At 41.0% G+C, this 144179-nt stretch overlaps 1 long non-coding RNA gene across 5 annotated transcripts; it reads right to left on the bottom strand.

The window, feature by feature from the left end:
- Positions 1 to 54753: 54753 nt before the first annotated feature.
- On the bottom strand, positions 54754 to 140352 carry LOC110359098 (uncharacterized). 5 transcript variants are annotated; one of them, XR_010470558.1, is made up of 9 exons: positions 140155 to 140352; positions 118071 to 118170; positions 115490 to 115558; positions 114393 to 114551; positions 112495 to 112632; positions 105564 to 105663; positions 77756 to 101608; positions 58269 to 58400; positions 54754 to 56721 (listed from the first exon to the last, which is right to left on the bottom strand). It is a non-coding gene; the product is annotated as an uncharacterized LOC110359098 (long non-coding RNA). The 5 variants fall into 5 exon arrangements; XR_010470557.1 differs by having other exon boundaries at positions 112495 to 114551; XR_010470559.1 differs by lacking the exon at positions 112495 to 112632.
- Positions 140353 to 144179: the final 3827 nt, after the last annotated feature.

The raw sequence follows: 144179 nt of genomic DNA, 5'->3' as shown, positions 1-144179 counted from the left end.
TGGAGGCATATGAGAAAAATTCCTCTGAGGCCTCAGGCACATTGAACTGTCCTGAGAATGTGAAGTGAGGAGAGATTGATGCATGGACTACCTGTCCAGGAATTCAGCAGTACTGGATTGCATTTTCCATGGTTTCTGTCTCTCTTTATTTTGCTGAAATTGCACATCACTTGCATGCGTACATCTGTGCATGCATACAGATGTACATGCATGCACACACACACACAGTGTCCCTACATAGCAATGAGGATGACGTTAGGGATGATCTGGCTGCAGTTTAGTTACAGAGGAAAAAACGCATTTCCACACCTTCATATATATTTTGGAGAGTGTAATTTCTGTTTTAGCTATATGGATATAGCTATTTGCAACTTAAATATTACATATGGTCAATGTGCCCTCCAAAGCAAACTAGGCAAAAGGAATGAGTAGTTACCGCTGGAATTCTAATTGTCACTAAAGCTTAGAGCCAAGAGAGACAGTTCCAAGATTCTTTGATTAAAAAAAAAAAAAATAAAATAAAAATTAAAATAAAATTGTTCCATCTATTTATTTTTCTCTATTATCTCCCAGAAAACTTACGGTGAAGGCCACTGTTATTTTTTCCAATGATATGAATGAAGATGTTACATACAGAGCAATACAAAAGCATTTCAAAGTGAAGTTAGCTTTAGCTACTGTTCCAAAAACTCATTTTCTACTTCTGAAATTCAAACATGGGACTGTAGCTGCTTCTGGCTATTGGTACAAAATGAAGAACACAAAAAACTCTTCTCCCTCTAGCAATAGCACTTATTAAGGTCAGAAGACAGACACTTACGAGCCTTTAATCTGACCTCCTGCATAACACCAGTCTTTGAATTTCACCCAGTAATTCTGGCAAATCCATAACTGCAAGTTGACTTCGATCATAGTTTTAGAAAGATGTCCAGATTTGATTTAAAGATTTCAAGGGATGGAGAATCCATCAAATCCTTATGGCAAGTTGTTCCAATGGTTAATTACCCTAACCTTTAAAAATATGTTCTTTATTTCCTCTCTGTATTAATATAGCTGCAGCTTCCAGACACTAAATCCCTATATTTTTTTCCTTTATCTTTCAGTATTAAACTATGTAGGTAATTACAGATAGTGACTAGGTCTTTACTTTAAAAGGCCAAAAAGTGGAACATCTTTCTTACCTTAGTCTCAAAATCTTCCTTTTCCAGTTATACTGGAAAGAAGTAAATACTGAGTGGAATTACTGTGAAGCAGAAAAGATTAGACTTCTATCTCAAGTCATTGTACAGGCAGAAACAAGGCAGCTAATCCATAAGGATCTATCAACAGCTTTACTGTACTCTACTTTGAGCTTTATTTCCACATGTCCCACTGTTTTGCAAAATAGATTTTGTGTCAATTGGATAGCCAGTTGTGGCTCCAGATTTCCTGCATTTAAATCAGAATCCCAATATCACTTTAATGGGATATTTAGGACAACAGCAACTTATCTTGGCTTCCTCACTCCAAAATGAAACTACCTCACTAGACACTGTAGCTTCTCCAGGTGACATTTAATTGAAGCCAGATTACATCCTAAGGGACAATTCCAGCACTGCTTTGTACCCTGTATCACTCCATTGAGTGGGATTGCACAGGATGTACATCAGTATAAAAGTCAGCCTACAGGCACTGAATTTACACAGTGGGCAAGGAAGCCAAAGGGACAGTCCCTTTAGCAAATTACATTTTTGCCTGACTAAGCATTTGTAGCAAAATTAATGAACAGCATTCAATTTTTCAGCTTAAATTCTCTTTGCAACCATGATGGTAAAAACACCTGGTTTGTAGTCTACAATCTTTTTTGGCACAACTGAAACATTTTGCATAGCTTACTGATTTATTGTCTTGATGATCTTTTATTTTGCCTTAGCAGTTCAAGATGTCTCTTGTGGCATTGCTTTTGTCAATCTGATATCTGAGTAGAATTCATTCCTCTTTAGCCACTACCAAAAGGTAACAATATCAATGATAATTTAATGATTAGTAATATATACATAAGCCACGCAGACCAGATCAGGTGACATTCACATGAAATGTTAGCCCCACAACTAGGTCCCTAAATCCCTGTGTAATTACAGTTGTCAATATGCTTATTGCATACGTATCCGCCGTCTCCTGTATAAAAACTTCCAGTGTTCAGTTTGATCCTTTGCATGTGGATTCGCAGCTCCTGTTTGTTAAAGACCAAGCTCAGATACTGTGTTCAGGAATCCTAAAGTGTTCAGCACAGAGCAGAACTCAGTGGACTTTTTCTGATCCCTTTTTTGTTTAACTTAAAGAACATATACACTGCCCAAATGTAAAATCTTATTTTTCTCACTGGTTATTTAGATAGCTTAAATTTATTGCAGATTAATACAATTTTATTCCCAGTTAATTTTGCCTTTGTTACTAGTGCCAGACTTGCCAGTTAATACCCAAAAACATCACAGCCTTACAGTCTGTGGATCCAGAACAGATCCTGATGCTTCCCTTTATCATTAAGTTCAACTACTAACAAAATGCAACCAGTAAACCACAAATAGACTCAAGAAATGTTCAGTTCTAAAATCATTAATTGGTTTTCCTTCCCTTTGTGGCCTTTGCCTATGAAGACAACATCCTAAAAAATTGCATGGTCTCCTCTTTGTGAAACCAAATGTCTAGAGACATGTAGGCTGGGTCCAAACATGAAACGATTCACTTATTTGTATGGTTTGTTTCTGTCTACAATACCTCAACACACTGGCATGGCTTTCTGCAGTACAAACTGATGTCCCACTGCATTTTCACTATCCCAGCTTTTCTGACAAGACAGGAATACAAACCATCTGCTTTTCAGAGAGAAAGACAAGGGCTCTGCCTAATATCACTTCCCTGTGGTTCATGCCAATTTGTTGAGGGGGCAGGAGGGAAACCTGTGCCTCTGCCTTGAGCCCTCACATGCCAAGCTGCAGCCTGGAATTTTTACAGCTCCATCCTGAACCCCTGCAAGAAGACTTTACAACAGAAATCTTGCCAGATCCTTAACTATAGCGACGCCACTATAATATTTATAAGTACATTATAGCCTTTCCAAACATATGTGCTTATTACTTATGTCTCCGCTCCTGCCTCTCTTTTGGGGGACTTTTCTCTATAAACAAAACAGATTCTCTTGCTTATACTTAGAAAACATAATTGCTCTGAGTCTCTAGCTGTTACGCAGAAGCCCAAACAGCCAAGAGATTCTTGCAGTGCATTTATACAGCAGCGAGTCTCTACAAAAAACATAAACTTCCTTTTCCACTTTGCTCTTCTTTGCTTTCATAAATCTGCCCATTTCGCTCATGTTTGGATAAGATTCTTCTTTTTAAAAAAAGTAAAAATGAAAAAATGCAAGCCCGAGGTGGATAGGCCATCAGTTACACAGCACAGCCTTACAAGAGCTGACAATTCTGTCTTTTTAAGTAAACAGAGGAACAGAAAAGATACATAAACAAAAAGACCACTTGCAGGGCTGACAGCTTGTCTGCTCCAGCAAAAGCAGGTTCCCAGGGAAAGTGATTGCCTAATAGTAATAGGGAGTGACAGGGATTTCCTAGCTTTTCCATGAACATCTCAAAGCAGTTTGGGCCTGGGCACAGATATGCCCATTTCTGCTGATGAGCTACACAGATGTGGCCTGCAGGTGAGAAACTGCTCAAAAGTGGTTGACCCAAAGCAACACAGTTCCCCTGCACAAGGCTTTTAGCTGGATTCAAAGTCACCAGAGCTTTCCATGAACACAGACAGGCATGTTCTTAGCTGCTTTTGGGTTGGGTTCACATCAGGGGTTCACACTTGGAAATCAAAGTCAAACAGAGGAACTGTCTGAGAGTGGTGTTAAGTGAGCTTAAAGCAAAATTAAATAGGACTCAAATCTGAAATAGCAGAGTTTTACTGAAATAATCTTTCCTGTGAGTTTTTAGCCACATTTCAATCAGCACTTAAGATAGCTGTCTTCCAACTCCAAAACAATAGGAAATTGAACATTTAAATATACAAATATGTAACCTGATTCTAGTTAGGAATGCCAAGTTAGTTTTTCACTTCAGCTGCCATTTTTCACTGGCCAAGAAATATTTCAGATTTGCTTGCTTTGCTAAGTTGGGTTCCTGTATCTGTTTGAATGCTTAGATAGTTCAGAAATTAAGCCACTTGCAATTATGGTATGTACATAGCCTGTAAAATGGAAGTGTTTGGGGAAAAAATACTTTTAAATAAGGAAGTAGTACCTAAAGCATAATATATATAGGAATTGTAGAAGTCAGGTAAATGACTCCTGCATGGGACTTCATAGAAATCAGCTTCTCTAGTCTGTCTGATTCTGATGTGGCCTCTCTTATCAGGAGACAGATCAAAGTGCACTGCTCAGCATGTTTCTTCTACAGTTCTTCTGCAGTCATAAACAGGTCATAAAAAAAGTGAAACAACTTTTCCAAAGCTACTATCACATAACAAAAGATTTCTGAAAATATTCTTTCTTGTAGCACTTTATTCTTTCTGAGCTTTCATTTTCTGAAATATGGGATTTAGTTTTTGATGAGTAAGCTCTTCTGTCTACACATATAAGACATACATGATATGGCTGAAGAAAGAGTGGGGAAATAGTAGACTAGTAGACACAACGTATTCTTAAATTAAATGATGCATTGTCTCAGTGGCTGATCTGATCATAGCAGTGAGAAAATTATGGGAAGTTGGATGCATGTCTAGGTTTCTGATCCTGATAAGTTTGAGGATGCAAACACAAAGTTACCTGCAGGGGAAAAAAAAAATAGAAGAGCAAGTATTGTATTAATTGTATCAAGATTGTTCTGGAAATAAACATGAGATGTGATTTCTTTCTCAAAATATTTGCATTATATTCTGGGAAGTGACAGAAATGCAACCTCCCATAAACACCTGAGTACTCAGTCACTGCAGCTGAAACCTGGCATTGACCACAGGCCTGAATTCTATTATCTGAAAATTGTCCTGATTGTATCAGATTCTTCTGAATTTGGAGAAATCAAATAGGAATTAAATACTGCACTGAAATGATAAGGCATAAATATAAAATCTAATAAATTGTTTTATATTTCCTGTATTTTTGGCATGGAATGTGTCAGAGCACTTTAGCCTTGGATGAACTCTATCCTGACAACTGAAATCAGGAAGTCAGGAAATTCAGAAACTACCAAGAAAAAGGAGACTGAGAGGAAAAAAACATACAAATAAGTTTGATGACAAGGAACAAATTTCATTAAGAAGAAACCCACATGAGGAAAACCAGTTTTTAGTTTGCTGGTTTAATGGACAAAGTCAGCAATATAAAACAACCAGGTCATCCATCTATTCCTGCAGGAAAACCACTGGAGCCTTCAATATCTTAGTGTCAGCTGCTTTTCTATAGCCTGACCTCATGAGCTAAGAAGCATGAACTCTGCTAAAAAAGATTCCTTTGAGTTCAGTAAGACTGCCTCCTGTTTTTAAGTTCTCTGTATGTCTATGTGGGTATTGTGACACCTGCAGTCTGATAGAGTTGTTATTGCTCTAACTAGGCGAACTAATTTAGGCAGCCTGTTTTGTTTTGGTTTTTTTCAGCCATGCTTAGGTGGCTGATTTTAGCCTTTGAAAACAGGAAGCAAGTGCTATAATTTTAAAGAAAGAATCTGGCAATCAACCCATTAAGAACAAGAAATCAAGGGTGGGTTTTTGAAGGTGTTTTTTTTTTTGAGTCAGAAGCTTAAAATTGGACAGAACTCAGACACAACTTTCCTTAACTAACCCCTGACTCTGCTTAGAGAAGTAAGGAAGCGGGGGAGGAGCATGACTTCAATGGACTGCACCAGAAAATCAAAAAAAAAAAAAACAATGCTATTCTCTGGAGAAAAGAGTGTCACGATGAAAAATCAGTTTATTCTCAGTTAGAATAAATTTTGAAAGAAAGAAAACACAAGAAGATAATTTTCAAAGGAACTGTTCTCATAAAAAATTGATGCATGTATCATGGGTATAATTTTCAAAAAGAAACAATAACTTAAACACCATTCCCTTTCCCAAAACCTTTGCTGCAGATTTGTAACAGAATAGTCAAGTGCAGAGGTGTTTAGAAAAGCAGTTAGATTCACCTGAAAGCAGTTTGGGCAGGTTTTGTTTTCCTTCATTTTGTTAATTTGATTAACAGCTAAAATGTATTTCAGTTATAAGCAGATCTAAGTTGTTAAGTCAAATTCAATAAATGAGAGTGACTGGCCAAGGGGAATGTTGAATGAAGGAAAAGTCACTGCCCTCCCAGCACCCAGGATATAATCAAAAGCTGTGCTCCTACAGGCCATGCATCAGCTCTTGACCTCAGATACACCTGGGGGAAATGTAGGTTCATAGCTAATGAGTAACTCTGGTCCTAGGTATTAGAAGACAAAGTAAAGTTAAGGAAAATCTCATTCTTGACAAACCGAACTCAAATTTTTTTGAGAAACAGGGCGATAGATATATGCAGTCAGCTGTGTAAATCCTTGACTTGGCTTTTTGATGTTGACATTAGGCAGAGATCCTGGGCAATGCAGGGATACAGGCATCCCCTGTCTTATGCTTTGTACTTGAAGAATTTTACTCCCATAACTGAAATTTTTGAATTTCAATTTGCTTTTAATGCTTATTTGCTGAAGATGATGGACATAAGCTGCATCTAAACTCCTGCCTATGTTCTGGCACTACTCACCTGATCTGGTGTACTTTCACACACAGTGTCTCCTCAGTATTACTCAACAGGCACTTCCTCCCATGCCACTGATACGGGAACAGACCACATGAAAATGAAATGAGTCCTAAGACACTGAACATTTCCCCTCCCCATCCTGGATGTTTGCAAGCATTCTTTGCTGTCAAAACAATATTCGTACAAACCAGTGATTGTGCTGGGGTATTTCAGTCTAAGCATGTGGCTAGATATATAGAGAAACACTCAGAAAACAACTCTCTTAAACAAATAAACAGCTCAGCTCTTGAACTTTATGCTCACAGTAATCTCTGTCATCATTAATCACACTCAGTGTTTGATTTAACAGCATAAATGGGGGAGGGGAGGAGGGTAGAAAAATGTCATAACCCTCTGTTCAAACCATCTGAGAAACATTTTCTTAAACGTGGAATATATGATGGGCCTAATCCAGCTGCTGGGGAGCACTGATCTTGTGAGGAGAGAGACCTGATATCTTTGGCATGAGTGTTACCACAAGACCATGGAGGACATTTGTAGGTAATTGCTCAAAGCCCCAAAGTCCCTTACGAGAAGACTCCACAGACCAGCACAGTGTCTGTATATTAGCTGTTCAGAGTCTGTTTCTGTTTAACAAATGAAAACTCAATCCAATTCCTAAGAAAGACAGTTTCTGAATTAAGAAAATGCTTAGGGAATAGGATCACTTCAAAAACACTAAAGAGAAGTCATGAAAGGAGCTCACAGACTACTCTTTCAAGTAGCACCCTTATTTCTCCTAAAATTAGTCTCTCACCTCTAGTCACAAATCCAGTTGGAGATGCTGAGGTAGTCCCTGTTGTCAACATATATTATTCGTATATGACACCAGAACATTCTTGATTTATAAATGTGTTATTGGAGTCATCTGCATTATTTTCTTTGGGAAGGATGAGGAAGCGAAGATGGCTGCTGGAAAGGTTGAGTGGGTGAAACGGTGTGGGCAAGGAAAACTGATTATTGCTGCTAGCATTGCTTTTTTACCTTCATTGTCGAATAGCACTGTTCAGCTGACGAAAACCAGCTGGACCCTCAGCCACTCGAGGAAGCAATAAGGTCCACATGCTGAAGGCTAACATGAAGTGAAGGTGCTAATTACTGGTTTGTAAGTAAAAAAAAAAAAGCTTCACCTGCACACTATAACTTCTGGATCTTCATTTTCCCAGGAACAAGAAAACTATAATTTAAACAACCTGCCCACTCACTGTTCTTTTATGAGGGAAAATTTGAATTTTAAGGCAGATTGTGACCCCGAGTAACAGAAAAAAACTATGCAACCAGGTTTGCACATTGAACTGATTTAAGAATCAAACAGCTTCTAGATAGAAAGATTAGCTGACACAGTGTGGGACCAGCCGTGTCCCTCATTATAGCCTCAGCCTGGACAGAAATAGATTCTGAAAATCTTCAGTCTCCTGTAAACAAAATTGTCAGAGTCCCACAGCCTCAGCAGATGGGCCTGATTCCCAGCTGCTGGAGGTCAGCCGCAGATCCTGGTATGAAACTATGGACTTTTGTATCTGCTAACTTAACTACTGTCAAAGGAGCTTGTTCTTCTGCTAACACAGGAGGATCAATTTGTTTGCTTGCTTTCACAAAATGCTTACTAAGGAAGCTACAGAAGCCAGGAAAGGTGACAACTCTTCCCTCTCCACGCTTACTATTATGTCCCAGGATGTCACCATAGCACAATTAAACCTCGATGTGCTGTTGGCTCCTGCTCACGTTGCCTTCCTCAACCTGGCTTCTTTCCGCACTGTTCGATTTCCTTTCGACTACCTCCTCTTTCCTCCCCTAAATGATGTTTTAGGGCAGATTTCCACCTTCCTTCATCAATTATTTTTCTTCTCAGAAGTCCCTAACACCACAGGGACCTAGGTGTGGCTGCAGCAGGGACATAGGTGAAGACACAGAACCAGCTGGATGTGGATATGACCCTGCCTCCCTGGTAGGATTGACTCTGGCCAGTTAGTCATCAGCAGCACCATGGTGTCATGCTGCTGCTTCTGACACACTTTAATTCAGCAGCTCTACATGATGGGGAAGGCAGCAGAGAAAACATGTTCATAGAATGTGTCTGTCTAAAATCAGCAGAGTAGCATTCTCCTTGTCAACTTATACCCGGCTTCCTGTTTTGATGCACGATTTCTTGACTGATATTAAATCCCGGTTTGGCTCCAAAAGACTACAAACTACATTTTTGGCAATGGCTTTCTGAGATTCTTAACAAACACAACTTTCTGGGAAGATGACAAATTCTAGTAAAGCTCTTCAGGAGAAATGTTTTCTAACTATAGCTACTGTGACCACTTACTGCATTTAAGCACTGATGTTAGAAGTAAACTGTTGTGCAATAAATCTATATATACTTTTCTGGCAATGATTCGTTAATACTGTTGTCACCAAAAAGACTACCACCCTATGAGATGGTGTGACCCCTGGACAAGATTAGACAAGGAGCTAAAGTTGAAACCACTCTTGAATTAGATTCAGAGAATGGTGCCCTTTCACAACTGAAACTACAACAAAAGGAGACTTGGAAGCAACAAGTGCCACCAAATAATTTCTCAGGCGCTACTAACTTGCAGATAATTCTATAATGTAGTATTATAAGCCTAAGGAATCATGTGGAGCAGACCTCTTCAGAGTCTGCAATATGCAGGTAGGCAGCCTCTGAAACTAGAGTAAGATATAAGATTTTAGGAAGGTAAAATTAAACCATTACAATAATATTTGTGATATAATCCCAATAATATGGATAATAGGGAAATATATGGTATTAGAACACTACTCCATAGTTTCTGGTTGCACCAGAAAGATCATCTGGTTGGTATTATTTTCAGCTTAAATGAGGGGGCAGTATCTTCCTTTTATTAAAAAAATATTTGTTTTTTAAACAGGTGCCACATCAAGTAGAATTTTCTCTGATGTTCCCAAATGTATGGATGAGATCACTCTGCAAAATGAATGTAAGAAGTAGCAACGGACATGCCCTGGATCTAGCACACAACTCCTTCCATGTATATACACAGAAAGATCCCACAAGATGTAAGTGGACTCAAGATCAGAAGTTTCTTCATTTCATAGGTTTGCAAAGTCCATTGCATATCCTGAATTTTGTTATAATCCAGGGGGTGTTTTTTAACCAATTAGCAAGAATCTCAGAGGATTTCTCAGAACCATAGCAGTGATAAACAGATCTCAGATTAGGAGTTATTTTGTTAAAATCTTTAGAAAGGGAATATTTCATGTCCTAGCTTCCTCATGTACCGAACGATGTTTAGGGCATACGGTAAATAAAATCAAAATACAGCCAATACATATGATTCTTGCTTTAGTTCTCTCAGAAAATGCTAGGAGACCAATTTGTATTAATTTTCACTTTGTACCCAGACTGTTTCTTTGTAATACATTCTCCCTCCTACGTCAAATCTAATAGAAATATGGTTGCATGGCAATACCTATTTTCTTATAAAACCACAAGTACTCTAACTAGATAGCCATAGGCAAACTTTTTGGTTGGTTGGTTATTTTTTTAGAAAAATCAAACTACTGATTCCTACAAAGACTTGAAGCATGAGCTTCAAATAGAACAAGAAGTTAACAAAGGCTTGGATAATTTCCATGTTAAAATGGTTGGTCTAGTGCGCTCAGATGCTAGACCATGTAAGATTGTAAGATGCGTAAATCTTTTAAAATGCATCACAAATTAACTAATTAAATCTTGGAACCATTGGCAGATATCATTGGAAAGATATAACCGAAGTGAGAAAAAAGAAGACCAGGAAAGTACAATGATAGTGTCCATATTTACAAAAGAGGCAGGGGAGAAAAATACCAATTTTTACACTACAGTTCCAGGTTGACAGAGAAATGCTAGAACAAATAATCAACAAACCATCTGTAAATACCTAGAAAATAAACACTGTGATAAGCATGAGTCAGTTTACATTTGCCAGAACAAACTGTACAAAACCAAAGTAATTCCTACAACCACACAACAGAACTTGTAGATAAAGAAGTCATACTTGTCATATAGCTCATCTTAAGACATGTACCAGACAGTATAACATGGTGTGTTCTGGGGAAATTTGTAGAAGTGCAGACTAGGTGAACAGAAAATACAATTCTCTTCTCAGGTGGGACCAATCAACAGTTAAAGTTCTTTCCTGTATCAAGTATTATTCAGTATTGTCAGTAATGATTGAGGAAATTAAAAAAAATAATTTAAAAAAAGGTATCAATTTGAAAATGACACTAAGACAAACTCTTAATGCACTAGAGGACAGAAAAGACGCCATAATCCTCCTACACTGGTGTTAACAGTCAGAAAACCATAGGACACTGCCCAGAGTGAAGAGGACTATTTAACACTTCTGTACAAGAATAAACTCCTGTATGAACAACAGATAGAGAGCAGGTGCCTAAGTATTTAGGTCAGAAAAAAACAGGGGTTATGTATTGGATCATAGGGTGAACAATGCCGTTGTTCAAATGGCACACAGGAGCAACCTGAAAAGAAGACACACCGTCTGGAAGGGACAAGATTCTCCTTTCCCTTTCAGAGCTTGCGAGGCCTCAGCTACCATATCTGAGTACAAATGTTGAACATTGAATACTGCACAGGAGAACTACAGATTAGAAGTCTAGAGAATACATATCAGAGGAAAGACTGAAAGATTTGAAACTGTTTGGTTACTGAAAAGAGGACAGAGGGTACATGGTAATTGTCTAAAAATATGCAAAAGAAAGCTGCAAAGAGAAAAAACATGTTTTCTATGCCCCTGGTATATAAGACTAGATTAATGGAAATATTTAGATTAGGCATTAGCAAAGGCTTCCTAATAGTATGAACAGTGATGCTATGAAGTAAACACACAAGGAGAATGTGGACTCTTCATCATGAAGCATTTTTAAAAACTGATCAACCATCTGCAAGACATGGGACAAATGTGGTTGATACTGTCTTTCCTTGTCTATCATTTCGAAGTCCTCTTTATTCCTGTGATCCTATGGAAGCACAGTCCATAAAAAACTGATTGGCTCTGAGCTCAGTCTCCAGACCCCTACAAAACAGTGCACCTCTTTAGTAAAGTTCTCAAATAAAACTTTAATGGTAAGGGCAGACAGTGGTCCGCAAAAAAATTTGAGGTTTGGCAGTGGCTGGTTAGCTGAAAAAGCTTGGAGATACTGGCATGGGCCCTACCTTGGTCTGAACTTATTTTTCACGCCACTCTTATTCTGCCAGAATCTCACTGAAATATGGCCAAAAATAAAGAAATAAAGAAATTCCACACCCCACCCCCCTTTTCACTTTTTTCTTTTTTTAAAATCATGGAAACCAGGAAATTCTCCCATTTTTGCCAGCAGTGCAGCAGTACAATGTATTTTTTTTTCACACAACTAAGGTGGAGTAACTTTAACCACCCAAGATGTATAATTATCACCCTGAAATGCACTGCCTGGAATGTGTTATTGCTGTCATGAAATGGAATTTATACACAGTAAGGAAACAGTTAGCCCCACATATTTACTGGACATTATCGGCAGGGCTATGACATCAAGGGTAGCCAATCCAACAGCTCCAAGCAAGCTCAGCAGTCACAAACCTTTTTATGCTTCTAAGTACTTATTACTAATAAAACAAATGTTATGACTGTGTATTTTTAGGTAGTCCAGTTGATTTGTCAGCCAGTCTTTTGTACGCTGAAGAGGTCTGTGTGGCGCGGTGAGGCTAACTCAGGGAACTCGAAGACAAGGCGATTTCTTACACAGCTTTGATTCTGCATTTCAGGAGCTGCTTTGCAGCAGGGCTGCTGAAGCAGAAGGTCACATGCAGAGTAAAACCAATGCAAACAATCATTTCTGCTGATGGAGAATGAAGCCTCACACCATTTTGGCATTTATGGGTATCAAAATGCAGCTGTACTCAAAGAGGAAAGAACTCCTGGACATTCCTGCTGCAACCCCAACCACAGAGAGCCCCAACAGGCCAGCGGTGGTTGTGGGTGTCTCTCTAACACCTGCCCTGGTCCAACAGAGATATCCTGAGCAATCTTTTGGAAAGGCTCCAGCTCACCAGCACCAGACAGACCTCACCACACATTAGGATCTGGCTAAGTTTTAGAGCCATGACACATTTTGGCAGGTTGGCATCCGGCAGTTCAAATGCACCTGCTTACAATTAATTACAAGAAATTCCACATAAAATACCTCATTGCTTGGATCAGGGTACCTTGTTCATATACTCATATTTTAACCTTTTCAGTATCCTAGCTCTTTTAAAGGTTAGGCACAGGGGTTTTTTTCAACTTATGTTGACCTTTTTGTCATCAAGGCTTCCCTTTTAAGAGTTTGACTTAAGGACCTGATATCAAGGACAAAAAAAAAGCCCATTAACAGTAGTGCAGAAGACTGAATTGGACTGTCTGAGTAAATATATAACCCAATGATCGTTTTCTGTGATTCTGAGCATAAATGGATTAACTCCTAATATGGAGTTAATACTCTACCAAAACATACAATAACACTTCCTTATACTACTAATTATGACAATGAAACAACTGTGTTTGGAGAGGAAATGAAGAAACACCAGAAATCACTTGGTCACCCAGCACACGTGCATTATTGAGCCATAAACTTCCATTTTTGGATACTGCTACTATGTTCTGCTGCTTCAATGACATTTTTAATGCCTCACAATACGAACTTTAAGAGGGACAGATTGCCTGGTTTATTTACTGTCGTGAGGAACAGAGATTTTTACTGGGACAAAATACTGAAGTATCAAACAAACATGCTCTAATTGTAGCTAATAAATAGTCACAAAAACCTGTTTACTCCAAAAGCCTGGGGCAAAAATATATTTATTTCAGAAAAATAAGAAGTTAATGAATTTGGGATAGGATGCACCTGGAGGAAGTTTAGCTCTAACTGTTGGCCCAAACCAAACATGAAGGATGTCTGCATCCAGTTCCATATTTGTTTTCCATCTTGCTTCTGTCTCTGTAAGATGATGGAATAGGAAAAACCCAACTCCAGATCCAAGACTAAAGACTATTTCAAGGATTAATATAAATCCTTTTTCTTCTTCAATTAAATAGAACATCCTTGTAGTCAACACATCACAAAGTAGATGCAAGCCTAAACATATAAAATTTAACTCTCATCTATGTTCTATTTCTTTTGACAACAGTAACTTCACATCCCTAACTGCATTAATCTCTCAAATGAAAGAAGAGTAATGCTCATCAATATCACAGCCCTATAGCAACAAGAGATACAGAACCAAGATTGAGTACCAGCCTTGCAAAAAGCCCTCCTACCCTGATTAAAAATGAGTATGCAGATTCATTATTACAAAAGCATTTGTACTGCTGGTCTTCCATTCTTTTTAGGACTTCGGTTAATTTGAAAAAATACCTGACATACCTGGGCGTTTAGAATTCAGCATGTTGACAATGAAATCAACTCTTTCTTGTAAAACCATGGGATTAAAACCAAATTATATTGCAAAAATCTCTTTTCTTTTCTTTTCTTTTCTTTTCTTTTCTTTTCTTTTCTTTTCTTTTCTTTTCTTTTCTTTTCTTTTCTTTTCTTTTCTTTTCTTTTCTCTTCTCTTCTCTTCTTTTCTTTTCTTTTCTCATTAAGGTCAAAATAATGTGGTGTGTTTATCCTCCCCTACTCTAGCTGGCAATCCTCCTACTTCCTTTCTCCAACTGGAGGGGAAGGTGAGAGGCTGCTTTGCATTGTCTGACAGGGGACTTTTGTCTCATGGGAGAGAAAATGCCTTCCTACAGACTACAAAAAAAGTCTCAGTAGACAGGATATACAGCACACTCCATGTAAACTTCATTTTGATGTAATTAAGTGAGACTCGCGAGGCACATCACTTTATGTGTTACTAAGTTTGCTCTGGCAGACTCCAGGAGCTAAGCCCATCTGGGACCAGAGAGCAAGGAAAAGGCTGAAGATTGCAGACTTCCGAGTGCAAAACCACCTGGTAGGTTTGGGATGCTCAAACCGAATTGTCACATACAAAGGCACAGACTGTTTTAGGCCATGCAGATCTCAATGGCCTCAGCATTAGAGAAGCCATCTCATACACTTGGATAGGTATTGACATATCTACAGAGGAACACCGAAGGAGGACTGGAAAGGACACAGAGGTGCCTCACAATCTTAGACAGTTGGTAATAGGGTTAATCCAGAAAACACCTCTGACACTTTTGAAAAGTTTTAATCTAGCAAAAAACCATAAGAATCACAATTGCAATGTAGCAGATAAAGGGAACAGGAAAATTACTCTCCACAGTTTTAATCAGTTCAAACTTCTGTATTATCAAAGCAATACAACCCAAGTATATTTCATATCTAGTCCACAGAAGCCAGATGCACTTGAGTGTGTGTGTGTACATATACAATTCTCATCAAAGTCAGTGGGAGTTGTGCAGCCCCACGGAAGTGGCACAGACTTCTGACTTTAGCCATGGAAATTACAGAGAACCTATCTTGTCACTAGTCTCTTCGAGTACCTCTGCCTCCCATTCAGTAGTTCAGGAAAAACAAGTAAAAAAAAAAAAAAATCAACACAAAAGCATTGTGAGGTTTTATTGAAGACTTTTATGTAGAACAGGGTTCAACAAGTTGCTTGTTACTCCATGAAAGATTTATGCCAACAAAAGCCAACTTGGGTCTTCAATATAAACCAAATCCCCCCATAGAAAGTCGAGCTTAGAGGATTCAGTATCACATTCATATGAATTTAGTAGCTGAAAGGATGAAATCTATAGTTTATATTTTTCTCCCTATAATTCTTGTTGACTTGACATAGTGACACTCTCTCCTGACATATTATTTCCCAAAAGCTTGAAATTCTAGTGAGAGTTGTAACAGCACCTCAGTCCAACAGCTTTCTGATTGCTCCATCTTCACATAATGAATTCCCTGGGTTCTGTCCTTTGACAGCTCTTTCTCATTCCAGAGCTTTCCCTACCTCATTACTCAACATCCTATCCTATATTGTCTTTTTAAAAAAAGACCTCCCCCTCCCCAATTTCAAGTCTCAGTAGGAGCCCATGACTCATTTTTATACTCCCCAGGAACCATGAGTTTCTCAGGTGCATTTCATAAGGGAGAAAGCAAATGGTTGCTCAGACAAAAATATCTTTCAGGTGAATGCACACCAAGGCAACAGACAAGCAGCGTGAAGGAACCAGATTTACCTTTCCCATTGTTTACCTATTCCCAAATCTAATTCCCTTCCTAGGCTGTATCACCAATTCCTCCAATTCCTCTTGTTTTCCACAGTTGGCCTCTGCCTTCTTATATCCTCTTCCCTCTTAATTTTAGCATGCTTATGAGAAGCAAAATGCCCCAAAGAAATTCCTGGGGGAAAGTCCTTATACAGCTATACAGTACATAAAGAGGAGCTTGTTTGCTCAGCTTATTGAAGAGTAGATACTTTGCCAAGCTATGAAGAGCAGGAGTGTTACTACTTTATTACGGACAGCTGCTTCACACTGTTGCAAAAGTCAGTTTTGCTGAATATTTTATTTTTGGCTCATTTTTTTTCATAACTATTCTCTAAATGCTTATTCAAACCTCCAAAGAAATAGCTTAACAAATGGTATTTACCATCCACCTTTTCCTATGGGAGTCATCGTTACATTATCTTTACAGGTGTTTTCCTTATAGCAGCCCTGGTATGCAAAGTGGGGATCAGCAGTTCTCCTTTTACTTACTCTGTGGTGTCAAGTTTGTTCTGCATTCCCCATCTTCTTTCATCTCTCTTTCACTGGTAAGAAAAGTCTTTCCATTTTATTCCTAGTATATCATAGAAGGATTCATTTTCAAAGGTGGATAATTTTCTCTTGCTTGTTTTAGAATCACAGAATCAGTTTGGTTTGAAGAGACCCTCAAGATCATTGAGTCCAACCATAACCTAACTCTGGCATTAAACCATGTCCCTAAGAATCTCATCTACATGTCTTTTAAATGCCTCCAGGGATTGTGATGCCACCATTTCCCTGGGCAGCCTCTTCCAGTGCTTGACAAACTTTTCTGTGAAGAACTTTTCCCTAACATCCAATCTGAACCTTCCCTGGCACAACTTGAGGCCATTTCCTCTTATCCTATCACTTTTTACTTGGGAGAAGAGATCAACACCCTCCATGCTACAATCTCCTTTCAGGTAGTTGTAGACAGCCATAAGGTCTCCCCTCAGCCTTGTTTCCTCCAGGCTAATCCACCCCAGATCCCTCAGCTGCTCCTCATCAGACTTGTGCTCCAGACCTCTCACCAGCTTCATTGCCCTTCTCTGAACTCTCTCCAGCACCTCAATGTCTTTCTCGTAGTGAGGGGCCCAAAACTGAACACAGGATTCGAGGTGCAGCCTCACCAGTGTGGAGTACAGAGGGATGATCACTTCCCAAGTCCTGCTGGGTGGCCTTTTAAGGCCACCTGGGCACACTGCTGGCTCATGTTCAGTCAGCTGTTGACCAGCACTCCTGAGTGCTTTTCCACCAGGCAACTTTCCAGTCACTCTTCCCTGAGCCTGTAGCATTACACAGGGTTGTTGTGACCCAAGCACAGGACCTGGCACTTGGCCAGGTTTTGATGGGTCTTCCTAGTAATCACTATGTCCAGATCAACACACTATGACCTTTTTCCCCATCAAATTTCCTTGGCATTAGAAAAGAGTGATGGAGTTCCAACAAGAGCAAAAGGTACTTGGACAATTTCTTAGCTGGTATCATGAAGTCCATACCTCCAAACTAAATTCTTACAGAAGCTGAACTTACAAGGATACACTAGGGATTTATACTACAGAGAAAACCTTGATCTCCATCATTCTGTCTGAAAGCAGCAGAAATATTATCAATTTCTCCAGGCCTCATAGATGCCTTCTGAAAGGCACAAGGCTCAGCAGAAGTGTAAAAGTGGAGACTGCGGAGACCATGAAGGAGAAGGAGAGGGAGAGGGAGAGGGAGAGGGAGAGGGAGAGGGAGAGGGAGAGGGAGAGGGAGAGGGAGAGGGAGAGGGAGAGGAGGTTCTCTGTAAAAACGGTTGGAGAGAAACACTTCAGCTGCATCAGGGCAGCTGTGCTGGCTGCCTCCATCCCTGTCCTCAGAGTCCTCACAGGTGCTGGGACTGTGATGACCTGCGGGCTGATGGCACGAATGATGAATCATGGGTTGCAGCCGTTGCTGGCCAGTGACCTCCAGGTGGGAGCCCTGCCTGGGCCAGGGTCCTTCAGCGGCTACGGAAGCACAGTGCAGATGCACGTGGCAGAGGAGATGGATGAAATATATCTCATCAGAGGTGTGAGGTATGCTGTGTTCCCACGCACAGACAGTACTGCTCTGTTAAAACCTGGGTTGGATACAGCACTTTACTGCAGCAGGTTTATGAAGCACATGAGGAAGGAGGTTAGTGCTATTCCTTATATTTTGCAGACTGGGAAACTGAGGAGCAGGTGAATGACTAAGATCACCCAGAAAATGTGTGGTAGGGCCAGGAACTGAAGCCAGTTCTAACCCAGTGCCTACATATGGCTTTGGTATAAGATTATCCATTCTGGCCTGTCATGTATAAGAACAGACATTTTACAAGCAACCTTTCCTAACATTTTTTTTTTTCTATTATTATTCCTCTTAATATAATCCTGCCATTAAAACACAAGTGAATTCACAGGCATAAAACTCCATTTAAATAACACTATATTGACAGAACCTGACACAAAGCCTGGAAATTCAGAGTTATGGTTGGCATTCCCTGCTGAACTCGAGTCACTGTGCCTTTTATTTTCCACATGAGCATTAGTGTCAGCCTTAAGTGTGGATTTCCTGACATTTTTCAGCCTATGTCACAACCTTCACTTTATTTAAACACCGAATTTTTCCTGCAAATTTCTACTGAACAGGTCACCAGTGTCATTTTGCTGCTTCTAAAGTAAGATCCGGCAAATAAACTAAGAAACAATAGAAATCTTGATCCAAAAGCCTAACAAAACCTAATCCTAAATTTTCTGTCTTTATGAAGAAGAAAAAAGATGGGCTGTGGGTTTCCTTAAAAAGAGAAAAGAAAAAAAAAAACAAAGTCTTCTTGCCTTGCTCTGTTTTCACAAAGGCAGGAAGTGCAGACAGTTCAGTTATGGTCATATATCTGAGCAAATGCTGTTTATCAGATAAATCCCCTGGAAGAGCTGCCAAGGCTTCCATCAGTCCACTGAATTTTTGGCCATGATGAACCAGCTGGACAATTATAGTGCCTGATGCATGTGAAAAGGAGATGTAGAGTCAATATGAGCTGTGGAGTAATTTGTAGTGGGGAAGAACACACGCATTTTACTGTCAACATGCCACTCTCTGCCTGCCACTTGACAGGCATGTGTCCAGATATCTGGCATCATGTGCACTTGGCATGTGCCCCAGTGCTCTGCTGGGTACATATGCAGTTCGATGCAAGCAGACCTGTCTCATGAGGCCAGGACTTGGTGTGAATGGTCATACCTTCATACAGACATGCTGTCATGTGTGCCTGATGGAGACAGGCTGAAGGGTGGCAAGGACAACACCAGCAAAGAGCACACTGCCACGGGAGTGAAATTAGTCCTCTAGCCCCATCCCTGAAGGACCTGGGAAAGAAGACAGTGGGTGATCAGGCCACAGGCTGGCTGTTTGGCCCTGCAAATCTGGTTCATGAGTATGACAGATAGAAACCATCCATTCACCAGCCCTATGACATACCACTAGAGTATCTGCAGTGTCTTCTCTTTAAAGCTCCCTCATGCCAAATCCCCTAATTTGCACATTTGGTCTAATTCTACCAATTAAAAGTACCCGTATGCTGGGACTGCTCATCTGCATCTGTACAGGACTGAAGACATCAGCAGAGCTTTGCTGCTTATAGCTTCACTGAGCCCTGGCCCAAATCTGCCCCATAACCCTGAAGACTCATGAGTTGGCTTTCCCCTTCAACAGACACTGACCCAGCATAGAAAATTCTCTCTCTGTGCCAGCTAATAGTCTGGTCCAGAGAACTGGAGGGGATGGAGGAAGAGCTCAGAGCAGCGTTGGAGTCCCCTCCTCTGCTGGCAGCCCCCTTGGGGTGGGCAGCATCCCGCCTCCCCTGAATCCCAACCCTCTCCTGCCCTACTGCAGCCTTCTATGACATGCATGGGGTTTATGACTGTTACAAGAGATGGAACTGCAAGAGAGAAATCCTAAAACTTCAATCCATACTTCCAGGGTTGGATCATCCAGGTCTAAGTCACCTTCCACTAACACTGCTGTGTAAATGCAGGGCATCACCGTTCTCTTTAAATTATGCTGAATTTCACATTAGTCCTTTAAACTGCAAGTGTGCAAACAATTCCCAAGGAATTACACATGACTAGTCCTAACTAAACATAAGTATGGGCAGAGTTGGGGCCCTTGTTCTACCTTCAGCAAGCACATGTACAGCCTGCACTTGCATAGAATGCATTTGTACAGATTGACACAAGCAATTAACAATTCCTCATGGCAATCCTTTACCACATTTGCTCAGATATTGTTACTGTCAGACACCAGGGCTGATTCCCCTCTATTAAGGCCATGTCTAAATTAAAGTTGTCATTGCTCTCAGATGGTAAGTTGCAATTTTTAGCTGTTATTTCAGTTTATTAGAATTTTTCTTGTTGCATAATTCTCAGCTTCTCAAAAAAGTGGCTCTAGAAAGTAGTTCAGTGGTAGAAGACTGGGAAGACTACATCTTTATTCGTCTCAGATATAGCCTGGTATTTTAAAACAAAATACTAGATAAAGACTATTTCTATCACTTACGCAATTTCTGAAGTCTGTATGAGAAACTACAGGAGAGGTTCCAGTTCATATAATCCTCTTTGAGATAGAAAATAAGACAAGTCCTTATCACATATTTTACATAGAAGATCACTATATACTACAGCTCATTTAAGGCTTGGTAATGAAGCTGAAATGTTGAGATCAAAGTAGTATTCAAAAACATAATCTTCTTCTGTTAAGAAGAATCTGTACGTTATGCAGTGTTTGCTGGGTATGCATAAACAACCAGCTTCATGAAACCTAATCATTTAGTAGTCTTAAGACAATGCTACATTCTTATAAAACTCATCTGCAACAACTCATTTTTATAGCAGAAAGCTAAACTAACACGTCCTTAGGCCTGATCACTGAAAGGTCTATTCTCAGTTTGAGATCGCATTCTGCCTTATACAAAGAGGAAAAAGAAAAAAAAAAAAGCCAAAAAAAGAAAAGCACACCCCCAGACTAAGGACAGAATACGCTTGAACATATGAATGTCTATGACACATCTCAGTATGGGGAACCTTATGACTATTGACATGATCCAGAAGGCAAATAGGCCAAGTACTTTGCATCTCAGTTGTTTTGGTGCAGGAGAGGCGTGCAAGGCTGCTGGCACTGGAGTTTTCCCTGGGGTTTGCAGCCACACTTGCTTCCCCAGTGCCAGACCAGCATAGCCCAGAGCTGGCCTGGCACTGCTGACAACTGTGAGAAGTTCCAGGGAACAAGCAGCCATTGCCAGAACCATACACGTAGCACATTTTTGCAGGATGTCAAGACTTTATTCACTCTGGACTGAGCCAGGGATCTCAGTTCCTAACTCCCATCTGCTGGGTGAGGAAGCAGGCCGTGATCATGGCCTCTTCCCCAGGATGGTTAATATAGGATTTAATGACATTATCAACTTCACATCTCTGTGAGTACTCAAACACAACTGTATACAGTCTTTTTTTTTTTTTTTTTCTGGTATGGCTTTCTGTTCTTTTTTATAAGCAGTTAAAAAGGGGTAAGATGCTTTCACAGCATGAACATACAACTATACATAATCAAGCAGCTCACTGAACTCCTTTCCTCACACAGAGGTCCTGAAGACAGGGCAAGCACAGGAACAAAAATCCAAAGCCCAGCTCATTTTTCCAGCGGGGAAGTGCACAGTGCTGTGCATGCATATCCTGCATTGCACAATGGTGGCTCCTGATTGAACGCAACAGGAATGAGAAGGGAGGCTGTGCAGGAGTGAGCCTTCTCGCCTTGAAACGCTGCCTTAAGAAGTCATGTTTGGGTTCAAGCGTCTGTAAGGGCTATGAAGCCACCAGCCAGGAAGCAGATAATGCTTATCAGTTGAATTCAAACCACCTGCAGGGACTGGGTGGGAGTGAAGCCTGTGCACCCCCAGGCCCAGCTCCAGCTGCCCCCCAGCACCCATGCAGGTCCTCTCACATCAGAAGACCCATTGGTACCCAGCAAGGGAGGCTCCAAACCATAGGCTGGGAAAAGAAAAAGGGACAGAAGGTTTTAAATCTGCAGGGTAGTCTTTTCCTCAGTACATAACGTTGCGAAATCCAGTTTCATGCTTTTGAGATTAGTAAGCCATATGCAGTGCTTGTTCCTAAAATTACATCAGAAAGACTCAAGGACACGATACATAAACATGCATGCTAGAACGTAGAGGCTGTTCCCAAAAAGGTAAAAAAAAAAAAAAATTTAAAAGTCAATTTTTTCTCAAATCCAGAAACTTTGACATCACATGTATGCATAAGAGATTAAGCGAAGTGCCAAAAGTAACAGTTTCAATTGGATTTCATTACTCTGTGATGAGGTTGTCCTCTGTTATTTTTGGTATAGCTCTTAATGACCTGAGCAACTAACCATGCCAGTCTAATAAGCGTTTGCTTTAAAGTCTTTCTCTAATTTAGAAAAAAATACTTTAAAAATAAATCATAATTCATCCTGAAGAAGGAGTGACGTGAAGCACTCGGTTACAGAACAGAACTTTCTTTTTGTGTTCACATTTGTGTGGATAAGAGGGTCATGATGGTGACCTCCCTAATGTTTCCCTTTTTTCCTTTTCTTTTTTGACTCTGGATTTCCGCGAAACATGACCTGTTCTTTTAATGGTCTGGAACTAGAAGTTTCAGGGGATGGAGGTGAAGAAAATGGGAGAGAGGAAAAATAATTTCACACTTAATACCTGATAGGGTGGGTCATTTTTGCAGAATGGAATATGATGATTTTTTAAAATTTCTTCACTGAGTCAAATACATTTGTCCCATGTTCCTTACACCTCATTCAGCCATGAATGTCTCCTTTCTTCACATACACTGGAGAAAGATGTCTTCACTTTGGAAAAGACTAAGTTAGACAAATAAGAAGGAGATTCTCCAAACATGAAATAGCTTAACAAAAATGGCATATTTCATAACAGAAATGAAAAATCAAAAAGACCTCTCCATGTCTCTGCATGAATTCTTTGTCTAAATGAGTGCCACATGTCAGGGCTTCTCATGGAGAAAGGGGAATTTTTCTTTCTGAATCTCACATATGGTACACAGTCTAAATCAGATGGAGATAAAAAAGCAACCAGACTATGCACGGTTTCATTATGTGGGCTCTTAGGATATTAATGTTGCCTGTTTATCAGAAAAAGCAATATTTTATAAAAATGCAGAAAATACTCAGTTTATAGCAACTAGGCCCACTCTTCGCTTTCTCGCTGAAATTATTAGTGGTGAGGTAGAATGTAATCTCGTTAAAGCTTGCTTTAATTCCACTTCAGATGCTTTTCCACATGCAGCAAGTGATAGGCATCACGAGATTTGAAAATCCATAAAGAATTTGTTTTCAGTACCTCAGAAACCTTGTCATTCTCAAGGGCATGGAAGACCTTCTGATGCATCAATGCAATGATGCTACTCTTCAACCGGAGGCACTGAATGCAGGACCTCAGTTGCAAAAGACAGCAGAATTAGGTCCCAGGTCTCCCTGTTTATCTCCTTAAACAGCTGCTCCACAGAGTCCTGAAAGTTCTTGGTGGGCCTAAATCCTCTGTTTAAAAATATTGTTTATTCTTTTTTAAGCAGGGTTTGAGAAGCAAGACTGTATAACTAAGAGTTTATTACCTTAAAATACCCACAAATAATGACATGAATATATATCTTTCTGAAATAAAATTCATTCTGATATTCCTTCAGAACTAACCATATTACAAAAAAATAATATTACTTTGTTTAACAAATCACTTTTTCTACTTATCCTGCCTTTCAGTCTTCCAGGAATAGCCTGGCGTGTGCTCAGGTGTCTGTTATAAATGGAGATTAATAAAGCTTATGTTTTAAAGGAGTTTAATAAAGTCCAGAACAAATTAAACCAGAAGTAGCACAACAAAAAGCCTATTAATATTGCTACACCAGGGACCTCTCAAAGGAACATAGCTTTGGTGTATTCCAAGTTTCATCTCACACAGTACCTTGAACAGGATGTGGATTGAGAAAGTTTCACAATGCATCTGATTCTCAGTAAATCATTTGTTAACTTTTGGGTTAGCTTTCACTGAAATTGTCAAGTGATTATTGTTCCAAGTTTCATTTCTGGAGCATTTTATTCCCTTATTAGATGTGTATTTCAAGACACACAATGACACACACTGGGTTTTGTTTGATCTACCTCTACAGTGTCAGTTACTAAATTTAATTATTCTAATAATAACCCTCACAGTTAGAAAAGTTTTCTGCCCCTGTGCAGTACTCATACCCTCTTTGACCACCCCAAATAATTCCTTTTACTGTGAAAATGTGATATTACTTTCAAGTCAGTCATTTGTTACTTTGGGAGTCAAAGAATAGAGTAAGATGTAGAATACATCCCGGGGATGAGAAAAAGGAGGAGTAATTTGGCCATGTACTTTCTAATTATCTATTAATATTTAGGGCACTTCACTGAATTTGAGATGAAGAACAATTATGTGAATCAAAGTGCTGAGCTCGTTAGCTGCTTAGTTTGCATTTTCGAAGAGCTGAATATATTTATTAAAATTTAATTAAAGTTCAAAACAATAAAAGATAGAAAATAACTTTTGAACATGAGTAATCATTCACAAATAGGAACAATCATGTAAAGGAAGCAAAGGCAAATATGTCTATATCATACAGTTAATTTACTAACTCAGCAAAAAAAAAATCCCATGCATAACAGGAGCTGAATTAAGTTGGCTGGCTATTTACGATTAGGTATCTGGGGCTAAAGCCACAAATGGGTGTAGGTATGGGGACTCTTCCTTTTGCCATAGCTAACTTTTGGGTCCAGTGTTAAGTCCACTGTACTGACAAGCCTGAGTTACCCGCCTTACATCCGTCTCACCATGAGCAGGAAACCGGGCAGCATTCAGCAAGGCTCACAGGGCAGCATGAAGGACACCCATGGAGAAAACATAGGTTAAGGAAGGAGGTAGCACATCTGCTGTCCTGTCTCTCTCCTCAACCTAGCAGCACTGAATTAGGCACCTATGTGAAACTAGTCTTCAATTTCTTGTACCACCCACAGTTTCTGTCTCTGTGTGCACAACAGGCTTATGGTTAGTCTTGAATCACAGCTGGAAGAAGCATCAGCACAGCTCATATACAAGAACCTGAGCAGGAGTCTCTTTTCCTGGGTGTTAAGATACATCCTAAATTGGAGACTGATGTTCTTCACACCTCTTAAAGCTGGGACACTATACAGTCCAACACAGAAAATACACAAAGGCTGGTGAGATAGAATAAGTAAGACAATGTATTACTTGTGACTTAACAGTGAGGGCAGTCTTGCTGGAAGAGGAAAGACATGGATGAAGGACACATAAGCTTACATAATACAAATTTTTATCCTATTATGTTTGCACACAAAGAACAATATATATCTACCTTTTATTGACTTTCACCTCTCCTCTTGGAGGCCCTTCTCATCTCCCCATTCATTCTCTGTGAATTCTAGGGAATTTTACTATCCTTTGGTATGTCATGCTTTTCGTAACCTTCACTCAGCCTCTCTGGACTTATGTTCCTGTCATCATTGTTGCTGTTTGAATGAGTCAGACAAGTCACTCACTCCAGTTGTTCCTTTCTTTGATCCTCTCACGTGGCCTTCTTGCCTGAATTGGAGCATCCAGCTCAGTGGCTCCCCAGTCCAGCTCTTTGCACAAAGCTGTAGCATGCAACTATGGACCAACTGTGAGCTGTTAGAAAGCACACAGTGTATATTTAATTCCTTTGCTGTTAGGGTCAAACTTTATCCAAATACCACTTTCAGCAAAAACACTCCTCCTGGAAATCATTCTTATGTGAAACTAAAGACCCTGTTCTGCCATGCTTTCTTCTTTCAACAAAGAAAATTATAGTATGATAGGAAATAAGTTGGAAGAGATGTCAAAAGATTATTTGAAGAGATATCAAAAAAATCCCAAAACTTTTCTCCTTGACACAATCTGGAATCAGTTCCACCTGAGCTAATCCTTATAGGATGTGTGTGCAACCTATTCTTAAACATCTCCAGTATAGAAATTCTGTAGATTTTGTCAACATTGTATGTAAGACCTCAGTTATCTTTACAGCTGGGAAGTTATTCTGAATGTATCACTTCAATCACTCTGGAGTACAGTTTATTCTTTTTCCCCTTCTAGATATGTTTTATGTGTTTAAACACTATTATTGTGTCTCTCCTCAGTCTCATTTTCCAGATAAACAAACTCAGGTTTTTCCAGTCTTTCCTATATCTCAGGTTTCCTAGACTAGTCTGGGTCCTTCTCAATTGTTTTATGTCTTTCTTGGCATACAGTACCCAAAATGGTTCACAACTCTCCAGCTGAGGACTTGAGAGAGGAAAGATGGAGTGAAGAATTATTTCAAATAGGCCCACCAAAGTGAATATGACTCATTCCACAGTGAAGAGTGGGTCATAGTGAGTGAGGCTGGCACAACCACAGTAAGATTTTCAAAAGTTCTTAGTATTTTTTTTTACAACAATGGTAGAAGTTTTGTTACTTTTTGAATATCGGATCCTTCGAATGCATGTTAGGAGCATTATGTAGAATGAAACTGTCATTTGCAATGGATATCCCTGGGTAAGGGACGGCCAAAGGCTGATGTCAGCTCTTATATCTGATACTACTAATCATTGAATGCACTCCTATAATTTTTAGTTGGAGGATGAATTTCAGTCTTGATCCTGCAAAAGACAGTATACACCATCTAAGCCATATTTATGCATAGTATTAAGGGGGGCCCTCTGTAATGGAATTACTTTCTGCTATGTAAGAAAACAGATGACTTTATAACGTGGAAGGGAAGACTGAAAAAATTTGGGGGTTCCCAGAAGCTATAAAAAATTTTTACTTTGAATATCATTTTAGCCAAAAATAGTTCTTGTAGGAAAAAAAAGTTCTCTCTTTGTCTAACACTTTCCAAAATGGAATAAAACCTTTAAATGCACTAAAAGTTTTTATACCATGGTATTCTACAAGGTTTTAAATTATAGGTTCTTGATTCTTCCATCCATAAACAGTAGCCAAATATAATAGTGTAGGGAATATAATGCCAGTTTAGCAGGTTTGGAAATAATGTTGTCGTGTTTCTTAATACAGAGCACTTTCACATGCTCCCTTCTGTGTGACTTTCAAGAATGGTGACGTGGCAATGTACAGTTGGCAAGGTACTCTCCATGACAACAGTTAATTAGTAAATAAATGATCCCAGGCCCATTTCCACTGAGTTCCAGTTGTAATAGCACAGTATGTAGGTTTAAGCTCCAAGCTGACTGATTCTAATAGTTATAAATGAAATGTTGCTTTGCTTTGATATGTACTTTATTTTCTTCCCTTGACAAGCAAAGGACCCAGGATCCAGATATAGTTCTGGTCTACAGAGCAGGGATTCTAAACTGTAGCAACAGCTAGAAGAACCTGTTGAGATGGTAAAACAATTTATACATTTACAAACCCTTTCAGAGCACCAACTGAAGCTGTTTATTCACAGAAGATCTATATAATGAGCCGGGACTGTCCCCCTGCCCCAGCCTGTGTTAAAGCTACATGGAGAAGACTCCTGCACATCCTGATCCTGACATCAAGCACAAGAAGTTCTAGGAGCTCACACAGCGATTCACCACATCAAACAGTCATTTCTAGCAGAATTTGCACTTTCCTCTTTGACTTTGCCTTCAGGCAGAGTAGGAGCACTCACATGGCCAGTTACAAATGGGAGACAATTTAAGAAGTTGGTACTTTTCAATAACAGCCAAGAGAGATCTCTTAATGCAACAGTATGGGAGGATTCAGCCAGCACAATTCACTGGACACTGGCACAAATTTTGTGTTTTGCAATGATGATGAATGTACACTGTCATGTCAGTTAGCGAGCACAACCTCCGGAAGAACGGCTCACCTGTCAGTCTGGGATCAAAAGTCCCCGTTGGACTCCCTGCTCTACTAAAAGGCCTCTGCATGACCTGGGCAAGCCATCAACACTCACCTTGCCCCACAGAACCTGTCTGTCTCTCTCTCTCTCCATCTTCCACCATTCTCTATGTGGGGACTATCTTTTGCACCATGCTGATACAAGTATACGGTATGTATACCAATGCTGATACAAGCCTTCTATTTTAATGTCTTAAATGGCAAAATCCCCTGCAATTTATAAATGAAAGTAGCTAGTGGCTCTTTTTAAAAATTGCTAAGCACATTATCTAGGTTAATTGAGCTTCATCATAGATTCTAGGTCAAGATTTACACCAGCTGAGGGAATTCATATGTCTCTTTCCTGTCTTGTTTCTCAGGTCTCTAATAAGGGACAAATGTATGCTTCAGCCTTAGGATACTTCTGTTAAAGCCAACAGCAAGGTACAAATGCCTTAAAAAGCAGACTTGATTACTTTGTGTGTTCACTGAACCAGCTGGTTGGTCAAATCTGTATGCTGAGCATTGCTACCATCTCCTAAATAATGAACTTAATAACAGGGAGACCAAAATTTCTGTTGCTGTACATCAGCAGAACATAAAGGAACTCAATGAAAATTCATACCCCCTGTGAATCTGATCCAAAATACAGCATTTTCCACATGTACCAGCCTGGAGACTGGCTGAAAAATAAGATCCCCTACATTCATACACAGAACTCCTATGGGTGCCAGTAGGAAGGTCCAGGACAGTATAAATATTTTACACACATGCTAGTATATCCTGTGTTTGTAGAAGAAAATGTTTATTTAATTTAAAGTAAATGCATGTAGTGGGTCACATCCTCAACCTGACTACACTGGCTTCTCTGCCAGAACCAGGTCATTTTATGATGCTGAAGGACTGAACAACTTGGATGCTAAAAACCACAGAGAAGCATGAGAATATTTTAAGATTCATAATGTATAAAAATACTTCTACCTTTTATATGTTCTGTAACAATCATTGCCGCAGCATATTAGAAAGGATAAAAGGAAGACAGTAGCATAGACACTTCCACAGTCTGCTTAACATGAAATAGAAACTCATGATCATAGAGTCACATTCCTATACTTGTTGGAAAAGGGTATTTTTAGGATAGGGGAGAAATTTAAATACTCCATAGATGTTTTCCATAAGAGAAGATGTATGTATAGTAAACTTTGTTGTAAGAAAGTCACTTAGATAATCTTCTGACTCTTGTCAGCTACTACTCTTATGAAAAGTGTGAAAAATCCACCTATTGCTACCTTTTCTGCTATTCCTTGCTGTTGAATTTTCTAATAACATACAGTGACAGTGTGTTTCCCCTCCTTATGATAAGGTCAGTCGAGTAAATGTAACTGTGTTTTCTTTTTCTTAAAAAAAAAAAAAAAAAGTATATTTTGTCATTTTTACTGGGCAATTTCACTGAAAAGGATTATTTCCTGAGTCACAGTTTAAAAAATAAATAAATAAAAAGTCTTAGCCAAACTTCTCTGGACTTCATTGTACCAAAAATCACACTAACTACTTCACAAGATCTCTCTTCTATCTCCAATGGCCAAAATTTCATTCTCTTGAGTTGATTTCAAAGGTACAGTGTTACTTTGTTACAGCGCTCCTTCATCTGTATGAAAAGTAGGTGCAACCAAGTAAAATCTGAAAGACTGTCAATAACTATAATCTCCAGCATAGTTTCAAGCAATGGTTCGCTTTGGTTTGTACTGTCACCCAGTATTAATCTCCAAGGACAGAAAACATGCAAAGGATGCAAAAATACTGTTTTCAGATTAGAAAAGTTGTCTTTTAGTCTGATCTCTTCCCTAACCCTGGCCATGAGTTTTTGCAATGTAAGCTCCTGCTTCAAGACCAGCAGCTGTTTGACCAGGGTGTATCTTTAGAAAAACAGTTGTGATATTAATCATGTCAGTCAAGCCAGTAGTCCTCTGATAGAGAATGCAAAAATGTAATTAATCCCTGCTACCAGATATCCACAGTTAAAACACAGGCCTTATTTCTACCTGATATGTGTTTGTCTTTAACTTCAAGCCATCGGGTGTTGCCATAACTTTCTTCACAAGACTGAAGAGTCCACTGTTGATGACTCAAATTGCTTATGTAGGTATTTCAGAGTATCATCAAGTGGCTCTTTAACCTTTGGTTTGGAAATAATCCCTGCATCTCCTTTATTATAGAATTTCTTCTGCAGTGCTGTTTTCATCTGAAACCATACAGCTTACCTACAGCCTTCTTGCTTGTGAATATTAGAACTGGACGCGGGATTGCTGTAGCAGCGTTCCTCCACCAAACACAGAGGTAATACAACCATTCAGTTTGCAGTCCTATATCACCATTCAAATACTTTGGTTTATCTCTTGTAGTCAAACATTTAAATGAGAACCATAGCCAGGAATTAGCTGGGCTCGTTTGGAGAGCTTTAAACTAGGCTTGAAAGGGGATGGGGTTGTAGCTGGGCTTGTCCCAGTGGGGCAGCATTCTGAAACTGATGAGGACCGGGTGGCCTCCTATGCCCCTAGGGAGAAATTGGTGTGCTCTGCTCGCTCCCTGAAATGCCTGTACACCAATGCGCGCAGCATGGGGAATAAGCAGGAGGAGTTAGAATCCTGTGTTCGGTCGGGAGATTATGATCTGGTGGCAATTACGGAAACATGGTGGGACAGTTCACATGACTGGAATGTGGTCATGGAAGGCTATGCCCTTTTCAGGAAAGACAGGCCAGCCAGGCGTGGTGGTGGAGTTGTTCTCTATGTGAGAGAGCAACTACAATGTACTAAATTCTTCCCAGGAGTGGATGACGAGTGAGTTGAGAGTGTATGGGTCAGGATCAAGGGGCAGGCTGGCAGGGGTGACACTGTTGTGGGTGTCTGTTACAGGCCACCAGATCAGGCTGAGGAAGTTGATGAGGCCTTCTATGGGCAGTTGAGAGTGGCCTCACAGTCACAGGCCCTGGTTGTTGTGGGGGATTTTAACTTCCCTGATGTTTGCTGGAAGGACCATTCAGTCAGCCAGCCACAGTCCAGGAGATTCCTCCAGTGCATTGATGATAACTTCCCCATGCAGATGGTGGAGGAGCCGACTAGGAGAGGTGCACTGCTGGATCTCATCGTCACTAACAAGGAGGGTCTGGTCGAAACAGTAAAGGTTGAGGGCTGCCTGGGTTGCAGTGACCACGAGATGGTGGAGTTCAGCATCTTGGGTGGCAGGAACAGAATAGCAAGTAGAATTGCAACCCTGGACTTCAGCAGGGCTAACTTTGGCCTTTTCAAGCAACTGCTGAGGGAAATCCCATGGGCAAGACTGCTTGAAGGAAAAGGGGCCCAAGATAGCTGGATTGCATTCAGAGATTGCTTCTTCCACGCTCAGGATCAGAGCATCCCCACACACAGGAAGTCAAGGAAGGGAGCCAGGAGGCCTGCGTGGTTGAATAGGGATCTGTTGGGTATGCTCAAGCAGAAGAGGAGAGTTTACAGGTCATGGAAGCAGGGGCTGGCCACTTGGGAGGAATATAAGGCTGCTGTTAGAGGATGTAGGAAGGCAGCTAGGATAGCCAAGGCCTCCTTAGAATTACAGCTGGCGAGAGGGGTCAAGGACAGCAAAAAGAACTTTTTTAAATACATAGCAGATAAAACTAATACCAGAGGCAATGTAGGGCCACTGATGAACGGGGTGGGTGCCCTGGTGGCAGAAGATACAGAGAAGGCAGAATTACTGAATGCCTTCTTTGTCTCTGTCTACTCTGCCGGAGGCAGTCCTGGGGAGCCCTGTACCCCTGAGACCCCAGATGAAGCCAGGTCAATGGAGAAGTTTGCTTTAGTCGATGAGGACTGGGTTAGGGAGCAATTAAATAGTCTGGACATCCATAAATCCATGGGTCCGCATGGGATGCATCCGCGGGTGCTGAGGGAGCTGGCTGAAGTCATTGCTGGACCACTCTCCATCATCTTTGCCAAGTCTTGGGAAACGGGGGAGGTGCCCAAGGATTGGAGGAAAGCAAATGTCACTCCAGTCTTCAAAAAGGGCAAGAAGGAGGACCCGGGTAATTATAGACCGGTCAGCCTCACCTCTGTCCCTGGGAAAGTAATGGAACAGCTTGTCCTTTGTGCCATCTCAAGGCATATCAAGGATAGGAGGGTTATTAGGGGCAGTCAGCATGGCTTTACCAAGGGTAAGTCATGCTTAACCAACCTCATAGCCTTTTATGAGAATGTAACAAGGCGGATGGATGATGGCAGAGCGGTGGATGTGGTCTACCTTGACTTCAGTAAAGCGTTTGACACAGTCTCCCACAGCATCCTCACAGCTAAGTTGAGGAGGTGTGGTCTAGACAATAGAGTAGTGAGGTGGGTTGCAAACTGGCTTAAGGAGAGAAGCCAGAGAGTGGTAGTCAATGGTGTGGAGTCTAGTTGGAGGCCAGTATCTAGTGGAGTGCCTCGGGGGTCAGTATTGGGGCCAATATTATTCAATATATTCATTAACGATTTGGATGAGGCAATAGAGTGTACTATCAGCAAGTTTGCTGATGACACTAAGCTGGGAGGGGTGGCTGACACGCCAGAAGGCTGTGCTGCCATCCAGAGGGACCTGGACAGGCTGGAGAGTTGGGCGGGGAATAACCTAATGAAATTTAACAAGGGAAAGTGTAGAGTCCTGCATCTGGGCAGGAACAACCCCAGGTTCCAGTATAGGTTGGGAAATTACATATTAGAGAGCAGTGTAGGGGAAAGGGACCTGGGGGTCCTGGTGGACAACAGGATGACCATGAGCCAGCACTGTACCCTTGTGGCTAGGAAGGCCAATGGCATCCTGGGGTGTATTAGAAGGGGGGTGGTTAGTAGGTCGAGAGAGGTCCTCCTTCCCCTCTACTCCGCCCTGGTGAGACCACATCTGGAATATTGTGTCCAGTTCTGGGCCCCTCAGTTCCAGAAGGACAGGGAACTGCTGGAGAGGGTCCAGCGTAGGGCAACGAAGATGATTAAGGGAGTGGAGCACCTCCCTTATGAAGAAAGGCTGAGGGAGCTGAGTCTCTTTAGTTTGGAGAAGAGGAGACTAAGGGGGGACCTCATTAATGTTTATAAATATATAAAGGGTGAGTGCCATGAGGATGGAGCCAGGCTCTTCTCGGTGGCAAACAATGATAGGACAAGGGGTAATGAGATCAAGCTGGAACACAAGAGGTTCCGCTTAAATTTGAGAAGAAACTTCTTCTCAGTGAGGGTAACAGAGCACTGGAACAGGCTGCCCAGGGAGGTTGTGGAGTCTCCTTCTCTGGAGACATCCAAAACCCACCTGGACATGTTCCTGTGCGACCTCACCTAGGCGTTCCTGCTCCAGCAGGGGGATTGGACTAGATGATCTTTTGAGGTCCCTTCCAATCCCAAACATACTGTGATACTGTGAAAACACAACTTATTTTACATTTTTTCTTTCTTTCCAAGATAAACCATTCATCCTCTGCCTTTCTACAAGAGTGACATATGTTTCTTGATGTATGACCTTAAATACAGTTGGAACTAAAAAACATGACCTGTCTTTATAATTCATCATTCCCACCTGTTTTTTTGTCACGAACAGTAATTATTAGCCCGAAATGCATAAGGCTCTTTGCAAACCATTGATGAAATTGTTAATGTTAATGTTAATGAACCTTCATGGGAACATTGTCATGCAGTAATGATTTCCCATTTCAATTTATATCTGAGCTCTATGACGTAATGAAGTCTTCATCTATTTCACATCTGAAATATTAGTTTTGATTCAGTCTGTCTTATTAATAATCACTATGCCATGTGATCCCATGTCAAATGGCTTACACAAGTCTAGCTGTATTCCATTAACATTTATTCATTCCACTAACCTTTATTCAGGGCCGAAGAAAGAAAGCTATAGACAGACTGGATCACTAACAAGAAATAGTTTCACAAAAGCCAGTAGGCTGACATGTACTTTCCATCCCAGGGAACTCTTTACCTGCCATGCTGGAATCTAAGTTTAAGGTCAACTTTTGGACTTAAACTCTGGCTGTCAGTCTGGATTCACTTGCTTTGAGCAAGGAAGGGACACCTCTGTCATTCAGTGTCCATTCTATCAGTTTATCCGTTTTCAACCATATTATCAAACATTTTTGTATTAACCAATTTTTTGGAACTTCCATTGAGTGTTTGCTATGGCTGAAGATACTTGGTGTAATTTTATACAAAAGGTATAAACAACAGGTAAAATAATTGTACAAAATATTAGTTTTTCTTCCAGTATTGCTGGTAGCGGTGACTCATTTGTAAATGAGAGAAGAGATGGGGAAGGGTCAAAATGGAGATTGTCACCATGATTTATAGCCAGACTCTACTTTATATCTTTTCTCACTCTTTGCTGAGTTTTGTCAAATTTATCAAGGTAGTACCATAGAGATTTACTTTTCAGACAGTGCCACTTCATGGAATAATACTTGGATAGTAAAAAAAAAATTGATTCAGTTAGCCATATAACAAGAGAACTTGGACAAACATAGTTTGCCCACTTCTCATTTAGGCAATAGAGAAACACACAACCCAGCTTGAAAGTTTCTACCAGTAAACTTACCCACTTCTTTATGTATCACAATATTATTGATCCAAATTTTGCAAGGAGTTCTTCTGAAATCACAGAGGAAACCCATTTAGTGGCAGTTTCTGCATTGCATCTTTGCAGCAGGGCTGTTTTCCCAGCAGATGTTGCTGCACAGTGTGAAGAAGATCCATCCAGCAATGCCACGGTAGTGTAGGGACATTGCATTCCTCAGCATCACAGCAGGAGGTATCATTTTTGCAAAGCATCAGGCAGTAGCAGTGTGCCCTACACAGCTGGCTACAATTCTTCTACGGGAGCATACTGACAACCAGCATGGGTTCAGCAGCTGTACTCTCAGGGACCAGTGCAGCACAAAGTAGTCTTAGGCCTGGAAGAGTTCAGAGGTGAATTTTCCCTCTCCTGTTCAAACTGCATGATGAGCAGATCAGCCAGACCCTGGGAGCTGATATTGTGTGCACATTTATTCAGTCTCCTTTGTATCTCTTACTTCCCAAGTCTCTCCACCCTATCCCTGAGACATGTCTTTGTTAATAGGATTTATTAAGAGATTCAGGTGCCAAAGCCACTCAGCGATTTGGTCATCTTGTTGATGTTCTCAAGCTCTCAACACCATTAAAAGAAATACACAAAGAAGTATTATTTCAAAATCTGAACCCTTAGTCTCTGAAATAAATAAAATGCTGCAGAGAAAGTTTAACAAAAAAGAAAAAAGCAAAAGCAACACGAGGAACAGAGTAACTCATGGAGCACTGAACTCCTTTCAGATGAACTACAGTTCTTTGGAAAAGAGAACAGAGATGTAGTCATACAGGCATCCCAGAAGAGTCAGGATCCACACCCACAACTGGAAGTGTCTGTCACCTACAGGTCATGCAGGAGTGCAGACATCCATAGAGATTAGTAAGCATTAAGGTGAAGGAGAATTTTGTATGATTTTTTAAAGTTAAAAACTGTGCAGAGCTCATTATCAGATTAATGTTTTATTGAGAGAGATCTAGTTTATCAGTCTAATATATTATGGTTTATCCCTAATTTCTCTGTCATAGTGCTGTGTTAAAAATCATGTGCTATGCATACAGTAGGATTATAGTTCACAATGCTCAATTTCACCCTTCATATATACATCTGTGTTGTTTCATGAAGAATATGCTGAATTCAAGACAGTGCTAGTCAAAGTATACAGCATGCCTGGGAATGCTCAGGGCAGTGAAGTTCGAAAAGTGGCAAGAATTTACTCTGTCAGGTTCTTGAGAGGTCTTGCAAATAAGGTAATGGTGTTACCAGCTTCAGCTGCCTCCACCATCTCTCTGACCATCTCTGCAGAGCAGAGCTGCTGGGCTTTAGCTGCCTCAATTTACCCATCTGCAATAACAGCATACTTGTGCAACCACAATTAACATCCACATGGGTTTATGGAGAGTATTTGAACGTGGAAAAGAGCAGCTTGTGGGAAGGAGATCCAGAATTGATCCTGCCATGATCTGATTCTGAAATTATCCCGAGCAGAATAACAGTCTAATGTCCAAGGTCCTGACGTAATGGCTAGATTATGGTTAAAACACCAAACTTTTCCTCTGCAGGTACAGACGATTGGTCTCACAGCCTAATTCTAACAGCTTAGCATCCTTGAATTTCACACGCACAGTTAAGAGTGCTGAAACATGCTGGCCTCTCTCCACCCCTTGAAAAATGGTTACTGAACACCTGAACCTTACTTAGAGTATTAAGGTACGGAGGAAGAAAGAGAAATGTGGGTAACACTAGGCAAGGATTTAGTTTTGCAGTTGGAAATTAATTCTCTTTTTTGGTGTTCAGGGAGCCTTGAGAGCACCCCGTGAGCACACACCTATTGAACAGAGAGACACCCTTCAGAGTGGAAAAACAGATGCATGAACAAGTCCTCCTCACATCTGTCTGTGAGACCTGCCCAGGCTCTCTGAAACCTGCCTGTGTTCAGTGACCATCTCCCCGTGGCTGAGCTTGGCAGTCCCTGGTGAGGAGGCAGGAGAAGGGAAGAGCCATCACTTCCAGCTTTTCACACAGCTGCAGTCCCCGCGTGCTGTGACTGCAGAGACAGGCAGCTCCAGGGACCCAGCAGAGACAAGGCACCCCTGAAGATGTGGCTGGCACCCATTAGGCAAGCCCAGCAGATGTACCAGCTTCAGGAAACACAGAAAGCCCTTGCATAATGGAGGTTCCACGGTCAACAACATATCCACCTGCCTGCCCCCATCAATGCCTTCTTTTGCTGTCCCTCCTTGCTCTTGTCAGTCCTGGTGAAACGCCTCTGCAAGCTGTGATGGCTGCAAATGGTCAGGGAGAGCTGGGAGGGATGGGACAAAATTTTCCTGGGCATCAGGAGGTTGCAGGAAAAAAAAAAAAAAAAATAAAAAGGTATTTTATGCTCCTTTTACTACCAGACCCCATGGAAACTGCCCTGAGCTCCTGTCTCCTTCCTCCCCCATCATCTTGGCAGCCCCCCCTGTGCTGTCAGGCACAAGCAAATCCTCCATTAGTTAGAGGAAAAACAGTCAGAGGTACTTGCTATGGATTTATTCAGTATAGCTTGTAGCCATATTTTGAAATGTGAGATCAATGGCACTGTAGATATACTACTATTTTTTTTTAAGGAACAGATTCATTTTCACACTTGGCATGCAATTAAACATCAGAAGCAGAATATTTAAAGGCCAGCACATTTCATGCTGGGAGAGCACTGTACAGCTACCCCCTAATTACATGCAATAGAGACCACAGCAAGGCATATACAGTGTGTGATAGTTTGATTAAAGTGAATACCGTGGCAAATAAACCAAATGCCTAAAATGGTAAATATTACCTAAGCTAAACACACAAAAAAAAAGGAATGCAGAAAGCAGATCTGACAAGTTCTTGAACAATGTTTCAGCTTCTCATGGCTTGAAATCATTTTCTCATGTTGGGACTGTTATTTGCTCTAAAGTGATTCTTATGTGAGGGCAAATTCACTGTAACCTTTCCCACACGCCTGCTCTGCAGCATGTACGTGGCTTAAAGAGAAACTTCCACGCTCTGGAAAGCTCACCAGCACACCATCATTAACTGCAAATTTCCTTCACCTTCCTCATGCTTCTCTCTCAGAAGCATACCTCAGTCTCCTCAGAGGTGTTAATTACCCGCACTAGTTGTGTCCAAGATGAAGCTATTTTCTCTTGCAAGACCATTTTCTCTCCTCAGCTGAGTTTTCACAGACAACTGCAGGAACAGGGGCTGCATGTCACCCATGAAGGTACATTTACATAGTGATACAGACCCTCGCTTCTCTGCTCTGAGCTGGGCAGGAGCCAGTTGCATCCCAAAAGCCGGACAGCTCTGTAGGCACAGGATTGTTCCAGAACAAGTCTTCCATGTGGCCACTGTTGTACCTGACCAGTCCCAGGGTACAGCACAGCAAGCCTACATCTCTTTTGCCCTATGTATGGCCTAAGCAGAAGCAGAACGGGTTTCTCAAGGTCCCTACCTATAAGGGGCACTTGAGCAGCATGTTACTTTGGCACGTTGAAGTCCATTCCCCTGTGAGCACTCAGCCGGTCCCCTGCACCAGACCCCACAAGGGATCGGTCATGCCATATTCATTCATATATGCTCTGGGACAACTTCCCACCACAGGGGTACACATAAAATAGATTACATCTGCAACTCACAATGCAATTGCCTTTCACTTTTGCATAAAGCGTGCAAGGCGATGAGGAAATGCTGTGTGCTCTCACCCAAAGGACCCACACTTCAGACTGAGACAATCTGGCAGTGTGACCTAGGCTTACAGAAATCTTCTGAAATCTCTTTCTTCTATTCTGAATTCATTCTTTCCAACATAATCAGAGTCTTTCTATCCCCTCCTCCTCCCACCCCTGCACCTAAAGCGGCTCTTTCCTTCTGGCTTCCAAGAGCTCCCCTCTCCAAGCTATATTTTATCAGGGGAGTCTCAGTTTTGGCACGTTTTCTTCTGGACTCAGCTGGCTGATGTCTTCCTATCCCATGCATTCCTCAGGTCAAAGGTATATCCCAAAATGTACTCACTCCCTCTAACCCAAGGGAAGCATTGGAAATTGTCAGATTTGAGGACAGCAGCTGGATCGGCAAAGACAGCCAAGACTGTAGAGTCCACATGATTAATTTCAGGGAGGTTCTTATTGAAATCATGTTAGTTTTCAAAAAAAAAAAAAAAAAAGGCAGGGATAGAGCTCAAAATTTGGGCTTAGGTTCATGGTAGTTGCTATTTTTATTGAAGTAGTTTGCCCATCCCTGGTGGATCTGTGCTATCACAATCATTTCTACGCTGGTAACAGCCTGCAATGTCAGAAGCACAGAAGTATGATTTCACTGCAGTTCTAAGCCAGGGGAGAAGCTGGATCACGAAGGAGCAAGCTTTGATCAGAACACAAACAGTTCAAGAAAACTCGCAAATACAGTTTTGGTGAAGTAATTTCTTTTCCCTGAAGCACTCCTCCTCCCCACTTCCAGCCCAGTTCCAGTACTACATCCCTGGGCCTCCTCTTTTGTGCCTTTAGGCTCCAGCATTGGGAAGAGGGGGCTGAGGGTGAATCACTCTGGGACCAGCAAAATAGAACAGGAATAACTTTTACTCTCAGTCTTCAGACAACTGCACTGCACAACTTTAATGAGTGAAAGAATGTCATGAAATTCAACCCTCTCTGTACCTGAGATACCTGCTGCAGAACTTCACCTATGATAAGGTCTTTTTTCACCCAAAAAATTACTAACAAACCTCCTATCAACGAATATATGCTTAAGGAGCATGGATGAAAGCAATACAAGCAGTACAAGTACAAGCAGAAAACGTATGGAAAATGTGTGTCTCCTGCAATCAGTTTTCCATGAAGGAGGATCTCCTGAGGCAGCAGAAGCAAAATGGAAAGATTCGGGTATTGATGGAAATAGGAATTTTATTTCGCCATTCAAGAAACTGGTTTGTTCTAAAAGTAACAAAACTCCTGTGTAACCTGATGATGATGATGCATAAATTATCTGTGCCCTACAGACGTATTTGAAAAAACAAAACCTTACTTCTTTTGGCTGATTTCACTTTTTCTGGTGCTGAAAACACAAGTGTCAACTTGCATGAAGCGGAAAAGGTGGTCAGGAAACATGTTCTTTCTAGTGTATAGGGAATGCAACTCTCAGGCAGAAATAGCCCACCAAAACAAAAAAACAAAAAACAAAAAAAAAAGAGAAGAGGCTTCATGATTTATTAGTCTGATTTACAAGCATGACAACTGTTACCTTTTGTAAAAAACACCACTTCTACATCATTGCAGAAACCTATAAACACCAAAGAAGAAAAACTAAAGTTTTGTTATTTGGGAACAGCAAAGTAAATTCAAGAGTGGGTTTTAAAAAAAACAAAAAAAAACAAACAAACAAAAAAAAACCCCACCTATACCCATTTCTGTTTCTGAAAAGCCGTAGGAAGGTGCTGTGCTCCCATTATGTCCAAGTAACCTTCCCACCATGGCCAACCTCAGCTCGGTTCCTCTAGAACTGATACTGCTGTGTGTCATGACGCAAACAGGTCTGGCCACTAAAACATGGAATGTCTCAAAGATGTCTTAATCACCATGGTGCTCAAAACAGCAATGGCAGACAGTAGCACGCTGCAGCTAGCAACAGAAATCTTGAAAAGAAGCCTTCACACTAAGGTCTTCGCAAGCAGAGGGCAACTTAATTGAAAAGGTAACAGGGATGTCACTCTAAACCAAAGCAAACTGTAAAACCCAGTAATTCCTACTGTGAGGAACCAAACAGCTCAAGGAATGTACAGGCATCTGTCAGAAATGCTCAAGATGAGAAGCATTAGTTCAGGGGGCTGAAGTTCTATTTTTCTACAATTTTTCTTCACTAGAATACAGGGAAATTCTTTACCACCACTAAACACAGCCATGTATATACTGCAGAGTGACTATTTTTTAATAAATATTCCAACAAACCTTGTGTTAACATCTTTAGGATTATGAAATTGTAATATAAAAGACAAATGTGTACTTTAAAAGTTATGTATGCTGTCAGTACCTTGGCGTACTGAAGAATTTTATCAAGAAATAATAAAAACTGAACATATATGATGATAAAAAAAACAGCTTTGATTTCTTGACAGTTACCATCCACCATCTAAAGGTGTGTAACACAATCATGAACAAAGCAGTAAAACGGATACCATGCACCACAAATTTTCTTTTCATTGTTTTTCACAAAGTTCACGTATTTCTTCTAAACTAACAGCAAATGTAACTTGACAGAGCCATATGTCTCCAACATTCTGCAAAAGGCAAAGCCTTTTTTGTAGGTGAAGTAGAAATAGAGCAACTGAGGTTTCCTGGCAAAAATTTTGGGGGACATAATGTGAAACTTCAGGTCCAGTTCAAGAAGACCAGAATGGACAGTCACTTCACTTTATTGAGATATATTCTACCTCATGGCTGAGTGTAAATGTTATTAAAGCAGCTGCTGGGTACAAAAGTAAGCTGATGTACCAGAAAAGCCTTAGTGTCAGAGAGGGCTTGAAGAAACTTTTTTTAATATAGGTCACATTTGCATTTCATCAACAGTAGTCACTCATAATTTTGGAACATGTCAAAGCCATTATAATAATACAAACATTTAAGCTGCATTGGGAATACACTAAATACACAATAAACTATTCCCAGTACAAAAACAATGTGGGAAGTTTTCTAGCTGTATAAAAATTAACAAGAAAATAAGGAATCTAACAAAAACAAAAAAAAAAAGCAGCAACAAATCTGGTTTAACAGCTGCACAGCAAATATGTCAATAATGTAAAATCATTGATTATATCAACACATCCACTCCTCTCTTAATGTTTTCCTCTCATATAATAGTTAATTCTCACAAAACTACAAGAGTCATCTACAAAACTCTGTTACGAAGTCATTCGTGCTGAAGTGCACAAATATAGCCTGACTCGCAAACAGCAAGGGAAGCTAATAATAGGGTAATAGAGAAGGTGCAAAAAGCTCTGATCTCTTATGAGCTGCTGAGTCTTTTTATTTAAATTATATTTCATATATATCTGGCAGGAAGAACATAGGTGGTTTCTTTGACCCTGGTTGATCCAAGGACCCAGGTGTTTCTGATAACAGCAGAATCCTTTTGTCCTCATAACATTTCATCTTTCTGGCTTCAATTTCTGGTTTCTCACTAAACATTTGCCTTGAAATCTGTCTCAAGGGTACAGAACTGTATGATCCCCTCCAGCAGCGGCTGTAAGGTAGCATGCAGAGGGTTACTCTGTTACTGCAAGGTACAATTTTCACAGACTCCGCTATCCTCTATCATCTTAAAGAAAAGTCAAAGTCTACCAGTCTCTTGAGAGTCTTTCCATTAGCCTTCCTTGCCGCACTAGACCATGAGGAGGTAAAAACTAGTTTCCCACTGCAGTGACAACACAGGTCAGAACAGCAGCACTCTCTTTGAGGAGGCAGCTTGTCTTCAATGCAAAAATACCTCAAATACTTTTAAAAGGTGAAGAGAACAGACAAAGACTGGATGACATTCCAACACTGACTCTCAAGATGAAGCTACTAATAGTTGTACTATTAGAATAGAAAGGAGAGAAGGAAAAGGCTGGTTATATTCTTTTTAAAAAAAGGGAAATCTGGTAGAAGACACCCTCACAAAAGCCTGAAAATCAAAAAGCTTGCAAATCCTCCTTTCTTTCAGTGAACAAATACTCAGCCAAAGATAATCAGGGTCCTTTCATTGACTTTTCCCTGTACATTGCCTTTGTTATGTCCTCCTGCTCTTGCAAGGGTTTTTCTCTTCCTTTTCTCAGCAGCTATTGCTATAGACAAAACCAGTGTCTTCTTCACCATTTGCAGGAAATTACAGCTCTAGACATTACTCCATTCACAAATCGTGGCTCCACAATGACTACAATGATGTGAAGCCCAAGTAGCCCAACTGGTTTTAATTTACATCAGGTAACTGGATTTGCACTTGTGCCAATGGGAACAGTACCTGGCCCAGAGAGCCAAGCCATAAACAGGTGGGAAGGAGTTTGGAGAGAGTTCATCACCAGGGATATGAGAAATGTACGCATGAAAACAGTTTAGTCAGCAATCACTCTCCTCTAATTTTTTTTTTTTTTAACCACAATGGGTTTATCCAAGAGTCCTGTAGACTTTAATCTGGGTACATTACGCAACCCTGTCTACTACAGCATTAAAAGGCAGGTGTATTCAGAGACGCACACGGAGAGATCATTTGCAATCTCTGAATCACAGTTGTGTTTCTGCTGGCTCTTTGCTCTGCCACCTGTACACTCATCGTTAAGTCAGAGAACAGACCAGCCAGCCCATTGCACAGGTTCAGAAAATCAAAGCCAGGCAGACGATGGTGTGGGAGGCTGAGTAGGAATTGTTGCAGGGCTCTGACTAAGGCTCCAGCAGGGAAGCATGCAGGAAGCTGTGCAGAGCCAGGAAGGACACTGCCCCGGTGCTTCCTTTCTGCCACTTCAAAAATATCGACTAACAGACCTCTTTACAAAAAAAAATTGCTTTGGACAGATCCTGACGTTAACTCTTGGCCTTTGCCTCATATTATCTTACTGAAAAATAGAAGGAAAGTACTGCAAGTAGTTAACAGCTTCTCTTAAACAGGATGCTGAGGATAGTGATTACAAGGCACTCTGTAGAAAAGACTTTGAAACATGCAAGCTGTGTATTCACAGCCTGGGCATGAATGCAGTTTGTGCAAGTTCTTGTTACTGTTTTGTGAGCACAGAACACAATGTTTTATTTTATTTACTCCCTAGTCCCTCTTCATCTACTCTTTCTCCACATATTTTTTTTAAAAAGAGAACGTCAAACAACAACAAAAATAAAAGTCTTTTTATTTGTTATACTATACTCAGTCATTTTGTATTGCCTTCATTTCCAGAGTTCATGGAGGCTGTGCTATCAGAAAGTTAGAGCCACGCTGAAGTCTAAGTTTGAGACAGAGCCACTGAATCGATCTGTGACCTTGGGCAAGGCACTAGATCTCTCAGTGCTTCAATTAGTCATGTCATAAAACTGATGGAAAAGCAGCACACCAATGAAATACAGATGCTTTGTCAGAGATGAAGCTATATGCCTTAAATAACACACACAGAGGCACACACACACAAAAGGGTCTCATAGAGTCTTGCCTTGTTTTTGTAGCTGCTTTACTAAACTTCTGCACAGCTTCACTTCGGTCCTACTAGTATCAGAATATTGAATTTATACACAAAAGCATATCTGATTCACGGCTGAAAACTAGCCCTTTATGCAAAGTGCCATCATAAGCCTCCCTGAGCACTCAGCGTAAGCCATCGCAAGCAGGACTTAAAGTAGCAGGAAGCCTGAACTTAAGAAATGGCAGCTCTGTTATTGCTCCATGATTTAAAATTGATAGGTTTGACCTTTTACATTTATCTTCTGTGGTCATTAATCAGTTCTGAAGTGAAAGCTGAAATTACAACGTGCTCTGTCCTTTCACTATTCATTTTTAGTTAAAATTCTATTCTTGCACTTTGTCTAATATTCCACACTGAGAATGGGGTGAAATGGTCCCCAGGAGCTTGACAATAGCAAACCAAGTGCTAGGCATTAATTCTTAAATTAATTAACAAAAGTGCACACCAAATTATACTATCTTTTAGGGCTGTAAAGGGATTTCACTATTACCTACCACCTACCCCCAGAAAAAACTATAGGATTTATAAACACCATTCCAGCCACTGTACCCTCTACAAAATTGCAGACAGAAAACCTCAAAATCCTGCTTCATAAATTCTTGAGTCTTGGACTCTTTGATCCACATCAACTGTACCATTCAAGGATTTTTGTAAATCCTGAGTGCCTTGGGAAATGCAATGTACATGTATCAAAAAGGCTACCTAATGGCCATATGGAATGTAGTTTATTCTTGCCCACTTGCAAGTAACATAGAAATGCCTGTATGAAATGTCTCTGGGGGCCTGGTGCGAGACAGATGAAAATTCAGGAAATGGATAGAGAGGAGAACAGAGCAGCAGCTTTAAATGTTGAACTGCCATTTACATCAGCAGGACTTTGAGTCAAAGATGAGGACAGAGATGGATTATCACCTTTTATAAAGAGCAAAGTCTCTGACATGATTTAAAGCTTGCATCACAGCTACAATCAGACCTCAGTCAATGCACGCTACACTATCTTCAGGGCTGCACACACAAAAAATCTTAGTAGACTTTAGGAATCTTAATAATATACAAAGACTCAATGTATGACCTTTGTATTTATTTTGCAACCAAAAGCTATCTCAAAGAATGAGCGTTAAAAAAGTTTTATGTTGATTAACCAGGTCTGACTGTAATTAAGTTTATGAATAGAGAGAAAAATGCTAAATTTTATTAACTATGGAAGGAATGTTAGGCCCTAAACTGCCCAACTAATTCATGAAGACAAAGGAGATCAGTTTACAAGGGTTAAGTAAACATAATATTTTATACTACAGTTCAAATGAATCCAATTTCAACAAGACTGCGAAAGAGTCTAAAAATTGGTTTACCAGATTGAACATTTTTATGAACATTAAAACCCATTACATTGCTCTGAAGCACAGCTACCGAACAGCCAGAGCCACATAAAGAAACCATTTGTTTCTTAGCCCTATAGTTGAATTGCTGCTAGACTCCTTGCTATTCATGTCTAGTGGGTTCCCTGTATTTATTTTTACACGCCTACATGTTGTGCATTTTGTATTCCTTTAAGTTTCCGAGGTCATGTCAAAACAAAATGCATTCCTGAGTGGGTCAGCATAGGAATAGCCACACCAGACATTAACGTAATAACTTGATGCTTCCTGCAAATCTGAGAAAAGTAACCAGCTGTTGTGAAACACAAATTTCTGGAAAGGGAAGGAGGCACTACATGAACATAGTGCTCTCAAAAGTGCTGGTTTAGCAGTAATTGACCTTAAGGTCCTTTATTTATCTATAGAATAGACACGCATTTATAGCCTCCTCATTTTGTGTAGCTAATCACTGGCTCTGATGAGGCTGCAAACAAAGCTGCCAATTAGCACTAATTATGATAGCAATATTTCATTCAGATTAACGAGTCTGAACCACTGAACTCCCTTGGAGAGGAAAAGTCCTTTTAAGCACTTTTCAGAATATTTCCAGCACCCCAAAGAATGTGACCACAGATACTGTAACCGTGTATCCAACAGTGGTAGCTCACTGTCTGAGGGAAAATAAGCATTAGATAAAGGAGATGCTATAATACAACATGACACAGACAGAGTGGATGCTGTGTGCCTCCCATAGCATGCAGAATGGTTCACTCATTGAACCTCAGCTACCACTGCATAACAAACAGCTCGTTAGGAGCTGTAAAAATCAAACAGCCTTCATCTTGCAGCTGATAATTCCTTTTCTGCACAGCTGCTGGTACTATAAGCATTATCAGTTTTCTTGGTCTTACTTGGGCCATGCCTGTATCATGGCCAGCACAAAATAGCTGAGATAAGCCATGCACTCTGGTGAGAGTCAATGGGCCAAAGGCTGCCCTGACATACACATCAGAGGCAAATACTACTGCTATGAATTAAGGTGTCCTTCAAGTCCTCATGGAAGAGACTCAAGGATGTGAAATAATGGAGTCTGTTGAAGCCTATGTCAAGGAAAAAAAAAATTGACCCTAGATATTCTGAGCTGCAGTTTTTTGTGGTTGAATTACAGAGCAGATAAACCTTTAATGTACCTCGGGAGCAAGTTCAGGCCTAAGGCTCGTGGGTGAAGAAAACCAAGGAAAATAAAAGGTGCCGGCTCAGGCTTCACTGTCCCAACAGCAGCTCTGAACGTGGCCGCCCGGGGCCATACCCAGCCCAGTGCAGGGATCTGTTTGGATGCACTGTGAGAGAAAATAAATGTCACCACCAGCAGCTCTGCACATCAGGAAGGAGCCATATTTTATCACACGTGAAACGCAATGCTTGGCTTCTCGGGATGCGTAAGCAACAGATTTGTCAGGTGAGCCAAAGGGGATCCTTCCCTCGGGCAGGCCAGCAGGAATTAATGTCAGGATTGTAACATCCAGGACTCAGTGTTGCAGCTCTTGCACTGCAAGAACACATTGTGAGAAGTGAATGAACACACTGGCATCTGTATTAGCTGTGTTAGAACCACACAGCATATGGACAGGATTGCCCATACCACATATCCAGAAAGGAAATGCATGGTTTTGTTTTGTGATGAGTTGTGGCTCTTGCTGTCCTCAGGGCTCCGCTGGAGCAGGTTGGTGATGGGCAGGCTGCCTACCTGCAAGGCAAGAGCAGGGCTGGGATAGAGTCCAAATTCTGAAGAGGAGCTAGGGAGTAACCCGGTGACTGAAGGTCTGGTTTGACCAGGAAAAGCACAGCCTTCCCAGTAAAGACAATGAGGAGTTGCAATAAGAGTGGGTGGGTAGGGTGGGGCAAGAGAAGGCTTGAGAGAATTGAGCCCAAATGACTCCCACACTCAGGAGACCTGGATACTGAGAGCCATCCTTTCTGGAAAGCGGTGTGTTGGAGTGTATGACTAGCAGAAAAAGACATTACTCCCAGTAGCGATGGGTGGGAGCTGCAATATTTGGACTCCAGTTTTCCATACCACCAAGTACAGAACATGTATGGATCTGAGCATGTGGACCTAACAGATCCATCTTAATTTCCTAAGAGTTGTAAAGGCAAACTTTTAGCAGTATAAAACGTAAAATGTAATTTGGAAAACCTGTGTTGCTGGGGAAGGCAAAGAGGCATGTTTTAGCCTTGAAACCAAAAAAAAAAGCTGTTTTGGCAAGGGCAATAATTAATGAGCCAGCGGTCATTTAAGGTGGGCATAAATATTTGCACCTCAGAAACATTTGCCACCTTCTCCATGCTCCCCTTCTCTCTGTCTGTTTTTTCCCTTTGCAGCCTCCTCTCTCACACGCTCTTTTTCTCTCCCCTCCCCTCCTCTCCTCTCCCTGCCTGCCTGCCTATCATCTTGCTCTAATTGTTTCCAGATTTGTGTGGGAGGTCAGGGCCCGGGAGTGCTGCTTCATGCCAAGTTTATAAACAGAGCAGTGTTTCCAGATGGCCACTGGCTCCAGCCTGGCTAGCAGGTTGATTGGGACCAGAATAACAACAGGTGGAGAACAGACAATGAATTCCTTGACACTTATTTTACTCCCTCTGCTTTTCCCCCCATTCCCTCCTCCCTGCAGCCACCACAGCTACCACCAGCAGACCTTCAAGCTCTTGAATCAGGGCAGGGAGTCAGGACACGGGGGAGGGAGACAGGAGGAGGAGGAATGATGAAAGAAAGCGCAAGTGACTTCCTTGACGGAAGAAATAGCAGGGCAGGAAAGGAGGCACATGCTGCTACCTCCCTGCCACCCGTTGCTGCTGCTATTAATTAAGGTGCACTTCAAGCCATCATGGAAGAGACCCTAGGAGACAAAATAACAGGGAATGAACAAGATACCTTGAAAAAAAAAAATTATAAATTTGACTTAACAATGCTCCTTGGGTGACTGTGTGCTCTCAGTTTTTGGCAAGGAAGCCTGGGCCACCAAGTCCACTTGCAGTGCTGACACTTCTTCAGCCACAGGGAGCTCCACACTTTTCCAGATTCTACATTTTTCCAGACAGAACTAGTCTTCCCCCAAGGCTCCAGTTTGCTACCCCCCTTCCCAGGCTCCTGCTCTTCCCAGTTTCCCTCATGTCCTCCAAGCTGATGTTTTCTTCCCACTCTCCACACCAAATTCCCACTATCCTCATAGAAAGTTGTTTATAGAAATGACAAGGGCAAGGAGAAGAGGTTCTGCAAGGCAGTAGCAGGGGTGTTTTTATTTCCTTGTTCTTCCCAGTGCATTTGGGGGAGCTGTTTGGCACAACTGCATTGCTCTGAATTACTGGGTCTAGGGCAGATGAAAAAGTGGCCACAGAAGACATAAAACTGCAGTAGGTTCAGACTCAGGAGAAGCCTCACTCCAGCTGAAGGAGAAAGAGGCATAAACTAAAGCAGACCACGGCCTTCATTTTTGGCCTGTGGTAACATGAAGGGCCACTTTATGTGCATACACCGACTATAGGCAACCCCTATATCTTATTCCTCCTGGAGATTCCCAAAGGGAAGGCAGATCTTGGGAGTAGATGGGAGAGAAAGGGCCAGGGTCAGACAAGTAAAGCTAAGCTTTATATGCCCAGGCTGCTTTAAGCTGTGGTAAAACTTTTAGGAAGGCATGAAATATAATCCATCAGGAGACATTTGCAACAGTGCATTTTGGTTCCGGTGGCTGTGATTGCCACCTCTTCTGTTCCCAAAGAGAGCACTGGGATGCAGGAGCTGGATCCCATTCCATCTGTACACAGAGGTGCTGGGGCTGCTTCTCCTCCTCACAGAATCTCCCAGGGATCCATACGACTGGGAGCTCAATTTCAGAAGGAGAGCATGATGAAAAGGGAGCAAAAGAGGTACTAATGAGGGGAGATAAGGAGATAAATTCATTTTACATTTACAGAACTGTAAATGTTCCTGTCTCCCTGCCTGGCCCAGTTCTACCCTCCTTAGGGTAAGATGGCAGAACTGTTAAGAAGCAAAACTGTAAATGATCAAAAAAAAAAATTACAATCTCAAGTGAATTAAGGAATAATGAGACTAAATTAATGAAACTGCTGGACATGACTTACCAGGATAGGTCTTGCCAAACTTGCTATGCACAAGAGAAAGAAAAAAAGGTTAACATTTTCTCTCTATTTCCCACTTGTGCTTATACTCTCCAGATGGCTAAATTTAAACTAGGATGAATACCCTAGAAATAAACCCATAGAGAACTATTATGATTGGAAAATTAATAGCTGCTGTCTTAAAAAAAAATATCTTAAAAAATTCAATTGCTGCCTTTAAAAGGATGTTATCCAAAGTTGATAATTAATCCAAGACTCCAAAGTAAATTGTTTATTTTCTTTCTATTTGCTGCACTCCTCACACATAAATAGAGAAGTTCAAAAGGCAGTGAAATAGCATACACAGTCTCCTCTGTTCACATAGTGATTAGTAAACTGACTGAATTGCTCACATGGGTAAAGCAGACAGGATTTGCCCTGTTCATTATTAATAGTGTATTTTCTTTTTTGTAACCTTACATTCAAGTCCTTAATGGTTGACATGTAGTTTTGGATTGTCTATAAAATACCCCCAAAAACCATTTTTGGCTCAAGTGCCAGTGTGAAGGTGAACTGAAATTTAATAGGACTACAATTTGCTGCTACTCCAAAAGCTCTTAGATAAACGGTGTGTGAAAACTGAGCATCATTTAAAAAGCATTTGCTAATATTTACAATGCAAAAGACTGCAAATTCTTGCATATGAAACAGGTTTAGAAGTATTTAGGGGTTTTCATGAATGTCAGCAAATTGTTAACAGGTTTTTATTTTCCTGGAGAAATTTCATGACTAGTCTTAGCTGTCAAATTTTATACTGCATTAGCTCTACATCTACAAATAAACACGAAAACGTATTAAGTCAATTAAAAAAATCTTTGCACGTCCAAAGCTTCCTATATCTCAGGATCTCAAAACACTTTAAACAAACCTTGTGCCTAATCCTAAGGATTGGTTTAAATGAGGTCACTCAGCACCTCTTAAGTAGACACTTAGGATATTTTGCCAGAGTGGACTTCAAAGATAGATCATTTCATGGCAATAGGGTAAGATCCAACAGTTTGGAGGTTCTCCCAATTTTAGACTATAAAATCTTTGGGGCAGAGAATGGCTTTGGCTATACAATTAAGCAGTAGAGTCTTGATTTTACTGGGAATTCTGGACATAACTGAAATGCAAGTAGAATGACAAAAGATGAGAACAAGAAGTGCCAAAGGCAAGATGCTCCCCAAGCAGGATTAGGGTGTGATCAAATATGGTCATTCCTATGTTCATGCAACTTTCAATATTTGGCTCATGCGCAAAGTTTCCAATTATTTGTGGAGCATTATTGGGACTGTAGACTGATATTTTTTAATGTGCTGCTAACACTATTGTTTTGGCACAGTACTGTGTTTTGTTTAAGTCAGAAACGCTAGGTCATGCCTTTCCTGTTGCTGCTCTTGTGTTCTGCAGAAATCTGTGTACCAGGTTTTTCAGACAGGAATTCAGTTCATTGCTTGGTTCACAGACATTTTATGGTACCTGTGTTTCTCCTGAATGGAATTACCCAACCCTAACGTATGAAATCCAGGACAAGTAAACTTGAGGGCTGACTGCATGGAACTCTAAATTCCTGTAGTGAGGGTATTGGTCTGATGCTGAGTTGCAGATACTATCTGCAATCTTAGTTTCTTTTTCAGCAGCTCATCGTCGACTGTGACAACTAGAGTCACTTGTGGATCTCTCTATGGAGGGAAGGCAAATTAGATTCGTATTTTAAACCAACAAAGAACAGCTTTCAATATGTGAAAAGATGAAGATAGGCAGGCCTACAAATTACTAGCATAAGTGATTCTTACAAGGAGAAGAGTTTGTTTGCCTAATGTTGATTTGTGGTGTTGATGTCCACATGAACACAGCATGGTAAGTAGATGTTCTTGTTCTGGATGTGACTCCTTGTGCCTTTTCCCTCCCAGGCAGTTCAGTGGGAAATGCCAGGGAGTCTGGCTCCAGTCACTGGCTCCGATATCAAGTTAAGCTTGAAAGGTCAAGTTCTGGGAACCCACATTTCAGAAGCTTTATATGTAAACGTAAGCAGAAGGATTCATTCCACCTAACTTCCTAAGGCTTAAAGTTAAGCATCTACTGAATGGTGTTTAGATTGCAGGTGCTACTTCTATAGTCAGCAGAGACAGACATCTCTACAGGCATCTTCAGTGGAAGGATCTCTCACCTGCACACTATTGACTGTGGAAGGAATTCAGAAAACTAAGATAGCTAGACACATAACTTCTTTTAGATGCTAAAATAAATTCTGCTCCAAGCATGGCAATAGCTTTTTGGACTTTGCCAAAGATTAAGCTCTTCACACAGGCATAGCTTTTGAAAGCTACTGGTGCAACAGCATTTGCAAATGTGAATGTTTCTGAACATTCCTGCTGTAGAGGCATTAAGAAGTCAGATGTATAGATGTATACCTGAGCTAACATTCCTAAAAAAAAAAAAAAAAAGGCACTAAACTGCTTCTCACGTAACTTTTGAAACACCCCAAACCAGAATGAAGTTATTGAAGTTATTTTTCCCTTCAAGAAGTTGGCAGGGTAGTGAAAAGACTTGTGTGGAGGAGGTGAGAAATACCATTTCTAAATGCTGAGAAAACCAAGTAAACTGTCCACACTGACAACCACATTCAGTGACTGTTGATTATTTATTCTGCTAGTCTGAGCTGCTACTCAAAACGAATGATACAAGCAGAGCTGTGACTGAAGATGGGAGAACGTGCAAATATTGCTCATAAATGCTCCCCTAAATGTTTTAATTAAATCTGAGCTCATGTTTGTACAATTAGAGTGTTCACTCACAAGTAGCTGGGTGCATTCTCCTGAGTTCAAAGGCAGCTGAGTATGGCCCTGTAAGAGGACCATTGCAAGGTGCCTGAACGGTTCAACATATACAGACCCTTCATAAAAGCTTTTTTACAGGAAGCACCTTACAAATTCAAATAAACACACAGAGAATGAGATAACCAGACTGGGTAAGCTAGCTTCACTTGACAGTGGCTGTTAGTCTGAAGAGCAGACTACAACTTCGGGCATTAAACTATCACATTTCTGGACTTCTGCCAGCTAGAGTCCAAATTCCCTTGGCAAAGAGGCACAACACAGCCTCAGCAGGACGGAGATAGACCATCCCAGGTGGGCCGGGAGCTACTCAGTAGGTGCAGCAGGTCCCAGAGATAAGTCTGGCACCTACCCCAATTTGTATCTTTAGAAAGGTGCGTAAGTGCTACAAGCAACTTCATTGTGAGAATTCCTACTTATGAATACAGGACTAATTAACAACAGACGTTCTTCTGCTATGTTTTCTATGTAGGAGCTCAACCAAGTATCCTCAGGCTGTTTTTCCTAAAGAAAGGAAAGCAAACACAGCAAACACACTTGACCAAAATGGAGAGGATCCTAAATGAAACGTGTGTAGTGGTGGAAGCTGCTTCATCATAGGAAAAGGCAGACTAAAGACATACAGGGAGAGAGATTGTAACTATGACCACTGAACTTCAGCTGTAGCAAGTACGCTTAGCAAAAAAAGGTGACAGTGAACTGTGGATTGCAGGGAACCTAATTCGGTGAAATTGAGATAATGCTTTTGCTCCACAATTAATTGATTATGAGGTCTCAGTAAATGGAATTGCCTGGGAGATTTTTCACTCCTGTTTAATGAAATATTAACTGCAAGATTTTGTTAAAAATATGTGAAGGAAAAAAAAAAAAAGTGGTGCTTTATTCACTCTAAATTGTAATATCTATATCTATAATTGTAATATCCATATAAATATTAAGATGATGAATAACCTGCTGTATTAGTATAACTGTTGCACTGGACTGCTCTTTTACTAAAGAACATTACAGTGTGTATACAACCACTTGCATATCTCCTACTGATAGGTCTGGTAAAGATACAAGAATCCAAAGAGTAAGTTTGTGGCAACATTCTGCAGTACGATGCCATAAGCGCATACACACAAATTTAAAAAAAAAAAAAAAGAACCTCAGATAAACCTGAGATTTTAATTGTAACCCCCTACTTATTTTCTGATTTAACTGCAAGTATAACTGTCTGGAAACTACTGACAAATACTGACTGTATAGTAACCAGCACTATGCTGTTCTTGTACCTTTTCCATAGAACAAACTGACATCAATCCAGTTCTACCTAAGAGCTGCCGCGATATCATGGGCTGCACAGTGAAGCTCTAAGATGAGCCACTAGTGTCTGTAAACCATTATAATAGTAATGCTTCATCTAAATCATAGAGCCTAAGAAGTCTAATAGATCAGCACATTCATCTGTCTGCCAGAAGACTGGCCATGTTCTGAAACTTAACAACAATTCCAAGGAGAGCAAATAATAGTGATTAATGAGCAAAGAACAATGTAGTTATTGCAGTGGAGTTGATCTCTGAAACAAAGCAGAATTTAGCAGCTAAATAAAGTGGAAGCTATTAACTACATCTTTATTACTATGCAAAGGCAAGTAGCAACTGTGTAATTTAAGTAGGTCCATTATGTAACTTTTTTTTCTAATTCATTCCTGATCTGCTAAACTAATCTCTGTTTTTTAGGGGGTTTGAAAATGAATTTAATGGATAAAAAATGCAGCTGAAAGCCAGGATTATTTAAGGAATGGAGAACAATAGGAAAGCATGACAAGGAAAGATCAGCCATTTGACAATGAAGCAACATCCTGAGCCTGAAGCACAATACTATTGAGTAAGCATCTGAGAAAATGTTTTATTTCTTCACCCAGGATGCATTCTCTTTCCTCTCTCTCCTCCCCTCCTAGCAGTGGAGTTTCACTTGTTGTTAATCTGGAGAAGGTTAACTTGGGGTTTCCTAGACTGGACTGAGAACTGCATTTGTTGCATGGCTCTGTAATTCCACATCTTACATTTATAGTGTGTACTGGAAGTCTCAGTTTCATCCCACCTAAATATGGGCCTGAATGGTGGCAGAATGAGCTGTAGGACCCCTAAATGCTCTTTACAGTCAAAGGAGAGAGAGACACTCCAATGGCTGACAATTCAAAGAACCAAAATATGGCTCACCACATGGAGATCTCTCACCTTCCACTGATTGTAAGGGAAACCTAAACTAAGTATGCTCAACACAGAGGTGGCTGAAGTTACGTGGGGTGACTCCCATCCAACTTTGCATGTTCTAGTGCTTTTACAACTCCTCCTCCTTACCAGGAGTAAAGTTTCAAAAGGTTCTTCTCTCCACCACATTTGTTGTATGGGTTTCAAAAGCTGTTCCTACCACAGTTCTCCAGGCAGCATGAGCAAGGATATTTGCCTGGTTACAATGCTAGCTTCCTCCAAATGTTTTGTTATACAGTTATCAGAAAAGAAATCTTTGTCTATCTAATAATGATGCTGCAATCATGTAAGATTTTTATTTTTCAAAGACACCATGGTGCCTATCAGGTTATAAGAAATTTTCTTTCTGATCGCATGAACTAAGCTGTCGCAACACGTGAGTGATGAAACACTGTGAGCTAATTTACTGCAGAATTTCAATAACAAAAGTCAGGGACGTTTGAAGATTTGGAAAATATATTGAAAGGGTATAGATTTAAAACTAACACCTTTTCATTTAGGCATGTAAAACTAGTGTAACCCTTTTATCTAATTTCCTGCTCCTTTTACTAGCAATTCAGTTACAGCTCTTTTCTGTTAGGAACTGGCAGTTCAGTAGTTCAGTGGACCAAAAAGTAATGTAATATTTTGCAAGTTTTGTTGGAAAAGTAATATAGTAGTGCTATTACTAACAAGGAACATACTCATACTACAAGTTGGCTTTGCTTTAAAAAATTAATGAAAAATAGAAAGTACAGCTCTGCCCACTGTTGCACTTGTACAATCCATTGCACTTTACGACAGCTGTGCAGGCTTACTTAAAGACACAACAGAATCCTGTAGTTGCAATGAATTTACTAAAAAGCATCAAGTTTGTTCAAATTCACTTACAGGAATTATTTAGACTCATACATTTCAGTTGTGGTTTGCCTAAGAGGTCAATTGTATTTTCTTAGTTGGTGGACAACAGAATTATAGACGGGTCTAGCTTGGAGCCTCAGCTTCATTTTATAGACATTCAAAACACAAACCTGATCCCTAACTAACTTGATTCTTCCTCACAAAAACAGAGCTTCCAGGTCTTACTTCTTCCTTCAGAAAAATCTGAGAAAAGGAGAATTCTTTAGGAAATTGCAATTCTTTTTGCATAAGTTAATTTAAACTTTATAGAGAAAAAATTCTGGCCTGATGTAATTTTTAAATCATCGTTTGATGATCACTGAAATGATTTGGAATTTTCTTTAATCATGGACATTTAAAAGCCCTCAGGTTTTATTTGCTGTGTTTCAGGATGCTTGCCTTGACTGTAATGACTGTGATCAGAATTTCACCTGCCTGGTATAATAATAGATTGTGCTTTTGCAATGATTTTGTGGATAATTTCATTTCTGGCTCTCTTAACTTCATCTGTAAGCTCTTTTTTCACATCCATTATCTTACTTAATGCCTGCGTTTTTATTCTTGTGGTTTCCTTTCTATTTTTTTCCCTCTTTGCTGTTCTTCATTTTTGCTTAGTCTAACATTTATTGTGGTTTATATTTAGGATACATGTATGTTTGGGGTGGAATTATAATCTGAACATTTATATACTGAGTATATGTTTTTGTTGGAGAAATACATAATTGATGACTGTTCTTATTCTTCTGAGAAATGCCAATAAGAAATGGCAGGCTCCAATTCAATGAATCCTCTACTGTTTTAACAAAACAAAACACTGAAAGCAGGCTATGGAAGTACCATAGGATAATTTTTTGAAGTGCAACAGTTTATCCTGGGGTCAAAGATATTGCAAATGTTGGTGTTTGACTGTTTCACATCTGTCATAATCTTATGCTGAAATACCATTAAAATGTCAATAACATACTTTGCAAAAAAACACGGAACAGATATACTGTAAATAATCACATTAACAGGAAATAACACACTTGAAACTGGAAATTCCTTTTTTACATCTAGGCATATTTCTCAGTTTATTTAGATGTTAAAAAGATCTATTTCCCTTTAAAATACAGTATTAATAGCTGAGTTAGTTTAACTGCCGTTTTCTCACACACGTATGTTTTTGCAGACTAGCACCTACTGATACACTTTTCAAACCCTTAAATCTTCTCTGATTCTCAAAGTGCTCTTCTGTCTTTGTTTCTGTATGATGGTCACAGGGTATGAAGCCTCCTGGAATAAACACAGTTTGTGAATGCAAGTTCCACAGGTTTCTCTGCTGCTTGAGGATGCACATAGGTCCCAAAGCTGTGTTTGTTCGCTTAAAAAAAAAAAAACAAAACAGAACACTGCATTAAGGCCTCTTTAAAATTTGATTATTATTTGTCATAGTCAGTTCTCTTTTAATCTAATATAACTGGATAGGCTTCAAAAGAAGTGTTACAGTGTGAGTGGTTGAGTAAGGATAGGCATGGGCACATATGTAAAGTGAGGCACCCAGGTGAGCCAAAGGGACATCCCAACACACAGGCAGGCTCTGGTGACATTATTTGCACTACTCAGCTCTAGCAATTTGTTTATTTTTACCTTTGCCACATTAATTGACAACATTTATTTTTTCACGACCAGTCCTTTTTATTAGATGTAGAACATCTACTATGAAGAAGTACTTTCCAAAAGAGAGGACTGAGGAAGGGGGAGGATGTTGAGTTTTGGAAGGGGGTTGTTTGTATATTTGTTTTCTTACAACTGGCAAAACCCCAGCAGCTATTCTCCAGAAATTTCACAAGAAACATTCATATGGGCAGGAAATCTACTGGCAAGAAACAGCAGATGAAAGAGTTATGTACTGCTGAATGAGAGTTTTGCACCTGCACATTGCTTAAGTTGGAGAACACACTATTAATATAATCACAATAACATAAGCAGCAGGATGCATAGTCATCTACCAAAAAGACTTCATTTTGAGATTTCGTGGACACTTTCAGCATTTGTGCAAAACAATTACTATCAGGATATCATGTTTACTATTAAGAAGAGAACTGTGTACTGAGACCAGACTGGTCTACTGAAGGCCCAAGGATGCCAAGTGGGATTATAGGCAAGGATGTCCAGTAATTAGAGTAAGAGGAACCCTGCTTCAGACTCATTCAATGGATTCTGATTCTGTTTTATTTCTACTTTATTTTTGGATAAATTTTTTTTTTTTTTCTTTTTTTTTCCCTCAGGGTCATTAAATTTAGACTGTAATAGAGCTGTTCAAAAAACTCCTATGGAACATTTTTTTGGGGTCAGGATTTGGTAATTTATTGAAACCAAAATGCATATCAAAACATATCAACAAAGTTTCAAAACAAGTGTTGTCCCAGTTTCGAAACCTGGAAGCCCCGAGGTCTCTAGTTCAAAGGTAGACTACTTGGTGGGCCATCCTGCAATGACAGGCCATCAATCCTCTACCCTGGCAGTCAGAGGGTTGAGCAATGGTCTGCCAGCCAGGCAGGACTCCTCCAAAGCGCTGCAGGCTTCCAGAAAAACTTAGCCAAAATCCAACTGTCCCTGCAAAAACTTTAGATTTCAGTCAGCTGCTGAGGTCTCTCTTAAATTTGCTAAATAGCTTTGTTTTTGAGACTGGTTCCATCAGCTTTGCTGGGTAGGAATTTTGTTTTTTCCCAAATAAATCATTTCACTTGAACCAAACCATTGTACCTGTCTCAGTAATTACCTGGATCATGTAAAATGGTGCACCCTCCTTGAATTTGTCCTTGGACCCCTGATGTTGCTTCAGGGTTCAGTCACAGAAACATTATGTACAATTCAGTCTTTCCAAGCTGACCAACACCTCTGCCACACAGTCTGTCCCCTCCTTACCAAATTTCACCTCGAGGGATTTCAGGCAGCCATAGGGAGGTAATGCCCAGTGCCTCCCTGAGTGAGAAGGCTGAGACCTGGCCAAGGTGGTTCATGAGGAATTTCGGCCTTTTCCTACTGGGATCTGAATTGCTAGGAAAGTAAGAGAAAACATAATTGTGAAGAAATTCCCAAAATCAACTAAATCAGTATCCATTAAAAACATGATTACAGAATTATGCAATCTGTATTGCTATCTCTTGTATAAGTATTATGGCATATGAATACAGAACACACAAGAGCAATTGTAAGAGTTCCATGTGGGGAGGCAATGCTGAAACTTTGCACTACCATGGTGCAAGAGCTGCTGCCCAGCCACACTTGCTGACCAGGCCAAATTTTCTGAAGTGATTGGCACCAACATCCCTAGAAAACGCTACGGTTATCAGCGATAGATTTTTTACTCCTATAGACAAAAATGTTCTGAGGACTCACAGTGGTTTATCCATAGATATACTGCACAAGATTGTTCAACAGTCCCAAAACCAGGTAAAGCATTACTTTCATCTGAATGAGAATTGTACTAGTCTTTAAAGACAACTAAAACAACACAGCATACATCAGCATGTCGTCAGCAGCAATGTCTTCTGAGGCTTGCTTTCTCTTCTTCATTCACTGCAAAATCTATTGAGTTGTGAGGTATAGTGAGTGGGAAAAGCCATTTTAAATTGCATGTATAGCATTTTAGCATAATCTGAACAGTGAACCTACAAACTTTATCATTTTGCTATTAAAAAAAAATAAATAAAAACTATATAAAACTTGTAAGGACTCACGGAGTCCTCATTCAGATTGCTGACAGTCAGTGAATGCCTCAAAAATATCTCCCATTTCTTTACAGAGACTAAAATTCAGCAGTCCAGTGAATTGGACCATAAAATCGGTGTATCTGCCCCAAAACGAGCGTGCTTTGTCTTTGCAGTAACGTATCTAAAATGCATTTGTGGGATGGCAAACTGGCACTGGGCCGTGAAAGGTATTCACTATTTTGTAAAACAAAGCAGCCATCCATAATCTTTTTCGTTTCCAGATAATAAAAGGAAAGTCTCATTTTGCAACTATAAAAAACAAGTTAAAGCGATACAGCTGTAAGCAGAAACCCAGTCCACTTGTGGTTTAAAGAGCTCCACGCCTCCTGTACATAAAATAATGTGCTGGTGTCATTAGCATAGACAACAGCTTGTTTTCAATTTGGCTGCAGATAATGAAATTATCCCCCAAATTACCATAAAGCGGAACAAATAAACACAAAAGCAAACTCTTTCTTTTTCTTTTTCTTTCTTTTTTTTTTTCTTTTCCCCTCCTTCAGCAGCGCTGACTTTCAGCTATTTAGAATAAAAGCAAAGCTTCTGTTTTTCCAGAGCTGGGCTTTGACCTCATGCAGATAAAGAACATGAAATGACAAACACGCAGCAAAGAGTTACTGGGTCCTTCCCCCCCCGGCCTCTGTTTACATTAGGAAATGTACCCAGGGAGGAGGGAAGGGGAGGCAGGAGGGATGGGGAGGCAGGAGGAGGGCTGCCTTTCAGCGCCGTGCTCAGCTCCGCTGGCTCCGGCTGGAGCTGGCCCCTGTTTCTGAGTAAGCTTACTCCACTCCAGATGTGCCTCGGCTCCAGCGTGGCTGCCATGTACAGTAAATCGGCATCTGAGGGCTCGTCAATCTGTGGGGTAGAGCCATTGCGGTCTCGCCAGGCCGCCCCACTGGCACAAACAGAAGTTTGCGCCGCCGAACTGGAAAAGAAGGAGGAGGAGGAGGGAGAGGAGGGAAAGGGGCAACGGGGAGGGAAGGAGGCAAATAACGGGAGAGCGGTGTGTGAAAGGTGAGGGGCTGGAAAGTGTCTGCCCCCAGGAGGAGAAGGGGAAGAAATAAACACTAACAGCCAACGGGGGAAATGTTCTTAATGTATTTGTAAATTTACTTGTAAATGTTTTACACTTAGAGAGAAAGGGGAATGCTGCATATCGTTTGGCAATGCCGGCTGTCTATAGGTCCCCACGGACATACTGGTTCAGTACAACTTGTAACCAGGGCAAGAGAAACATAAAATATAGCTGGGAAAACACAGCCAATTAGTCATTACATGTAGATTGTAAAAACAAGAGAGAGAGAGAGAGAGAGAGAGAGAGAGAAATAAATACCCTTAGCAAACTGAGTCCCTCTCGTTTATGTCCCTGCAACATGAGTATGAAAAGGCAGAGGCAAATGACACCTTCTAATCAAAGTTCCACCTGCAAACCAGTCAGTGCTCCCATTCGAAATCCTCCAGGATTTCCTGACACTCACAAGATTTACCTATTTGCTGTCATTGTAAAATACAAATTGTTTCTTTAATCAGGCAGTTTGCTTTGGACCTGACCCCAGTTGTACAAACTCCAAGTTGGACGTTCGTTTCTGATCTCCTGCCGCCTACACAGCCGTTGCTAACTGAGTTTTAATAGGATGAGAAAACGATCTTTTCTTTTATAGTAGGTTCAAATGAGCTACCCAGCTTCAAGCTGACTATAGCTGTGTTTTCTTAATCACCATTTTTTAACAGCAACTCTAAAGACCAAGATGTTTGTTCCCCCTCCCTTGTCTTTCAACAGCGCCAAGTCTAAGAATGTAAATAAGTGTTAAATTGAAACACAGAACAAAAATGGGTCAGATTTAGTGTAATTGAGTCATAGTTAAATTTAGGATGCTTTTATTTGCAAATGTGCACTTTAACAGCAGCTCTATACAGCATCTCCAGGCAGAATGAGATGCCTCATTTATTCATTATTTTTATTGTGGTTGCGCCTGAAATTCTCAACAAAGGCTCCCAGTCCCATTGTGCTGTGCACTGTAAAAGATGAGCTTTGCATTTTAAAGACTCCCCTTTGCCAGAGAGGCTATCCTCTGCGTACCATCTGGGTTAGATGGCAGCACCTCAAATGGACAGAAGTATTGTCAGCTGTTCCAAATTTTCAAAAACTGTGAATCAAAGCTGAAAAAAATCATGAGGCTGCAGGAAAAAAAGTGGTAAGATTTTCTAAAGGGCATATTCAGCACCCCTTCTTGTCTCCGAATTTGTGAGTATTCAGACCTTCCCAACACACTGCAAGAGTGCGTAAGCTACTGTTTTTGAAAGAAATGCTCAGATTCTTGCAGTACTTCTTGATTTAAACACTATTTGCTTAAAAATATCAAATATCATTAGGTTTGAAATAAAGCCATAAGACTTCGCAATACAACAGAAAGTTGTATATGGGACTTGATTTTTCTTAGCACTACATTGACAGGGTGCTAAGCTCGCTTCCCTGTAGGTTAATTCATTCCTGCAAGGTACAAGGTGTTCTGATTCTGATTGCAAAGAACATATGTAATCATATACAATTAAAAAATTAAAGTAAATGCAATTATTCTTATGCATAACCTTCATACTGGGTTTTCAAACTCCAGAGGCACTGAGCTCATTACCTTAGATGCAGGACAATAGAGAAGCACAGCAAGCCCCTAGCAAGCAGGCATCCATTTGCCAAAGAAGACAAGTCCCTGCACAAAGTGTTTGCATTGCCAGCTCTCCCGTGTTGACCAGAAGGAAGCACGTGCTGCCTCCCACCTCTTCTTCTCATCTCAGTGTCCAGCCCATGCCCCAGCTCGCCCCCACAGAGGGTTCTTGCCATTGATTTATGCCTTGTACAGTCATTTACAGCTGGATAAAATGGATATAAAACCAGTGTATCGAATCAGGATGGCACAATTAGGATCAAAATGACCTCAAAAACTGTCTGTTTAAAATTAAGCTGGTCAAAGCACTGGTAAATATACGACAGGGACTTCCCTTACGCTGACAGAAATACAAACTGGGTGATTGAACAGGTGTTTTCAATGACCATCATTTCCATGCAGAAAGGCAACACAGTCAGGTCTCATTAGACAGTAGCTGAGGAATGTGACGTTTCCCACCCGATGCTGAATGAGTGGCCCGGGGGAAATGTGATACTTAGAGGACACCAAGAGCAGCACAGTTCCTAGCTCATCCACCACAATAATGGCACTAATTTGAGAAGAAGTGAGCATAAAGCTGATAATAATTGTCCGTAAAGAGCCATGTATGATAGTAAGATGATACCAGACAATGTTAAGTGACCATGGAGGAATGAATCTAGAAGCCAGGACACAAAATGAGTGAAGCATGAAGAGGGTGTTGAAAATGAATCACTGAGAAATACAGCAACAGCAGAGCAAACAGTGCAGTCCCTTTTCAGAGCAGCCCCTTGCAGCATTGTGCTCCTGACTCACAGCAATGGTGCTCTTCCACTTTAGTTTTAGCTACATTTTTACAAAGTGAAGTCAACTCCTTGTGTACGTGTGTATCATAAGTGCATTGACTTAGCCTCAGGTTTGTCATGTGTATGGTGATAAAGGGCAATTTTCCTGACAAAAGTTCAAAAAAAGACAAAATGAACCGATGATCTCACTAAAATACATATTTTTCTTTGGTGGCACAACTATCACAATGTGCCCTCTTGCAAGACTCCAGGTAGAAACGACTCAAGAAAAATTGCCTGTAAAAGAAATGATGCTTCATATTTCCAGCTATAACCACCAGCTATAGCATTAGAATCTTGGATCTACTTTTTTCTTTGGTTTTTCTTCTATACACATTCCAATGCACCTGACAACTGAAGGAAGGACAGCACTGTCCAGCCATTGTGTGGGCAGATGTTGTGTAAATTTCCACACAGGATTCTGCCAAGCCTCCCTCTTACACAGACCTCTGACACCTGCATTATTTGGAAGGATTACTTTCTGTATCAGTGAACTTCCCCCAGGGACTGAGGCAAGAAGAACAACCAAGAACCTGGCTGCAGAGCAATCCCGCAGAGTACAGAGGGATGCAATTGTTCTTCCCTGCTTAAGGAAGATGCAGCAGTCCCATGTTCCAGAGAACACGAAGGTGGTTTGCTTCACGTCTCTCCTAAAAAGTGGAGATTGACAGAAGTTTGTTAAATATACTGTCTGCAGCTATTTAAAAATAAAATAAAATCTAAAAGAACTGGAAGAATAGGCTGTGTTGTAATTGAAATTGTCATATACAACATAAACTGCAAACTTGGCATTTCTGTCCGTAAAAGAACTATCAGTAAATCCTCCAGGATTATATATGCCAAATGTTTAACATCCCAGTAGCATGCTCTGTATGATGCCTTTGACACCTGCAGAGAAATTACATCAAATCTGTAGCAGCAGTATTAGGTAATGCACCACAGTTCAATGTTCAAAACATCCTGTTCTTTACATAGCCTCCTGTCTTACACAAAAGCAGTTAAAAATAATAGAGCTTGTTCAAGCGCCAGATTTACAAGCTTGTGTTCATAGACTTGGTAAGGCTCATCTTGCAAGGTTGTTTTGTTTTACCTGTGGGCTGGGAAAGGGGAGGCAGGAGATAGCACAAGAGGGAGGAAAGCTTTATGAATGGATGGTTTCAAGCTTTTAGAAAAAAAAAAAAACTAAATAACCTCAACCTCTTTGCTTTTATGACAATTAATTTACTTTTCTGGAAAGTAAAATTAGTAAGAAGTGAAATTTGCAAGTAGTGAGCAACAGAATAAGCATCCTGTAGCTGGACTGGAGATAAAGTCACGGATTATTTATATTTGTAGTTTGAGATCTGGTGGCTTGGATCAGGTAATTAGTAAGACACGCCATTTGCAAAACTTGGATGTTGATCTTGATGCAGATTTTGTGCTCATCAATCTTTTGGAATGTTTGGAGGAGAGGAAGCTTGGCTCTCCTCTCAAATTTCACACTAGAAGGCTCTAACTGGATTCAGTGCTGAAAGAAATAAAATAGAAAGGGAAAAAAAAAAAAAAAAAAGAAAAAATGGCTCTATGTAGCCTTCTACAGCCTTGCAATGTAACATGTACATCGTAAAAATCTCAGTGTTGCTGTTACAAAACTATGCGAATAATAGGCCCTCTCCTCATTGGGACCTGGGGTTCCTGTTGTTGAGGGAAATCTGAGCAGAACAATGCAATCCACCAGTGTCTTTATGTTCTTGTCACATTCATGAGTCCTATGACTAATCTCTTTGCAATCAAGACTCAGCTATAATCGATCACTTTATTCTTATTTTCACAAGCTGTTGAGAGCTTTGCCGTTATTCATCATGTGTATGAAACACTCATTTTCACTGGGAAGCAATATTTTGCTGGTGTGTTGGACTGGGAATAAAAGGCCCTGGCTCAGCACACCAGTGAGGTCTGCTACCAGCTCCTGGCCTTTGTCAGAGATTCATTTCTTATACACAGGTTACATTTACAGTTAGCAAGTCTAAAAACTGTAAAGACCTTCATTATTGTTTAATGAGGTGCTTTGATATCACAGATGAAAAGCAATGGGAAACAATAACAGTAATTTGTACAAAAAAAAAAAAAAAAGAGCCGATGCTCCAGAACGAAGCACCAGGTCACAAACAAGCTGAATTTCACACTTCCATTGAAGAGTCTTCAGTTTATACTAGATCAGATTTGAGCCCATCTATTTTGTCCACACACCTACAAACAGTCTATTCGTAACATATTCCTCATAAAGCTCTTCCTCTTACTTCCTGTGAACAGGAATATTCCAAATCTGCACAGAGGAAGTGGAAGTTTAAAAGCTTTGCAGAGACCAGATGGAAAATGTGATAGGAAACTGGAAAACAAACATTTTGTGTTTTCATATATATAAATTACACTTAACAAAGGTTAAATTACATTCGTATCTTTCCCTCTCTTTTTTTTGCCCAGAACTTTTCGTTCTAGCACTAACAGTCATACACTGTAAGGGTTTCTACCAACAACAATAGTAAGAGTCTGGTAAATGTTTTATTATCAAAGGCAGTAAAAAGTCTTATTTTATGTCAAGGAAATCAGGCAGAATCAATAAAAATTTAACCTGTTGGCTTCATGAAATCAGTGGAACAAGACTTCTCCATTAATTTCTACCAAAATGCAGTTCCCTTCACTGGGTTGTCTGCAGGAAATAGTGGAGAAACTCCAGATCTCTGAAAGAATGATATGAAATACAGGGTCTCCCACAATAATTTTAGGGACTTCATCTCTCATGGACCAGGGAAACACCAAACAAAATTTGCACATGGCCTGAACCCAGACAGGGGTCTGACATTTGAATGATCCTGGAGTATTTTCAATCCATTACATTCTATCTTAGTAGCTGTGGGGTTTTTTGTCTGTTTGGGTTTTTTTGTTTTGTTGATGTGTTGGGGTTGTTTTTGTAAGCAAGCTCAAACTAAGCTCAAAAGATCTTACTTAAGCTCCAGCTATGATAAATCAGCTGATTTTCAAATTCTTAGCATCCACCAGCACACCTGAAAATCAGAATATTTCTTTTGTGCTGTAAACTGTGAAATGAAATTTTGAACATTTTAAGTCTGTGAAATCAAATTATTGTGAATGTTTTGTCTTTTGTAGTTACTGGCCACTGAAGATTGATGTTGCCCTGTAACTCCTTGCTGATTAACACATTCCTCTGGGTGCCTAATTTGTGAGAGATTTACACTGTGCAAACATTATTTACAGAGAGTACTAGATTCTCTCTAAATCAATTAGATATGCCCTTTCAGGCACATTTTCTGTTGGAGACTGCCAGGAGAGGGCTTTCTTTTTTACCTGCAATGGCGATTCCAAAACCACATCACCTCTGAGAAGCCACGGGGCAGCTTAGCAATAAAAAGGTCCTGCCAGCGCAGCCTCCTGTATAATTGAAATGCAATTTAAGGGGTCTTCAGAGGAATTTCTCCAACTCTGGAGGAGGCCGATCAGCAATCTGACCTCCAATAAAGACAACAGAAGGAAGCTCCCTTTGAAAGATAGAGGAAACTCTTTCCTTTGAAAAGCATTCTTAGGTGCCGTCTGCTGATACCGTGCAGACTTATCTCCTGAGGTCCAGACAAGTCTGTGTTGCAGACTATGCCAATATACCTCATGCGGTTCTCACTGCCCTTATCTAAGAAAGGGAAAAGTCAAGGAGAGCAAGTGAAAAACAAAACAGAACCCTACCTAACAGAGGGGTTTATCATTAGAAATGTTCTAAACACACCCAGAGAAATCTCCTTGTATATGTATGAAGTTTAAAAATTTTGGTGTTTTGTTGCTCTCTGGAAACAACAAGGCTGTCAACAAAAAGCTGACAGAATGTATCTATAAACCTGGTGGATACACCTACAATTATGCCTTGTGTCTACAAAATGAGCACCTGTACCTAAAGGCATACATGAGTTCATATGTTCAACAAAGGCAAATACTAAGTCCTGCATCTGGGATAGTCTGGAGGCCAACTGATCAGAAAGCAGCTTTTCAAAAAGGACCTGGGGCTTCTGGAGGGCAAACCGAACATGAAGCAGCAATGTGCTTTTCCAGCATTAAAAGCCAACCTCATACTGGGCTGCTTTATTAAGAAAATAGCCAGCAAGTCAAGTAAGTGATTATTCCCCTCTATTCAGCACTTGTGAGACCACATCTGAAGTCCAATTCTGAGACACTGACAAACTGGAGCAAGTAAAGCTGAGGGCCACCAAGGCGGACAAAGGGCTGGAGTACGTGACTTGAGAGGACAGCTGAGTAAGCTGGGTTGGTTTGGCCTGGAAAAGGAAGAGATGAAGAAGAGGGTCTCACCACCATTGTCACAACCTAAATTGTTCAATGAGTCTATATTAGTATAGGAAAGTTCATCTGTTTCCATGGCTAACCTGTATTCCACCTCACATCAGAAACAAAGCGCGTTTTCTGTGAGTTCACAGCTTGTGGGACAAAGCAACCCACTGCTGGGGCAGAGTAAGACTAAAGAAGACCTGGAGTCAAGCCAACAGCATGCCTCGAGCAAGCCAGAGCAGTGCAATAAACTTAACCAAATCCATCCAAACATACAGCAAAAATTCCCATGACTCAACCGCCTCCATAGCCTGTCAGCTCTACCTCCCACCTCCACAGCCCTGCCTAACACCAGAGCCTAGGCTGCCGGATACTTCAATCCAAACATTGTGGTTGCACAGGCCCCCTCCAAGCCCAAGGCCCAGATCCATGAATCCTGCTTTAATTCACTTCTGAGAATGTGTGTATTTTTTGGTCAGAATTTCAGTTGTCTATATTTGGAAAGTCTCACCCACAGTCTTTAGCTGACTAACGGAAGCCAAAGAAAATGCAAGATGTAGTGGTGACCAAAGCTGAAATCCTCCCTGAATATGATCATTCCTTATGTATTTGTGCATTGTATATATGCCTATCAAACCTCTAAGAACTCGGTCTGCTCCTTATTTCATTTATAGGGAAGGGATGAGAATGAGTCTGTTTCTACAGAATTCCCCAGATACAATCTACTGCAGAGTACATCATTAATAAAGGATTTTTCTATTTATTTGTTTCACCCAGAGCAGCTGGTCAGTCATGTCTCTCTGGGGCATGTCAGCTAATACATATTGTTTCATAAGCTGAGAATTTTTGAATAATACTGTCTTGTCCCTTCCATTTGTATTACATTACACAGGAGTAAGGAAGTATGTTTGCATTATACTGTAGAAATTCAAGGGGAAAAATATTTATAAAATGTTAGAAAATGACAAACTGACGATTAAAAAAATGTTGACAAACCTTTGTATAAGAGGTTATGTTTCATACTGGTAAAAAAGGAGGCTAAGAATAAATCTGAATCATGCTCATGTGAGGTAGAACTGGTGAATGACAACTGAGGAAAATGTATTAAAAGCAACAATTAGCTTTTTTATCCCCACAGATCTCAAAGCACTGAAGTACCACAGAACTCAATAGGAATCCATTATTGATTTTGGTGAGAAATGCTGGCCCGCTAGCCTCATTTTCACAGTTGGAGAAACTGAGACACATGAACATGTTAAATGAGTTGCAGGATATTACCCAGCAAACGGCAGAGCTGGGAATAGTACTCAGCTCCCCTGGAGGCCAGTCCATGCGTCATCCACCACACCGCTTCCTCATACTAGAAGGCAGCAATGGAGCACAAATTTCAGGGATTTTGTTTAATAATGGGAGATGGAGAGATCTGGAGGCTCACTTCGAAAGTAAGGGAATGCCAGGCTTGTTTGAGTGTTACATCCAATGCACAACTGCTGACACTAAAAAATGCACGTCTTTGCTCATATGCGGACTATTAAGGAAAGAGTCAGAGAATCAAGGAGGAAAAAAATAATTCCATTTATTTTAAAAACAAACACACAGCAATGCAGATTCTGTACATACTGAGTCAGAAGGCAATTTGCAAATCATAATGAAATGTGATTTAAACACTATTTCTGCTAAAGTGGTGGAATCAACTAGTTTGTTAATGTACAAGGAATACAAGGGTCTTACATCAAATGCCTATAATCCCATTTTTTTACAGATTACTTCTCTTAATCTTGAAATGGGTAATATCAGGCTCTTTCAATAGAAGACATGACTTGTAGCATGATTATTTATGTCTCTCTGATGTATGGGTGGCATATCACTTCTGAGACAGATGTACCGACTTTGCAGCTTATTCACAGAATCACAGAATGTTAGGGATTGGAAGGCACCTTGAAAGATCACCCAGTCCAATCCCCCCGCTGGAGCAGGAACACCTAGATGAGGTTACACAGGAACGTGTCCAGGCGGGTTTTGAATGTCTCCAGAGAAGGAGACTCCACAACCTCCCTGGGCAGCCTGTTCCAGTGCCCTGTCACCCTCACTGAGAAAAAGTTTCTTCTCAAATTTAAGTGGAACCTCCTGTGTCCCAGTTTGTACCCATTACCCCTTGTCTTACCATTGGTTGTCACCGAGAAGAGCCTGGCTCCATCCTTGTGACACTCACCCTTTATATGTTTATAAACATTAGTGAGGTCATTTTTACAAGGATATTTTAATCATTTAAAATGATGAACATGAATCCATTTTCACAGCAAATTTGACAATTTCCTCTCGCTGTGGTGGCTCCTGCACATGATTCAGCATTAGCATCCCATCCTAGGAGGTTCTGCATCCTCAGAGGAACATACGTGATGGGGCAGGACCAAAAGACACCAACTTTTCCTTTTCTTGATGAATTGTTTCAGCCCACAGACCCAGAATATTTCAGGCTACCATAATGGTCTTAGTTGAGAAATTGCCCAAATCCATGCCCACCCCAGCTGGGGGTGCCCTTCCTTTGGCCAGCAGGTGATGCCCCTGGTAGGAGTCTCCTAGCACTGGGAGAGGGGCAGCAGCTGCTTCGGAGCAGCCCCACCAACCTCAGTGCGGCTGACAGCAACATTTACTTACTTTTGACCACCTGGGTAGGCCATTCTTTTTCCAGAAGGTTTCAAATCACTTTACCAAGCTGACTGTTACACATTATTGTTGCGATGGTGTGATGAAAAGGAAGATAGCAGTTATGGCTGAGACTGAGATGGTTGCTAATTTCAAGTGAGTTAAATTGAAGGACGCTGTAAATATTTAACATGTTATCTTAAGTGAAGGCAGTGTGTGAATGGCAGAGCAGCAAGAAGATTATAGGATTCACATCTTACAGTTCAGCAGCCTTTCAGATGGACTACAACAAACACAATAATTCAGGGGCTGAAAATCCCTGCTCTTCAATTCACTTTTAGCCTTCTTTGTTGCTTTAATACAAACCAACTACAAAATTTATCTTCATGACTGCAAGTGGGAAATAAATATTACTGAAATTTCAGACTCTGAACGTTTCAAACTTTTCCTCTGATTTTAATATTTGAAATCTTGCAAACAAACTCATAACTTTGACATTACAATCCTTCATCAAACACTTTCTTCTTAATGACATTTTATTCATTACACTGTTCTCACCTACCAGGAGCTTCACTTCTGGACTGGCTTCGACTTTTATTGCTTTGGGGTTTTTAAAAAAATCTTGCCATTATGCAGCTGTGTAATATATGACAATAGAGGGTGATAAATCTGCACAGCTGAAGCTGAAAACAAGTTGAGTTAATGGAATGAAGTGAAGGTGATGACACTTTTTTTTTATGCAGAAAGTCATGAGATATTTTAAACAATATGTTTTACACAAACACAAAAATAAATCCTTCATTTTTTTCTTAAAGAGTCCCTGGTGCAAAATTCATTCCCACTGGAGAACACGCACACAAAAAATAAATCCTATCCTCTAGTTAATGGCTTCATGAATTCACACAAAGTGAGATAACACTTATGCTTCTAAAATCCAGGCAAAGTAGCAGGCCTCCGTTCTGTTGCTAAAATCCACTCTGTTGCTGATGGCTCCTAGAAATTAAAGTCTTAAAACGGAGATCACTGAAAAAAACATAAAGCATATGTTATATGCAGCCCCTTATTTCCTCACTGGGCTTCCCATGGGCCAGTGAAGGTTGGGAACCACTTCTGTAAAGGAAATGTATCTGGTGTCAAGTTAGAGACAGTCCTGTGTGTCAGCTCCATCTCTGCAACTGATTAGCCCCAGAATGACTTCGGCCTCACATAGTTTCTTCCAAGCACTATTAAGTCAGCCTTCAAAACTTGAGTTATTCCCAGTTTACAGATGAGTTATAAGTGCAACAGAGTTAACAGCTACTGCAAGGGGACACGTTAAATGAGCATTAGGAGCTGGAATATAATGCAATTTCCCAACCCTTGCCCACTCAGCCATAATGTCCACAGTCTAAACCACTTAGACAGAAGAAGGGAAAAAAAACAAATCAAAACAAAACAAAACAAAACAAAACAAAACAAAACAAAAACAAAAAAAAAAAAAAGCTCCTTCACAGAAACCGTGTCCCCTGAAGCCATTTCTGATGCCTGAATAAGCATTGTAACTTTAAGAGCTACTGTGCACCTGCAGCTTCCAAGTAGTTTCCAAAAGTCACCTGCCCATCCTAATTTTTCCAAACCTCAGCTTCTTAGTCTTTCAAAACATGGAAAGAAGAGCTATCCATCTCTATGTCCTACTGCCCACTGAGATCAATGGGAGACTTCTCTTTGACTTCAGTGCCTATAAGTCTTTCCTCACTTTTTGGGTTTTTTTTCTTTTTTCTTCAGTTTTGGAGAGCAGTTGTCGTAGGGTGGGTAAATGTCTCCTTCACAAGAAACTGTTGTGTTGAGAATCACTATCTAATCATTATGACCCATGCACCACACAATACAAACAGTAAAAATGATGAGCAAATAGAACAGCATAAAAATAAAGAATAAGAAAACAACACAATCATCCTAACAGCAATGGCTGGAAATTCATCTTGGAAGGCTTAAGTGTTCCTGTGGCACAGAAGCTCGGAGTGATTGTTCTGTGCCGCAGTGGTGTTGCCCAATAACCCATTCTGTCTAAACTAACAGAGCTGGCTAAGTTATCCTGCCTTGTGTTCTTGTTTAATTAATTGTTTAGTTTAAAGAGAGGATAAAAAAGCCTGGATAGGATCCAAGCTCAATTGCCTGCTGCTATGACAGAAAAAAGTACTGATCAGAATATTTCTCTGCAGAATGAAATGTGTATCTCCTGGGCAATAGCAAAACAAGTTTACATTTCTGTCTCTAATATGATTCTGTCCTCTAAGTCATTAACAGTTCCTTGATCCCATCTCTTAGTCCTGCTTCCTTTATCTTATTTATTGAAACTTGTAATATAAACAGCATTTCTTCACCTACTGTCTTTCTGAATTGTTGATTGTCTGGAAAATGGCACTAGCACAAGGATTCAGGGCACTTCTGCATAGCAGTGGGGTTTCAGTTGCACGTGGGTACTGTCAGACACCAGCTATCATTTAGGGCCATAGGGAGCAAATCAGGGAGCAAATTACGGGACCAGCATCTCCTCCAGCGTAAATGAGCACAGCAAAATGTGACCTTAGGAGCATCGGGTAGATTCACACAAGGCCGAGGTTTTGGCCATGTGACTGTTTCCAGCTAAAATCACATTCTTCTTCCACCACACTCTGGAAAATTAGAGACTGCAGATCTTTCTGAACATGCTTGAGGATGTAGAAAAACCTTTCATAATGCAGGGGATTGGGTTGGGCGGAGGGGAAAGAGGTTTCTTCTGAAAGGCAGCATAGGATAGGATTGGAAGTGCCAGCACTTTTGCCCCCTCGTTGTCACATTCCTTTCCCAAGCCCGGCTGATGAAGCGGTCTGCGAGCCGCTCTGGCTGGGAGGATTGCATTGCTGAATGGGGACGGGAAAGGGAATGTGGTTTCCTGAAAGGTTTCCAGCAAGTACATGGGAATGGAGCTCTTGAAAGAGACATGGAGCTGGAAGCACTTCCCTTCTGAGAAACACTTCCAATCCACTCCCCGGGCCAAATGTAATAACAGCTCTGACATTATTATTACAAAGGGGGAAAAAGTCACTCTTCCAGCTTGCTGCTGTGATTTCTCCATTTTGAAGCCACACCTTCTTTGAGACCTGGAAGTCATGCGGTTTAACACGCAAGCCTGCTTACAAGGGATGCTTCATGGGCACACCTCTACCAGACCTTACCGCCAACTCTTTCTGGAGGTGACAGGAATGCTTCTGGCAACAAAAAAAAAAAAAAAAAAGAACTTAAAGATGTGTCTTTCTTCTTGGGCCCCTCCTTATATCTCTTGCTTTATGTGGAATACATTGCCACAAACTGTCTGCAATATATGACAAGTTTTTTCCTACTGCAAGCCATGAACCAACATCTAGACATTAGAGAAAATTCTGTGTGAAAACCAGCTATTTTGCCATTTGATGTGGTAAATTTTAAGTCTGTAGGATCCTTCTACAGCTGCAAAGTGTCTCCTTTTCCCCACTTAATACACTACATGGCACAATAAATTAAGAGAAATTATTTGAAACATCTCTCTAAACAAGTTTAGTGGAGAATATGTTAACTGGTCCTTACAAGTGAACACTGACGGAGTCGTGCTAAATGTTCAGACTATCACCAGAAGGGTTAGGAAATTATGAAGGAAGAAATGAAGAAGCAAAAGCAGCAAGGGACACAGTTTCTGGTTTACAGTCCAGGAATATGCTGGAATATGCACAGAAGAGTTACAAAACAAGTTCTGTTGACAGTACAAAGTGGGGGGAGGGAGGAGGCAGGGGGCAAGCCATTAGAAACAGTATAAATTGTACTGGCATGAATAATGTTTCTCCCCAGATTTCGTTCTAGAAAAAATAAGGGGTGGCATTAATTCAGCAACCTCCGTTTCTAAATAAGTTCAGTTAAATTGGTACAATTTTTGTTTAGATAAGGCCTCAGACTCACTGACTCTCTGGAACCCCCTCTTAGCCTTACCTCTAACCACTTTTTCCAGCCCATGGCAGGGAAAAATGTACCACAGGAGGCAGAGCCAGACACCAGTAGTATCATAAGAGCTTCAAACAAGAGCGTCTCAGCAAATACAGGGCCAGAATCCACCCTTGCTCACAGGGAGCAATTCATTTGACTGGGAATACTTAAAGAGGCAATTTTTAAGCTGCCAGATTACTGACACCTGACAGCCATCAGCATGCAGTGCCTAAGCTCCTATAAACCATGAGTCAGTCAATGAATTACACGATTTTTGGAAAATAAGGGTCACTTAGAACATTCTATTAACTTTTCTGTGTTCAGATCATCTAACCTCGTGGGTGGTGTTTTCTTATTATTATTTTAACTAAGCATATAAAAGAAGTAAGAAAAAAGCTTCTTGCCAGTATCAGGAAAAAGAAAAAGACCATTCAGTCAGCTGATTGGAGCCAGCCCAGCGAGAGCCAGAGCTGGAGAGGTTCAGCTGACCATGAGGTTCAGCAGAGATTAGGAAGCTCAGAGGGAAATGTACATGGACAGCGTGATTCCCGGCGGGTCCCGATCCCCGCAGCCCCGGCAGACATTGCAAGAGAGCAGCACATTCAAAACCCACCTGGACATGTTCCTGTGTGACCTCACCTAGACGTTCCTGCTCCAGCAGGGGGATTGGACTAGATGATCTTTTGAGGTCCCTTCCAATCCCAAACATACTGTGATACTGTGATTTTTTACAGGTTTATGTCCATATTCTAAGTGAGGGCAGAAAGCTCTTTTGAGAAAATACAGCATTAACTATACAACCCAAAATTGACAGCACACTTTTCTTAAAATTCAAAATACCAGATTTTAAAGAGATGACGGTTAATTTTAGCTGATGTTAGAAGTTCAGGCAACAATCGAGAGAGCTGTTTCTGTACTATTTCTGGGTTTGTAGCTAACTCATCCATACATTTCACAGCCTCACTTCCACGGAAATTTTTTTTAGGAAATACACTACACTTTGGACAAGTGTTTCTTCTTTCAGTTTGATTCCTTCAGTCAAATAGAAACACCCAAGAAATCAAAGATTCATAATGGAATATAGGAAATATCACTAAAAATATCAAGTAGCAACAAAACTCTCAGAAGCCAAAGAACTACTAAACTGCGATCAATTTACGCAAAAGGCTGTACAAACATGCCTGAGGACATAGGTTCTTGCAGTCAGAGGTAGGTGGATATGAAGCATCTAAATCCAACACAGTGACAAAAAAACCCTACCTAAATTTCAGGGTGGTTAAAGTCACTAGAACTCTTCTTATTTGACATGAAATACACCAGGTTGCAGGAGATCACATTTACGAAAGTGCAAGATTGACAGAATCTGGGCTGATAAACACCTTTACTCCTGAATACAGTCATGATGTAGAAACAAGGCGTTTCTCAGTGTGCATCCTTCAAGGAAACAATTTCAACAGGTGTTTTCAGAACAAGCTCAACACACAATGATAAACAGGTCTCCACAAAATCCAGTTGTGGACACCGTGTTTAAATGGAGAAGGAAGAGGAATCGGTGTCACTGACATTTTCGCTTCTCATTCAACACCAGGTTAATAATATACAGACGTGGGCCTGGAAGCAGGATTCCTCCCTCACAACAGAGCACCCAAAGCACTAAGCAACAGAGTCACGCTGCTTTTTGCTCACTCTGGTTCAGTGAATCTCATGATCCTTGCAAGCAGCTGACAGTGGCACAAACAAGAAACTATTTCAGGCCATCCTGTCTCGCACCTGGTAGGACAGCTTTTTAGGGGGAGAGCCTAAGAAGAGGATTTGTTTCCTCCTTCCACCTCCATACAGGCTAAGGAGAAGACAGAGCCCATGTCTCCCGGTATCCAGACAAGCTCTCTAACCTGCAAGTTTTCTGTCTGGTTGCACTGTGGAAGAGCAGTTGACTGCTTGCTTTTGCACACTACAAAGATGATGCTGGGCTCTGGATCATGGCTAGATGGAGGAATCTTCCCGCGAACTCTGCTGAGGCTTGGCGATGGCTATGGCTTCAGGCACATCCTAGCTAAAGTTCAGTGCTCCCTCCTGGCTCGCTCTAGACAGCTGGCTACTCAGTGTGAGGGTTTTCCGACTCATCCTTATGAATCACCACGTTTTGGTGTACAGTCTAGTGTAGTTAGACTGATGATTTCCCATCTGGTGAGAAGATTGCTGAGCTCATCAGACATAGCACTAATTAACAATGTGACAGTTACAGACAAACAGTTCTGGAGCAGTAAGAGCCCCTTCACATTTGCCTTGCTTTCTGACTGACTCTTTTCCTGATGAAAATGCACTGGAATGATACATTATTAACATCCTCTGTTTTATTAGTATGACGGTCCTTATGTGCGTCAACAAGAGATTTAGATGGCAGGCCAGCATGACACTGACATTCTGAATCACCAGCAACCCCATCTGTTTTTTGCAGGGTCTCATAAAACCAGCATGTGTGCCCATAAACTCAGAAATGCCAACAACACCATGGAGGAAGTTGCCACTCAGGCAGTGTTACCTTCATGTGATCTTCAAGGTTGCAGAGCTGAGCGTAATTTTCATTAGACCAGGCTCAAAAATTCTGACAGTGCAGCCTGTGCACAAACTAGAGGAAGGGAACCTAGAGGGCAAGCCATCAATAACCATAAAATGCAAGATTAAGTGACCAAGCAGCAGCTAATTTAACCAAGTTTAGGAAATTAAGGTCACCCACTTTGATCTCATATTTGAATATTTTTTAACGTCCTCTATAGTTCTGCTTCGGCTCCCATCACGCTTTTCAGCAAATGCTTCGTAGAGGCCTCACTGTTCTCCATCCCTGAGCTTGACACTGTGCTCCATGGTGAATTAATGAGACATCCCTGCTGGGCGTGCTGGGCCTGCCACTCCAATTAAGAAAAAAGGAGATGAGATAATGCAGCCACCAAACCTAGCAGAAATCTGGCTGAAGCGATTCTGAAATGCTCCTACCATCTACATTGCTCCCTGCCAAGTCTCCCCACCCTCCGATGTCATTTTCTCCTCTCTTTTATAAGAGGAAATAGATTCTAAATCAGCAAGCTAGCTTCGGTCCTTAACGTAACAATTACTTACAATACACCTTTTCCCCTTTGTTATAAATGACTTTAGTGTGTAATTCAGCCAAATGAGGAGACAGGCACCATTTATACACAGTGTCCCCGTCCTTTTGTGTAAGGCCAGGACTAGCTGCATTCACCAAGCTAGAGATCTGCAAAACAACAGCTTGTTCCTTTCACTCTGGCAGCATCCATAGCTCTCCTTCTGCCACTACCTCTCTTCACCCCCAGGAAACCAGGACCCTGGGAAATGAACTGCTGCAGACAGAGGAAGACTAAGACTTCAGTCATTCAATGTGCTGAAGACTAGAGCTTAACCTCCAGTTATTCCAGAGATATGTGGAATTTTTTTTTGGTTGGTGGAAAAAAAAAAAAAAAAGAAAAAAAAGAAAACAAACAAACAAACAAACAAACAAACACCTGTTCTTAGTTTCTTCCGCTATATAAAACATGCCCTGTTAGGTCACTGTCACGGAGGCAACCCACAGGTCAATTTAAGGGACAACAAGGTCCAAAACCAACTTTCATTGAACCGGTGAAAAACAGGGTTTTAGCACTCCAAAAGTGACTTAAATACAGGTTCGGATATCAGTTGAGGAAAATTATTGAGACAGCAACTAATACAACAGGCGGTCCACAGTGTGCATGCACGTGGCTTCACCCAAAACAATGCCGGAGCCGTCCCCGAGTCCCAGAGGAGTACACACTTGCCTAAACACGGTGCGGGATTATTTTTAAAGAGATACACGTACTCGTAGTGAGTACAGAAAGTGTACACTCTCTATTCCGTGAGAGTAAATTTATAATACGCTCGCAGTCCTGTGAGAGTTATTTTACACTTGCAAATGTGCACGGAATCCTACACATGCTTATGTGGAAGCACAGGAGGAAAATACACTCGCGATTGTGCGAGGAAATAATTTAAAGTATGCATGCTCGTATTGGGCACGGAAAGTTACGCGTGCAAGTGTGCACAGAAAGAAAATACACCCGCGATTCTGCGAGGATTACTTTTACACGCACTCATATGGAGCACGGAAAGTTATACGTGCATATGTGCATGAAAAGTATAAATATACTCGCAATCCTGCGAGAAGTTTTACTTACACACGTGGCGACAAGGCAAGCGCAGTCCCCATCCCAGGGAGGGGGGCTCTCGGCGGCAGCATCTTGCTCGTGCTCCGAGAGACCCGCGACAATGGGCGGAGTCTCGACAAGAGTCCCGTTTTTATACTGGCTGATCAGATCTGACTGTAGGCACTCCAGAAGCTTCTCTGCACCCCCACACTGTCTGTGGGTGCCCCTGAAGCCTCCAAACATCCCCCACACTGGGCGCGGCTCAGTGTGCCTCGGCACTCCCTTCTTCTAATGTCCCAGGAGCCAGGGTGCTCAGGGCCAAACAAAAGAAGCTGTTAGCCTCAAGTAGCAGAGAAAGAGGGAGATGTGCCATACTGAAGGAGGGAGGGGGGTTGCATTCTGCCACAGTCACTACAGCAATGGTGGAGTGCACCATTGCACAATCACCTACAGCATCCTTAAGCACAACACGAGTCCCATAAAACCTGGTGACATCCCCAATAACTCCTTTCTAGTGCTTTGCACTATACCCATCCTATCCGTACCACGCCTACCTCACAACCCTAACACACAGCACTACTTGGCTTACACCACTATTTGGTAGCCCTGTAGCATGGGGGGATCCAGGGAGCTTGAAGAGAAAATGTGAGCTGCGGGAAAGTGTGGATCAATCACCTTCCAGATTCCCACTCCAGCCTACTGATGCCACTACTAGGTAGCTCACATAGGAGAGAGGAGGCAACACCTGCCTCTATAGGCTTCATGTGCCCTAATGTCTGTGTAGAAAAGGGGTGTCCTTTCCCAAAGACTCTACCGGGTTACACAAACATGGCCTATAGGTATTTACCTTGTTTCCTTAATGTATTCTCGAAGTCTTCAATGTTGTCTCCCTGTAGGGAGCCTAGAGAGCTAGATGGGATCAGGAGGACTCACCAACACCCACGCACATAGTAAAGCCCAGAGGAAGAGGGAAAACAATGGAAAACTTCCTCAGAATATTATATGTGTATATGCACACAGGATTGGGAGTTAAGACCTTGCCTCTGGAAGTCACACAAAGCACTGGACAAGCAGAACAGTCTTACAGCACACCCTGACCTGCTTTGAAGCCAGGCAGTTCACAGGGAGTCTAGCTTACACTACCAAAATCCTGATACACCAGCTTTGCAAAAGATAGGAAACACTACGAGAAGTCTCTTTGGCTGTGGCTGTGCACTGATAGCTTGTCAAATCTCTGTGCCAACAGCATTTGGATCTAAGTCTTGCACAATCCACTCAAGAAGGACGTGTGCTCTCTGTTCTTCCTGGGCAGCCTCCAAATCAAAAGCAAGGAGTGATTGTCCAGACTCTTGAGCAGATGACCTGAAGGGAAAAGCACAGAGGTCCTCCCAAAGCCCAAACCCTGGCAGAAGAGGAAGGGCAGAGGGGTGCCCTACTGCATCCTGCCTGGTGGGGACTCCTTTGCTTCAATGCATTGCAAGGAGGAGCCAGCACAGTGGCCATGGTGCTGCCTGCAGGACACAGAAGAAACCACAGAAGGGCTGTCAAGAATTTGCCACAAGGCTCGATGCCGATCTCCAGCTCCTGCCAGCCCTTCCAGCTGTTTCACTCCAAATCTGATTATTTGAAACTCATCGGCAGGCTGGGGAGGTGAATTTCACACAGCCTGGGGATACCAAGTGACATGGATGTGCCAGTACATGCAGAGTATGGGCCCTGACTGACACCATGATAATAACCTATAAGAGCTGAATATCTATAAAAATTAGGAACATTTGGGGCATAATTACCAACTTGGAATAGATCTTGAGAATGTTTTACTGGAGACCCTTCTCTTAGATGAATACACACACTGCAGACACCAGTATGTCCCTGGTTTGTTCGAATTTCAGGTCCTATGCTTCTGATTAATTTCAGAATTTAGTCCATTTTAAAGGCCACTGTTATTTCCAGTTCATTTGAGAGCAAACCTGAGGCTCACAGCTGACCATATTGTTTTTACATGCATACTGTGTAATTTTAACTCCCTCTTCACTTGCTGTGTTCTAGATTCTATCATAAAAAATGGATGTTCATTATTAAGTGATTTATTACACTATTAAACATTAAAGGCTCATTCCATTGACACCAGTGGATAGTCTTGTACTTATAGTATCAAGATTTTCTAAAAGCTTTATTTTATTTTTTATCTGTCTGTCTGAACTCGTGTAGGGAGGGAGCAGTGTTATTGGTCTTTGGCAAGACTCTCTCAGCTTTGTATCTTTTGTCATGAAGCTTTTGCGAACTCAGACATGTAGTCACTGTGGTTTCAACATGCACCTCAGCCTATAGGTGCTCAGCTGAAGAAACCACCAGTTCCACTCCGCCAGTAGTTCAACTACCATCACTAGTGCAAACCAACCAGCCTTTCCTCCACCAGCAGCCTAAATTCCCTGAAGCGGTGTTTCCAGATGGGGAAGCTGCCTTCACAGACACCTGTTACATCTCATAAAATCAGATAGCACAACGTCTGTAATTCTGCCTCAGACTGATCCTACAACTTTGTGAGTCACACACTATATGTTTCACATACCCAGTTAACTAAAGCAAACAAACAGGAACTATTTGTATTCTTATTTATGCCAGGGCTTATAATAAACCCCTTTGGAAACACTTCCGAACAGGTAGCAGCCGGCACACAAGTTTTGCCAAGGATTTAAACTAGTCTTTACCTGCTGCGGCCGTTGGGAAATTTCGTGCTGTTGCTAGAAGTGTACTTGTACTTGCATGCTGGGATGGTGAGGGTGAGCAGGTGTTTGCAAACCACAGTTATATTGCTAACCCTGCTTACTGTCTCAGACGCAATACTCGTCATACTAGCAATGTCTGGTACCTGAAATATCTTGCTGCAAAGATTCTCATTCCATTTGTTTTACAACAGTGATCAGAACAGCTCTAAGCTATAAAAGCCTCTCCAGCTAATTTCCCTGTGCAGCATGATGCTCCTTACTCTGAAGGCCCTTTAAGATTTGACCCCTTTCCCTGTTTTTCCTGCTGTCAGCCAGGACAGCAAAAGAAGAGGTGGTATGTGGGCTTAAAAGCCTTGCAGTCCTCAATCAGCCCTTTGTCTTTCATGACCAGCTTTTTTTCCAGGGGCAACAGTCTTTTTCCATTACCAGTAAAAATGAACCCCCCAGTAGGGGTGATGAAGAAACAATAAAACTAATCATTAAGCAGGCCTGCTGAGAAGTGAATTCCAGTCCCTGGTCAGATCTAATTGCATTCTGACACTGAAGCAACGGCCTGGTCATTTTTATTAGCAATGTCATGTTTGTTTTTATTTATTTGTCTCAATTCTGCTTTCCATCCCCATAAAGAAAGCAATATAAATGTGTAGATCTATGAAAAGATGTACATAGAGATCAAAATACACATACTGTCCAGTGATATGCTTTGCAAGTTTTTAAAATACTCTCTTTTTAGCCAAGATCAATGGTGGAAAAAGTAAAAACTAACATAGCATTTTGGAAAATGATGAGCAACAGCAAAAGGGAGATTTAATAAAAATTATGGCAGTGTCATGGCCTATAAACCAAGGAAAACCATGCACACAGGGGAGGAAAGGCAATTTTAATCATGCATACAAGACCACAAGATAAATATGTGTAGCTGTGATTTTTGAAACTAAGATTTAGATACATACTTTGAGTAATTCAACAGCAATACACTGCTTTCGGGCTCAGTACAGCATATGCATGTGCATGGCATACACATGCATCCATTAACATATTCCTGAAGATATACCTATCTTTAGATCCCTTTCCTCCCTTTCTGCTTTCCTCCCTTTTACTGCTTTCACCATTAATGATGTTTTGCCCCGGTCTGCATCCTCAGCCTCCTCCCCCACTGTTTTTTGCCCAGACTCCCGGCCAGCCTCCCAGCCTGAGACTCTTCCTTCAAGAATCTAAACAAGATGCCTTTGCATCTGACTGAACACAATGGGCCTCTCTTCAAAGCCAAGCAACATTTTTCCTATCATTGTTTGCAGGGGAAGAGTCACTCTGCACTCTGCTCAGATATTACAGTCACACAAGCCTCATTAGCCTATGTGTGGATTTGCTCTCCTAAGAGGGTTTGTACCACTAACAAGATTGCTTAATCCCTTCATAGGTCCCTCAGCATTTGTAACAAATTTTGTAATTGCTTTTTAAATAAAATGCCCTGACCTTGGAAACTCACTTGCAAGCCAACTCAGTCCTCTGGCTTTTTTCCCTTCATATGGCTTTTATGACCTCTCCTATCTGGATATCAAGCCCTTTCACAGAAGTACCTAAGTCCAATCCACTTGATGTTATCCAGAACTAAAAGCCCTCAGCATGTGCTTTGGATCTGATCCCTACCTGGCTGCTGTGCTTAGAGGGGCGTTGATCAAATCTGGTAACAACAAATCAGGGCCCAGAAAATGTACTTGTAGAACCTGGAGCTGCTCCATCTAATTGCAAGCAGGCTTTCACAACTCATTTACTGAAGAAAACTTCCTTATCAGGTGAGGATGTGACTAACTTCCACCCAGATTTCATGCTGTGGTTCTTATCCAAAACACTTGAAAATATTTTTCCTTTATCCATGGAATCAGCTTTCAAATCTTGCTTCATTGCAAGCCACAGCATGGCACAGTGACAATTTTGCCTAGTATTTGCCACGCACTTCATGTTCTAGGGTTGGTAGCAATACCTGAGTGGTGGCAGTGGCACAGGAGAGAAGCAGGCTAGCATACGGATGCCACACTCAGTATTTATAATAAGCTCCATGCCATTATGAATACAGTGCTACCAGTATCCAAGGTAGCTATTTTAAAAACTCGTTTATTCCCAATAGTTTCCAACTCTGTGAGCATTAATCACTGTCACGGCAGGCACGCATTGCCTATTGCATTTGTGTGCCCGCACTGGCTTTTTTTAGTTATCTATGGTGAATCTCTTAAAATTCACCCATGGATGCCAGATTGAAAACGTCTGCAGTGCTCCAGGATGCTCCAGCCCTCTCTGTGCAGACCAGCCAGAAGGGCCAGGCTGGTGCACCTGGGTTCTGCTTCCACCTCTGCCAGTAAATTGCTGGACAACTTTGAACAAATCACATAACTTGTGCCCACATTTCAGCCCTTCATCTAATGTATACAGGGGAGTTCTCTGCTTCTCTAGAGTATTCTGTGGCTTAACAAGGGTGGGCTGGATCAATGTGCAACAAGGTGGAAAGGACTGCAGCTTGCATCTAGAACTGTTAACCTACCAAAGATCTAAATCACATTAAAAGTTTCAGAGATTTCAGTCCTAAGAAGGTGAGCTTCTAAAACATACCCAAAACATTACAGACATTGCTGAAATGTAATTAAACAGTAGATATTATTATAGTAATAACTTAGCACTTTGCTTTCCAAGACTGAAAAAACATTTTGGTAAACCCTAATTAAGACTCGAGTCATGAAACACAACCTCTTTGCAGTGGACAGCAGTAGATGTGTAATAATGTGCAGCAACATGACCCAACAGATTAGAGCAGGAAAGTGAGGAAAATACCACATCCAACCTGTGAGTTCAGAGATAATTAGGTTAACAGAAGGATCCCAGGTAGAACTGGGATTAGGGCAACTCAAAGTAAATTAACTCTACTGACAGAGAAACGATTACAGAACACTTAAGACTAGTAGTTGCAAAGAAGCTTTTTAATATGTTTTCCAAAAAGCACTATTCGTATCAGGAGTGTTCCCTATGTCTTATTGAGACACAAGTAGTGACACAGGTGAGGATGTGCTGCCTGTAGAACTACACTTGCACAAGGATCCTCTCTCTTTGCAATATCAAGCTGTCCAGGACTTTTTTCTCCTGTAGTTCTACATATCTCAAAGCATAAGCAGAGGCATTTCATTACAAACAGACTCCATTCCTCTTATATACATAACTAAAAGCTGCTGTTATATTTTAGACCTTGCATAAGTAAGCTACATTCATTTTCAGCAATTATTTTCCCTTAATCTCCATGACCTTCCCTGATCTTGATAAAAACATTTGAAACTTTAAATCCATTTCATTTTCCAGTATTTTTCGCTTATGCCATGAGATTACTGTTTTTCCTGAAATTGTAAATTATATTTTAAACTCATTTTCCTTTATGCTTATTCTTTTCAATTTTCTAAAATCCAGTTGTGCACCAGAAATTAGTTGGTTTTATACTAAACACACCAGTTAAAACTCCTATATATTATTTATTAGAAATAAATTAAAAAATTGCTATTTCATTATTTTTACTAGGCATATAACACATTATATAAATATATCTATGCAAATGTGCCTTGGCACTAAAATTTCAACCACTCTTAAACTCAAGACTACTCAGATACTTCAAACTAAATCTGTCTTAATTCAAAGTTCTTTGAATCTAGAGAGATTTCATTGATTTTATTGCTTTTGTCCCATGATCTTAAAGTTAGCATCAGAATAGTTGGAGATAGAGCTGAATTTTTCCACACAGTTAACCTCCAGTGTCATGGAAAGCCTCGGTTTGGGAATGACAACCCCAAAATTATCCAAAGAGATGGTCCCATGTAGCTGGAAAAAAATGGCAATTCTTCATACTATCTTTCTCCAGATCACCTTACCCCAAAGAAAAGACTGCTGGGCAGAGTTTCCATGTGCCATATAAAATCTGTTTCATTTTGTGGACATCTTACCAGCACTTCCTATGTAGAAATGCAGGACAGAATCAGAGCACTAAGTTTCTAGTGGGCACCAGGCACAGTGCACCAATCCTGGTACAACATTAAAGCATCCACCCCATTTCACTTGCAGGCTACCAGCTGATTCTAGTGGTAGACCAAGCTCAGTGGAGTCATTTGAGCTTCAAGATACACCACTTAATGGATTATTATCACTGAAAACCTCTCCTGTGATACTTGTGCTCTTAAACAAAATCACTAGGCAGATGGATGTTGGTAGACCATGCATCTTCGGTCAGACCCTCTTCTCCCTCTGCTGCTGAATTTAGAAATGTCACCTCTAAAACTGGTGTCCTCATACAATAGTCTCATACATTGTCTCCTAAGCTACCTTGAAGTCCTCAAAAATTCATATGAACATTACTGAGGGAAACAAAATAAACCCAACGTGTAAGTGGGTTGTCCGACACCTATTGGCCCTGAATTTAGGAAAACTGCTTTTAAATGTACCAGTAGACACTCAGGAACTTTTTAAGAGCTCTGAGAACAAATATTTAATTATAAAATTTTGTACTACAGCTATTCTGACATTTACTTGTCATTTATGATTTTTGTTGATATCCATATCAGCTTCAGCTCTCTGCCATGGACTGCATTTCCAGAAGTTCCATTTCATCAGGTTTGTTGAATCCTATCGTACTGAAGAAGTGACCTGGATAAAAATGCTGGTGTCAAAACAGAAAACAAAACCTCCTCTCCTCTTCCATTCTTCAAAAGATTTACAGAGACTCAGTGTAAGAGTGTATTTTACCAGTTGTTTTCATACTCAGGAGGAAAACTAATTTAGTAAACCCACTGAACAAATGACAAGTCTGACTGTCTCTGGGAGAGAAGTGTAGGAATAAAGAAACCTTGTCACACTGTCTTTTTTAGCATGATATTATCAAGTCCTACACCCTTGCCAGCAATTCCTTGTGAACCATTCTCTTCTGAAAATGCTGTTATCAATCTCAAATTGAGACAATTAAATTTGACTTATTTGGTGTTTCAGTTCAGTTGGCCTTCAGCAGAAGCAAGAAAACGGTATCTAGATGCATATAAAAACCAAGAATGTAGTAAGGTTTTGGGAGAACTTATAAGTATGATGCATTTTCACACAGGTGAAAAGCTACCGAGTAACTGAGGTTCTTCCAATTCTACCTCTTCTGAGAAAGCAACAGAGATAGAGATTTTACAGCCTCAGTCAGAGAAAATTCAAGTTTCAGTCTGTTATCTGTTAGGATCCACTAGCCCAAGTTCACTAGAGTACCAAATATTCCATCCCCAGCAGTTATGTACTGTCCCATTGGGGATACCAACACAGGAAAGAAAAAGCCTTTTTTGCTCTCCTTATAACAGCTAAGCACTCCTGCACCAGTGATCAGCTACTGCAAGTCTACAGTAATACCGGAATGGGCAATTCTAAAACATGATCTTGCTTGTACTGAAGGCAACAGTAACATGATTTTGGTCTGAAGGCTCTTTGGGGATCACCCTTGCTCAAAGAAAAACCAGAGGGTAAAGGTCACTAGAAGCAAACTCCGAAACTGACTTCAACAGGGAAAATGAAAAAAGGAAAAAATGAAGAAATTAGGTCTTTACGCCTAGGTGTTCTACCAGGAAACAGCCAATATGCTGAGCATCCTTATACACCTTGCCCAGCCCCAACACTTCAGCCTCATTCTGAAAGAGCCGGGTTCCCTCAGGCCCTCTCCGCTGCCAGTGAAAGCTCTTGAAACCCCGCTGGGGCTTGCTCCCGCTCCTGTAGCACCAGCTTATTAAAGGGCCTGTATTCCTCTGCCTGCCCCCACAAACATAAATCCTCATTTTACATTGCCTTTCGTTTAAGGTTGAACATAAAAGAATGTACTTTTTATTGGAGTTTTATCTTTGCATGGGCTTCTAACAACCCGTACCGAACACTCTGTTGTTATGGCCCCTTCTGGATTTAGAGGCATATAAGCTGTTTGTGCTTGGCTGCATACATTGGTATTTTTATGTTCTTACATATCTTTATCTGTACAATATCTCTGAATACACTTAAAACTGTTTCAAAAAAACACCCTAAGACTTCATTCAAATAAAACTGTAGGAAAAGCAATCTGCTACAAGCATATTTCCTCATCACTTGAACTCTGACATTCAGCAAGGGCTGGAGTGTTTAATTTTGGCCATTTGTTTTAATTTGACTATTACAGTAAAAAGGCTGTGCCCCAGATTTGGCTCTGTGAAGAAGCAGTTCACTCCAGTTTCAATGGGTATGAGGCATAGCATTTTCACATCATAGAAATGCTTCTCTCACGTCTTCTTTTTTTTTCTCTTTCCTCATGTAAATTTTGCAATGCTAATTCCTTTCATAAGAGATGTAGGGGTAAGTGGTGGTTTACAGTTCAACCTTCCCCTGGTACCCATAAATATTTTTTGTTTCTTGCCCTGTTTCAAGGTGCAGATGAAATTCATCTTCCTTGGAAGGGCAGGGGGGTGGGAGAAGGGGAGAAAGAAGGGATGTGGAGGGGCAAACATCATCTTTAAAGTATAAACGTGAAGAAAACGAAAACAGATGCGTGGAGAGGAAAAGAGAAGCTGGTGGGAACACGGTGGGGCTGGAGCACATTTTCCCTGGGAGAATGGATGCACTGCGAGCTCCCTCGGGCAGAGAGGCGAGAGGCGGGATGGCAACGGGTCCTGCTCACTAGCCAGGCCCCCGTCCCAGCTCTAGTTAAACCTCAGTCCAACCACGGAGGAAAATGTCTCCTGGTTAGAGAGGTCAGGCTAGCGCTGCTCCCTCACCCAGGGCTGCGCAGCGGGGTGATGTCAGCCCACCCCGGCAGGCACCGCCGTGCGAGGACAGGGCTTTGCGGGCCAAGCAGCAGTGAGGAGGAAGCAGGGGTGGAGGAGGAGGTGGCGGGAGGGAGACCGGGAAACTGTAACTCATTGTGGATGGGCTGAACTGGCCGGGGTGGCGATCGCTCGCAGCCCAGCACATCCATCAACCTGCCGAGCGGCCCGACAGGCTGGAGCCGCGGCTGCTCCCTCTCTGCCGGTGTCAGGCGTGATCCAGTCCAACTGCGCCGAGGCAGCACAGCCCGGCCAGCCCAGCTCCGCTCAGCCCAAGCCATGGCAGCCCGCGGCCGGCTATGCACCCTGGGCTGCCTGCGGGGCTCAGTCCCCCGGTGCCCCGGCTCTCACAGCGCCTAAGTGATCTGGAGCCTAATCCACTTCCAGTCCCTGCAGTTGCATCCGAGATTAATTTAACCCAGTCATGTCCACTCGCATTAGAAGCCCTGTTTGGTCTCAAGTCACCTTTAAATCGGCCAAACACCACCGGCTCCAGCAGCCCCGGTGGGTGTGAGGGAAGAGCCAGGCCCTGGGGCTTCCTCCAGTACTTCAAACAGGGCAAACCGAGCGCTCTGTTTTCTTCCATTTTATGAGGTAATTTGGGTTACGTTCCCGTATTTATTTTTGCAGCTCTGCTGTAATAATGATCTTGTTCTCTAGCACAGGGCTATTAAATGCTTTCAACTCTCTATCAATGACTTGCTTGGCTGAAGTGCTGCAGCCGGCCCTGTCAGCTGCCGCCATGGCGCAGTGTAGCTGAGCTTGTGGGGCAGCTCAGGGGCACTGCCCTTCCCTTCATAGAATCATAGAAGCATTTAGGCTCGAAGAGACCCTCAGTATCATCAAGTCCAACTATAACCAACCTAACTCTAGCACTAAGCCATGTCCCTGAGAACCTCGTCTAAATGCCTTTTAAACACCTCCAGGGATGGTGACTCCACCGCTTCCCTGGGCAGCCTGTTCCAATGCCTGACAACCCCTACCATGAAGAATTTTTTCCTAATATCGAATCTAATCCTCCCTGGCACATTGTTGAGTCCCTGGTCGTCAGAGCCGCAGAAAGTCAAAATGCCAAGGCACGAAGGCAAATCTCTGTTTGTAGCCTGTCCTCTCACCCCTTGCTAATGAGCCACTGGCAGTGGAGACACAGGCGCTGGCATTGCTGTGGTGTCTGATGCGGATCAGCTGCAACACCTCACCATGTCACAGGGCCTCCGCTCACAGCTCGGGCTCTAAACTTCCTGCACTTTGCTTAAAGCAGAGCCAGAACACTGCTTTATTGATGGGGGCCGTGAGAACGATTTGTCCAATTTCAAAGCTTTTGCTTGAAGGATTTCAGAATTTTCTTGGGTGGGGGCAGGGAGGGTGGGGGGTAGAGGTAGATTTAAATAAGCATTCTTGAAAATACATGTATTAGCACTTCCTAAATGTACGCAATTTTCCGAACATGGCAGGCCAGCTGTATATGATACAAACTCCTTTCTGATATGTTTTCCACATCATTTCCAAATTTTTATTGATCTTTTTGTTTTGTTGGAGCTCATACGTCTTAACATGCCCACATAAATTAACAGATGTCTATATTATTATTCAGTAGTGTGGCTTTTATCATAAAGGAGAAGACACAATGAAACATGAACAACAGTTCTTTCATCTCTAAGAATCCAAATGCAATTTATAAGCTTAGGCCCAGCACTAGGAACATATCAGTATTCAGGAGAGCAGTCCACACGTTTTAGCTTTAGATCTGTGCCCAAGCTCTCGTGAATGTACTTAAGCACACAATCAAAATAGGGGAAGGGGAGCTTTTATACAGATAAACCTCAAAATATTCAAAGTGCTTTCCTGAAACTGCCACTTAAAGAGTACTTCTGTCTTAGAATGATTCCACCATCACCAAAATGTAGGGTTTGTTTCTAGATGGGAACAAGGGTGTATGCAGTGTAACAGGAGAGAAAGTTAAATACGATTCTGTTTTCAAATGAAATTATGGGGGATTTTAAATGGGTAAATAAAACTATCCAAAGAGGAGTTCTGCCAAGAAAAAAGGATTAGTATCCCTATACTTAAAGAAATACATGGTCAGTACAATATTCATTCAGAATCCAGGAACTCTAATAGTACCATTTTAAGCTCTGACATCCATGCATTACCAGTTCAGGAGGGCTGGTACAGATGTAATGATGATTTCATGATGATATCTATATCTTGATATAGCACGACAGCAATATATATTGCCAGGACAAGAGAAAAGGAGGAAGTACAGGAAATCTGATAAAATCACCTCTCAGACCTGAGAGATTTGTACTGAAAATACTTCTTGCAATATTTTAAGTGTTTTCCAAGAACTCTCAGCCTCTGATATCAAGCCAGTTCTGCCCTGTTCAGTGTGCTAGATCTGACAGGATAACATAGCAGAATAAACCCCATTGCCTCTGACACAAAATGCTATTAAGCACGATGTGAAAGGTGCCTCTCATGTTTATGAATGAGCACACCTCTGCAGAGTCAGGCTCACCTCCAGCACTCTGATCTTTCTGCACGTGATTAGCACTATCAGCCCTGCATTTTCCTAAATGATCCCTCTGCATCCTAAAGACTGCATTTTCTATTCTCAGCATTCATACAAGTGGAAAAGCCATGCGCTCACCCATACAGCATTCTCACCAGTGCAGCAAATAAGCTAAAATTTATGGAAAGAATGAAGAAATATGCACCAGAGAAATCAATCCCGCATTATCTCTCGGAGGTGACCATACATGTGACAACTTTTTTAAATCATTCATTGTCGATTAAAAGAAAGTCAAACACCTATTAAAAGAGAAATGTGTTTTCCTCAGGAAACCTTTTCAAGAAGTTTGGTGAAATTGCTGGCTTAAAGTGAACTTATTCAAGGATGAGTATAGGCAAGTCTTGAAAAATATTTAGGGATTAAAAACATTTCACCAAAATGCCATCAGTCACACAGAAGTATTTATGCTAGGTGGCTGCCCTGTATTGAATGATACAGATTAAAGAGGCTTCAGCTAGTCAGATAAATAACATCCAAATTATAATTGAATCCAAGCCAAAATCCAAATCCAGATCCCCACAAGCTTAGATATTTATGAAAACCAAATCCAAATGTAACATGGTTTTATAGCTAACAAAAGAATAACAAGTAGCTGTTGGTAGTTACTGGACCTGTCATGCATTATTAATTGTAAAGCAGCCTTGCTAACTCTTATGGTCGTCCTGTGTTCAGCTCTTACAATAACCAGTATTTTTCTTGAAGTACTAGTTGCTGGAGTCATATGAATATATGTAAATCTCACCTTTTTCTCTGTATTCTTTTAGCATGTCCTAACGAATTCTCACAATAAAGTATTACATTTTTTCTATACAGAAGGGGAAATTCAGAGCCTTGTCTCACTTCCTTTAAAGTCTACAGAGAAACTCCAAGTTTATTTTTGTTAAACATTTGGCACAATACCTGGATCTGCAGTGCTGTATGTCTTATGTAAGGACACACAACCCAAACTGACTGACATCTTAACCTATTATCTATTAAGTAAGCGGCAGTAGCTGGCTGGGGGAGTGCTTCTGCCATGTCCAAACTGATAGGTACTTTTGAATTAAAATGCCTATTCTGCAGCTGACATCGAAAGTGCCCCTGACCCAGAAGCTAGAGGAGATCGTAAGCAGGAGAAAAATTAACAGCAGAATCAGAATCCATTCTGAATCTACATTTTTAAATCTATCATTTAGTAGACAATATTCCTCGGTCTAAATGAAGCACACAAGAAAGTACACGTGGCTTCCGACCACATAGGAAAAAAAAGTTGCAAATATTGGTCCACTGCTTCCATATCCATTTAGTAAAGCAGAAATAAGCCCGTTGTAACAGGAGATTGCCACAGGACCCGTATCTCCAGCTTTGCAAATGGACATGCCTTGATGTTTAATTTTCCGTGAGTTCCTCTGCATTTAGGTACCAGCAGGAGGCAATTATACTGTGACAGCACTCAGTTCTGATGACATTATCTTAAACTTTTCCCAGTTGTCCGTCCTCACCCCTGTTGTGCTGCCGCCATCTATTAACATTCCAGTGACAACAATGAAAGATGTTAGAGTGGAGCACGTTAAGGCAGTAGCCAAGCTGGGCTGCTTTCACCTGGACGTACACAAATGTTTGGCAGTAGCTATATAGTTAATTAGCTGAATCACATCATGCCAATTCCTCACAAGGCTCGTCTGAGATACTTTGCATTTATAATTCGTGGATTCATAGATTTTTATGGCCAGAAGAAATCATTAGATCATCCAGCCTCCCCTTCTCTATTATAAAGGCCATACAATTGCATTCACTTATTTCTGTTGTTAACCCAATTACTTGTGTTTCGTTGTCTTCCAAAAAAGACATCCAAAGACTTCAAAAGATGGTAAACCCCCTTCTCCCTTGGAAGTTTATCCCAACAGCTAATCACCTTAAGTATTACACAACTAATGTAGGCTTGGGACTAATAAAGCTTAGTCCCCTATGGATTCATGTTTCATGGTTGATTGACTTCGACGCCTAACAAGCTGTGAGCTCTGATTAAAGTTTCTTCCCATATATGAAACATTTTCAAAGTCTTTTCCCCAGCTCCTTGTGGATCCTCTGTGTCTTGCTAATGTGACAACTCACATTGTAGCTCTGACAGTACCTCAGATCATTACAGGCCTCTGTCAGGATTCTTCTAAGAGAGTTTTCACATATTCTTGACCACTTACTTTCATAAAACCTGTAGAAACATAATTGCTTTTCAGACCCTCCCCCCTGCCAAGAGTGGCTGCAGAGAAACAAGTTCAAAAGTTATTGGAGGCACCTGTACATGTACATGCACACACACATACACATGGCATGGTTACTTCCATCTTTATTTTCTAAATCATTTTGCCTTATTTCTTATTTATTTGCACTTGTTGCTCTCTTCTTCACTATGTCTTTCTTTTCCTCCTCAGTGTGACTTTTGTCTCCAAATCACAGTACCCACTAGCACCAAGAATTTGTGCTGGACATTAATGCACTTGGTATCCTTTTTAATATGTTGAACACCTTAAGTCACTTCTCTTTCTTCCCCTGTCGTATTTTTTTCCCGGGTTGTTCTCATTTTTATTTCTCTTTTCTGTACTATTGCCAGTTTTTCCTAATGCAGACATCATGATGCGATGAAGGGCCCATAGGCCCAACAGTGTTCCCACATTTTTCGAAGTATGTTAGCTGGTCCAATAAAAAAAAATAAAATTAAAAAATTAATAATAATTTTAGAAAAAGTATCCTTTCCTACAAATCTTCCTTGTATCCCTGGACCACCATAGTTACAACAACACTGCTAAGAGACAGGAACAGTATGCAGTATTTTCAGTGTTAATGTCCCCAGTGTCAGACAGAGGTAAAAACACCTCCTTGTGCTACTCACAACTCCCCTTCTTATATATCAAAGGACCGCATCAGTCTTTTCCCAGAACATCTCACTGGGAACTCATGTTGAGTGACTTGTCTTCTTTGACCTCTAAATCCTTTCCAGAGCTGTCTAAGACACAGTCTTCCTATTGTTCAGAGAGAAACTGCTAACATTCCCAAAAATGCTACACATATTACACTAGAAGAAAGGTTTGTTGCAAATGATTATTTTGGACAGAAAAAGAGTCCAAGTTTTCCAAAATCAGTGTAAGAAATATCCACCAGAAAAAATTAAAAATAAGGGAGACCAAACATACAATACTAATCTTAATACATCAAAAAATCTGATTTTGTATTGTTGGAGACATAGAGAAAGTAGAGATTGGACTTCATATACCAATTTAAATGATCCATTTTTTGGAGCAAGCGAGAGAAAAAAAATTATTGCAAAATTCTGTAATTTCTCCTTTCCAGTATTTTAGGCAGGCCTTATTCAGTAGTACTGATAATCAAGCCTTATTTGTCTGAAGCTAGTGAACTGTAATGGTGTGAACCAAAATTAGAGGCCACTTTGAAAGTAGGAGGCTTGGCTTCCCTGTACACTAATCACGATAGTAAACACAAATTTGTGTCTCATAGAGATGTTGGAAGACACTCAGATTAACAACTTTGATGGTCCCAGAGAAAAGCAGATCTATAACCACTGAAAACATGTCTTAATGCTTTTTTAATTGTTTTTTGTACTGCTCTTAAATAAATTATCTGTTCCAGAGTTCTTGTTATTAATCAGTTCCGTGCCACCTAACTCCTGTCAGTTTTGTTAAATAAAAAATTGTCAGCTGTTTGACACTACTCTCTCTTGAATCTATAATGAAATCTAATAAAGACTGAGGAGAAAACTAGCAATTTTCTTGTGGGAAAGCTATGGCTAACTTTCACTGGGTCATTTGACAAGAAAATAAAACTAAGCGATGCTCATTTTGGTGATCACGTACCAGGACCTGAGACAACTATTCTGCTTGAGAACCTGTTCCTTGAAGAGCCAGCTGTCTCCAGAAAAGGACTGAGAATGCTTAGCTCCTGTCAGATAGGAAGGAACTTGCCACACCAAATCCTAAGTTTGAGGAAAATTCCCAGGGAAAAACCTCTGAGCAGAAAATACAGTTAGATGGCTTTTAGCAACAGTATTGCCTATTTTTTGTACCATAACATTTATCAAAAACATAGCTAGGTTTAAAAAAAAAATAATAAGATGACTGTTAAGAAAAGCTGTTGTAGAAAGGGAGTGTCAGTCAAGTTGCTTTTGCTTTAAACTGAAGCTTGCAGACAATTTTGCAGGATAAATTTTAAATTTAATCTTTATTATTGTAGGAGTAATAAAGCAGTAGTATGACGCACTAAAGATTTTATTTTCCTTTATACCTTGTCTAGGAATATGCAAATGACTCTCAAGGAAAATGAAAATCAAGCCTTTTAATTGAAAGAAATTAATGGGTATTCTCTGTCCTGATGGTTCTCACTGAGTTTAATGGCTGCAGAGATTTGACTCTGCAAACACGAATGTGTGGAAATTAGTTACCTGCATCAGCATATTTTCATGATCAGAACCCAATAATGGCTCATTTGTACATCTGTTAATATTAAACAACAAGCCCAATAAAAAGTGAAGTTAGCAAAAGTCTAAGCTGAACCTGAGGCAGTACATAAATCTGCTGAGACTGCAAAACCAGAACTCATGGAGAAAGAAAGCCAAGGGAGGCAAACTAGGCTTCTAACTATGGAAATTAATTAGTCCTATTTTTTAGCTAGAAGGCGATTTCTGTTTAATGTTCACCCAGCTTTTACGTTACAATGATTTAAGATTACAGACAGAAAAAAAAAAAAATTACCTGGAAAATTTGGTTTAAGGCCTTAAACTAAAAAAAAAAAAATAAAATACTAAGATGGCTTAAGGACCATAAGGATTCACCCAAATGCTCCTTCCAGCCACACTTGAAAAAATATTTCTCACGAGATTACAAACAAAGAAGGATTAATTATTAAGAGATAATTGTCAGGCATTGCACAATGCATTCATTTCCCTCAACTCAGCACATTTTATTGAATGATAATGTCAACGGCATAGGTTCTTATTGGTCAAAATCATATATGCATGATGCCTCTTTCTTTTAAGACTTTAATCTTACGGGTTCTGAATTTGTATCAAGGCACAGGAGACATCAGTAATGCAATACATTTTCTAACATGGGCTGATTCTTGATCGGAACAGTTTTTAGTTTAAACTATCGGTAATGATCGCAAGGGGATTTGCTTTTGATCTTGTCACCTTTGGGAATAAGCCCATTGGAAATATCATCAATTAAAGCTGTGGGTGTACATCCCCTCTGAAGTTGATAATGTAGAAGAAAAGCTATGACTCTTCTGAAGTCAATATGTTCAGAGATGATAGGAGGAAAGTTCAGGTACAATTCTCAATAGGAAAAGCAAAGCTTTAGTCATAACTTTTAGATAGAGTTGGACTTGTCCACAAAAATGCTCTGTGGTGTGGTCACCTGTGACAGCAGAGAACTGTTGCCCTAGAGGTCTCCTCCTGCCTTATATTCCTGACTTCATTGGAAAACATCCATTGGCATCATTGTACCTGAGAGCTCTCCACCTGTCCTGAATTTTTTTGGAAATCTAGCTCTTCAGATACTGAGGTCACATTTGAAAATACAGCTTTTAACTCTTCTGCTTCTTCAGTCGTGAAATAGGCACACCAATTGTGTCCTATATGTACAGCTGCAAAAAAAAAATCAGGGATGGGAACAGAAAAATGCCATGTCACTTTGTTGTGCCTAGACACAGCAACATTTGAACACAAAACAAAATACAGAGCAAAGGAGGTTTGAGAAAGAGGAACAAGTCCTGGCAGTCATTGACTGAGCAGAGATCTCTGGCAAACTTTAGCTGGGATTGTCAGACAACTCCATGGAAATCAAGGATGGGTATCTTCATCATTGAGCAATTAAGCTTCAAGGCAGAAGAATATACTTGTGAATACCATCTCTCTAACCATCCCTGATAAATTAACTGTCTTGACCCCTTTTCCCACCCGTCCCTTCTTTTTTTTTTTTTCCTTTTTCTTTTTTTTTTTAATGACTACACCCTTTCACCTGCTTCACCCTCACCCCTTGCCAGCTTCAGTGCTTAGAGCAATTTGGGGAGCCCTGCCAGCAGACCTCGGGCTCCACTGGCTGCTGCCCTGCTCCACCTCCTATCTCCTGCTCCATGGCCTCTCGGAGGGACGGGGATTGGCACGGGAGCAGGTGAAACAGGTTGAGGAGGCAGACGGAGGGAAGCCGCCCGTTCCCAGCTGGTAGCAGACAGAATGGGACTTAATTTTTCTCCCACGAGACCTGAGTAACCTATGGCTAGATGGAGTTGCCCTCCAGTAACTATTCATTTTCCAGAGAACATCAAAGGTCTAGCATGCTACATTATGCACTGCTTCTTAAAAAAAGAAAAAAAAAAAGCGAGATGCTATTGAAAAATCTGCTAAATGCACAGTATTTTCATGATAAAAATTATAATTGCCAATGAAGTAGCATTTAACAATAATAGAACCAAAAAAAAGCTCTGAGGCATTCCAAGAAAAGAAATCTAGGACTAAGAATCCTTTTGTAATACAATGCAAACTCCTCACTCAATAATATCTTAATGAAATTTATTTAATTGATTAATGGAAGTTAATGAACATTTAAACATACTGTGCCTTTGGCTATCACAGGGAAATATTCTGGTCAATGACTGCAATCAAATTACTTAAGAAACTGCAAAGAATTTTATTTTTTTTTTTAAAGCAAGCATGAAAACCTATCTATAAAAAATATGCCTCAAATATGAAGAGTAAGTACCTTGTATGTGTAGTGTTTGTGTCTGAGGTCACTCTCATTTAGAAGCTCAAGAGTTAATTGAAATTACAAAGAACAGCTTTTCATTAACACTCATATTTGTGGATGTAAATAATTGCATTGAAAGGCCAGAAAAAGTGCTGCCTACAAACCAAACTGGTATACAGACTAGTGGTCCCTAAGATCATAGCAACTAAGTACAATACTATACACAATATACATGATGATAACAGCAATCATATACATTATTTCACAGAAAATCACATTCACTCTAATATATTAGTGCACTAAAACACAGCAAGAATATTTCCCATGATCTTGAATTAGAAATGTATAAATATTTTTCCAAATTTAATTTTCCAATTAAATTTTTAGAAAACAACAACAAAATATTACAATATCTGAAGGCAAATATACTATCTAAGGGTCTTATAGGAAATGTCTATCAACACCATCAGGTTTGCTAACAATTTCAGATAGGGCAAGCCTGTTAGCCTTTTGCTTGCAGTAACTGATTATCTTAGCCAAAATCATAAAGCTTTCTGGAATGCCAAGTTACATGAAGAGAAATGAGATACGAATCATGTTTATTTAACTTTTATTTAAAGATAGCAATAACTCCTTTGCACTCTTTGGAAGCCTAGGGCTGCTTACTAGTTACACCTGTAGCTTCCATTAGGTTAATAAGATTATACCTACTCATTAACCCTCAGCATATTACTGGCTAATTATGTGTCTTATTATTTAAAAATGGATGCCCCCATGCAGATTGTGGAGGTTATGGGAGGAGAGGGAATGACCCAATTAGAGAGAAAAGAGGTTTATGTGTGTGAAATGAAAAGGTAATGCTGTACCTACAAAGGGTTCTTAGAGGTTAAATACTTCAGGTTAGGAGGATATTCATTATAGTATATTTAGATTAAATGAGTGTGCAGGTGGAATAAAGACAAAGCACTGATATTGTAACTTGAAGCAGCTGTTCACTTGAAACATGCTCCCAATATCACAGCAAATTTCTTTGGTGCCCATTTAATCTTCTCTCTAGAGCCCTCATATGTGCCCTATAGCATGTAAAATCATGACATGTACAAAAAATCCATGCCTAACTTGCCTTCCGAGACAGTATTAAATCCAGGTCGTTCTAACTGGAGCTAGAAAAAATTTCCAGTCACAGTCCCTTTTCAGAATAGAGGTGCTGAAATATGTCATGTTGTGTGCAGCCATTTTGCACAATTATTTTGTGTAAAGGGAAAATAAGTAAAATAGTAAAAAAAAATATCCTTAAATCTAATCCAAACCCTTTTTATTCAGTTTTTTTTGAAATTGCTAGCAAGCCAAATAACCCGTCCTTTAAAAGGTCCTTTCTCTTAAACACAGAACTTCTCAGACAGACTTCTGCTGAACCCCATTTAATCACTACCACCAAAGCACAGTTATGGTGTCATGCAAAAGATAATGTCACTGAGTCTCTAGGTATGAGAAAGATATTTGTTTGACTTGATTCTTTTTCTCATAGCACTGAGAAATCCCTTTAGGCAAGAACTTTTTTTTTTTTATTATTTTTTGTTTTGTTTTAATTTTTCCTTAAGCAAAAAGGAGTGGGACTCATTTGTTAGGTGTGTGAGACTTTGCAGGTCTGGTTTTACAATACACCATTTAGTCTTTGGTGAGGCTTGTTAAGCCCTGAAAGAAAAGTCATGCATTGACTGAGTGACGCCACCCTGAGGTTGATTCCCAAGGGAAAATAAAGACTTGATCCTGCCTTAGAATGGTTGGGATGACCGAGAACACCTTCTAGCAAGTGATAGCATACCAAACCTTGGCAAGCTGCATAATAACATTAAAGCCAGTGATCTAATTATTCACCTCTAATATAAAGGGCAGGGTTCCATGGGAAATCAGGAGCAGGGCTGAGAAATACACCCAGCAAATACATTTCACAATCCAAACGGAGGCAGTTTGTCAGGACTCTAACCTGGGAAAGTTAACTTATGAAGCTATCCTATGCATCCACTGTGCCCAGTTCAGAATAATTTCACATTTATGCAGGGAGGCGCTTTAAAGCACCAAATTATCAGCCTTGAACACCTTCTTTAAAATATCACTTCAATTCATTGTAGCTCAGAGAACTTTAATTTTTTATTCATCATGGAAATGCATAATATAAATATCTAGATAAATATAGCACAGGAATTTAAACTAACCCCTACTGACCTGTGAATGTAAGAGAAAGTCACAGGTATAAAAGCAGTATCTTTTAAATATGCCAATGAGAAAATCAGCAGCACTCAAGATGACATATAAGACCTCACTCCAATGTTATACTTCTTTTTCATGATCATGTCTTCCGTTTTTGTTCTGTGTAAACTAATGTGTTGCCAGGTACCAAACTCTTGCTGTGCAAAGGTATGAATTTCCAAATGTATCCCTAAACACACACTGAAAATTTTTGCATGTTCACTCATTTGTACTCCTAAAACCTTGGGTTTGTTTGCGAAGGAATAGCTACACATGCCAAAGAAGTGACTATTCTATACCCAGAAAAATAGATTTTTCTACTAGTATATTTCAAACTGTGGAATATTTGAACTGCAGCCCAAGTAATTACCTGAGCAGTCTACTGGGAACGTACATACTAGAGCAAGTTGTAAAATAATCTCTTCCAAATAGCTATTAAAAATAAAATTACAGAACCTGGGCCAGATCCTCAGCTGTTACAAATTGGTGGCTGTTACAAGTCTCTTTGACTTCATGTGTGCGAAGTTTGAGCTCCAAGAGAAATTTTGCAGTAAAACTACAAATTACTGAAAAATTAGGTTCAGAGTACAAGCCCAGGTGGTATTCACACCATCTCCTTCAAACTTTAGGCATTTAGCTTGGCTTCTCTGAATCATGCCTGTTTTCTGTACGTTGGCCATATGAGGAATCTGGGTTCCTCCAAACTGCACCTTAGCAAATCACTGAAGTAGCCCCAGCCAGACAACATAAATGCCCTTAATACCACAAAAAAAGGTCATGTCTTTTGTAATATAACTGAATTGCTAGAGAGATGCTGCTTTCAAGCAAAAAAAAAAAAAAAGTAAGTATCAAGCCATTTCATTGTAGAAGTTGTGGTTGTTTGCAAAAGCAAATAAATTGTTGCACCAATTTCTGCATCACCATCTAATTTCTCCAGGATTCTTTTAATTAAAAAGTGTTCTGAATGATGACTTGCTGTCTATAACAAGACAGATTTTTATTTTCTTCTAATGATGGCCTAAATCCTATGTAGTAATCAACTGACTAACACAGGGAAATCCCAATCTTTCAGCTCCATTGTATAATTTATACAATATGTTCAACACTTTCCCACATAATAAACGTGGGAATCCCTTACAACCAGTCCAAGGTCTGAGGTTTTTTGTATGAATCATGTTCGCTGCATCCTGGCTTTACCACACCCCCAACTACTTCTGCTGGGAGCCAAAGAGTTACTGCAATCACCACTGGTAGGAGATACCATGTGCAAAGGCATTATTTACAGCAGGATGCTGTGAAGATGAGAGCCAGATTCCGATAACTTTATCTCAGGGGTTACCTGGGAAAGACTCCTCTAGGTCTATGTAAAAGAGTAACTTTAAATAATGAATAAATTTAGAGATATTATCATTCAAATATTACTTCTTGCTATGACAAATCTTTCATGCAACCCTTAGCCAGGTTCTGTTTATGTAAGGTGATGCTCATTTGAATAGTTTGGGAAAGAAGTGCTTTCACTGTACCTGTTCTTCAATTTGACAGTTCTTTGCAACACGGGAAAGAGTCATGTTTGAACTTGTGCAGAGAAATGTCATTGTCTTGTCTTTAGAAAAGATATCCAAGATACCTCAGATAATGTTCACACGTATTCAGCCTCCCTGACTGGCAAATCTACTGTCTGGCAGCAGTTTTTATGTCAGGTGGATGGAGGGGTGGAGGGGTGGGGCAAACGACAACAGGTTGCCCCATTACTAGTGCAAAACTGACAATTTTAATCAGCCCTCAAAAAGTAATGTACACTTTCTGAGTTGTGTTCGGTGCAGGGTATTGAACCAGACAGTTGCCTGTGACATAGATATTTCTACATTTATTCCTACTGCTTAGAACCCTCATAGTTGTACAAGTATGTCACAGGCATAATCACCTGTCAGTCTTTGTCATATGTATTTCACTTCTTTTATACTGTATTGTCAGATGAATTCCAGCTCCACCTATTGCAATCAGAGAACAAGAGTTTGTCAAGGCTTCAGGCACTCACCTCCAATCTGAGCACCTGACTTCTGTTCTGAATCATTCTCTGGAATAACCTCCTAGGTACGCACCTGTCTGTTGGTACTCCAGAGGGAACCAAACCTAAAGACTAGTCAGCTAACCTAGCTACCTAAGTCAGAATTCAGATTCTGAATGTTAAATAAATGTAAATGTAAAAATTAATATATATATATATATATATATAATAAATAAATAAATAAACCCACAGCAGGCAGGAAAGGATCTGCACCATGTTTATGAGAGCTTTTAGAGCATTTTCCCCTCATTAAAGCTAGTTTTTGAAGGGGTAGGAGGAATTTATACAAGGAACTGCTTTTGCACTATTATGCAAAGGTGCACTACCTGCAATCCAGCCACTTGTTCTTGTTCTCATTGAGTATTGGGAGTTTGCCTTGTGTGCATTTACTCTGCAAGGCAATTGGGACAGGAATAGGGATCCTGAGTTTGGTTCTTACCTGCATCACTGATGCAGTTTGTAATATTAAGCAAGTCAAGTAAGTGGTGTCAGCTAAGCATCACAGTTTCCCACATCACAGAAAGGCTGTTTGGCTGAATTAATTTATGCTTATGAAGCACTTCTAAAACTTCCTTTGAGAAGTCAGTGTAGTAGTACGAAAAGGAGTTTCTCTTGGGTTCCAGAGGAACTGGGATCCATAACACTGTGGCAATCACTCAGCAGTACTGCAGACAGAGAGCTCTGTGCCTCCCTGAAAGACAAGCATACACAAAAGTTAAGAAATTGTTTATTCCAGCCGTAATAGGAAACTTTTGTATATAATTTCCCTGCTTACTCAGAGGCACTGTAACATCTGTCAGGCCAGGCCTAGCATTTAGCACACAGATCTGAGGAGGGGAACACATGCCTCGTTTCCTGATAGCAGCTTGCCTGCCACTGCTGCCAGACTCAGCGACCACGCATGAGGCACCAAGCTCGGTTCCACCAGTGGGCAGTGAGACTTCATGGACCAAATCCGCATTTGCACAGGTGTAAATGAGAGCCACTCAATCTCTCTAATGCCTTTAATGAAATTTTAGCTCTGATTGCGTGGCACTCTCTTCCTTTTAACCATTCAAGAGTGGTAAGAACTGAAACCAAAAGCTTGTTACCTTCCGTTCCTTGCTTCTTTGAGACAAACCATGTTTTGATCAGCACCCTTCCCTAATGTATCAGCAGCTCTGAGCTTCATTCCCCCCACGTCCCTGCCCATTCAGGCAATGCCAGTCAGGTCAAATGGAAGTCACTGCAACATTTAGAGTTGTTCAGGGGAAAGATGCTGAAGGGGATCCATTTCTTTTAGATTCCTGATTACAGTCAAGGTGCATTCAAGCTCCACAATAGAAAAGTTGCAGCTTTAACCCAAATGCCACCAAACTGCTCTTTTTTTCTTGTATGTGTTCATAATTCCTGTTCATTGAGTTGTTCTCTTCTCTTGGGTTTATACACCTGTGCTCCTGTTCACTTTTACCCACTAACTCATAACCTTTGGGTATCTGGTAATGTCCGATGCTGCCAAGTTTTCCCATAAGAGCAAGCAAGCTCAGCGTGCAACAGTGACAGTAATCTTTGTAACAGACAGTTTTAAATATTATACCTCTCTCTTACACAACAGGAACACTTTTCCCAGCCTAATAAAAAAAAATGAAAATATACTGAAAAAGCTTAGAACTATCTAAAATATGTATTTTAAGCCAGTCAGGAAATGTTTACAGTGATTTAATTTTTATTCTTCATGCCTACAGACACCTACATGTGTTTACACATCTATACTTCAGAGTATTTTATCACCTCAGTCATAATTTAGAATTTTTAAAAGGCATGCAATGCAAGATATTGCAGCTGATTGCAGTCTATTTCTATCACTCAAAGACTTTGAAAACATAAGCAGTGTTGTATTCCTTATCTGCTGTATTTCCTTCTCTTTCTGTATTACAATACATTTTGCACCCTGACAGAGGATTAATCACCTGATGGGAATACCACAGACTGCAGAGATCTGCTGGGAAGTATATTTCTGAATGACTTCACACTAGTCAGAAGTTCATGATGCCTATGATTTATTGTCTCTGGTGAATTTCTCATTGCTGTTGAGAATTTAAACTAGTTCAGCTGCTCCTAGTGATGAGGCACAGAAGGCAAACACAAGGCCACAGTAACGTCTGTGAAGCTCAAATTTGGAAAGCAGCTTTTCCAAAATACACAGAAAATGATGAATTTAGACCTAAGAAGAGCAGCTTACTTTTCAGCTGTTTCTACATTCCTTTCTGGTTCTGCCTTGAAGCCTTATACGTAGCAAAAAAGGTAGAAGAACTGAGGCCAAAACCTGAAGTCGTCCTTCAGCTTTCATCACATTTTTACATGGCAAACTACCTCTAGGTGTAATTCCATGTAATAAGATACACACATGGAAGAGCAGAAGAGAAACGAGCCCAAGATGGCAGGACTGCTCTTTGGCATGTTCAGGAGGTACCAACTGGAAACTGAGAAAGAAAGCAGCTCAGGTAACCTACACTGTTGGACAGATGGGGTTTATATACCCAGGAGGGTCGAAAGGCTCAGCTGGATCAGTCAAAAGCAAAGGCAGATGGCAACATGATACAAGTTCTACCTTGAATAAGGATTTCAGGTACAGAGCTCTGATCAGAAGAAATGGATATAGATTGGCTGACATCGCTAAGAATTTCAACTAATTTTTAGAGCAATTTGTTTCTCTAAATATCTTCCTCATTGTCCATTTTTGATATTCACCACTATGCCTTCTCGTCAGCGTTGTATATGGTTAGTAATTTCTTTGGGCTCATGAGTCATTAAAACCGGCGCTTTTTCATACAAAATAAGCACTTAATATATTGCAATCTCTAAATATACTTCAGTGAAACATACACAACATCTTTTTTTGGCCCAAAAAGACTTTAAAGGCTGTCTTCACTCTGCGATGTTACAAAAGGATAATTGCAGTGTTTTAAGTGTTAAAAAGTAAAACACATTTGATTGTGCAAATAAGCAAGGGTCTGGCTCCTGACTGGTTTGCCCCTGTGTAAAGGGGCATAAACCCCTACCATTCTGATGTGAACAACTGCAAATGACAATGCGAAGCAAAAGGACTGGAAATCTAAAGTTATCAACAAATGAACCAAGCTAGTGAGTCAAGCAGCTATTTCTCTGCAGTGTTATTTATACAAATGTGAAAGACTTATAAATTTGAGAACACAATAAAAGCAGAGAGTCAACCCGATGCTTAACTTAAGAGAAAAGAAAGAGAAAAGAGCAGCACACTGGGAGATGAATAGGTTCGGCTTTCTTCCCTCTGTCTTTCCCCTACGGTCGGGATGTGCCTGGCCTCCATTTTGAGAATTTATGTGTTCCCCTGAAAGAAAGAGAGGTTTCGTCTCCTTCCAGCTATCACATTCACCTCTTTCAGAAGGTTTGCTTTGCCCAAATTCTTTGACAAGGAGTGAGTGAAATCGCAACCCCACTGAAGTAAGCGGGAAATTTGCCATTCACCATAACAGAGCCAGGATTTCACTCAAAGTTTATATCTGTAGGAGACCAGACTGAATCTAGTCCAGTGTTTGTGAGTGCTTTGAAGTAGAGAGTGTTGCAGCACTGAGAGTATTACTATTATTATTATTGCTAGTTGAGCACATGACAGAGAAGAAAAGTAGAAACCTCAGAGTGAACTGGAAGGAAATACTGATTCTGAAGATCTTTCTCAGAGGTCAGTACATGACATTTTTCTAAACAGTTTCCTTTAAAAGTGTCTAGTAAAATTCTCTTTCAACCTAAGTACTTTCTTGGCATGTTAATCAGAAGCAGATCTTCCTACCAAGTCCAGCCATCCTGACTGAAAACATCCTATCTTTTCCTTTGCGTACTTTGCCTAGAGCTTTATTATTGCTCTCTGAGGATTAACTGAAATACTGTATGGAGAGCTTCAAATGTTTTCAGAAACACTGCAAAAGCCCAAGTGGGAAGGGAGAAACAACAGTTTCTTTTCAGCCTGTCTATTGGTTTTCTGAACTACAGCGTGGCCTTTGCACTTCACTGGCCCACAGAAACATGAGCCTGGGACTCAGTAAATGCTGGTGATGATAAGCTATTTCACTACTTGTGGCTGTCATATATTTGTTACCACCAGACAAGACAATGGCTGATCATCAAGTGAAAAAACCTCTCTCCCATGATCTCATTAACTAGTTCATTCTGCCACAGACTCATTCAAAATTCTTCTCAAGTTACATGGACAACACGGCAGTCAGGAAATGTGTCCGCTGCTACCAAAGGAACCAGCTTTTGGGTCTTGGCTGTCATTTCACCCCAGTATCCTCAGACCACAGTCACTGCAGTTCCCCCAAATTTCTTGCTCATTAGAAAAGAATGCTCCCTGTAGAGTTCAGACACCCAGGGACAGATTTTCGACTGGTGTGAAACGTCAATGCTCCGTTAACCTCAGGCAACCCAAGGTTTTAGGCTGCAGAGGATTTATCAGCAGCTCGGCAGCTGTGAGACAAGCACAGCGTTAGGTCAGAGGGTGAGGAGGCCAGCAACTGTGATTCAGCCATTGGCACAGTCAGTTCAGATGAGAATTCCCAACCACAGCCTACAAAAGGGAGTTGTTACATCTTGATTAATTTCAAATTACACTGCCTTCTTTCAGTCTCTACCTTTTTTGGTTATCTCCATGCACAGCAATGGTCCCAGTGGTTCAGATCTGCACGGTCAAGTTCTTTAGTCTGATCTTAATCCGGTGGCCTGTGATGGAAACTGTGACAAATTATTGCTATCAGTCAACTACAAAGAAAGAACAAGCTTGCATAGTCTCCTAATTTCATCCATGGCACTATAATCCAAATAAAGGCAGTGATAGAAATAAGCTATTAAATACTTCGCTAAATATTTAGGAGGTGTGATTGCAGCTAGAAAGAAATATTAAATACCATGAGCTAAGAATTTTCTGAAAACAGTTTCTACATCTGTTCTTGACACAAGTGTCACTCAATAACAAGCTATTGCTGCTGAGTCACAGCACATTAGGTTTAAACTGTGCTTGGGAGACATGACTGCATCTTCTCTGGGCACCATGCTCAATTCATGACTGAGATTCATATTTTTAAATATGTGAGACAAAGCTAGATTCTCGGTGCAGAGATCTCAATGTAGGTAGGCTTCGAAGTTATATGAAAACACTTCTATAAAGACATATCTGTGTAGGAAAAAATCATGTATTAATAGCTTTGACTCAGCACTACATCAGTGCACCTATACAGTTTCTGGAATGGAGTCTGGAATGGAGCTGGCTTCTATATGGACAACTCCTTTTCCAGCAGAGGAGATCACATCTATCTGCATGCAATCATGTCAACACCTCGCTTGATGCTCATACAATTTGTTTTCAAGAAGTCTGTCAGTCTCTCAGTACTTTGGAAACTGAGACAACTTCTTTGGAAGTTGAAATATGGATGTAAATGCCCAGCTTTATAGACACAGATTTTAAAGCATTGGCAGTAGTGACTAAGTATAGTAACGCAAGCAAAATAAAAAATAATATATTATTTTATTATAATTTTATTATATAATAATATAAGTATTTGCTATAAAAATATATATGTTCCCTATTTAAGCTTACCAATATAAAATGCTAGGTTCGGATGTATTATTTCAACAAATAAACACATTCTTAAGGGAAGATATGACATGCTTTTCCACCACTCATCACAAACCCAACAGCTGCATGTGTTCAGGACAGTTCATATCACACTTAGCTCTTAGTGCTACTTTTCAAGGCCTGTGACATAAAAAAGAAAGTAACTGAGCCCACTCTCCTTCCTTAGGAAGAGACATATCACTGCACAGATCAGTACTTCCTTCACACAGTACTGCTCTTAAGCATCCGTGTGTGACCTCAAGAACACAAATAGGTTTTTTACACTAACAGAACAGGCAAGGGGAGAAATTAGAAAAGAAGAAAGCCAGACAGATTTCTATCCGTCCCTCTCTGCCCTCACAAACCACACAAACTGCTTGGGCTAGAGAGACTTAGCAAAATGGATGGAGTTTGCAGTCAGCAACCTAGTATTTTACCCTTCTCTGAAATCAGTGGTAACACCCTTGCAGATTTTAGTGGGATCAGGATTTCGCTTGCTTTATTTTTGCCTGACAGAGGAAGCCTAACCTTTTACTAAACTAACTTCTTAATGAGGCCACTTCTCCCTTTGCTGACACTTAGGGCAGTGAAAGACTTAGTGCTGCGAACAGCCCTTTGATGTCCCAGCCCTCCACAGCTTCCAGGCCCATCCTGCCCTTGGGGGTGACACCTATGTGCAGCCCCATGACTGAACATCACCTCTCCACATGCCTTCCTGGCCTTCCCCACCGCTGGGAACACACAGGCTTCCTCTCAAAATGCATCTTGCCTTCTCAGCAGCTCAGAAGGCCTGTGGTGGGTCGGCTCCACTGATCAGCTGGAGATCTTGTTTAGAAGGTTTCTTTATGCTGTTTATGTTGCTGTCAAGTCAAGCTCACCACAGACCTAACACTGCCACCTCTTTGTTTACATACCTCCACTCCAGGACATTTTAACTCTCCTCTACTAACACTGCCCAGTGTGTGAGGGTGCAGCGTCTTTTTTTTATTTTTATAACTTTTGTTAACCACATTGCTATAAGATATTCATTCAAATTCCACCCAGATAGACCTCTTTCTGTCAGCATTTAATTATGCTTGCATTCCTCTGTAAATAGACCGTTAGCCAAAACAGAGCCTGTTATAGAAGATAAGGTCACGCACATCTTTACAAGAAAATGAAGCTTGGGAATCTTCTGTACTTTTGACAGGAGTAACTTTCTAAATGCAAGAAAAAATGTAAAGAACTGAGCATTTTCTGCTGGGGATAAGTAGTGCTCAGTCTGCCATTATGAATCTTTCTTAAAAAGCTTAAGAGGACATATTTAATATGTGTATATAAAGTATGTGCATGTAAGACTAAGACTACAAGGTCTTTTCAGACTTCTCTTGAAAAATAACGTACAGTTAAGATCACTCTCTTTAAAGATTCACAGCTCAGGAAAGATTTCAATCAAGGTTTTCTCACAAGCTGGGTATCAAATTATTTGACAGTCTTCTCAATTTGGCTCATGTATGTAAACATCTGGAGAAACATTATGTTCTAAGTTTAACCACAGATTTCATATCATAAGATAAGCATACACTTTAAATCCTCATTTAAATCCTAAAATACTGAAACCTCATAAATTCAAATGGGTCCCTGGTCTTCCAAGTATAAATGCCCATTTCCCTTCTGAATATGTTTAGAAAAACAACATAATCCTTCAAACAAGAATATCAGACCCCACTGTATTTAATAATTTTTGCTATAATAGTTTATACGAATCACCCAAGTTCTTTCTTCTGAGACATCAGCGGAAAATCAGTGCAGAATTTGGCTCACCATATTTTCACTTGTAGATGGCTAGATACCCTAAAAATGTTTCACAATGAAGGTGATAATGAAGTGTTTGCAATTAACTTATTTTATTGCTGAGTACCATCCCAGTACTGTGATGTAATTCACTTGTGCCATTTGACCTAAAGGTAACTTCTGTATTTGAAGCCGAGATGTGTTCTCACAGATCTGCCCTGTTACCTCACATTGCCTATTGCTGCATTAGAGAGTGTGTAAATGATTTACATGTAAATGATTTACATGTAAATATAAAATCAATTTTATACAAAGCACTCTGAACAAATGTCTTCTACTATATGCTCTAAAAGACCACATTTTATTTGGCTGGAAATGCTTTGATAAACAACAGATCTCATTGACTGCAACACTGAAATGCTCTAATGAATTTTTAATGTCTTTAGTTGTTTAACTGGATCTTATTACAAAGAAGCTGAAGACACAGAAGCATGATGTTTCCTCCACTGGCACATTTAAGAAATCAGTAAAGGCATGCCAAGAAAATGTTCTGCTTTCAAAGCAAGGCTCAAAGACTGAACTCAGGGGAAAAAATAAAAAGCATGTTGTCGTGGTTTCTAGAATTAAACTATTGCTGTTGATTTGATTGTTGATTTGCTACACTTTTTTCTCTCCTTTGCCTCACTGCTGGTATGATATCACATCTGTAACTGGCTGTCAGGTGGCAGAAATTGATCGCATTTGGAAACAAATTAAAGGTCGGAGTTCTCTGATTGCACAGAGAGTTGAAGGGAAATTCTCCTATTATAATATATTTGCCATTTCCCTTTGCAGTTAAAACATTATTTTCAAGATGATGCTGCGCTTCACTGATCGCTACTATTGCACAGGCCGACTGACAGCTGAAAACTTTCCTTCCTGTTCTGTGACCCTGTGCTGATTAACATGATTGAACTGAGAAAGTTCACCTTAAAAATTTTCCTTACGTCCTCCATTGAGTGCTATTGTATTATCAATGTCTCAGTGTCTGCCGCAGATTTGAAATCTCACATGCAGTCCTGAGCAATAGAAACCCAGGCGCATTAAAACAATAAATTGTTACAGACTCCTCAAGCATTCTGCTCTTTGTCTGGCAATCCGATGTGCCTCAAGAAGCCTCCCAGCTTGCCTGGAGGCTTTCCTTGTTGGAAAAAACTTATGTATTATCATCACCAGCAAAACAATGGAGTTGGCTGCAGGCAGCGTGGTAGCAGAGTACACAAGCAGAGAGAAGAGTCCCTTGCAGAGCAGCGATCGTGAGGAGTGTAATTCAACCAGGTCTGCAGAGCGCTAATGAACGCTGGGGTTGCTGTGCCAGTGCTCCACTCAACAGGCTGCATCTCCTGGCAAAGTGACAGGGTTGTATTAGTGTTGGTCAGAAAGCCAAGCTACTTGCTCATTTTCCTCATGTAAGGAGGAATAACACAGCAGGGATAGAAAGAGCTTCAAAGCATGCAAGGACATGAGAACTTCTTCCATATAAAAAAAAATAATAATAATAATTAAGAAAAAGGTGCTCCTTCTTGCAATGCCTTTTCTGAGTACAGTGAAGAAGGTTCCAAGTTCACCTGCCCATACATTTTCTTGAATGAGAAATAACACATAGAAAGTGGGTGTCTCCTTCCCAGAACACACTCCAGAGTGTTTAAATATGTACCTCATCCTCCCCCACATTTGTTTGTTTTATCCATCTGCTATTGCCCCATATTTGATTATGAACTGAAAGCATTCTCCTGGATCTGCACTCTGAGCTTTTTAAACTGAAGTGTTTGAATAAGGCTTGTCACTACAGGAAGGACGTAGAGGGCATCACATTCCCCAGCTGCCTCCCATCACCCTTTCCCCCTCCCTGCACCATGGAGCCAGCAAGCAGCTCAGATGCAAATGGAGAGAGCTCTAAGCAGCTGCTACCTCTTCTATGTTCTCCTGCTGAGGAGTTTCTATGCAGGGCACGAAGAGAAGAGTGGCTCTGTTGCTTGCCTTCAAGTGAGCTGAAGGACCCTGAGGGCAAACAGAATGGTTCATTGGACTCTGTCTAAGCATACAGTGGCACATTAGTAGAGAATGGATTCCCCCATCCTACACAACCACGATGCAGAGGCAGACCAATATGTGAAAAAGGGTTCATGTGGCTCCCCTATTCTCCCTGCCCCAGCCACAATGCCTGGTTAAAGGAATTATGCTAATTTTTCCCAGATGAGTATCCCAAGAAACTGTGCACTGTACTACAATGTATTTCTTCTGGAAGTGTTTGCAGAAGCAGGATGTTTGCCGTACCCTAAAGTTAGGAAGTCCCCCCTTTCAGAGGACTTTCCAGGAAGGGGCATTTAGAGGTGATTTCCACTCCCTCTGCACTGTCTGAAATGACATATGAACTAACCTGTTGAAGTCTTGGGCTAAGAAGGAGCTTCTCTGCTCCAAGTGCCCTGCAGAGCAAGTTTGAAACTCTTCTGCTTGGCCTAGAGCGTATCTCTGCACCACTGCCAGAGTGTGACAAAAGCCATCAGGCTGCGTGGCAGCCAGCAGAGCTGAGAACATCTGCATTTCTTGTGCACTGTTCTCAAGAGAGCAGAACATAAATCATTTAAATGTATAGACTGTTTCTTAAGAAGTTGTTTGGTATTTTTTCCTGAATTACTCCAATAAGCCATTTGCATTTGATAATTGAAGTGATATGGGGGCTGTTTCAGGTACGAAAATTGTTGCTTTGTTCTTCACAACATGAGGGAATTTCATTTTAAAAACAGGTTTTCAGTTTCAGAGCTTTATAACCTGACACAAAACACAGCACACACAAACCACCCATGCTTTGCATTTGGCCATTTGCAGAGCCCAAAAGCAGCATGGAGCCGGCTGACAGGGGGATTGGAAAAGAGTTTCTGTGTGGGCTTCTGCTGCAGCCAGATTAGAAGAGGGAATTAGAGACAGGGTGCGGTTCCCACCTAGAATGCCTCTCCGGCAGTTCACAGACCTTCACACTGTCTTATTAACACACGCTTCCCTCTCTCCTTCCAAATATGCAAACTGCACCCTCTCCCAGGTCCCTCCTTAGCTTAAGGGTGCTGGCATGTTCTCTGCTGACTTTCTGGAACCCAGGGATTTCCAATTATTTCCACATCCTCCTCCTGTTTCTCTTCTGGCTGTGGTGCCTCTGGGCTGCCTGCTCAACTTCCCACTCCATGGGTCTGCAAAGCAAGGGCAGAAAGGCCAAAAATTAAGAGTACAGAGTGCTATTTGCACAAGGCAGAAGGGAAGAGGATCAAATAGAAATTGCCTGGGGCCAGATCTGCTTATTCTCTCTATCTTGCCCTTTTCTCCAAAAAGGCAGCCTTCATGTCTACTCAGGTTCTCGTTAAGTTTCCTTAGCTATCTTTTATTCAGCATCCAGCTGTCTCTCAGTTCTTAGGAAGAGAGAAGGAGTGTCTTCTTTGCCTTTAGGCACAAAAGGCTCCATCAAGGTGAGGTACAGGCAACATGTTTTATTAAAGCATGTGGCATAACCCAGTGCAACACATCTGAGAAGTCCTGAACATACTATTGCAGTGTTTGAAATTACTGCGTTAGGTGACATCCTCCCAGATCAAAAGTTGGTCCAAATCTCGATAAGTGATTACTGTAGAGCCTGCACCTCTGACCTGCCCATCACTTAGTCTAGCAACTCCCTCACCCAGTGACCAGCCTGGCTCAACTACACAGCCCTAACTCACTCCCTTGGCTTTCCAGTGCTTGCTTAACTACTCTTCTGTCTTGCAGTATCTCACAGATATTCCTCACTCCATACCTTCCAGACTAGAAAACTGGTGCCTATAGGCAGTCTCCACCAAGACGTTCCCTAGCCAAGGCTACAAAGGACCTCCACTCTCTTGCATGCTGTGGGTACTACTCCAAACAACCCCCTTCACCCTGTTCCCAGGCCAAGTATTGCAGGGAAGGAAGGAAGGAAAAGGAGATAGCAAACTGACTTATTGTTTGCAAGAAGGGTGGGGGAAGCATAGAGAAAAGCTGACCTGAGCTGCAAAGCTCTTTTAGTTTCCTCTTTCTCCTCTAAGGATGATTCCTGTTGGTATCACTCTTCCCCACCCACTCCCCTACTGTAATTTAATTCCTGCCCTTAAGGGAAGGAAAAGAACTGTGCCTACCTTTTGCAGAAGTCCTGGTTTGATGCTTTTCTGTAGGAAGTCAGTCAGCCAAAGCCACACTTCCCACTGGCAAAGCTGGGAATCTTGCATGCTATAGGCTCAAGATATTGATAGCAGGGTAACTCTTTATATGCCTATCTATTAGATTGACAGAGTAAGAAAGTAGTCAAGCATTTATCTGGTTAATTACTCCTTTCATTTTCTACATTATTCCTATTTCAAAATCTGTATGTATACATTCGTGAGTCCTAACAATAGCATGTTTGTGTGATTCCAGCTGACCAAACAACAGAAGTTATTTATAACTACAGATGACCGGACTCTGCTGTCTTTTCATTTATGTAATTTTCCTTAGATCATTCGTTGGAAAGTGATCACACTTTCATGTTTCTCACACACAGAGGCCCTGTAGGTTAGCACACAGGAGATTAACCTTGGCAGTCTTCACCGCTGGGTTGCCTGAAGAGGAATTCCCGCTGCAGCTGTCCCAACCAACAGCCCCGAGGGGCCAGGGGGTTAAATAACTGTTCTCAGTGCCACCACAGGCAGCAGGTGTCTGCCATGGCAGTACGGATGACTTTCAGATATAAAGCTTTGTAAAACTGGTGTTACTTTATGTTTTTTGTTGTTGTTGTTTTTTTTTCCTTTTGCCAAAGCTCACTGGCATTGTAGTGCAATGGTCAGTGCCAGAGAAATTCCAGAACAAGTGAGTGGGATATTGATAAGTGACATTAATTAAACAGGATAAATCACCATAAAGTGAAGCATCTTCTTAGACAGTAAAGAGAGGCACAGCATGTTCATCCATGTTAAGAGAGCAGCACCTCCTATCCACTTAAATACCATAAATTCAGAAATATTTTTAACATTTTCAGATGCTTCTCCCTGTACAAGCTCAAATGGGAACAAGCATAAATTTACGTGACATTTGGGACATCAAAGGCTACCTCTTTGAAGCCATTCTACCTACAACCTTTTCACATTACATGGAAAGCTTACAGTAGGTAGAGCACTTTCTATAGACCCTTCACTAGCTTTTAATGTTATCCAAGGCAAATTCATTCAAACAAGCACACTATAACCAAAGAAAAAAAAAAAGGCAATTTGCAAAATCCCTTGTTTCTATTTAGTAAGTAGGGCAGTTCTCCACAAGGCTCCTACAAGAGAATTGAAATTTAGAAGAGACAAGGGACACAAATGGAACTGCAATGTCCAAGGTCTCCTCCTAGGGTTGCACAGATTGGGAGCAGGCAGATAGAGACAGCAGCATATTTTACAATATACACTGTATGAAATAGGCCTCACTACTAATCCAAGCAGAGACATACCCAGGCAGAGCAGATCTACCAAATAAAGCCACAAGATCTTTTCCTTAAAATAGAGAGTATTAAGGAATTTGGTGATTAAAAAGACACAATAAAACTCATAGCTGGCAGTAAACAGGACAGAAATGAATTTGTGGAGGTTGCATTCCTTCATCTTAAAGCAGCACAGGCCTTCTTATTTGGTCCAGCCAAAATACCAGAGAAAAATTTATTCAAACACTCAGAAGAAAAAAAGAGGTCTTCTTTGGGGCCTTTAAATGTTAACCCACACTGACTAGGCTGTGTCCATGCAACTGAACAGCAGCCCCGTTCTCCAGAACAAAAACTTTTCCTACTTCCCATCTTTTCCTTTTGATTTTCTTTTTTATTTATGGGAAATTTAGGCATTTTCTGAAGAGTTCAGAAAAGGGAAGCTGGCTGGTATTGGGAATTTTGATATCACAGGCATGGAATCCCACACACTTTTTAGCCAAGTGTTTCCATCCCTCTGCATACGTGACTCTTCCCTCAAGCTAATGATGTTCATAACCTTTTGCCCTTTCCATGGCATCATAGCTATTTAGTAATATTTACTTTTTTTTTCCCGTCTTGTAAAATGTGTGACCCCGTTGACTTGCTAGTTTGTGGCTGATCCCCACGTAGATCAACGCAGACTCAAAGAGTAGTTCACAGGGTTTGTGTTCTCTGGCTACTTTCTTCCAAGTATGTTAGTCAATACCCGGCTCTTGCTCCCTAAGGAAAAAGACATCCAAATGATTAGGAAGGAAGAGGAGGTACCACAGCTTTTTGAAGCTGTTGTCTGGTGCCTTTAGTCTCAGGCACTAGTCTCACAACTGAATTTTCTGGAAAAGCTTTTCTCTTTTGAAAATCAGTGCCTTCTGGGCTAATACTGGGAACATGTACTTGGCACCATATCCAACACAGGGTTCTAATTAGCAGCCAGTATATAGCACTTCTGTTGACCAAACAACCAGCTGGGTTTATTGCCGAGGACCTATTCACAATATTAGTGTCTACTAAAACTAGACATTATTTTAAGTGCTATATGGTCTAGGCCTGCTAAAGTTCTATTCTCTTTCTCATGCCTGCTCACAAGAACCATGAACCATTGGCTAAAGTGCCAACATTCATCAACAGGTTAAAGACTTCCTTTAGAGAAGAGCAGAAAAGATTCAGCTGCAGTATTTACATCAGAAAGAAGGCTGGAGGTACTTTTATCCTAATATCAAATGTAGAATAGTATGAGAATGATTTTTTTTCACCATATATATTAAAATGGATGACTGTCCAGAAGAGTTGAATCAATGAATCAACTTAGGAGACTATACTTTCAGTGAGAGAAAACTGTGTTGCCTACTGACTGTTGAGAAATCATCTTCTAGAGAATAATGAAAATTTAAGAATATAGTTTGAATTTCTTTGCATCCTGGAAAGTCTGTACTAAAAGAAAAACTGATTTGAAATATGCACACCTAATTCTTACTGAGTCCAGAACTGTGTCTGTAATCATACGTGCTATATGATATTTATTTTGTCAGGAAACTCTGGGAGTATACGGCTTCTATATTTCAAATCAGAAGTGTCACAAGCCTGACAAAGCTCCACATGGTGCTGTGTGGGTACCTCAGAAGCTCTGTGCTTTGTGACGTTTCTCTTCTGTGTGAGGTTACCTGCAATCTCCACCTCTGAGGAAGGTCCTTTGTGGCTCCTACTGCCTCTAGCAGACTCGCATAAGGGATCTGAAATACAGGAGCATAGTGTGTGAATAAAACTCCTATTATGTCTCTAGTGCACTGCATTTTCAAAAGTGTGAAAACTTTCTTAGAAATCTCACAGACTAAAAAAATGTATAGAATGAAGTGTAATACTGACCCTTACTCCTTCTTTTAACCTTGAACAGAAAAAGTAAAGAAACAGTCAGCTTGGGAAAGCTTACAGAAAGAAATACATTTCTAAAATGTTTCTAAACAGTTTAGACTTTACAGAATTTCTGCACTCCCTGGTAACCTTTACCATGGCAAAGTCACCATTGGATAGCCACTGATTTTGTAGTGAAATCAGTGCTAATGCAGTAATTTTCAGGTGACTGAAAGAATTCTAATAAATGAAAACATGCTACATCTGGAAGTCATGTGTGATGTGGAGACACTACAGAGAAAATCAGCAGTAGCCAGACACCAGGAGGAGCACAGGGTAATTATACAGAATTTAACACACATAATTCCCTGCCTGTATGGATCTCAGGTGTTAAAAATGTAACTTTCAGTCAGGGTGCTGTTGCTGCTGTTGGGATTTGACATTGCCAGGTCAACTTTTAAAACTCAGCCCAGCTTTCCCAGACTTCTTTCCTGGGAAGCAAGAAGAAAAAAAAGAGAGCTGTGGGATGGAAGCTGTAGAAAACAGGACCTCTGTTCTCCTCCAGGATGCTCACACTATGTAGCACACTGACCACAGCATTGCTGCTGGAGACATTCCTGAGGAGCCCAAAGGAATGCAACAAGTGTCTAGTAAAATACGCTGGGATCTCTGCAAGATTCAGGCCAAGCATTGAACTTTTTCTCCCTGCAACATTGCTGCCCTTTGTTCTTTTGCTTGATAAAAACCGTAGTCATTCTTGTCTGATGGGTTACAGCAACATATAAGCTGTTTAGGCTGTCCATCATATATGATGAGAGCTGCCATACAGGTTTGTGTAGCGCTTCTGCCCCAGCTCCAGCAGTCAGACAGGAAACCGTACAGGACAGCATTACAAACCTCTTTAGGATGCTTGTTCTTGTATATCCCTCATCCACCACCATTACTAACACTGCAGATCCATCCAATTTGGAAATACGAGTTCAAAAGCCTTACCACTCTCTCTGCTGACTACTATGCAGCTGCTAAGCTCGTGTTTGATATGCTTATGTTAAGGGTTTAGTGTAAATGGGGCTTATTTTGCATAGCTGTCTGAAAATGTCTCCCCCATCCCCTTTTCAAAAATGGGCAAAGGACCAAACACTTCTATAAAGCTTTTATTTAAACTATAGTCTACAAAAGACCTCAAATCTTCTAAGCCAAAATAGAACATTTTTGGAGAAAGGCATTTTTTTTTCTGGGAAGATGTTAAATTGTAAAAAATTCTGAGTTTAGAAGCATTCAGATAGTTCTTATCACTAAACTCAACTGAAAAGAGAAGAAGGCAATTCTGCATTAATTATGCAGCTTCCAAATGGTTATAGGTTCCTTCAATGATGTGCCTGATGCAGCCAGTACAGTGTAGATTCTTAGTAGAAATGAGGATTAGTAACAGCATTGCATACACTGATGAGTTTGTAATGTACCTCAAATTTATTTTGGTCTCAGATCCAGCATGAGAAAAGAAAGAGCTCGTAATTTCTTGATGAAGTAATTTAGTGAATGGGGGGCAAAAAAAGTAATTTAATGACTGGCTTAAAGAATTTATGTGACAGCAATGTAGTTCTTTCACACTCTGTTACACAATGTGTTCGTTTTTTTATGTCTAATGTTTTAACTCAACTTGTCACGTTGCTAAACCCAAGATGTGGAGAAGACTCAGGGCCTCTGTGACAGAGAATCTGACTTCAAATTAAAGAATTCCTCCTTTGCTGTTTGGAATCAGAACTGGTAGGTGTAGCTTTTCCCAAGTATTTTTCACCCTGACCTTCGTGAGAGTACTTAGGCATTTTCTAGCAGCCAATACAGTATCGCAGCAACACTTGCACTGGGCGGGACTGAAAGACTCCAGAGACAAGGTGGGGAATGGTTTGAGCTGGGCCCAACACAACACCGACCTGCTTTTCTCAAGGCAGTCAAAAAACCTGGTGATGAGGGCCACACGCAGAGCTCAATCAGACCACCTAAAAGGATGCTAGGTCACCCTAGGAAAATGCCACAGGATAATCCAGGACCACAGGTGGCTGGAATCTCAGTTTGAATCTACCCATTGAAGTCATTAGGAATATTCATCTCCAGCATTGGTGAATCTGGTTTTCTTTAGTTCCAAGACCTGCACACCCCTCTGCAGAAATATTTAATAACCATTTAGACATTTCTGGCCCATGGTTATTCTTACTCTGCAGCACAGATTGCATTCAGAAGCTCTTGTTTTTCAGGTGTTGAAAATCACAGAAGAAGCTGAAAATCAAGGATGAGAAGTAATATCTGGTGTTATTACCTCTCTTCAAACACCATATTTATCTTTTAGGCAGGAAAAAATGAAGCACGAGACATGAGTGAACAAAGCCCCTTTACATCTCAGAGAAGATTGCATGGGAATTCAAATGTCCTGGTATAATTCACAGATTCCTGAGTTCACATGAACAGCAGCAAAAGAGGAAAATTGCTCCATATCCTGTAGAGAGGAAATGAAAGGTATCAGGAAGAGAAGAATGTGCTGTGTGGTGCGAAAATGCTGTTTTGATTCCTGATGCTAAACATCTGCCATATTTTTGTGGGGAATCACTTGACTTAGTGAGAGAATAGCATCTTCAGGATTGTGCAAAGGTTATTCCAGACTCGAGCTGTCTGAATTGGCAGCTGTGGGAACACCCACAGGAAGCATGGGACCCTGGAAGAAAAAGTGTAGGAGTACATCCTGTGGGGATAGATAAAAGTCAGAGCCGGGCTATGGGAACCTCTTCAGAACAAACAGGCAAATACAGTTTCACAAGTCAAAGTCCCAACTGTTTGTTTAGAGTTTTTTTTGCTATTTGTTGTTTTTATTTGGATTCCACAGAACACAAAAAGAAAAAGGATCTCAGGAAAAAAATAATGAATGAAACCTCAGAAGTTTTCTTTATTTTTTGGTGTGAGTTCAAGTGCTTTGTATGCAGTATGACAGCTTGCTTCTTTTGCGTTGCAATAGAATAATGCTATAATATACCTATTTCTTGTCCACCAAGTTTGATAGTCTGTCTCCACACACAGTCGATAAGAGCAGTGGTAGAGCAGAGCTATCCATAATTTTTTCCCTGTCACCGTTTCACAGAAAAATGCCTCTTCTCATCCAGATGAAAACTTATAATTACCTGCTATAAAAATGTTGGAGAGGAAGAGTAACAATGGGAAACAATTCATCCATTTACTAGTTTTTAAGTGCTCCCAGTCACTGAAATCAAGTAGAAACTGTTGTCATGCAAACAGGTGGCTTCCCATGAATACCAACAGGTAGCCAAGAGACCCTCTGCCATCAGAACACACAATACCTTGTACTCCCATCACAGTAATGTGCTGATCTTTCTTCTTAACTTTATAAGCCCTGCTCAACAAAGTTAGATTAATTTATTTTTATTTTATCTGGATGACATTTTCATTTAATATTTGTGCCTAATATTTTTCTCAGTCTCTCAGCCAACTTTCTAGTATTTTTATAGACAATATCCTGCAAAATCAATCCCCATAGATCAATTACACATTATGTCAATTATTATTTCCCCTTATGTCTGAACATTCCTAATTTCTGTATCACTGAGAAGGCTGGACAGAAGTTTTAAGTTTGCTTTCTGCCTACTATTTATTTTTTCCTGTGTGACACATGCTATATGTTCTCTTGTTCTTCATAAGTAAATAATCCTGATCTTTTCAATTTCTTCCTACAAAAAATAGGTTCTCTGTAGTTCTCTGATATTTCCACGACCTGCCTGTAGTTTGTTTTTAGTTCTGTGCCTGTCTTTTTTTAGATGGGTTTGCTAAATAATCAAAATGAGGACATTTAATGCCCTCCATGTGATTGTCTACCCACTTCTAACACGCAGTCTAATAAGCAATTTTTTCTGTCACACACTCAGAACAGGCATTCACAGTGTTGTCCATGAAGACTCCTAGATCTTCTTGTTTCCCAGGGGGTTACTACTACATTCAGAACTCATTCATATGAAAGAATAATTTAAATTGAGTTTCCATGTCAGGAAGGAAGGAAGGAGGGAAGGAAGGAGGGAGGGAAAGAGGGAAGGAAGGAAGGAAGTAAAGAAGGAAGGAAGGAAGGAAGGAAGGAAGGAAGGAAGGAAGGAAGGAAGGAAGGAAGGAAGAAAAGAAAGAAAAGAAAGAAAGAAAAGAAAGAAAAGAAAGAAAAGAAAGAAAAGAAAGAAAAGAAAGAAAAGAAAGAAAAGAAAGAAAGAAAGAAAGAGAGAGAGAAAAAGAGAAAGAAAGAAACCAGCTCAGTAGAATTTTAAAGAAGTAAACATTTTACAAGTTATCATGCAGTGTGGAGAATTGGTGACCATCTCTCAAAGCGCCTTTTGATTCCCCAAATGCTGATGGGAAATATTCTGGAGGCACAAATAGACTGCAGATGTTGGAGAATACATCTTAGAATTCTACTGAACGTATTACCCTACTGGGAGGCTGTTTCGAGTCTCCGGGGACATTCCTTTGAGAGCCCAGCTGATTGTCTCATATTGAAACAACATGTCCAAGATACATTCCAAGTAAAAGAAAATAGAACAGGGGTACTCTGACCAAATATAAATCATGGGGCTAAAGGGCAGTTTATCTTCCTTCTTTCTACCATTCCTCTTCTCCCCCAATGAATACTCCCCCCAGGGAAACAGACCACTGGGTAAGTGGCTGCCAAACATGATGACTCAGACATTAGGCACTGTCCCCAAGTGCTTCACAGATGGTGTCTGGATGGGAAACCCAGAGCTTTCGGCACCATAAGACTTGCTACATTTTTCCTTCTCTTTTTTTTTTGTAAATTCACTGCAGCATTACTTCTGATCTCATGACAAACCGTTACAGCACTGTTGCCCCCCACAATGAATTCTGATCCTGACCTTATAACAACCAGTGTCATTGGCACATAAAAAAGATAGGAGAGAAATTCTAGCAGACCTAAGGGAGTGGGAAAAACAAAGCTAAAATAAACATATTATTTAAAAGATTATCCTGTGTCTAATTGAAAAAGAAAAAAATACTAGAATACATTTAAAAGGAAAAGATTCTGCTGTAGAAGACAGGCATACTGTGAGGTACAGTACATTAGCACAATTGCATAATAGTAGGTACTAAGAAAGAAAATGTTCTTTGTACAGTTTTATTGGTCTGGTTCCTTTTGTGGAATCCTGTTTGTTTCAGTAAAATCCTGTTCCTTTCAGTTTGCTTTATGTTCCCCAAAGCTAGGACATCTTGGGATGCACATCTGGACATGGGCAAGCCTGAAAGCAACAGCATATTTCTGTGTTTCCCCAGTACTGTATGTTCACATTAGACACAGGGAAAGGCCTCTATGAAAAAAAGAAAAAAAAACAGCTATTTTTCCTCCCATAAAGAGAAGCTCAAGAAAAGCCCTGTAAAGGCCTGCAGATTATGCATAATGAATGAAGCTATCACAACTGTAAACAAAACTTATCATGGGAAATGTGAAATAGCCCTTCCTCTCTCTCCCCCTCTCTCAGACACACATGCTCACACACACACAAACCCAGCTGCAAAGGATAAAAAAGGAGGAATTGCACATTGAGAAGAACCAGGTCCAGCATGTATTTCTTTTCTTCCTCTTCTTGTTCTCTTTTATTTTGAAGGTTTGCCACCAGTATCATCCATAAGAAATGAAAAGAAATCGTTCACTTCAACTGGAGAGGACAAATAACTAGGCATTTTTGTGGGTTTTGTTATGTTTCAGAGGTTATGTAGCAATTCATTGAATTTCTCCCATTTACACAAATTCAGCTGAGTAGTAATTGCATTTGAATCAATGGAGTTATTTGAGCATGTGTATAAATGAGAGAAAATTCAGACATTTCACATCCAGATTCAAAGTAAAAGGTCCCAGAATTAAAAGCAGCAACTCTCAGGTCAGCCAGTTTCTCTGTTATTTGAGAAGGAGCCTCTGATAAAAATTGATAGCACTATGCAGAGCCAGTGTCCCTGAGCCCCAGGTTTTATGAGCTTCATGAAGTCCTGCAGTTCTTTGCCTGGTGGACCTGGAGCCAGGGCTACAGACACTGACCACCAGGAGGTTCCTCACTGGAGACAGCGGCTTGATGGGGTGCTTCAGAGCCATTACACCTGGAAACACACTTCTTAATGGCCAGTTGGTGAACCGCTACAGAACCAACGGTGTAAATCTGCAGAAAACTAGCCAGCTTTCTAAAATGTGCCTGGAAGGCACTTTTCAAGCCCTGCCTGGTTTTGGAAGGAACTTTGACAAAATTGGACCCTCTCCACAAAGTGCTTTGATGTTGATGAATCGGTAAATTCCACCGAAAACTTGTTTAGTCAGAATTTTTCTGACCAGCTCTACTTCCTCCTTCTGCCAAGTCTATTTACTAATTCTCAGGCTTTCTGTGTGGTTCCAGGCAAAGGTTTTCTGCTGGGACCATCATGCCTGCAGGCCCCTGTGCTCAGGGATCTGCAGGCACAGCTAGACACAAGCACTCACCCACTGTGGTCCTCCCTCCCTGTGTCCCCATGGGAGAGCAGCATCGTGCAGCAGAACAGCTCCTAGCCTCCCTCTCTATCCACAGCACGGTTCCATCCAGACCCACGTACCTCAGGATGCTCTGTCATGGTGACTAAAGTAGCATTACCCCCATTTTACAGCGAGAGAAACTGCAGCATAGAGAAATAACCAGTTAGGGAGTGTCACAGAAGCATTAAAAGTAGACTCCCACTCCTGATGCCTGGCACCATATGGAGTCCCAACAGTCGGTAACATCTTTTCACACACTTAGATTCACAGCTACTGTTGTGAAGTTGAGTCCAGTGGATGAGCCTGTGCATAAAACAGGGAGGGTGGCTGGGAGAGAATAGGCCGAGATTGTACTAAACCATTTCCATCCCGGTCTCGCAAAAACAATACATCGCGCTGAGACGAGGTGTTATTGTCTGCTTTTAAGTGTACCCTCCCTTTCAAGTTTTTCTTTCTTAATAAAGTATCTGAGGTCATGCTATTGTCATTAGAGCTTGGCGAGTGCTCAGCAGCTGTCACCGTGGCAGCAGGAGTGTGCCTGGAGCCAGTCCCCTTTGTCACGGCAGCCGCAGCAATGTAAGGAGAAGGGCCTCGCAGGATGCAGGACAATACTGGGAAGGAAAAGGAGGGAATCCTCGACCTTGGGCCAGGGCCTGGTGGCAGACTATTGAACCCTGCGTGTCTCGGCAAACCACAAGGAGTAAAAATTCTTGGAAGCTGCAAAGGTTGCAAGTGAAAACAAAAGATTCTATCGTGTAGGAAATAGAACAAAACGCAGAGAAATTTTGTTTTGTTTTCAGAGATAAAATAAGCAAATAGCACTCTGTGAGGGTCAGGAGTACTGCGCCCTGCGTGCAGCACTCACAGCAGAAAAGCTGGAGTGAATCTGGAAGCAGGTATAAAGGTGCTCCATGGCTTTCCAAATCTTGCACTGTGGGCAAGGGACTCCCTCAAAAAAAAAAAAAATTATGATGATGCTCTCTATTAGAATCTAAAACATAAAATCAGCTATCCAAACAAAACCCCGATGATGTAATACAATAAAATAATTGTCTTTTGAGACCATAGCTGAGGCAGCCGAGAGAAGCAAGTGAATCATGGCTGCTGAGCTTTGCCAGTTGGGCAATCAGAAAAGCCCAGTGTGAGATAACTTGCACCAATGTCCTCACACTTCAGTTAAAGTAAGAGTAAAGGCTGCACCCCTAAGTGGCTGCAGGAACAGACGCTGAGGATGGTGTTATTGATCAGTGTAGTCTGGTTACCTTAATAAATGTTTCATGGTTGACATGTTCGAGCATTTTGTCCCCTTTTTTATTTTTGCTTATATCAGCAACACCCAGAAAAGCAGCCTTGACTAGGATCTGCTTAGCTATTTCTTTCCTGCTCACTTCTCATACGAAGATCCACTCTAGAAATACCAGCAGTTGCTAACCCAAACCTAGTAATCAGTGCAGTCTCCTTTGCATCAGAGTCCTCAGCAAACTCTACATGCATGACTTTCACAACTGTGTGGGTGTTCCTTCAGGACACGGAGTAAAGAAATAAATCATATCCCAGTGAAATTGTCGGTGGAGCTCAGGGCTGGTGGGATGCTACCCAGGCTGCAATTTGGCTGGGATGCCTGGGCCAGCATCCCTGTATTTTGAAAAAATACTGTGGCATTTTGAATAACCGCAAGTGGCCAGAATCTCAGCTTTATTCCTCATCCACAAAAAAATACCTTTTGAAGCAGAAAAGCCCCACAGTGGGTGAGCAGGGCTCACAGTGCCACCTGCTGAAGCACCAGGGCTGCTCAGGGCAGCACCCGGCATCCCTCCAAGAGGCCGAGGAAGTCCTGGCTCCACGGCCATTGCAGCCAGCCTGATACTAGCAATTTTCCTACATGAAAAAAACTCCCCTCAGAAAAAAAAGTGCACCTCGACAGATTGGCGGGGGGAAGGCACAGGGTGCTCTGGGAAGGTGGCAAAGGGATCAGGTTTTGTGATGTGAGAAAGATGCTTGCCTTCCAGCAAAGCTTTGGGTCACAGCAGTCTCCATACCAGCAGCCAGGCTGGTTAATACCCTGAGACAATACAACTTGTTCTTTTTCTTTCTCAGTAATTTCACAGCTTCCAGCCCCTGCTGGAGTCCTTCCCTTCCTTCCTCTCCTCACTCCAGTTTGTGGATCCATTGAAAAAAGATGCTGGTAAAGCTCCCTCATACTTAAAAGGAGGCGGTTAATCGCAACAGTCTAAGGACACGTCTTTTAACCAGCCCCTTTTGCCTTTTTCTCATTCTCTCCCTTGTCAGCATGAGACTGCAAGGAGCCAAAACTTGAAAAAAAAAAGAGAGCATCTGATAGAGTTCCCCCACCTCCCTTTAGTGTTGTGTAATCAGTCACCAGCTCCTAGGAGCTCATATCCAGTAATAGCAGTAGGACAGATCCACATGTTCCCCGACAGCAGGTGCATTATTCTCCTGAGCTATTTCAATCATAACGGCTCCCATGTAGACCGTCCCTCTTTAGCATGATCCCACTATCTGAAAGGATACAAAGCATCCAAAGAAGGGGAGAGTGTCCCTGACGCATTCCATAACAGAGAGGAATGACGCCAGGATGTGAATAAACAGGGCTGGTTTTGTCTAGGCTCAGGTATTGTAAGCCTTTCGAGAGGGCATGATAAAACCTCAAAAATGAAGCAGTAGAGTAAGTATACAGTATCTTCCCTGTGAGGGTAAGCAAATCTCATGCATGATCTACAGAACAAACTAATGCAGGGAAAGGCGACGAGTCCAGTTGGTGGGCAACAGACACTTTACCCAGTCTGAAATTACTTGAGCATCATGTGTTTATGTCCAGGCATACCTACAAGCAAAGGGGTTCATATGGCACTCACAAATCAGCCATTCTTTCCCTTGTACCCTGCTTAACCTTATTTATGCTTAGCATCTTTTCCTCTTTTCTTTTTTTTTTTCACATTACTCGTACAAAAAAGAGAAAAAAATCAGTTTCTCAGCTGCTCATAAACTCTTCTACAACTTTTCTGTAGAGAAGAAACAGAAGGAGGAAGGGACAAGCAAATGTGGCATTGGCTCTGTGACTGCGGTTTTTGTTTCCATAAACCTTAGAGCACAAGAATGCATGAGATATTTACACAAATCTTTCCACAATTCCTGTGGCCTTTGGGAGCATTGCATTTGCATGACTTCACCGCTGTGGCTGGTTTGTGCTTTCTCAGCAGCATTGCCTGCAACAGGGAGCAATCCTGGCCATTCCCAGTAGTTCTCCCTCTCCCACCCTCAGATATGATCACACCAGTGCATGTTTAACACAAGCTATGTTAATGCAGGAGTTCCTGTCCTGCTTGTTGTCCAGTTTCCCATGGATGGTACAGGAAGTTTCCCAGTTCATCTCTTAAATACAAAAAGAGAAAAATGTAATAGTCAGAGAAATTGTCGGTCATTAAGATCTTGAGGGAAATTTCAAGCAATGTGAGAGGGAGGAAGATGCTTCTGAAAGGTTACTGAAGTGAGGTAGAAGCGAGCTGGTCAAATGTGTAATGAAAAACACACAACATAGCCCATCTTTTGCATCAACAGCTCACCTTACTCCTTCCTGCCCTGCATCACAGGATGGTGAAAAGCTGAGTGCCATGGAGACAGCATCTCCAAGCGAGTAGGCTACTGAATAAGAACTTGGCTACTGGGGTCAGTCCTCTGCTGCCCTAACCAGAGACTTCCAGCAATCCCTTTGGTTTGTCTGTATCTAATTTTCTCAGTCTAATAAAGGGATGTTGCTCAACCTTTGCTATCCTTTGACTCAGAGCACAAAAAGTACTGTGTTAGGACCAAGGCATTTTTCTCACTAAATGGGAATACCAAGTCACTCAACACAGGCTGCCAGTTGGGGAAACAAAGCCACAATGTCTACAAGGCAACGTGGTCTTGCCCATCCTCCCAATTGCAGCTGCGACCATTTGGCCGTGGCAGCCTTGGCTTCTTCAGCACTAGTAGATGTCTTGAAAAGGGAGGTTGCATCCTGGGTGTTGGTTGTGGAGGATTTGAGGGAGGAGGCTAGTGGAAGAGAGCACACACCACAATACTTTAGTCTCAGGGCTGTTGTTGTGGCCTTTACAGGGCAGCCAGGTTGCCTGAAACCCTGTTCGGAGCATCTCTCTTTCCCACTCTGGCTGAGCCTGCGGGAGATCCAGTCCAGCAGCAGAACTAAGAGCAGATTCATTTGCAGGAGTTTAACTCTTGATATCAGAACCAGTGTGTAATGACATAAGGCAGAAGCATAACCACAGCCGGCTTGTAAAAATTCAGCTTTGTCCCTCGCAAGTGAATCCATAATTAAAACTGCAACTATAGTCCATTGTATTCATCCAGCAGGAGGACTCACTCCTGCTACCACTTGAGTCAGCAAGTTTCTCTATTTACAGTAATTCTTTACTTTGTCTTTCTTTCATTATTATTAAAAAATTTAAAATTCTTTAATGTCAGCCAAATAGTGTTTCAAATTATATTTTCCAGGAAAAAAAAAAAAAAAAGACAGTTGAGTGTTCAGAGGGGAACACTTAGTTATGTTACAGTTCAGCCTGAGACACTCTGGTGACTCTTAGAACGTGTTGAAATTACAGGTTCATGACGTACACAGTGTTGAAACACCATGTTACTGCAACACTTGGTCCAACACGAACTTACAATTTCAACACTTCCTAGGTCTTTTGTAAAACCTCGTAACTGACCAGAACAAATGTAAATTCCCAAAAAGTCTAAAGCAATGTGCCGTACAATAGCACAGAACGGAAAACCCATTTGATTTCCAGAGCTGCTACTCTTGCACAGGATAATCATTCTCAAAGTATGTTTAATTTGTACAAAAACTGTCATCCAGGATTAGCTGCCCTCCCAGCAAGATATCAGTCTCAAGGCAAGACTGGTCTGATCTGGTATGGTAACACCGGTATTATTCCAACTTGTTAACTTTTTCCTTGGTGTCACAAAAAAATCCAATGGGAAAGTACCTGCCTCAGCCTAAGCAAAGCATATTCATCAGCAGCCTCCAAAATGTGCTGTCCTGGAGCTTAGCAGAGACCATAATAACAAAACGTTAAACACAGGGATAAAACCTTCTTGACCAAAAAGAAGCTGCAATTTAAAAACACAGCAAAATTTGATATTTAAAAATACACCATGGAATTATTTCAAAATACCATTTGTTATACAAGCAGGCAGCAGCGGAGCAGGCAGGATCATGGCTCGCACAGTGTTTGTTTTGAAGACAGGGAGAGTACAGGATTTGTGCTCGACCTCTTCACAGGTTACACTTAGCTCATTCACTTTCATTTACAAAAGAGAAGAGTTTTCACTCAGGGGAGCTGCTGAGAAACAGCTTTATGCCCTGGCTCCTGTAAGCAGCTCAGATCAGGAGACTCCTACACCTGAAGCTAGCTGAGATGCAGCCACCTGGAGCACTTGGCAGGACGGGGCGCCTGGATCCCTGCCCCTATGAGCAGACAGGGGGCCATCCGTGTGTGTCACTACTCAGGGATGGGGAGACAGATGGAGTAAGATGAGCCCTCAGGATGAGTCCAAAAAAAAGCCAGGTCTCATGTGGAGGTTAATAGGGACTGGTGGGGACATTGGTCTGCCAGAGGAGTCCCACCGCTGGCATGTACCCTCTTCAGCACTTACACAAAGCATCCTCCAATAATGGAGATGAAATGGGAGTTTTATCAATATATTTCCTTTTGTTTACCTGGCTCTGTTCTGAATATTTAATGATAATTTTAGTACTTGGGCAGTTGGGAAGGGGTAAAACAATAACCACATTGTGTGTATTGCGCTGTAAATATATAGCCCCCTACATACCAGTTTGGGTTTCTCCACATCAGTCAAGGCTGGAATAACAGCAGAAACAGCAGTTTTGGTGTTATATACAACCACAGTCCTCATTTATTTTTAGAGAACATAATTTCTTAAGATAGCAGAGAGCTTACTTGGAAAATCATGATAAATTATAATAGCCTCTCTTCTCTGTGACTTCTTACAGAAGCTGCACTTTTTTGGACTGCTGCAGTGTGCTGCATACTAGGAAGAAGGTACTTACGATAGGATTTATTTGTAGCTGGGAGCCAAAATACATATTGCCTTAGACGAGAGTCGGTATTATCACAAAGAGCCATGCTGACTGGGGTTTAATGAAATTGGACCTAGGTGTCAGATTTTAGCTTGGTAAAGTTAGCAGCTGGGATGAATTGGACCAGAAATGTGCTGTGTAACAGGATTTCACTGGAATCCTTGTGAAAAAAAAAAAAAGGTGGGATATGTCACGCTAGCAGTTGACAATGTAGCTGCAACACTAAACATTAAATAAATAAATTCCATACGTAACACAGGCACAGAAAAACTTTTCAGGAAAGCGCCTCAGAGCTGCATAGCCTTGCGCCTATAAATCTCCATTAAATCAGTTTGAGTGGGGCGAGTGTTAGAGACAGAGCTGCCAGAAATAGCTCTTTTCCTGCAAGATGTAGAAAAGATTACAGCTGAGATTGAGACGGCGGGGTGGGGAGGGAAGGCAGGGGAGGGGTCGGGGGGGAAGAGAGGCAAAGGAGTTGAGCTGGAGGAGGCAGGGGAGCTGTGAAAGGCATCTCATAAAAGTCCCATTTGTTGGAAGGCTGCAGGAAGTGGAGGCAGCTTTGGCACACGTGTCCATGGTGCTAAATTAACTGTTAACACAAATAATCAAAGTGCAAGGCCCATCAAGCCGCTGGCGCCAGCAAAATGAGGGAGCGGCCAGGTCAGCGCTGCCTCTCGAGTGGGGTGACGAGCAGGTGGAGACCAACCAGGGACTCGACAGGATGGAAGTGCTTACAGAACACACTGACAGAGGAAAACACCGCTGCACTCCTGCTTTCCAGCTATTGTGTGCAGAGCTTCTTCTGTGTGTATTTTTATTTTGCATTTATTTATTGTATTTCATGTAATTTTTTTTCTATTTCATTTTATTTCTTTTTTTTTTTTTTTTTTCTCATTACTCTTTTTTCAGCACAGCACTGCAGTTGAGAGGTTGGACACCCCAGGGCGGGTTATAGCACAGCTCAGCCTTTATTTGGCAGCAGAGATGGAGGAACAGCTGAGCAGGACAAAGGAAGAGTTATCAGGCGCAAAAGCACCAATTGCCCTCCAGCACTACCCTTCGGAAGGAAAAAAAACTGCTCTTCAGAAAGAGATGCTGAAAAGCAATATGTAGGCAGGGGTATTACGACTTGCTTTGTTCTCTCTCCCTTTTGAGGAGACCACAGCCCCATTCTTTACTGCAGATACAATGCAGATATTTGGCAGGTATCATGGCAATGCAGCCGCCCCAGCAGTAGGATTAGACTTGTAAGCAAGCAGGACTGCTCCTACAATCATATTTTGACATTCTGAGGTTCACTGAAAGTCTCAAATGATCTCATTGTATTGTGCTGTGGAAACAGAAATTGCTCCATCAACCCCACTCTGCTCTTGGTGGGACAGCTGTGTGGAAAGGCTGCCCAGTGAGCGGCTTCCACTGCATCAAAATATTAATAGTAGGAGTCCTGTGCTGGATTCATCACCTGCTTCACTCAGCTTCCTGACACAAGACAGCTGTAAACCCACTTTAACTGCCCAGTAAAGCCAGGTTTACAATCATTTTGCACAACTAAAGCACTGCAAAGCAATCACAGAGCAATGGTGAATCAGGCCCTGGTGTTACAAGGATCTTTCACTTCCTTGCTCAGGTGCGATACATACAGCTAGAGACTATAATAAATCACATACGTATCATATACATGCAATATGTACATACATATTTACATCACATGCTTTGGTTTCATTTGGTTTTTGTTGGATATACATGTATTCTCTACAGAGGCAGCTATAGACACACATATTCACAAAAAAATAAAAAAAAAAAAAAAGCACTTGCAGTTAGAAGATGTTACAATAGAAAGCAGGTATCATAGACTGGCATAAAATATGCTCCAGTAAACAAAACCCAGAAATGAGCATTCACCCTGAATCAAATTACTTATGATTGTCATTACCTATAATATATAATGAATAATATGACACAAAAAGGTACCATTTTGGTGAGGATACACATCTTCAGAGCATCTAAACAACCTTAATTAGACTTTGACTCATAATTGAAAGTAAAAAAATCTCATGTATTCTGAAACTATTCTCATTAAATTTATCACAGCCAAGACACAGCAAAATGCCTGTTAAAAATATGGGGGAGGGTGTATATTCTTATCACAGGGCATAGCAATTGTTTTTAGTGAAAAAGTTACTAATAACTAAAATTACAAAAAAAAAACCACCATCATTAAGTGTGGGAGTAATATTCACACATATCCTAGAAACAAGATTTTAGTGAGGTTTAAATTTGTAGAAATTATATGTAATCTTCCCTGTATTCCATAGGGTCACTTTGACATTTATCAGATAGAATGTCTGTGGTAGATTCAAAGATGTATCACAGTTCTAACAGAACTGTCGATGAGTGCCTTTAATATAGGAGATCATCCCTAGCTAACTTTGTAAACTTTAGCTGAACCATAACCAGCTGTGTGATCTGTACAAAGAACACTCAGGATATTTAGCAGCAGACATCAGATGTGATCCAAGGAGCAGGTATAAAGATAATTTGCTCATAAGTCAGTTAGATTTGTGTAGACTTTTACAGGACAGAAAAATGTAAGATCTCTCAGGAAAATAAATAGGGAGAGAGACAGAAAAACAGAGACAGAGAAAGAAACAGAGAAAGAGAAAACAATACTGTCACAGGCCAAAATTACTTATTATTACCCTTTGCCCCCTTCTTGATAAGGGTTAAACCAACTTCACTGAAACCTTCCATGTGTAAAAGTCAACTTGACACAGACAGGAATTTTCTACAAGGGGGTTGGGCAAAGTTACAAAAAAATGAGAGTTGTGACTTAAACCAGAGGTTAGGTGGCCCCTGTTGTACATGTGGCTATCAGGTTTACCTCTATGGACACATTATGGCCCCCCTTAAAGACTCCATTGTCTGTGGGCAGGTGGGTGGGCGGGTGGGTGCTCACGTGTGTCAGTGACAGCAAGTGCTATCACAGCTACCAAATTAATGGAAAAGTTATATTTACTCTAAAAAAATGGAAGCCAAGCACTTCCTGAGTAGGCAGGAAAAAGGTAATTGCAAATTTTAGAGAATAGAAAATCTTCGTTAATTGCAAAAAAAAGTTAGAAGAAAAGTCCATTAAACAAAATGTGTATGATCAAAAGCCCCTTTTCTGACGCTAAGCCAAGTTAGAGAAAGAATTTCATTGTTACAGTTTGATAAAAACTATTGAAGATACAAAGAAACCAAGTCAGAAAAACAAAGTTCCAGACATAAAGATGAGATCGCTCCAAACACATCAACACTGAGTAAGAGCTAACTTGGCTCCTGTCCTACAGCTCATAAATCCAGCCAAAATTTGTTATTAGAGTTTTCAGAGTATATTATAGTTAGCGCTAGCTGTGTAATGTTTAGCATAGTCAGTTGAATGTCTACCCCTTCTCTAACACGCCTGTTGGTAAAGATGCCACAAGCCTTGGGTCTGGGATTCCCTGTGTCCAAACCTTAGGGTAAGGCTGTGATGGCACTTGTCTCCATTCTGTGGCTCCTGCTGCTGGTGGGACCTGCTGAAGCATGCCACTGCTTCATCTGGGTTTCCTTCCGATGAATACTCTGGAATGAGAGGAGCAGTCCAACATGAATTTGGGACATAACTGAGCCAAACCCCTGTGAGAAAGGATGGGCATGGAGGCAAGTAGATTTCCCGCTAAGTAATGCCTCACACACTACTATGCTAACTGAGGATCCCAGTACTGATTTAAGCTCATGTGATAGAAAAATGACCCCCCTGCGCGTCACTGCATTTACATATTTATATTCCCAAATTGTCTGTCTTCTAACTGTTGTGAAGGGTTTTCTCTTCCCCACTACTCAAAGCAAAGACAACAAGAACAACACTTCTGAGTGAGAGAAGTGAAACAAAAATTCCCACTTCTCTTTAGAAGGACCTTAGACAAAATAATTCAGGAGACTGGTGTAGATCCAGACTGGGAAGGAAACTAATCACTCCTTAACACATAGGAAAGTATGTCTTGGAGCCTGAAAGAATCAAGGTCAGATAAAAGGGGAAAGTGAGCCTGGGCCCATTTGAAAAGCCTTACCCTGGGGTTCAGAGGCTTTTTTATTAACTAACATCTAAACATCAGGAACCCTCCATCAACATCTGTGTGTGAAAATCACAGAAATTCTCATTGCATCCATTTCTTCTGTTCTTAGGAGGACTCGAAATATCCAGAATAGGAAATATCAATGCAGTGAGACATCCAAAACTGTAACAAAAAAAAAAAAAAAAGGAAGAAAGAAGCAGCAGCAGTAAGAGTTTACCAGAGACAGAGAAGTGGGTGGGAAGACACAGATAAAGTATTCTGTGCAGAGGTACATTCTTCCTGCTCCTCGTATGTTTAAATCATTTATGTGCACCTTTTGCAAGCTCAGTTCTAAACTCTGAAGAACCCCGAGTTGTAACTGGAGAATGTGCAGTATAATGCAATGAGTACATTTGGGAATGAAATGTGATTTGGTCCTTATCTTCTACACAAGTGAAGAACATCTAGTCTGTGCAACAAGAGAATTACAAGTCCCATATGACACCAGCATTGTGTAACATCCACCCCTAATGAAAGGTCTTACATATAATCACTGGAAACCAAGTTCCTGAAGTACAGGAGTGCATGGACTGCAGAATTGGTTATCACAATTTGGGATGCAAGCCATCTACCAATGCACTCTCTCATGTACAAACAAAGTGCAGTGGTTTTCTGCTGCTTATTTCTGTGTTTAATTTCATTCAGTGATTTTCCAGGCAGTATCAGTGAAGCTTCTTCCTCCACAGGGTACTACAAGACCAGTGGCCTCCTCAAACCCATGCGTGTTAAAATTGGAAAGTCAATTCATACAACACACCATTTAATGCAAAGAGATTTCCAGATCTAGTTCCAAGTGAATATCTGATGGCTTCATTCTGACACAGCATCGTGCACCATCACTAGCTCAGACCCTACAAGCAGTAATCACGTTAGCACTGTGTGGTAGCAAAGCAAACTAGTCCTGAGTTCTTTGCCCACCCCCCAGAAGGTCTAATTATCTCAGATGTAGAGCTATACTAAAGCTTTCAGATCCTGAGCTAACTCATCTGATAGTGGTTCAGGGATCTCTACATGGTTTTACGTTAGAGATATGCATTTTCATACCCCTGCCCCTTCTTACAGCCATGACTGCCCATAAAAGCAAAGCTCCATGGGCATAATCAAATTGTCAGATAATAAATCTAAGAACACTGAGAGGTCTGACAACAAACCTCCATCTATGCAATTCACATCCATGTGGTAACAGTATAAGCATGTATCTTATTTCAGCAAGTTAATGTAAAGCTTATTTCTCCAATTTAGTTTTCTCACAGCAAAGATGAAGTGACACTAACACACCTGTACCAGTCCAGTACTGGAGATACAGAGCAGTTAGAACCTTTAGCTGATACAGAGAGAGGCAAGAGCCAAAGTGAGATAATCACAAAGTAGTTCCTGTCCCAGCATAGACAGGGATACAGCCCAGGGTATGCTCAGTTAAGTTTTTATTTCCCCCAGGTTCTGTCAGACTGTGAAATGTATTTCCCACAAAAAACTTGAAAACTGTTTGTATTTGATCCACAGCCTTCAATGAACATGCAGGAAAGCATAGCAGAATGGATTTGGTGAAGAAAGTTTTCCTGTTGTTCCAAAATGGGTTAACAAACACAGGCTACAACTTTCACAGAACTTACAGTTCACAGTTTGGCCCCATATCAGTACACAGAATGAAAAGTGAACTTGATTTAACTTTGACTTCTTGTGTCTTCAGCAGAAGACCAAGAAAAAAATGGTCCCTGAGAACGGTCACTAAGACGCTGTTTTCTGGAGAACTGGCTAACATGGCTATTCCTGTGGGGTTTCAGAAAGGCTGACTGCAAACCACCATTTATTTTATTTCCATCTTCAAAACAGGCAATTCTCAAACTACTGACAAGCAAACCCAAGAACTCCTTATTTCATAACCTAGGTGTCCACCTACACTAACCTCATGTGGTTTGCTGCCTTTGGTTTCCAGGCTACATGTGATCCTGGACTCACACAATAGGCAATACTTAATATTGCCCAAGTGGCCCTAAATAATCCTTTCATTTTCAGTTGCCATTAATCCATGAAAGGAAAGAACATGCTGCCTGAACTAGCACTTTCTCAGTTTGTTCTATCATCAACTGTTTTGTTCTCAATGGAATTGCGCACAAGCAGTAAAGATAGCTACACCAGGAGAGGAGGAAGGGAGGGAGGAAAGAGGCTTATTACTCCTGAGGAATTTTCCTCTTTCCTCAAAGTTTTCTGCATGATATAGCTTCTCTTTTCATTGCCCAGCAGGGAATCCCAGAGGCCAGAGGTAAATTTTCCCTTTGGTCTTAGAGCGTACATGATGGATTCTTGTTTTAAGAAGAGGTTATTAGTTGTTTGCTCTTGAGTATTATATCATCACCATTACAGCAAAGCTGGTCTCATTCTAAATTTTGTTTATTCTTTGGCGCACATGAGATATCTTGGGTTACACAGCTAACATCCCTTTATGCACCAAAGTCAATGAAAACCTTTCCATTGGCTCCAGTGGTGCCAGATGAAAAGTTGCAAAGGTGCTGAAAAAATGATCTCTGAGGGGCTTAATTCTGTTTCCACTGGTAAAATTCCCTCTGACTTTGGCGGGAATTGTTTTAAGTCCACTGATTTAAACAATTTTTTAGAAACCATTAAAATATTCAGTTATCCTTCTGCTTGATAAGGAATGCTCATAGATTTTGAGGTCTGTTTATGTCCGACCTTGTTAACAGAAATTATCACTTTAAAGTATCTTGGCTACAGTATATATTTTCACTACTTCTACTATAGTTCGTATAATTTACTGTAGAAATAGCAAAAGATGCATTATTTAGAAGAGGTATCCAGGTAGGGGCAGTATCTAGTTAAATTTTTAAAACATCATAGACCTTCCAAATTCTTGATAAATAATGGAACACTGCTGATCCTGATCAGAAATTTCACCAGTGAGGGCTTGTACCTATCTATTACCTTATACATCCATATTCAGCCCCATTTTTATCTAAGTTTCACAGTTTGGGAAAACGTAACCTGGTCTCATCTCAGTACTTAACTTCCCAAGGCTCATACAGCAAGCAAAAGGCTCCTTTTATGTTTTTCCAGTTTTGTAATAACACTGATGTGCAGAAAAAGATCCATTATTCAAAAAGACTTTGTAGTAGCCATGTGCATGGATTAAATATTATTTTTAACAATTTATTTTTTCAGTAAGTTTTTGCTTATTATAATAACTTCAGATATATTATCATGCACACAGAAAATCAATCTTCCATATACCTAGGGTCTGGGGAGGAGGTGCTTTATTTTGTTGACGTTTTTGTTGTTGTGCCTGAAGGATTATTTTTCCTGTCCCAAAATAGTTTGTGTTATCATGTATTAACTTCAACAAGTTCAAGAAACTACAACCAGAAAGCTCTCAATGTTCAAAGAAGAAAAAAGGCACCTTTTATCTTATCTGTTGCACACATACTTTTAATTTTGAGTCTGACATCATTGCTGGCAAAACCTTCCTAGTTAACAGAGAACTAACAAGTTCCCTACAGCAATGAGTTTCAAAAAGTAAACTTGCAGAATCTCTGTTTACAGATGTCAGCATCGAAGAGTTTGAAAATTCAGAGTGTTACCTGATATTTCTCAGAATACTGACTTCAACTTTCCAATCCCTACTGCTTCGTCACCTCTGTTAGCTCTGGAGACAGAGGGTGAGAACTCCAATACAAACAACCAGGTTTACTTTGTAAAGAGTTTCAAACCCGAATACAATTAACACCAACCAAACTTGCTCTGTATACTTGATAAAATTAATGTACCCTTCAGTTCTGCTCCCACCACCACACTCTAGGACTGAAGATTCCCATATTCCAATACTTTAATTCATAATGCACAAGAGAAGTGAAATACAGGTTCTTGAAAAAGAGATCTAATTTTCCAGAAATATTTCAGCAAGTATTTTAAGATGTTTTACACATCTCTAGGTTTGCCACTTGCACTCAAGCAGGATCTACCTATGACAGTTACTCGCTTGGATAGACTGTCCATATTTATTAACCACCTAATTTTTGCAGTGAATGTCAAGTATTGATGCCTGATATTTGTGAATATTTCTTTCCACAGAAAAAGGGTTTGCAATGCCTTTGAATTTTCTTTTCAAGGTTAGTGGGATGAGGTCATTACGGGAAATCTGTGTCGTTTTAGGCACAACAGAGCACTCCCATCTGCTTTCTCGTTTTGCACCATATTCCTGTTCTCACACAGGTAATGCATACCACAGGAGCCAACAGCCAAATACGCCTGGTGTGTTTACATCCCAGCAGATGTTTGGCCAAAATTTTCAAATGTGAGCACCTGCCATAAGACAAAAAAGAAAACAAAAACAAACAAACAAAAAACCCACAAACAAACAAACAAACAAACAAAACCACCTACTTAAGTGCTCAGATCATTGGAGGTGCCAGCAAGCAATGACAAGATTATATCTTATGCTGTTCCTTTAGCTCCAAGACAACCCTGTGCTCGCTTCTACCCAGGGCTAAGGCAAAGCAGAAACACTCACACCCAAGCCAGCCAAGACAGAAATCACAGCAGCCTCCGGGGCAATAGGGATGGCAGCAGAGCAGCAGGTGTTCAGCTCTTCCTCTCCCACCCCACCACAAAAGCTCAGTTTCTGTCTTTTTTTTTTTTTTCTTAGGGTTATTCATGCTTCATCTTGACTTCTTGTTTGTTTGTTTTGAGAAAGAACAAGGCAACAGCCTTGCCAGGGCTTCAAATAATGCCATTCCATGCCCCAAGTGGGAAGGAACTGGTGAGTGGGTTGGAGAGGGAACCGTTCAGGGAGGAGGGGAGGGGTGAGGGGCTGCAGACAGAAGGGAGCAGCAGGGTGGTTGCCACTGGGCCCCTCGAGGCCATTTCACAAGCTCTCCTGCTCTCTCCAAGCACCATGACCTTCTCTGGGTATTAAATAGGGTTGTTTTGTTTTCTTCGAGCTAGGATGATTCTTGCCACGTATTTGATATTAGAATCTCTCTCTAGTGGTTTGCAAATATTTGATCCCCTAGGGCTTGTGATGCTGGATCCACTAATGATTCACACAATGGCATTAATGTCATTCATGGATGAAACCACATTTCCTTACCCTACAGGGTGAGAGCGAGATGGGAAGACCGTGGCTAACATTAGGAAGGGACTGGGTGGGAAACAAAAATTGAAGTATTCAGGTCAAAAGACAGTGGGTGGCTAAATAAAAATCCGTGATTTCTGATCATTTTGGAGGTGGGGTGAACAATAGAGATTTCACCCTCAAATGCCAGAGGACCCAGTACTAAAAAAATAGACAATAAATGACCCCCCAAGTGAGCAATTTAAAACCATTCTCTTTGAAAACAGTTCTTGAAAACAAGTTGGCAGAACAGTTAGATCTCCCCACAGCAATGCATCATGAGATCACGTACAAGGAAACAGCAGAAGTATCAAAGCATGCTTTACTAGAGCATGCCCTTAGCTGCTCTGCTCTCTTAAGACAGGCAGCCCAGGATAGCGCCTAATGGCAGAGGCTGTGTGAGGACCTGGGAGACATTGCCAGCCCAATGGTCGCTCAAGTCCTTCTTGCCTTCGAGTGGGAAATGGGGCTTTTAATTTTTAATTATTTAAAATAATCACAGCAGACTGAAAGGGGAAACTTACATTTAATTGCTAATGTGCATGCAAATTTTGAAGGAACATTTCACACACTCATTTCAAGGGGAGCTGCCACCAATAAAAGGTATGAGGCAGGTGAGAAATAACACAGGAATGTAGGAAACAACAGCTTCCAGGAGGACAGAGGGACTGAGCCAGCCAATTGAGGCTGGCATTCAGGAACATCTTTACCCAGAACACAAAAAGAAGGCTGAAACAAAAGTAAAGGACTAAAAAAAGAAGTGCATCAGAATTGTCTGCCTTGGAGGGGATTCTGAGAGCACCAGAGCAATCAGCTCAGGAAGCCATGCCAGAGAAATTTCCAGCAGAAAGGTCTGTTGGAAGGCTGGGACAGACCTGGATGACTCAGAGGGCCTTCCCAGCTCTGGGCTGGAAGAAAGAGAAAAGACTTCCAGTTCCTCACAAGAAAAGAAACAACACTTGGATCAGATACCAGCCTAATAACCAAGGTGCACTTTTTGTAATCTTGAAATGTCCAGACTGAGAAAATAGACATTGTTCACTGAGCAACAAAACACAATAGTTGTCAGACAAGGGGCTTGCATCTTGATTTGCAGATATAATTTACACACAGGAGAGTCTCAGCTCCAGCTTCGGTTTTGTGGGTGCCAATCCTACCATTTAAGGATTTGATCTCGGAGACAGCTACTCCTCTGAGCCACACCACTGACGTAATTTCCCCATGAAGTCCCCTTACACCCACAAATCAGGTGCTGAAATCCCTTTGCGGGATAGTAAAAATGCTGGCACAACTAACTGCCAATGTGAAATTATTCCTGAAAATGAGAGGGACAGGTCAAAGCCCCTTTAAAAAAACAACTCTTGGTGGCTATGCAGAAAAAGGATTATGTTATGCTTAGCTAGTGCGTGGGTGTAGAGAACAAGGGACAGAGACAGTCTTCCTCGGTACGCCCTCCCCGCAGCCCTTTGCGAGACAGAATATATAAGCAATATTTCAACCTCAAATCCACAAACAGATCAGGATACACTAGAGGAGAGAGAGACTGATTTCTTCTTTTTTAATAAAAGGTAGGATTAGGAAAAGACGTAGGTGGGGAAGGTGTAAAACAAGCAGGCAGTCAGTCCTTACTCAGCTCTCCTCTTATATTCATGGCTCTGAAAAGCGGACAAGCCTTAGGAAGAAATAAGACACATGGCTGTGGGTAAAGGGGGGGAGGAATTAGAAACTGTAATTCAATCTAATATTTGAGGCTTGGCAAATGCACCTATGGGATTTCATGAAAACCCCCGAATCTTTTTCATTTTGGAGCAATTAACCAGATCCCAGCATCGCTGGCTCCAGTGAGCCGCTTAGCTCTCTGTTTTATTACCCATTTCCTTTCCCCCTCGCCAGCACTAGCTCCCATCCTCGCACTTGGGGGAAAAAGAAAAAGGGGGGGGGGGGAAAACCCCACACTGTTACAATGCCACAAAGGGGCCACCACAAACAAGTGCCAGCCAGTGCATTTCAGAGCAAACACAGAACACACATAAATGAGGCTCACATTTGGATTAAAACGCTGTTGTGTTCAGGCATTTATGTGTGGCATAATTAAAAACATCCAGCCGTAATTTAATAGTTCCCACCAAGCACAGACATAAAGTCTAGCGATTTTTTCCCTCTGCATATTTAACCCTTAGAGACAGAAGGAAGAGGAGGCGGGGGGCAGAGGGAGGGAGCAGGAAGTCAGGGAGAGACAGAGATCTTTTGAACACATTTTTTTCCCGTTCTTTTGTGTTACTCTACTTTGCTTTTTACCTTCCCTGATCTTTTCCTTCTACAAAGAAAAAGCAAATATCTTCTGGATGCTACAGAAATAGGAATCACGTTCAGATAACATTTCTGTAGCTCAACAGCAGTGCAGCTGAGTACGGGCTCCTCAATTTGCAGAGGATAACATCTGTAGCTGGATGCACTGATTCACAATTTGTGAAGATGCCAAATTTTTTAGGCTTAAAAATCAGCTACTAAAAAGACAGACTAATTTCACCACCATTACTCACCCCGAGTACAGTCCTTCTATTCAGACTAGCCCTTCCAAATCAAAGGCAGCAGTGACAGGACTAAGCGCAGCGTTAGGACAGGAAGGATAAATCAGCATTCGCAGCACTAGCTGAGCACCCCGGACACCAGGCTGGGTTCAAGTTCCTGTTCTGCCACATTGCTGATTTTCAGAGAGACACCTCTAGGGGCAGTTTCAAAAATGCCCAGCAAACAGCTATTAAAGTGAGGCACCTGAGTAAAGTTCCATTTGTACCTCTGGAAATCTGAAGGTTTTAAAGTTTTTCACCTCTTAGCATGTCAATTCCCTACCAGCAGATCTGGGGTGACAACATTTTCCTCCATCCCAAAGTATGTTACAAACAGAAATATATTAAAGATCGGGACATGCTTAAATCCCACAGCAAGGAAGGAAGTTAATAAAGAGTAGAAAATCTGCTTAGATTTATATTTCTAAATGCTGTAGTCTTCATTCAGGCAACAACCCATTACCTTGACTCAGCTGCACAGCAGAACTTTGCTTGAGCAAAGAAGACAGAATCCACCCTTATTCTGGAAGAGTGAAAACTGAAGGAAATGTTCTGCATAAATTCACAATCAACTGTGTCCCAGTTGTGTATATAACAATTAGTCAAGGACCTTAAATCTATTGGTCTCCAGAGACAGAAGAGTACCTATGCATATAAAAACTATATAATATTTCTATCACTAGCTGTTCAGCTTTACTCTTTAAACATGTTCCTGCTCAACACAAGGTACATGCAGAAATACAGAGACCAGAGAGGAAAAGGACTTCCAGAGCAGTACTGTAAAACAGAAGAAACTGAAACACGAGCCTCTTCTGTGCCTATAACTTTAAATGTTAAGATCATTGAGTCCTTTCTTCAGCTTTTCTTCACCACATCCATGTTAATATCCACTGGCATGAAAACTTGGGCAAAGTATATGTCAATCTTGTTATCCTGAAGAATAAGAGAAAGCATCTAACCTATCCACTCTGGATTATGAAAGCCAGCAATGCTGTGAACTTGCCCCAGATAGGTCAGGAAGTCCTGGTGCTTAATTGTAAAGTAGAAGTCCAGTGATGCTCATAGAATGGTTCATAACTAACATATAGGGAAAATATATGGGAAAGACAGCTCTCTAAAATATATAAAATAATGACTTCAAGAAAATTATGACCAGCTCATAGATATCTTGCTTTTATTTTATGCTTGTCAACAGAAGATAATACATCAACTTCATTCTGAAGGATTTCCTCAGCTGTGCTACCAGGTAAGAACCACTGCTGTCAGTGTCAGCTACCGTCGTACTGTTGGTGTAGCTAACTAACCACAACCGAAGGGTAAAGGAAAGGACTGTCCAGTTGTTACAGCAACAGCTTTGGACGTGTAAATGTAGGATCACAGAATCACACAGGAATTCAGGTTGGAAGGGACCTCAGGAGGTATGTTCAGCTGCTGTGAGGTAAGCCTGAGTTTACATACAGACCGGGGAATGAGAGGCTGGGGAGCAGCCCTGTGGACAGAGATCTGGGTGTTCTGGTTGATGGCAAGTTGAACATGAGCCAGCATTGTGCCCTGGCAGCCAAGAGGGCCAACCGTGTCCTGTGTGCATCCAGCACAGCATTGCCAGCCAGGCGAGAGGGGTGATTGTTCCACTCTGCTCTGCACTGGTGCGGCCTCACCTGGAGCACTGGGTGCAGGTCTGGGCACCTCAATATAAGAAGAACATCAGACTATTAGAGTGTGTCCAGAGGAGAGTGACAAAGATAGTAAAAGGTCTCAAGGCGAGATTTATAAGGAACAACTGAGGTGACTTGGCTTGTTCAGCCTGGAGAAGGCTGAGGGGTGACCTCATCATGGTCTACAGCTTCCTCAAGAGGGTCAGCAGATTGGGAGGTGCTGATCTCCTCTCTCTGGTGGCCAGCAACTGGGCACGAGAAAATGGAATGAAGCTGTTCAGGGGAAGTTCAGATTAGATATTAGGAAAAGGTTCTTCACTGTGAGGGTGGTCAGTCACTGTAACAGACTGTCCAGGGAAGTGGTCATGGCACCAAGCCTGTCAGAGTTCAAAGGATGTCTGGATGATGCTTTTAGTCATATGGTTTCTTTTTAGGTAGTCATGCAAGGAGCAGGGAGTTGGACTTGATGATCCTTGTGTGTATGTTCCAACCTGAGGTATTCTATGATTCTAAGTCACTCAGGTATATCCACTTTGTGCTTCAGAGCACCAAAACACTGACACCTCTGACCTCCTGAGCACTGTTTCAGTGCAGTGCGGCACAGCGTGGTGCAGAGATGTGGAGAGAGGTGCAGAGATGTTGTCACTCAGATCTGGTGGCAGGACAGCCCTCTGGTCCCAGCACATCTCAGAGAAGCATGGGTTTCTTCTTAGGAGGGTCAGTTAACCTGGCATAATGTGACACTGATGCAAATGTATTGCTCCTGGCTCCACAGTCATTACTACCACCTCTGTTCTCCATACCTGTAATGCCCATATACTGTTTCCTCTCTGCACTTCCCCTTCTCAAAAATAAAGCCTTGTGAGCTGCTGTGAGAAAGAACTAAATTCAAGATTCTGACGGCCTGCTTTCCAAACAGGAGACTCATGTAGGTGCCCAAGACAGATAGCTGTGTGGGAGGAGGTTAGGTAAATAAGTTCCAAATGAAATCCCACAAACTGTGGCTCAGGACTACTGAAGCATTGGTTTTGATTGCCACTTTATTACCGCCTTTATTGCCTCTCAAATAGATTGCAGAGAGCATGGCATGCCAAGAGAGAAGAATGAGCCTCCCTGTCCTAGTAAAATCATGGGTTTCTTCCAACTAGAAATCCTAACCCTGATCTCTTTTTATATAAATAAAAGTCAGAGCAGGTCTTGCACTGTAGCAATTTCTTACAATGTCATTTTAAAAGTGCTCTGCTGCAAACCTCTCTGCAAATGAAAACAATACGTCTTCCCAAGGCATCCTGCAGAGTGTGTAACTTTTCAGGCAAGGTGGGAGTGGGTGATGCTGAAATGAAGATGGAACAGGGTGACACAGTACACCAGCACTTCACGAGATCTGTTTTCTGCATACTGACTCTTACTAATGAGAAAAAAGCTCCGCTGTGCCTTAAACATCACAAAATCACAGACGAGTACAACTAGCTGATGACGTCTGCCGACAGCGCTTTTTTTCTTTCTCTGTACCTCCATGCTAAGCAGTGAGTGCTGGGCTTCAGCAACACACGTAACATGGACTGATGACATGGAGGCACCCAACCAGCTCAGCAGCAAATCTGCCAACCTGCTGCTTTTGGCGTTCTGCCATATTGATGAAGTTCCAAGCAGACAGTGCACGACAATAATGTTTTACGTTGCAAGATATTACTGTCATAAAGTTTCCTGAGTAAAAAATATTTGAAAGGCACTAAAAGTGGAGAGAGTCACAGAATGAAGTTTTTATGCCTGACTGAGTCAATACTGATGCTGAGATTCTAGCCAGTCCTAGCAAAAAAAAAATATTTTGTCTTAGTTTCAATAATATGGGCAAAATGGAAAGCTGCCACCTTTCCCCGACGGCTATTCTGCTTTACCTTCCACGCACCTTCACCATCCACCATCATTTTAATGTATTAGACTGAACCATATACTTAGTACTATAAAGGTGCCAACAATGTTAAAAATAAAGAAAAGAGCAATCATATCTGTTCTATGCAGTTTATGTCACTGTGGCAAGCCAACATCACCCTGATGAGAAGCACTTCTATCACACAAGCTGAACCAGTAAGCCCAGCTAACCTAAAGACGTCAGTAACAAGATCTCATCATGTAACTCGCTCACTGCTCCAGAAATCTGTATCACCACCAAAACGCAACCACTGCTGGACTGGAAGTCGTCAACTGACTCATGTCTTGCTGCACAATGGTTTCTGTGGGACACAATTATAGCCAAGAACTCTGCAACAAACCACTACTCTTAGGAAAAAGCACAGCGGCATCTTTAATGTCGTCACAGAGCAGATGGGGACTGGGAGTCCA

This window comes from Columba livia, chromosome 2 (genome assembly GCF_036013475.1).
Source record: "Columba livia isolate bColLiv1 breed racing homer chromosome 2, bColLiv1.pat.W.v2, whole genome shotgun sequence".
In the NCBI taxonomy this organism is placed as follows: domain Eukaryota; kingdom Metazoa; phylum Chordata; class Aves; order Columbiformes; family Columbidae; genus Columba; species Columba livia.
Note: the sequence above shows the minus strand (reverse complement) of the source record. Positions and strands in the feature narration are given on the sequence as shown.